This window comes from Pezoporus wallicus, unplaced genomic scaffold (assembly GCF_028554395.1).
Source record: "Pezoporus wallicus isolate ANWC-B61680 ecotype Strahan unplaced genomic scaffold, APGP_CSIRO_Pwel_v1 contig_6783, whole genome shotgun sequence".
In the NCBI taxonomy this organism is placed as follows: domain Eukaryota; kingdom Metazoa; phylum Chordata; class Aves; order Psittaciformes; family Psittacidae; genus Pezoporus; species Pezoporus wallicus.
This window is the reverse complement of record NW_026637555.1, coordinates 890,333-1,007,430: the sequence shown is the minus strand read 5'-3', so window position 1 is coordinate 1,007,430 and position 117,098 is coordinate 890,333. Positions and strand designations below refer to the sequence as shown.

General features: G+C 47.1%; 1 protein-coding gene and 1 long non-coding RNA gene across 4 annotated transcripts; both read left to right on the top strand.

The window, feature by feature from the left end:
• Positions 1 to 48,128: 48,128 nt before the first annotated feature.
• Positions 48,129 to 94,097, top strand: PMEPA1 (prostate transmembrane protein, androgen induced 1). Of its 3 annotated transcripts, none has more exons than XM_057406347.1 (5): positions 48,151 to 48,277; positions 63,901 to 63,939; positions 85,806 to 85,960; positions 92,807 to 92,860; positions 92,968 to 94,097. In XM_057406347.1, exons 1-5 carry the CDS (start codon positions 48,175 to 48,177, stop codon positions 93,511 to 93,513), a joined length of 897 nt encoding a protein of 298 aa, XP_057262330.1. In that variant the 5' UTR covers positions 48,151 to 48,174; the 3' UTR covers positions 93,514 to 94,097. The 3 variants fall into 3 exon arrangements, with proteins under 3 accessions (XP_057262331.1, XP_057262330.1, XP_057262329.1); XM_057406346.1 differs by having other exon boundaries at positions 92,965 to 94,097; XM_057406348.1 differs by lacking the exon at positions 63,901 to 63,939 and having other exon boundaries at positions 48,129 to 48,277; positions 92,965 to 94,097.
• An 8,344-nt stretch (positions 94,098 to 102,441) lies between these two features.
• Positions 102,442 to 110,964, top strand: LOC130597631 (uncharacterized). The gene is made up of 2 exons (XR_008971822.1): positions 102,442 to 102,731; positions 110,691 to 110,964. It is a non-coding gene; the product is annotated as an uncharacterized LOC130597631 (long non-coding RNA).
• The last annotated feature ends 6,134 nt before the right edge of the window (positions 110,965 to 117,098 follow it).

Sequence of the window (117,098 nt, the reverse complement as noted above, 5' to 3'; positions counted from 1 at the left end):
AGGGGTGAGTGCTGCACTGGCTCGTGCTCACCAAGACCTCAGTCTTTGGCCTCTGCTGTCTGCAAAGCTCTTGCTTCTCCTGCAGCAGGAGCTGCCAGGATGATGCAGTTTGTGAGAGGGCTGGGATCTGTTTTGTGAGAGCCAAGTGTTGATCTGAACTGCTGATGCTCAGGATAATTAAACAATAGAAGCAAAATGATTAATAAGGCTCTTTCCTAAGGCGTGGAGAAGGCTGAAGGCCTGGAGAGGAGCCATTGAATTTGACTAAAGAAGCTTAGCAGAATAGGAAGATTTTCAGCAAGTATTGGCTCATTTTTTCCTCAGGCTTTCTAACCCACTGCTCTAACTTACTGGCTTAAGACACTCCTTACACTCACATCACATTTTGCCTTGGGCCATTCTGGTGCTCTTGACAGCTGTCTAGGGCAAAAGGAAATCACCCGACCACAAATGTTTTCTCATAACTTCATAACAAGGGGATCTGAAGAAGTCACAACCTTGGAGGTTCAGACCCTGCTTTAAAAGTGAGATAAAATTAGGACCTGAAAACCCTCTGTGAGTCCAGCTGGGCTGCTGGGTACACAAATTAACAGCAATTAGCAGCAGTTTGAAAGCGGTTACCTGAATTGCTGAAGTCATGGTCAGCCCTTAGAAGCCAAAATCACAGCTACTGGGTGCTACTGTTTTGTACCTTGTTGGCAGTGCAGGTCAGTGGGGAAGCACTGGGATGTCATGGAACCTCTGCGGGGGCTGAGTCCCACGTGCTGCTGGGCGGCAGGGCATGAGGGCAAAGTGGTTTGCCCTCTGGCAGTGCTAGGTGGGCAACACAGTCTCAACATGATGGTTAGTGTTGAAGCTAAAGCTAACCCATGTTCAGAATTGACCTGGCTGCTGAGCATCCCACGGTAGGGAAAAGGGAAAGATGCCTTTGAGGCCACCCTGCCTTTGCAAACTATGCCAGAAGATGCAGAGCCATGGTGTCACACCGTGGAAGCAGGTCTTGCTTGTGCAGGCTGCTTCGTTGTCACCATTGTGCATGTGAGTTGGCCTCAGTGATGGCTGTGAATGTGCCTCCTGCACCTTGAAGTGTGTTTGTGTTAACCCTGCTGGATGCAACTGTTCACGCTAGTGACAGCTACTGTCATGGCACATTTTTGATACCTAGAGGAGATTTAAGTTGCTGAGGGTTTCACCTATATACTGTTGATGTTCAGAGTTTGCAATGCTGTGTGTCTTAACCACGCCAATTAAAGAGTGTCTGAAAGGGAGTGACATTACAGGGACTGGGAACAGATATACGTCCTGACACTGATCATGTGGATGTTACAGTTTAATGATGTTTGACCTGTGCACTGTCGTCTGCTGATGGTCCCTACAGCAGGTGGATCAAGCAATGACTAGAAAATAATAACAAACTGCTGTCTTCCCACCCAGAGGAGCCAGCAGGCAAACTGTGGGAGAGGAAATGCAAATTGATGAGCAGTTGGTGTTCAGGGTCTTTGGTTTTCTCTGAAAATGGGTGCAAGGGAATCTTGGGACTACATTGGGCAGGTTAGGGTCCTTTAAATGCCAAAGGCTTGAGGGATCCATCTGGATCTCACTCGGATGTCCCTGCTGCAGGCAAGGAAGACAATGAGCTGCCTTTTAACTTCTTCATGTTTTATTTAGGCCTCTTTTTCCTTTGAATTTGTTCAGAAAATGTACACTCATTCTCCACACCCCTGTCCCCTGCGCAGAGAGGAGCAATGGGGAGGTTGTTGTGGTTTCAGTGTGACTTTGCCTGTCTGAACTACTAAGAGACGAAGCAACTGGCCTGAGGTCACAAACAATTCACTGAGCTTCCCTGATGATTTTCAATACAACGTGTGCTCCAGCACAAGTGCTCTTTGGGGAGTTCGTATTTCAGTTTTACTGTGGATACCTGTATATGATGACTTTCCCTTTTTTGTACAATGACCAGTGCTCAGCCTGAAAGCCCAGGTTGAAGGTTGACATAGTGTTCCTGGGAATAAATCTGTCTGCAGGTTTGATAATGGCTGAGGATCTGGGCCTTTCCCTCTTCACTATTCCTTCTCCTGAGTCGTGTTGGAAAACCTTGAAGGGATGTCCTTGTAGCTGTGAAATGTACTGCCCTGTTCTGATTTCACCTGCGACTATGGCGTGTGGCTATAAGCTCAGCTGCACACATCCAGACCCCCTTGCTAGCTGTGTGGTCAAACACTTGGGTCCTGTCTGAAGAACAGTTGGAGGTCCACGGCTCCGCTCCATGGTGCATCTGACAAAACTGCAAAGCAGTAGCTACTGGCTATTAAAAAGCATAACTAAAAGTTTAATTACTTCTGAAAATGGCAGTGTCACTGGCTCAACATGCAAATCCCACTGCAAGCCAAGGAAAAAGTGCAGGTTTCCTGGAGGACCCTTGTTGGGTGCATTTATGAGAGTCAGAAGTAGAGGGAGAAGATGGGATCCAGGTAAGGCGGGCAATGTGTGCCCTACCTGTCCCAGTTAGATCACCCTCCCCAGACTGCCTTCCTTCCCTAGCAGTCTGTCTGTCCGTCTGTCTGCCTCCCATTGCAGTACTTATCTGATGGTCGAAGTCACTTACTCTTATTTACATTGCCCACAGGGCATGCTGGATTGGAGCACATTTCCTCTCTTGTTACAGCTGATGAATGCAGCCCTATTAAAATATCATCTCATCCTCACACTAGATTGCAGCCTAAGATAATATGTGTTTTTTTCTATATCATTTATACAAGAAAGATTATGTTAAATGCCAGACCCAGTAAATATTTCAAGATCCACTGCATTGCTGAGAACAGTTTCTCCCCGGGCATATGTTTCAGAGCCAAAGAAAACACTGTAAAAATTTCCTTCCTGTTTAATTTTTTTAAAGGGCATTTTCCCTATATCTCTCACTGAAGTGACAAGTTGTCGTGTTCCATGATCTTATTACAGTTGCAGATGTACCTCAGCAGGGAATCTGCCCCAAGTTTACATCTAAAATCACAAGACCCTGATTCTGATCTTTCTTTTTTATCAGTTTCAATCTTTCTATGGTGTAGGACTTCCAGCTTTACCTCATTGTAATCAAGATCAGAATTGCTCCTAATTATAACACTTAACTCCTGTGTAGTGCTTTACACTTTCCAGACTCTCTATACTCATCAATTAATTAATCCCTGCAGCAGTATTACATTCCCACTGAAGAAAAGTGGGAAACCAAAGCATGAGGGTGAGAAGAACTTGCCAAAGGCAGAGGTGATGGAGCTGGTGCTGACACCATCAGCACAGTCGCATGCGTCCTCCCCTGTCTCGCCCCAGCTGCCTTCTCCTGACTGTACTGTGATAACTCCAAACATCCCCGGGGGGTCCTGGGAAGATCCCACAGTGGGATCTGGATTCCTCTGGATTCTGGGGACTAGGTGGTGGTTTAGAAAAACCAAAAAGCTCTCACCAAGGCCTGCTAGTGAATGTGCATTGCTGGGCTCTTGTTGGGAGGGAGCCAGAGGGATGGCCAGGCACTGAAAATAAAACCTTGAACCACTGAAACTTCCCCTTAGACATACATATATCTCAGGACAAGCACATGTAGCAGTCATATGTCTGAAAATCTTACAGGTCTTTACACCTAATGCAAGCAAAGGTGATGGTCTTTAACCACAGTGGAACCAGGTTTGTTCTGTATTTCAAGTATTTGCTGCATGCTCCGAAGTTCTCACTGTCCTGGGCTGATATTAAACAAGGTTAAGGACAGTGAAGAGCGAAACAGCTTGGGCAGGAAGTGAACAGCCCCAGTTCTAATGCCAGTCTCTTTTGGCAAGTAATTCTCAAGCCCTTACTGGGCAGATTGTCCTTCCTGGTGCGCCTATGCAGGGTAATTTCCTGACACATCTGTGTAACGGTAACTGCTCTGTGCAAGCTGCACCAGGATGAATTGCTGCAGAGCTTCTGGAATAAAAGCTAAGGCTGCACAGAGACATGCTTCCAGAATAAGATAAATTTCATTCCAGAATAATATCCAGGCAGGGTATTTTATTGGTCTATCTGTAGTGGGTTAATTATTCTGGTACAGCTGTTTTGGGAAGGTGTTTCCCTGTAGACAAGCCCATGGAGGATAAAGAAGAAATGTGAGCTTGTGGAGGGATTAGGCAGAAGGGTGGGATGTTTAAAGGTTCAGCTGAGCTTCAAACAGATCAATTGAAACATTTGGAGGTTTCCCCATTGCTTCTTGTGGGGATCAGGTCACTTTTATCAAAGGAAGAATAAAAAGGACTGAGATGTAAATCTTTTTCTTACAAAGTTGGTGAGTTGGAGAGTGAAAAAGAAGTGACATCAAGAGGAAAAGCAGGACTTTAGATTGCGGGATTTTGGAAGGTGTGAGTCATTAGGAAAGAAGGGGGGGAATAATTCTCTCTGGTCGCTATGCAGTAATGCAGAGCAGTTGTTCCAGTGTTTATTTCTCTGTTTTCCAGCACAGAAATTGTTGGCATGCACCATTGTGAGATAGAGATTGTGCAAACTCAAATAGAAAAGCAAATACTCACCAATACAGTAGCAGCTGATGCCAACTCTAACACCTGATGCAAGTATGTTAAACAGATCAGAGAAGGAGGGATCATTAAAGGAAACAAGTATTCTTTTAACTTTTGTTTCCTGAAGGGGTTTTGATTTGTTTGGGGTTTTTTAAGAATAACTGGAACAACTGCACTGGGCTGGAAGTGCACACCAGGTCAGGGCAGAGAGAAGGCTTTGATTTCTGCTTTTGCATTAGAGTCTGAAAACAGAGAAAAAGACTTCATTACGAATAGGAGCAGCAGGAGATGGAATTGTTTATTCTTCTTACAGTGTATTAATAGTTTGGATCAATATTTCATTAATATAATTAATTCTTATATGCTTTTTTACTAAAGAAAAATTGAATATCAAATGCAAGCCAAGCCAGCTGGTGTTTGTGTTCCTCCTGAAGGTCCTCTCTCCTGTGCGTGTGGGTGTTTGTCCCTTTCCCTCATTTTCTTTTCTTTTTAAACCCTGAGGTTGACAAAACTCAGATTATTATCAACTTTTTATTGTTGCCTATGTTAACATCAGCCCTTTTCAAGGAAATGAACTTAAAAAGCAGCCAAGTCTGCTGACATAGTATCGTCTGCTGAAAATGCCTCTGGTCATGGCTGCTTCTCTCAGTTTGGTTACAGGTACGTGAATCATTGCAGCATTTTTCTCTTGCTTTCTCTGACCTTGCTGCTTTGGGGTTTTTTTTTGTGTGTTTTGGGGGTTTTGAGCAGATTCATAGAGCAGAGTCATGAAGGAGATGTTGCAGCAGTCACCTGGGCTGCCAAGTAGCTCTGTGTTGCACACCTTGGACAAAGACCATGGCTGCTCCAGGCCCTGTTAAAAGTTCCTGTTCTGTGATTGCTGTTCCTGCTTGCTTGCGGACTGTGGGAGGCTGAAAGCTCTCCCAGGGTGGAACAACCTCAACATGGGTCTCTGCTATGTAGCTGTTAATGTTTGAGCATCCTGACTTAACAGTGCCAGGGCAAATCCCTGCTCAAGTTATTGTGTCGTCTTCTGTTTATTTCTATGTATGAGGGCACTCTCTGCACAGAGGCAATCTAAACTCACCAGGCTGAGAGATGGTTTGCTGAAGGACCCAGCTGCAGCAGTTCTCTTCCCACCTGAGCTACCGCTCCCTTGTGGCTTGTCTTCCCATGGTTCCCTCTGCTGTGCAGACTCAGGGCTTGTCCTGACCCTGGTTAAGGAGAGAGCTGAGAGCTCTCAGATGCTTCTGGCTTCACCAGCGCAAACACAGGGTACACAGCAAGAGAACATCTGCCTACAGGGCGTACTGTGGACTGGTAACGCTTGAATAATTTCTGCCTGCTCCTCTGGTGCAAAGTGGACAGATCCCAACCCAGCATACAGCAAAGGCAGATGCTGGATTCTCTTCTAGCAGAGTAAGTTACCCTTGAATACAGCTCCTTCCCATCCTGGAGGAAGCCTTTGCTCTGTGGAGGAAGGGCAGCAGCCCAGTACTCAGGCAAACTGTGTGCTATGGAGGATCTCTGTGGAGTAGAGCCCCATGTTTGGAGGCTTTGGACCCAGTGCGATTGTCCCTAGGCATAAGAGGGTCAGGAGGGGAGCTGACATCCAAATGCAGATGTTAATCCCCTGTATAAAGGAAAAACTGGTATTTGGGGAAATTTCTCTCTTGCATATCTAGTCCCAGCCTTGAACTGTCCTTCTCGATCCCACAGAGTTACCCTCTACCCGATTTCTTCTCTCCCAAAGTTTAACTCTTCTAGAAGAGAGGCTCAAACGTGTTTTCTGTTTGTGCATGGTTAGGCTAAGCAGAGCCATTCAGACAGGCTAAGAAAAGCCAGCCAAGCAGGACAGAGAAAAGAAAGCCTTCGTGTGCTTTGTGGATTGCTCTCATGGTTGGTGAAACTGGCAGGACAGGAAAAAAACCCTGTGCTTGTCTGTGTGTATGTGGAAATCTCCGCAGCTCCAGTCTAGACCTTCCCTGCTGTTCAGGGAATGAGGGAGACTGCAGCCGGAGCAGCGAGGCTGGGTGAAATCATAATAGCCCCATTGACATCAGCCTGCACTCGGCGGGTGTGCAGACCCAACACCCTGTCAGGGGAAATGTCTCGCACTCGCGCTGACACTCTGCTGTGACTGCAGGACCCTGGCTAACACCAATTGCACTGCTTTCTTATGCAACAGCCCAAATACCAATCAAAACACTTCCTCTGAGCTTTAAGTAGATCCAGGAGAGCTGCAGATCAGATGTTGTATAAGTAAACAGCACTTCAGTACCCCATTTATACAGAAACGTTTATGAATTATGGTGAGAGTAGCTTTTCCTTCCATAGTGCCATCAATGCTCTCCACTTCTGATGTGAGAAAATCACATACGCTACCCTGGAGACTGAAACACGTCGAGCTTGGCCAAAGATGGTGCATCGAGCCATATGTTGACCCAAATCATCAGGAGATTCTGTGGGTTTCGTGTCCCAGCTTTGTTGCATTCAGGCCCTCCCCTGTGTTTGTCAGGCTTCCAGGGACTGATGTCTGGCATTCCCACCCTGTCTGCCACCCAGTCCCAGTGAGCTTTTTGCTGGAACAGGAGCCTTTGATTTTTTCATTTTGAAATAACTTTGGGGATTGAAATTTCTTTCCTGGGTATTTTTTTTTTTTAAGATTTCAGATGAAAAGAATAAAAAGGCTGCATCTAGAACAAACCCTTTTGTGTTGGAGGCAAATGAAATGTTTCCCTTTTCTCCCTGCCCCCCTTTTCTGTAATTCGTAGTGGTTTAAAACACAAACCGGAGTCAACCAGAAATGACGTTGGAGTGTTAATATCCTCTTTTCCTTCCTTTCATTGGCACTGATACAGTGCACTGCCTGCATCCTGACTTCCCCAGAAGACACTTCCCGGGAGCCTCTTGTTTCCCTTAGAAATCCAGCCCTGGCTCCCCAGGTTGTTCCTGTATGTACCAGATTAATGACATCAACTCCACCAGTCTGTATTTGCGGCTGCAAAAATAGCAAGGTGGTGACTCAAAACGAAAAGTGCCTTCCAAGCGGTTGTGTTGTATTTAGTATATTAACCACCACCCCTCAGAGGAGGCGGATGCATGTGGAGGAGGAAGAGGTTGTTTTGGAGATTTTGTGCAAAACTTCTTTTGACTGACAGCATTCTGTGACAGTTCCCCAAACCTCCTGAATTCACTTCTCTTTTGGCAATTCTCCTCCCCAGCCTGCCGCCTCCCCTCCTCGGGATACTGAGACATTGTACAGAAACAATAAAAGCAGCACCTGGCACCACTCCCCCCCACCATGGCACAGGGACACGGGATGAATGCAGCTCGAGACTCGGTTCTCAGCAGATGGACGTAGCACAGTGATGGCTCCAGGAGCCTTCAGAGTCATTTTGGCCCCGGTGACCAGGATTGGATCATGTGTCCCTGATTTTCTGAGCTGCTGCTGACTTTTAAGACCTGCTGCATGGCTAACTGATGGAAAATAAAACCTTTATAAGCGCTACCGGCAGCAAGGGTGGGTGAGGAGCTTATTATGAAAGCCATATATGGCATTCTGGCCTATGCTACAGCTGCGTATTTCAGTTGTGCTCTGCAGACTTTGCCCCTGCAGACTGATGGAATATGGCTAGATGGAGCATGGATTCACTTTCTAAAGGAAATGAGGATATAAATTCATTTAAGAAATGACATGCCAATTTTTCTTGCTCTGTTTTCCTCTCATAATAAACAGCACAGCTGCCAGGAATTTTTGTGAAAATAACTCTTGTTTCTTCTTTTTTCTTTTCCTTTTTTTTTAATCCTGCTCAAACATTATAAAAGACCCAGAGCCAGATATGTCATAGGTAAGATCTCAGCAGAGGTAAACCTCACTGATCAAATGGAGAGCTGTCCCTGTCCCCACTGGCTGCTGACAATGATAGTGATACAGGCTGCAACGTTACTTCCTCAAAACTTGGAGAAAATATATAACCCATTTACTTAATGGACTGAGCTATAATGTCATCAGTTAAGTGAATCCTGTGAATAAAGAACAAGATGAAGTAATTGCTTCCAAAACATTTCTGGAATGAAGTAAAGCTTCACAGTGACTGGTCTCTTGGGGTCCCATTGATAACCTCTTCTGAGCAAAGTTTGTTCTTTTGTGACACAGAGATCCTTTCCCAGCTGTTATTAAGGACTTAATTCACTAGCCAGGGTTAAAGGGGGCAGGTTGATCTAACCTCACTGTGCTTGGGCTTCGGGATTTTCATCTTGGTTTGGTTTAAAACACAGCAGCTGGAATAAGGGCCCCCTCTAACCACGCTGATTAAAATTGTCACAGAGGCTTAGTGCCAAGTGCCGTTAAGCTTGTAAGGGGGTATAATAAAGTCTTAATGCCTCCAGAATACACTGGCCTAATGATGTGAGCACAACTCCAGAAGTCAAGCCACTTGACATGGGTCCCGTGAGCACTGTGCAGAGCTGGGAGGTCGTTACTAGTGTGTGTACCCCATGCTGGTGGTGCAGGCTGAGATACATGTATCTTTATGAGGCTGGCACTTGTGGCAATGCAGATCAGCACTGGAAGAGCCAGGGACCACCTCCATGGGAACAGTGGCTGTTCCTGCCACTAGGATCCAAGCCTCATGCTCCTGCACGCACACAGGATGCTGCTGGCTTCAGCCTGTGACCCGGAGCTATGCTGTGCACAATGTGCACAGCTTTGAACACCAGTCCCATGCCTCCTGCTCTTCACTTTGCCTCCTTCCCCCTGTGTGGCCAGATTCTGCAGGAGAACAATCTGACCTGTGCAAACCAGCATGTGTGCATGGTGTGTTTTAGCTGTATTTCTGGATGTGCTGAGCACCTGTAGGTCATATGCACAGTGGTTATAAACACAGCCAAGAAATGACACAGAAAGCTGGGGTGTGTGTCCCATCTGAGACAGTTTCAAAACAAGTGAAGAAACTGTACGGGTCTGATGTTGCAATCATCACTCCTTGACTGCTGTGGGACACCAGCAGAAGCAAGGTCTGCAGCGCTTGCAGCTTCTCTTCACTTGGCTTCAGGTTTTTTTCCTGAAGAGGCAAATACACTGGAGAGAAAAGGCTGGTATGGCAAGCCCCAGCCAAGCAGAAAATTAAGGCTTACCTGTCACTGAGTAGCTTGATGATCCACCTGTAGAGACCCTCTCTGTGCTCCAAGATTTCAGGGCTGTTGAGTCCCTGAGATCTAGGTCTAGGTCTTTTTCTGATAGTGAAAAGAAACAACTGTTAGAAGTGATGCTTTTGCAGTGCGCAGGGTAGAAATGCTTCCCTGAATCTTTGCAGCTTTTACTAGGTTGGAAGGGACATCTGGGGGTCATCTAGTCTGGGTCACATAAAATAATCACTTTAGCCCTGTTTTTAGAGGTTTCTGCCTCTGTAGCCACACAAACAGCTAATCTGGCCTTTGGCACAACGAATTAGGCAGAAATTTCCAGCTCCAGAGCAAAAGCAAGACAGAGGCAAGAGGTAGGTCAGCCACGGGCAGGACAGTTCATTGCCTTGTGGCAGATCCATTTGGCAAGGTTCCCACCCCTGATTCCCATCTTCCCTCCTGTCCCTGCTGCCGAAGGTCGTGGGATCCTCGCGGTTGTACAGAGCGCGAAACCAAGTGTTTGTGTGGCTGTGCTCCGGGGGTCAGAATCCTTGGGGAGCAGGGGCAAGAATGGGAATGAGAATTGTTCACCAGCTGTGCTTACAGAGCAAAATTAGCAGCCCTCCCTTGTTCCTAACTCTCCTTCCTTATCCTTTGCACAATGCCCCTATCTGCCCTTCTCATGTGATCTCTGTATTTCCCTCAGCAATTTTATTTGCACAATGTTGGTTTTTTTTTCCCCACATGCTTATTTTTCTGGCTACTTCACGTTGGCTGAAATCTTTAGTTCTTTCCATCTGACTTAGAGGTTTCTGGTCTTGCAATTACTCTGGAAAAAAATGTAAGTTCTTAATTACATGCAACAACTGGAAGGGAAGAGAAAAAGGAAATACACAATCACATTCCTTTTGTTTGACAGAAAGGAGAGCCCTGCGGTAGAAAACACACAAAAATGGGTTTCATCAAGAGATCCGGATTCTCTTCCCATCCCAGTGCCTTGCGTGATTTCCAGCCAGTGCCTCATCTCTCCAAACCCCCTCATCTACCTCCTGCTATTCTGTTTTGCTTTTCTTTCATATTTATTGTGGTAGTGAGCAGTGTAGGGCAGGCACCATCCAACCTACAAAGTGTCTGTGTCAGCTCACAAAGCACTTTTCCCGTGATCCCTTTGCACTCAGTGGGGAAGAGAGACACCTCAGAATGATTCAGATCTTAAGTGGGATAAATCACAGCTCTTAAAAACCCTTTTGCTCTCCATTAGCTGCACTGGGAACCTAAAACTACTATGTTGGTAACCTGGACAAAGAAAAGCTAGCAGGAACCTACGCAGCCTGGAGCATATGCAGTGTTTATCACAAGCAGCTCAGCTGAAAACTTTAACACCTAACTATAGCAAATTATAATGCTAGGAAAAGCTACTTTTCCTGGGTTTCTTTCACACAAAGAATCTCATTGCTGAATATCACTATCAAAGCAGAGCAGAAATTACTTGAGTTCGTTTTTCTTTTTTTTTTTTTGTGTAATAGCAGTGAAGGACTACAGGCAAAATCAAGCACTTGTTCTGGGAATAAATAAAAGAGCAGAGGTCTTTGTTAGAGCCACCCATATGGAAACTCAGAGGAAACTTAAAGCCTGATACTTTGTTTGCAAGGCGAAGAAGAAGAATGAAGATGCAGTGGTTGTGGAGGGGAGTTTGCTCAGTCAGGTTATTCTTTAGTGGAAGCGAATACTGTGATGAGAGTGCCTCATTGTAGCTGACCTAGGTGGAAGAATTACCTTGAAAGGGAAAGAAACTGCATGGTGTTTAACTACCTGGCTTCTGAATGAAAAAAACCCTGTGGGATTAAGATAGATAGCAAAATGTTGAACACCAACAAAAATCTCACTTAAATTAAAAACTGAAACCTCTCAGTAGGCCAAATGGTCTTTTGAAATGTGTTTTATCTGAGAACTGCAATAATAATGGAGCATGGAAGTCAGTAAGAGGTTTCTGAAGGTTCTGAAGGCTCAGATGCAACTGCTGGGTGTGAGGATGGAGGTCTCTTTCAGCTAATCTGGTGAAGTCACCTCTCTTTGTCCATCATTTTCCCTACGTCACTGCTGCCTTCCTCCTTGTGCTATTCCCCTTTATCTTTGCTCCCATTACATTTTTTTTTCCAGTTGGGTTATTTTTGATAGATACACTTTTACGTCAAGAAAAGCACATATTAATGAAGATAATCTGTCATTTGCCACTAGGACTTTGTGTGTTTTGTTTCTCTTCCAACTGTGTGCTGGGATCAGCTTTAGCTTCAGCTCTGGAAGATGGGAGGTTTACCTTTCCTGCTGCCCTGTGCCTGTGCAGCTCCCAGCACCACAGAGCTCTATTCTGCTGCCATAAACCTTATGATGAACCACCATGTGCTGAGCTGTAGGACTCATCAGCCAGGAAGTGGGTGACAGTCCCTACAGTAGCTGTCCCAGCCACTGGTTAGCTAAAATAGCAATAAAATGCTAATAATTAATTTGCTAAAGCCTTTTCTCCTGGACAGATTTCCTCCTCAGGCACCACCATTTGCAGTGGTCCGTTCTTCAAAGGCTGCATGTTTTTCACCCAACAGGGCATTGAATCCACTCCCTAGGATGTGTTAGGTATTTGTGCAAGCCCTGCGTCGAGGTGTTGTTGTTATGGTAACTCTTCTGTATTAATCTTGATTCCGCATATAGTGCAATTATGAATGCTGGTGTTTTAAAATAATCCGAGCTGTCTGCAGCGCAGGGAGCCAGCATTGCTCAGTAAGTCCTGCACATCCACACTGAGGCAGAGCTGCTTTACCATATGTTGTTAAAATAAAAAGTTGATGAGGGAAAATAGCACATCAGAAATATTCCTGTGGAAAATCAATGGAGAAGTCCACATTTCCCTCGAACTTTTCTCCACAGCTAGGAGACACACTCATTTTTTCTTTCCTTTTAAATTAATTCAGCCTTGGTTCTCAGGTAATCACGAGTCCAAATAAGCAAGACTGTGCTGTGCTAACTGAAATGATTATATAAGCTGTGATACTCACACAGAGGTGCTTTAGAAAAGCCCACGTTCACCAGGTCTGTCAAGGTCCAGAAATTGTACATCCGTGCCAGACCTTCCTGAGTTCAGGATATCCTCAGAAAAGCTAGGGGAGGGAGCTGGGAAGTGGAGAGGCACATGGCAAGAGATGGTTTCCCTCTGTGGTTAGTCTCGGGGTCCTTGGGTGAAGAGGCAGAGCCAACCAGAGGCCCAGGACAGGGCAAAACCTGCTGACCTTGACTGCTATGCTTGAAGGGGACAGGGGATGTGCTGCTTGCTTTCTCTAGCAGTAACTGACTCTGCCTCGAGGTATGTGATGGGAAGCTCACCTCAGGAATAGCTCCTTCAAACCTGGCCAGGAAAGTGTTAACCTGTATCTCTGTAGTAGAGGTGGTCCAAGCCAGCATCCTGACCTGCAGAACCCAGTCTGCTCAAGCAGCAAGCAGTTTCTTCAGATCAAAGTCTGAATTTCACAGCTCTGAACTTCCTCTTAGCTTGCAGCCTCCAGCCCAAAGCCTCTTTGTCCTGGCCAGTTGCTCCCTCTGCCACCTTGGCCATACACAGACCCTTCCTGCAAGGTTCTTGCTGATGTTGCTGCAGCAGCCCACAGTGCAAGGACCTTGTCTTACCCCTTCCTTTTCCAGGTTTAATGTGCTTTTCCTTTTTCTGGATGTGAAGCAGCTCAGATCTCAGCGCAATATTAAGGACACACAGCTCAGATCTCAGCACAATATTAAGGACACACAAAACCACTGAGGACCGTGGCTTCAGCATCCACAATTTGCCTCAAGGCTCCAAAACATTTCCTGGACGTTGCCCAGGGGACTATAAATCCACTTCTACCTCTCCAGACTTTGAAGGACAGACGTTTTCTCTTGAAAAGACCTTCTCTGTTTTCATTCCCTTCTTTATCTGGGGCTGACACTTTAACACAGTAGAAGCATCCAGGCACTAAAAACAAAGAGAAGCTCAAGTCCTTGACTTCTGAGACTTGCAGCCTGTGTTTAAGAGGGAAAAAACAATCTAACAAACAGAGAAAGTGCTTTTACAGATTTGTCTCTTTGGCTTTTCTAAAACATGAAATAGGCAGAGCACAGATTAGTGGTTTCTTCCATTTCATGAGATACTAAAAAAAGAGAGAAATATTCACAGAATAAGAAGGAACGAACCAAAGAAACAAAAGATTCAGTGTACAAGGTGTTCCTTCGGTTCCTTGGGAAAATGTGCAGGGAGGCTGGAGATTGTTTGTCTGCATTGCAAATCTTCACATGGAGCTTTCCAAAAACATTTCATTTAACCACATACTTGACCCTCCATGTGGATAATGTGTCTCCAAAATGAAGGGAGGAAAGGAGGAGGCAAGCAAGAAGAAAGGAACCGTCTTTGCTCCTATTATCTTCAAAGCCTGCCACGTTTCTGCAGGGTTTCTAGATAAACTGTGAAGGAGAGCTCTCCCATCCTTCCCCCCGCTCCGTCTGGTGGAGGCTGATTTCACTTTCTAACCATTTGCTGCAGCGTGTTTATCAGGCCTCAGCTGCAAATAAACCAGATTACCCAGCTGGGCTGGCCTCAGCAGAGTATTACCACTTCCAAAGACTGAAATCAAGGCTTTTTGCTTCATGTTAAAGTACTGAATAAAGCAGAAACCAGGAAAAGAGGAGAGCAGTACGATGGCCAGGCATCCAAAGTGCTCTGAGCTGCATGGGATAAGTGGTATCTCTTGCCATGGGAATTTCCCCTTCTTGGGCAACTTTGGGTGGAAATGCCCTGTTTGATTTTGCTGCTAACAAAGCTCCATCCCTGGCGGTGTTCAAAGCGAGGTTGGACAGAGCCTTGGGTGACATGGTCTAGTGTGAAGTGGCCCTGCCCATGGCAGTGGGTTGGAATTGGATGATCTTAAGGTCCTTTCCACCCCAACCTATTCTATGATTCTATGTGACCATGAGCACTGCAAGTAGGAGGATGCAGTCAGCAATTGAGCTTATTTCAGGTTAGTCAGTGGAATCAGAAGTGAGGAAAGCAGTGCCCAGAGAGAGGGGAGCTGCAAGGACATAATTCAGCCCAAAAGCAGTTTGGAAAAGTCTGGAAAGCAGTTTGGGCATTGGTTTGGAAAGGCTGCACTGGTCATCCTAGCAGGCCTTGCCATTCCCTTCCTATATCTGTGAGGGCTTCGCAGTCTCTGTAAGCCACAGCCATTTATTGACTCACTCAGATAAGGACTTGGAGGAGTTTATATTTCAGGCAGCCAGGTTTGAAGCTCTTGGCCCTGGCTTTGAAGAGGAAAATGAAGCTGGTCCTGAACACAGAGGGTGGTACTCACGTGGGTTTTTCTGTCGCCACCATGTGAGACTAGCGCACGCATGCAACAGGCACTGAGCCACAGCCACCAAACACATCCAGACTGCCAGCTGGACTTCAACCAGACATCCAAAGGTGAAATCTTATCTCCATGCCTGAGAGAAAACAGGAGGAGATGCAGATGGTCCCAATAAACCATTGCAGGAAACAAAGTACACTTGATAAGGAGCAAGGGAAAAGGAGGACGAGAATTCCTAATGTCAGTGATTCTGTTAAAGACTTTGACCATGCCTTATGGGAAACTGCAAAGTTAAAATATAAATAAACTGACTTTAAAACCTCAATATTGCAACAGTAGCGGCTGAGTTGAATTTAAATTACCTTCTGTAATTCTTGGAATGTCTAAGGCTCTAAGAAAGTGTGATGTTTTTCTTACCTCTTACATAACTTTTTTTTTGGTCAAATTTCTGAAGCAGTGTATTGATTTTGTTTTGTTAAGGCAGAGATTACCATGCCTGTTATCAGCTGCTTACAAATGAGATTCAAGGGCTGGGCAAATTAGGGATCTAACAGTTCAAAGAGTGGGGATTCTTCTCAATGTCATGTCCAAGAATCCCTTTTCTCAAAAGTCCCTGAGCATTGAAGAAAGAAACGGATGGAAGCATTGTATTAGTGACTGTCATTTTATTTTCTTTATCTGCTGAGCACAGTGCAGAGAGAGAACAATTTCCCAGCTCTAAGTTACTCTAGGTCTTGTCCACAAATAAGATGTAAGTGCTGCAGACAACGTGGTGCATTTGCTCTTTGCATCCTGAAAGACGCATTGGCTTGAGAAAAAGGCACTTGTGTATCTGCTCATAAACAGTGAAAACCAGACAGCCGCACACATCAGATCTAATCTGAAGGTGTAGTTTTGTCTTCGCCATCTGAATAGGAATGAGTATTACATCAGCAGGAGCATAGTCTAATCTCCTCAATGGCTCAGCATTCTGGGACAAATCCTTCCAGAGCTGCAATATTCTGTGTTATTGATTAGAATTAATTTAATATTGGTATGCCTCTACTGAGCACAAGATTATTTTATACCCTGGTGGGATATTTTCCCCCTTCTAAAGTGGTATATGAGACAAATAAATCTATGGGACACTCTTAGACTGACTGCTGATTCATTTCTGATTCATAAAAATAAACAGCAAGACATATGTCTAAGCCAAACAGCATTTACTCTGTGGGAACATGTGAATGTAATAACACTCTTTAACAGGGTTAAACAATATTAGCCCTCTGATTTGTCATTATTAGTGTCACTAATTCTAGTTTCATGAACATCACTGAAATATATGGCACGCAAAAAACAACTACCATAATGTGAGCACATGCATCTGTCTTTCCAGAAGAAAAACAGGCTTGGCAGGGGCTGCAGTTCTGCAAGGATTTGAAACAACAACTTTTTATTCATTAAAATGTGGTTATGGTCTGAAAATGGACTTGGGGGAGAGAAGGAGGGAGGGAAAAAAAGATCTTTTATTACAGACAGCACTTAGCCATTCCAGTTTGTCTTCCATTGGCAATGTGCACTGACAGATACAATGGCTTATTACTGCCCCTATTGAAGCCAATGGAAAAATTCCCTGTTGAATTCAGTGGGAGAAAGACCAGACCCCAAATCTGGACTGCTGTCAACAGTGGGGAGCCAATGTCAGTCTAAACAGAGTGAATTTGGTTTCTTTTCTGCCCTGTGTGTCTTCAGCAAATCACCAGCTAAGTGTTGGATCCCAGCTCTTTATAGCTCTTGAGGAGAGCAGCTGGTCAGGCTTTGCCAAGCTTGTGGAGTTTGAGGCTTTGTGAACCTCGTGAAATATTTACTAGCTGTGCAGAACGTGATTGACTTTTACAAGCTAGTTCTTCTCTGACTGCAGATCGGGGCTTGCCTCTTGGCCAGGACACCGCAGTGTGTCTGGGTGTCCATGTGCCCACGAAGGCAGTGGTCAAAACGTGGCACCTGCACAGGGCTGCGCTTCCCTGAGGCCACAACCTGGAGTGAGTCTCTTCTCCAGCGTGGCCCTGCCTGGCTCTCCCTCCTCTCCTCGCCTGCTGTGCTGGTTGTTTGCGCTGTGCCCACGAGTCTTACTGTGCACAAAGGCTGGCGCAGTGGGGCTTCCCTTCGAGCCGCGAGGGGCTAATACCAATAAATAACAGTACCCCAAGCGGAAGAAACGCCTCCGCTGCAAATGAAGGGCCAAGCTGTCATGAAGCACTGAGCCGGAAACACAGACTGAGCTGTCTTCTGCCCCTGCACGTGCCAAATAGGCCAGTGATAACTTCGTGGGAGCTTGGGGTACGAGGGTACCCTCTGAGACCAGAGTTGGCTCGTAATGGTAACTATATCCCAGTGGTCAGCGTTTCAGAGCAGGGAGCCCCAGCTTTCACCCAACCCTACCAGCAAGAGGACAGGGGCTGCTGAGGGGCCGCGGTGACAATGATGGACACACACACAACTGATGTCACCAGCAGCATCTGGCTGCAGGAGCTGAGCACAAAGCAGTAGGAGACGGGGTCAGAAGAGCGTTTCAAAGGCGTGTGGCCTCTGCTCATTAACCTGTTCTGAAAGCCACCAGTGTAGAGAAGGCACTGCCTTAGTCTGGTCCAGGATTTGCCTAGTTCTACATGTAGTTGAAAAGATGTTTTCCTAATGCCTAACCTCAGTCAGCTTTGCTGTAAGGTGATTTCTTAAGGAACAAGAGCACTTGATCAACAAACCTCTGCATATTGGAAAACTTGTATCTTCCCTCATTCTTTTCTAGACAAAACAAACCCAATTCCTCCATCCTTTCCTTACAAGTCATGTTTTCCAAATCTCTTAGCATTCCTGTTTGCTCTTCGCTGGCCTCTCGCTAACTGACCCATGCGTTTCTCAAATATGACTCCCAAAGCTGGATGTCCAGCTCGTATTTTGCTACTTTGGATATAGGAGGACAATGAGGCAAACAGAATTAGCATGAGATGAGGAGCTGATTTTTAATCCCCTGAGCTGGATAGCACAGCTGCAGGGGCTTAGGAGAAAAAAGAGCTGAAGCGGGAGCTCACTGAACCACTGAACATCAAATTGCATCAATTCCTAGTTATGACCAACTCTTAAATTATGCCAAGTCCTAATTAACCCTGAGGTTATTACTCTGCTCAGATGGATATTCACCTGTACACTCGCCTCCAGTGGGGATTCAGGGACAGCGTGGAAAGTTTGCTTTGCTTCAGCTCAACTCCTGCCAGGCCCTGTGCCTCTCCACAGCATTCCTGCAGTCCCATTCTGAGTAGCTCATCAACAGATACTGCTGTGCTGACTGGGGGAGCAGGGGGAGGACACTGTTGTCATGTCCATGTTCTATCTGTCATCTACTGGTAGCTATTTATACTGCGCTTATCGCTGCAGTGGGGATGAGCATGGGGTAATGGTAACGCATTAGAGAGCCTTTGAAGCAGAGAGCTGAAAAAAGAAAGATACTGTTGGGTTTTTAATGTGCTAGACTGAGCCTGGGAGGGAATAGCTACCTGTCACAGCATGGGGACCGCTCCACAGGCACAGCGTTCCTGCAGCCTTCCAGTGCCTCTCAGAAACCCTGAAAAATCACAGTCTGCATCAGAAACATGCAAATCCCTTCAGGACTGAGCTCCAGGGCTTTAATAACAGCGTGTTTTATTCAGCCTGTTTCTCCTGTGCTGTACGTTGTCCTTTACGTGTTTTGGGGATTTAAAGCCTGGTTTTCATAACAGTGTTTCTTCTGGCATTTCCATCCAAAATTTGTCTTTTCTCCATGCCTCTACATTCCAGAAAAGGTGTGGGTTTGTGCACTGTCCTCCTACGGTTGTGAAATCTCTGAGTGGCCATTAAGATGAAAAGAGTGACAGACAATTAGTTTTATTCTCTGTGGTAACAGTGCTAGTGAAAGGGTGGGAGCTGTATCTGTTTGGGCTGTGTAGCACAGGTAGAGCCAGAGAGCAGGATGTGGCAGCACCTAGATTATTGATTTTGATTTTCTCTTCATTTTGTTTTCCCCCTCAATTTATCTGTAAGGGAGCATCTTTGCCTTTTATTGTTATAAACTCAGCTGTGCAGGAGGTTCAAATGAAACCATTTAATTTTTCAATCCTCCACTTCCATCATGAAAAAACCCTTCCCCAAACACACATTGGAGTACACGTTCAGTGCTACTGGTGATGGGAAATCAAGGGCCATTTTTAAACAGATTCATTTCTCCAGACAGCCCTGCCATTAGCAAATCCAGTTAATAAGACTACAAATTTTAGAGATCATGAAATGCTGCATCTATTCATTCACCTGCAGAATAACTTAACACTGCGTGTCAGCATTTTAAATGGATTGTCTCTAATTAGGCTGCTATAAAACATAAATATAGTGGTCAAAGATAATAAACCCCAAGGAAGTATCTTTGCAGTATGTGTGAGCACAGACAATTATACATAACCATAATAGTCTTCACAGGAGACTCATACAGAAAAAGCGTAACATGTATGTGGGTATATAAATGTATATACACACAAGCATACACGCTCTAGAGAGTAGGTCTATCTGTTGTATTAGTTACATATCATCTCCAGGGAAAATGAAACCTGGGGTTGGGGAAATTTAAAGGAATTATTTTTTAACTGAAGATGATTACTTCTCCATCTGTGATCCCACAAGACACTGGGGTTTCTCTGTCTTCCTCTCTGTTTTCCCTGGAGACTGTGTAGGAAAATGGGCGAAACAGAAATGCAGAGATCTGTGGCTGCTCTGGAGTTGTCCTGCCACAAGAACAGGGCTGCTTGGTCCCTTGGAAAGAGGGTATCGAGTGGTGGGGAGTCCCAGATGACAAGGGTGTCAGATATGGCCAACTGTACAGCCCCACCCGAGCACTCCAGTCTCTTTCCCTCTCCTTCACCACACAGGGATGGAGATGGGGTGCTCCAGGGCTGCAGCAGCTGTACTGGGGCTGTACTGGTTGCTCTGGTATTGCATGGCATCGCCCAGTGCAGGGAGGCTCATAGCCATGCCCACTGGGCAAGTGCACCCAAAGTGCTTAACCTGGCTTCAGCAGGTCTAGTTGCAGCTTACCTACAGTGCTTGAGGCTGTCAGCTGCATGTTTAATGGCACTGCTCTCTGGAAAGATGAAATATATGGTTGGGCAATAAAAGAAAAACTGGAGAGAAAGATTTATAATTTTCCCCTTAAGCCTGTCATTCATGTCGTTAATATAGATGTGATTTAGGAGGGCAACAACTTTCTTCTTTTTTTTCTTCTTTCTTTTTTTGCTAAAAGCTTTATGTATGTACCCACAGTCTGACAACCAAATGGGTCTGCCTTTCTTTTTTCCCCTCCAATATGTGGATTGCTTCTAATTCTGTCAGTCAAATGGAGCAGCAGTTTCGAGAGGGGAGTGATTAAGGCTCCCTCCGAATAAAGGGCTGCACACTGAGTCTCTGCTGTTCATAAGGCTGGAGAGGGAAGAGCAATTCCAGACTCCTGAACAATGGCATTTTTTCAACCATACAAAGCACACCTTAGAAATACTGTACAAACAAAGCTCAAGATCTCCAAGTGCAGTGCTGCTTTTCTGTTTATTGCTTTATTTGCACGCTTCATCGTGTGCTGCAGGACCCCACTCAGCCCAGGCGCTTGCTCAGTGCTTGGCTGCAGACTCACTCAGCAAAGCACTTGGCAATGCCTTGATTTAACTCACTAAAATCAAATTGATTTGAGCTTGTACTTAAAGTAAAGCCTTTCATTATATAATTTGTTAAAGGTCTCAATTAGAACTGAATGCATGGGTTTGGTCATTTGGGGGTGGGGGGGCAAATAATGCAGAGTAGGTGATACTGCAGTGTTTCCCAAAGCCGTGTCCATATACCAAAACATTTGTGTAAGGAAAAGAAAAGTAGTTCAAGAGGTGAAATGTTTTTGAAGATGCTTCTAAGTGAAGCAGCCCCATTTTTTGCAAACCATCATTTTGCAGCTTCTTCCAGCATTATTAAGAGATGTTTAAATGCTTAAAAACCATTTACAATGTATTTATAGTCTAACACTATCTTTTACTTGACTTCAGATATTTTCTCTTTCCTTCTTGACTCTTCAGGTATTTTTGACAAACGTTCATTTTGAGTTCCTCTGAAACGGAAATACTGAGCTCTTTTAGACTAATATTTATCGGCATTTTTTGTTATTGATGTTTACCCCTGACTACCAGACAAGACTGTTTCTTTAGTTAAGCTGTTCCCTTAAAAACCAGTGTAAAAGCACTGGTGGACATAGTGAAGCAGGATCAGTGCCTGTGCATCTCTCCCCTGGGGCTGGCCAGCCCAGATGTGCTTCTTCCCAACCACTGACAAATGTTGGAGGAGCCTGCAGCAGGAGCTGGTGGTGTGCAGTGTGTGAACCCAGAACTGCATCTCGCCCCAAAGCCAGGGACATGCTTCAGTCTTCCTTTCAGGCTGGGAACCCTGCAGCTTCCCAGCTCCACCTCCAGCAAACCTCCTACAGCATTTTCCAAAGAAAAAGGAGAACAGAGCTAGTTCTGGAAGACAAGAAAACAAACAAGAACTAGAGTTGTCTCTATGCATTAGACTTAAAGTGGGAAGATGGGCTGGTTGGTTTTTGTTTGCAATTGAGTTAAAAGATAAGCCCCATCTCCATGTCATCAGAGACATTCAGGGAAACAGGGGCTGGGAATGGGCTTAGGGCAGAGGAGCAGAGGCCTTGGTGGCTTGTTCTGCAGGTGGGAAGCCAAACGTCTGTGACTTACCAGGGAAGTCTGGGAGTCTATTGCAGGGCTGGTAACTGATCCACAGTGCCCCAGATATCAATCCAGCACCACTGTCATAATACTATCTTCTTCATGCAGATAAGGTAAAAAATTTAGATGACTAGAAATTATACTCCTACATACCAAGTGTATCAAATGGATTGTGGAGGTCCCCAGAGACCAAGCATTTATTGAAACGCAAGATATAACTTCCTGATTCCCCACTATATTTTATGGTGTGGCAAATTTACTATGAAGATAATATTCAATGCCCACACTTAACTGAATTTAAATCCAGGAGAACGTATCCAGGTCAGGATTTTTTCTCATCACTTTTAATGGCTGCAAACACTGCACATGTGACTGCAACAGCACATCCACAGTGTTTGCTAAGGTACAATGGAGCGAACGCTTCGGTACTACATGGTAAATGTTTCATGAAAAGAGTATCTAAAACCCTCCGAGACAGTCTGCTCTGCACTCAAATGCAGGACATTATTTCATGATTCCCTGTGATCCCTTTGGCATTGTAATTCTAAACTGCGCAAAGAGAAGTGGATGAAGGCGGATTACAAATTCTAGTCCATAGAAAGAACCTATAATTATTTGTTAAACTGTTGTGTTTAGTCTCCTGTTCTGCTCTTTCTAGACTGGGCTATGCAGTATTTTCCAGTTTGACTCCTGACTGTAGGACTGGTTTAGAAGAACAGTGTGTGCCTCCTCCTATTTTCTCACAGGCCTGCAGATAAGATTTCTCCTTCAGATTCCAGGCAATAGCCTGAGTGTGTCTGCAGGCAGAGGATAACTGTCTGTGGGATACAAGCTCCAGTCCCACGCTGTGCTGGTGGGACACTTTGTGACCTGAGAGTAGACATCATCTCTAGGAGCATTTTACATGTCTCCAGACATCTGGTACCTTTTCCTTTTGCTCTTGTTTTACCTCAGACATGGTAAGATTTGTTTTGCTTCAAGATAGAATTTCACCTAAATTGCAAGAAAGTACCTGCTTCTTTCTCCATCCTTTCCTTCTCTGCTTCACCTGGAGATGTCTGCCTGCCTGTACCTAGATATATATCTGCATCTACCTCTATGTATATTCATTCTTTCTTACCCTCTTCCACTGTGATTTAAAATAGCAACCTTTTGCCAGTCTCTCCATTCCCACCAGAGACAGGTAGGGTTATTTTGGAAGGTGTGAGGGTTGTTTGTTTTAATTTTTCTTGAAGTCACCAAAAATGGTGTTAAATATAATTTTCATGAAATGCTCCAAACCCACTGCATTTGCCTGGGTGTATTGTTTTTCAGGCTCTCTCCCACCTCTAATCAGCTATGATTCGGCACAGTTGGCAGTCTCTGCTCAGTAAGCAGACTGTCTGAATCACAACTCAGCCCTAGAAAGGATGGTCTTTCTAGGTCAGGGCTAAATATACTGAGTATGGGGGTGAGGATGGAAAAGTTCCCATTCCAGCTGCTATCCTGCACTGAGTCTGCGGGGATAAAACTCCCCACCTTGCCAGCACATTGGGAAGCTTCATTCACTGGGATCTGCAAGGGGAAGAGGGAAAGTCCTACAACATTCCTGCCCTGGCAGCAGAGAGGTCCCTTTGGGGATGTGGATTCAGAAATGGTTTAGGCAGCCTCGCCATGGCTGTGAGCTGGATAAAGAAAAGGGGCATCAAAGTAGCCACTGGTCAGTCAGCTCAGCAGAAACCAAGCTCATGTCTAAACTTAACATGGCTCTTTCCTAGGACTCCTAACTGTGGTGGTAAGATCAAGAGGTCTGGGTTCACCTCCTCTCTGTGCCTAGGAGGGAGGGTGCCCTGCAAATGCAGTGGTCTGACAGATGCTGATTGTTCTCCAGTAGCTGCCTGAACTCAGGCAGTGAGGGATAGCTACCAGATCTCTTGATCTTAGTGATACTTCCACGATGGATAGCTAGCAAGGAAAGCAAGCGCAGGCGACCGCGCTGAGATATGGCTGTGCTGTGAAGGGCAGGATAGGAATGGCATTCAGCTGTGTTTGGATCAGGACGTCCCAGCTAGTTCATGAAGCACCAACACTGGCAGTGGAGGGAGAGCCAGGTGCTTTCTTCAGGGCTGGTATTTGCATGATGCCTTTTGAAGCACGTCAGCTATGGAACAAGAGCACTCACCAGATCTCCCTCCAGCCTGGTCCAGCTATTCCTCCAGCCCATGGCTGAGACTTGGCAATCTGGCTGGAAAAATCAGAGCACAAATCCATGTGTTGTTTGAAGTCAGTAATGAAACAAGCTCCCTTTTTTAGGAGTGGGACTACATTTCCATTGGCCCCTTCCTATTAATTCTGTAATCCCATCTTTCATTTTTATATACACATGAGCCGCCTGAAAGAGTTTTCTTTCCTCTTAGAAGATGAAGCTTCAAGATTGTTACAGTTGCTAGAGGCAACTACTCTGCAAAATCTTTTTATAAAATGTATTTATCTGATTAAAAATCTTTTAACAGCACCATGCCTGTAGGATCAAGTGTCTCATTTATACTGCACAGGGCTGGGGCACGTGTTTGCTGCTGCCATAGAACCACAGGTAAACACGGACTGGAGGGGCATGAAATGGCTGCTTCAACTCAGCTAATACTAGTGCACCTTTCCCAATAAAAAAAGTGGGATCTAAGATCACTCTGGTTTATTATTGGAAGAAAAGTAATGGGGAGGGGGGGAGGAGTAAGCTTATAATGGAGTCAATTCAATGTAGTTGGCAACAAGAGTAGAACAGCCTTACATCAGTGACATTTTCCAGTGAAACAAACCTGTTGTACAGAGAACAATTTTTAATTAACTCTGTATCTCATGTGTCGAGGAACGTGAGCAAACTTCTTTATGACTTTACTTTTGGCTGCAAAGTATATCCCAGTTTTTATTCTCCAAGAATAGATTCATGAGGTGAGTGGCAGGGAAGAGAGGGTTTCTAAATATGCATGTGAAATTTGGTACAAAGCAACTTTGCAAGCACTTTATTGATTTTTTTTTTTATCTGCTTCTTTTACATGATGTAGCATGAGATATTAAACATTAAATGGTACTCAAAGAATCTTTAAGAAGACAAGGCTTGGTTGAAGTTAGTATGGAGTTTGGAGAAGCCAAATACTTGATGCTCAGCCTTGCTGACAAAGAGCCCAGGCTTCTCACGATGGTGACCTCTGTGGCCCCATCAGCGTGGAAGCACCACTGACCTGCCTCGGTGTCTCCTGTGGCTCAGGGGAGCAGCCCAGGAGCTGCTGGTGGCCCAGGGTGGACATCGCTGTGCTCTCCTGTCCCTGCTGTGAGGGCAGGGCAGCAGGCAGCCTGTTGCAGAGCCCATTCCTAACTCCCAACAGAACAAAGGGTGAAAAGCGTTTTCTTTCTGGTGGCATTGTCCTGTCTTGTGTGCTTGGATCTTCTCCACTGAGGCAAAAATGATGCCTGGTAAAAGATGTGGACAAGGCTCAGATGGAGGTCCAGAGGAGGTGCCTGTTTTCAGGTATTGGGTTAGTATGAGCGACTTCTCAGGGGTAAAATAAGGAAGAAACTGGAAGTGTCTGTGCCACAGCAAGGTTCTGCTGCGACGCAGGAGCCACAGTGAAGCACAGTGCAAAGTCTGGAGATACTTCTCCAGAAACCAAAGCTACCAAATGACAAAATGAAACGCTTTCTCTGTGCTGCCTTTTGTTGTTTGTTCTGTTGTATCTGTTGCTAAGATAGGGTTTTTAACCTACCTTAGCAAAATAACTTCTGCTCCTAATTAACTTACCCGATCAACACCAGAACCCAGTCATTGCTACCTATTGGCTTGGCTTGTTTGTCTGTATTTCTCCATGTTGCTGAAGATGTGCACAGAGCTTTGCAAGCAAGAACAAGGCAGAAGCTTGTACTAGGTACAGTCTGAACTAGCATGCAGACAAAAAAACAACATAGAGAATGAGTTTAAAAAAGCACATGAGCATCTCTTTGGCTTTGCACATCTTTTGATATTCCAGGAACATTGTTCAAAATGCAGATTGCACTTACGGCCGCAAAAGGAGGTTGATGATTTCCAGTCAAGCTGAGGAAATATGTATTTCATGGGGAGTTGAAAAGGAATTAAAAAGATCTATAAACCAATTGGTTTCACTTACAGTCCTGAGGCTCACCAGAGGAGCTCAGGTATTTGTCTCAGTGGGGCTCCCTGCTTGGCCCCCCACTGCTACTCCCACTAATGTGTAGAGATGAGAGCTGCGTTGCAGACATAGTAATGGCATGTTGAACAGCATAGATCATAGGGGAGCTGAACTTGTATGCTTCAGCACAAATTAGATTGCATTTCAAAAATCGTAATAAGCATAAAGATGGATCCAGGGGAATTGTTACTAACCAAACCAGAATAATAAGCTCATCCAGAATTTACCTAATGGACAAAAGAAGAGATGGTTCTCAAATAATGGGCACATCAAATGAACCAAAGAGCATCTTGGTAAGAAGAAATACGATGCTGTTCTGGGATGCCGGGGCCTGCACTGGGACATGGAGGAACTTTGCAAATTGGAGCTGTGCTGGAGAGAGATGCCGACGAGCGGGTAGCAGCCTCTCTCTTGAATACAAGAGCCAAGGAATTACTTTCTGTATGGATGAATAATTGCTTTTATGAGGCCAAGTCCTTCATTGAAGCTAATGGAAAATTTGTCATTTACTTCAATGGGATCGGCACTAGACCCGTAACAAGAAAATAATAATGGTCTTGTCTGTGATACAAAGCCAAAAAGAAAAAAAAAGAGCCAGCATTCACAGCAGCCAAGAGCCTTCTGCATGGATCTAGGAACACTGTACTGGGTGAATCATTTCTCTGTTAGATGGAGCATTTGTTCAGTTCCTGATTTATCTCCAAGCAAATTTAGACTACTCAAAATCGATTTGCTCGTTATAATTTTTCAATGCCTATGGGCAAACTCTTGGCTTCTGCTGTTCCCTATTGTTATTCCTGCTGAGTGGTTGGTTGCCTGGCTCACGTGGGGCTGCTCTTCCTGCCTGCCTGCGTGGCACAACGTCATAAATAGAGGGCTGGTAAGAATCACAGCTATCACAGTATTCATAGAGGTGTGTTGACGTGGCTCAAAAGTGCTCTGTTACACTGCCTGTTACATGGTTAGCTCCAAAACTCAGAGATACTTCTTTAAAGTCATTTCCAAAGCACCTGGGTGCACGTCAATAGGCGATAAAGAAAAGCAAAGCACATAGGGCAGCAGCTAGGAAGACCTTAAATGGGTTTTCCTGAGAGAGCCATTGAATCAGGGACCTGCAAATCTCCATTAATGAAAATGATTTTGCTGAGACAGGTTTTTCACAATACTTTGACTGGGTCGGTATTTAGGAGTAGGAGACCTAATGAATATTACTGGAATGATCCTGGAGAGCCTCCTGAGTCTTAATGCAATACTGGCCCAGGGTCAGTCTATCTTATGGGCTCTGCTATAGCTCCTCTAGCTGTTTTCTGGGTGACATCCAAGCAGTAGCCTGGAGGGGATTTTACAGGCCTCTGGGATTTTCTGTCAAAGCTGCTGCTTTCCCAGGACCCTGTCCACATTTTATTTGGATATTCCTATTTGGGCTCCCTATTTACAATTTTAATTACATTTGGGTGTTCTGCATCCTGTCCAGCCCAATTTCATGCTTCACTGTGTGCTCTTCAACTCTCAGAATTCATTATTTACGTGGGCACTGAATGATTCTTTAGCCTGTGTCACCTTCAGTTCCTCTGAAATTCTGGGGCTTACAGCCCTGCCTATCCCAGAAGGCCTTTCACAGGAGATGTCCCATTGCAGGAGCAGATCCATTGTTATTAACCAGTGTAAGAAGCTCTGTTCAGGTCTGCAGGAGGAGCCCAGGCTTAGCTTAGCTCTATCATGTACAAGTAAGATGCTGTTTCTAACTCACACAAGTAACATACAGGTTTGTCTTACGTCAGACTAAGCAGCCCATCTGATGCTGGTTTAGCAGTGAGCCATAGTGCCTTTATTAGGATCCTTTGTTCTTCAGTACCTTATACCAAAGACATTTTTGGAAATGCTAAGAATTTGCATGACATTAAAATGCGTGTTCCATTGGGCTTTCCAGTTAATTCTTTCTTTCTCTTTTTTAACAAATAGGGCTCAGTTTTACCATTGTTCCTTTTCTTTTTCTTTTTTTTTTTTTTCTTTTTCTTTTATTTAAGCAAAATTTGCAGCCATTCAGTGCCTCTGTTGAGATTTTTTCTTTCATTACTTTATGGCAGATGAAAGTTAAGAGGTCCAATTACTAACATTTTTATGATAGCACAGAATATTATCAAAGCACTTAAGAGGTTATTAACACCTTTTATGTACCTCATTATTTAAAAGCCTGCCATATTTAATCATTTTAGCACCATTAAATTGGCATTAACAACAACCCTATGACTTACACTCAGAAATGTCACCATTTGACAACACTGATGAAATAAAACATCTCGCAGAAACCTGGAGGTACCAGGTGAGCTATGTGCTTCACAAAAAATGGGCTTTTTTATGGCTTTCAGCCTCAGAGAGCTGCAAGGACTGCCACGGGGGTCCACACCTCACCCTGCAGGCAGTGCCAGCTGCTGGAGAACTGGGAAGGAGCTGGTGCAGTGCACGTGGCAGGAGAGCTGGGTTTGGTATAGGACCATCTGCAGTGGGTGAGGAACACAAGGCATGGCCTGAGATCTCCATGTGCATAGAAGTTAATTCAGTCCTCTCTGGTGTCCGAGCGCAGCTGAAGGTCAGGTCTCGCCTGTGTAGTGTGAGCCCTGGGAACCCTTTTGTCTCCCGACGGGTGCTGTGGCATCTTTGCTGTCTCCCAGTGTCCATGCCAAATCATGGGGTCAGGCTTTGAGGGCCCTTAATTCAGTGACTGTCACACTCCTACCTGTGCCTGGTAAGATAAGAAGGGGATAGTAGAAAAGCCCTTCATTCACTGTCCTTCCAGGTCCCCTTGTTTATAGGAGCTGTGCTACTGCCTCTTGTAAAGCTGTAAAATTATTTCTCCCATGACCCTCCTCTTGGGCCCTTTTCCTTTCTTTTCCCCTCATTCCCTTTGCTGCGGAGGGCTGAGGCTGACATACAATCTGGTGGTTAGCAATTACATACTCAATATCAGCCTCTACCCATTGATTATCAAGGACAAAAACCCAACAGCAGAGTGGCTAAGTGGAACATCAGATTAATCAAGTCAGAAATATTATTCTTACAGCCTTCTGATTATTTCTAACAACCTGCTAAAAGCCAGTGGAACTGGGTGGGTCAGAAAAGCTCTAGAGACATTGGGAGAGTTCCAGCTCCTGCTTTTCAGCTTGCAAACTGGAACTCCAGGAGCAAAATTCAATTCATATGGGACTTTTTCCCCAGAAAAAAAATACGGAATTAATTGTGTTTTCTCTTTAAGGCTTACAAACAAATCCCTTTTCCATAATCACCGTTTTCGTAGATAAGTGTTAGTGATATATTTCAGTATTTTAAATCACATCCTTTCATTTACTCTGGCAACTGCTTAACATCTGAACACAGAAGGGGAAAATCTATTCCATGACTTATCTTCCCAGTCTTTAGTAGTATTCCCTTTCTTTGTGATTGTCTAACAGAAAAGAATAGAAAAGGTCCCACAAGCCTCAAGTTTGGAGCCATAAAAGGCCTCCTGAGTTGTTTTTCAGATGCTGGCACTCAGACAAGTGGCTGTGTCAAAACCCCAGCAGGTCTATGTACAAAACCTATCAGTCCCATCTGCTGGAAGGATGCCACCACCACTATCACTATATTAGTTCAGCCATTTGGGGAGAGTAAATGAGTATTTGTAACTCTGAAGGGTCAGGGCATTCAGCTGTTAATGAGGCTGCCTGTCCACAGCCAAATCCCCCTGTGTACGTGATCTGCAGGCACTTCCCTATTTCCATTGCCCTTGAAGGGATGGATTAATATGTGCAGCCCAGCCACACTTGGGTTTGGTTTGCTGTTTGTATTACATCTATGTCTGCAGTAGTTGAATGCTGGTAGGTCTTCAGGTCTGCTAAACAAATTATAGGAGCCTTTAAACATCATGCGGTGGGCTTTATCCCCCAGAGGCAGCACGCAGCTTGCTCAGGTGTGAGCAGAGGGGAGTGAACAAGGCTCCCTGCCAGTGCCCCTCTCCAGCAGAGCCAACTCCCTCGTTAGCTGGAAAGGCGGGCGTTAATTAGCAGTAGAGCAGGGTTTAACAGCAGTGCCCTGGCCCCCAGCGCACAGCTGGGTCTTGTTTTCTCCTCCAGGTCTACCCCCAGATGCCTCCAATCCCTCTGGATTCCCTGCTCCTCCTTCCCGTGGCTCCCCACCTTTTCTAAGGCTTTTCTTGCTTGTTGTAGCACCTTTTGCTAGAAGACTCCCGATAATCAATGAGCTCAAGCAGGAGCGGGGTGTAAGGTACTTTATTTTTCAAAACAGCTTAAAAGTGAGTGTGTGGGATTTGAGCTCTTCATTGATTTGGCCCTTATAAGAACTGTCCCCTTTGCACAGTCTTGCTGGGCCTCCTGCAGCGCTGGCTTTGCTGTAACCTGCTCTGCTCTGCCATGGTGTTGGAGCAGGATAGGACCTGGGCCACGGGATGCTTTCCTGGGGAGAAGGTGGGCTGTGTCTGATGTCCCCCTGCCCCTCTCTCCAGGCTCGTGGCAGCTGAGGCGGACAGCCAGGACTGCTGCGGGACCAGAGTGGTTATGGGGGTGCGGTGGCTCTAGTGGCAAATTGAGTGAGCACAGTGAGCGACGGCTGGGCACCGAGAGGAGACCAGAGGGGAGGAACTGCTGCATATTTGTATGTATTCCTATAGCATGAGGGGAGAGCAGGGGTGGCCTTGAAGGGAGATCATGAGGGGAAATCAGTTTGCCCTTGGTGACATGATTTAGTGGTGGGCTTGACTGCCCTGGGGTAACAGTTGGACTCGATTATCTTTTCCAACCTAGCTGATTCTATGATTCTGTTTGTAAAATGGCAAAGCCCCGATCCTGTCTGAGTTGTATCAGTTCTATCAATGCAGTTGCAGCAACATGTTACTATTGTATTCAATGCTTTAGAATAGCTCCCATGTGGAGCTATTCTAAATATTCCATGCTCCTATTAAGCTTTCATTGCCTAAAGAAATGTGACTTTTTTTTTTTTACCTTGTGGGCAGACAGGTAATATATGCTAACAATTTTCCTGGAAAATCTGGTGGCGATGAGGCTCGAGCCCTAAAGGCAGTGTTGCAAGGTGAGACCAGCCATGTGCCACTTGGAGCTGTGCAAGTGAAATGGTTATTTCAGGCCCACTATTTCTCCTTACCTGCCAAGTTAACTTAAAAACCTGTCTCAGCACTTGTTCTGCTTGTGCAAACACACCTCACTGGGACATTCAGCCCAGCCTGTGCAGCCAAGCCAGGAGAAGTTCCTAGTTTAGCCTGTCCTTCATCAGTCGAGGGGACCATCTCCTCAGCAAGCAGAGCTCGACAATTTGGCTGTGCTTTGCAGAGTATCAGCCCAGGCTGGTGTAAATCCAGCATCATTTATCATCTGCGTGTATGATGATGAGGTGATACAAATTGGTGGCTTTGGTCCATTACTGTTGGAACCAACTGATCTCTTTATTGGCGACCACAGCAGGAAGTCTTGAAAAGGCTCCTTGTGCCCTGTGGCACCTTTTCCTCCTTGGAGGATGTTGCTGTCCTTGAGCAGGGACTGTGAGCAACCAGCACAGTGACCACTGAGATCTTGCTGCCTCTGCTATCTGGAGCTGTGTCTGCTCTACTACGGCTTGGTGGATGCTCCGAATTACAAGCTGCAAAGCCCAGAAGCTGGCTCCCTGGTGACCTACTGCCCAGGACCTGCAGGCAGCTGATGCAGATCCCACTGCCACTTTCCAGCCTGAGTTGTGTATCTGTTTAGTGGCTGGTTTGCAGCACCAAGGTATTTGCCTTTGTGAGTCATTCTTCTTTTCTGCCCAGATCCCACAGGTTGCTCTGCAGCACTTGTGCAGCTCACCTGGTGCTTGCCACAGGTTTGGCATTTCAAGTTAAAGTTAGCCCTGGCTTTTAAGGTCTATTCCAACCCATTTAACTCCTGAGCTTTTTGTGGAAAACCAAGATGGGAAACTTAAAAGCCTACATCAGCTCCTGTAACTCACAAAGGAAATAGGAAAGCTACAGTAAACTTTGCAGTCAGAAAAGGAAGAGCTGTGCTTTATATAAACCCTCACTTTGTTCAAAGACAGTTTATTATCAAAGGATAATTTTAGGTGACAGTTGATGCTGGGGTATTTTGTGCTGGTTTTTAATTACTACTACTTTTTTGTTATACAGCATGATTCTTGAGCAGAAACTCAAATAAGCAAGACTGGCTCATCATTCCTCTTTAATTCCACATTGTGTCACTTTGGAAGGGAAATGGCTTGGTAAAAGCCAGGGAGTTCAGATATGATGCTGGCAGATCGTTATGAAATATTCACAAGACATTTAGTTTAACTTGGTGCTAATTGAACACTGACAGCACAAGTTACTCCTGCCTGCAGCAACAGTCTATCACGTTTAGGCAAGTGGCATTCCTTCCCCTTTGATGCTCTCCTGGATAGGAGGCTGTAAGGGAGCACAGTCAATAACCAAGAGACACTTGGGTGAGCAGTGTTAAGAGACGGGTCCTGCACTTGTGGTGCAGGGAGGATTCTCTAAAGCTAGTGAGAGTTGATTTGCACAGGGGCTGTGATAAGACCTCAGCTGTCTGTATGAAATTGCTCAGTATTATGTGAGGGCTAAACTGAAATTAATACAGGTCTTTAGTATTTGAAAGAATATCTTCCTCAGTGAAGACACTTGAAAACAAGACTATTTGCAGATGAGCTAATGTTGCTTTTCTGATGCCATGACCCAAAGACTTGCCTTGCCCTGATACAAGAGGGTTTCCATGGCAGTTATAGCTGTACTGGTGTAACAGGGTGTTTTAATATGGAGACATGGTCTTATTTACTTCTTTCATTTTTATTTCTCTAGCTCAACATACTGTTTACTGATATTTGCAAGTTTGTTGCTTAGTTGCAAGTTCAGCTTCCCCATGGACATTTAATAACAGGAGTTTTCAGACTATTTTAATTGTCTCTTATTCCAGAGCCAAGCAGAATTTAAAACAGTATTTAATGCCATCATTTCAGTCATCAGACTTGATGCATGGCCTAAATAGCTTGGATCAAAACTCAGTACCCAGCTTTGTCTGAAACCCTCTGCCCATCTGTGGATTCAGTCATCTGCCTTGGGTGCCTCAGTTTCCCAGCTATGGAGATAGGCCAAGTTGTTAATCAAGGACACTTCTCATCTTCCCATTTTGAGGAGTTTGCTCCAAGTTTCTCCTGTGCAGTTAGCACAGGGGGTGCACAGTGGGAGTGTGCAGGATCAGCTGCCTCCGCATGGGCCTTGCCTCCCTCTTTGCACTGCAGCCCATGCCAGCCACTTCATCACTCTCAGTGTAGCTGAAGGACTGAGTGACTTCCACTTGTAGCAACACGTGAGAAAAGTGACCCATAACATTTTTAATCCCCTGGTGGAAATGTCCCCCTGCCCAGTTCACCGGTCCCGGGGACTTAAACAGAAGATAGTCCCATAGGAAAAGGTGTAAATGAAACTGTGACTGAAAGTTGCGGTGACAGTGACTTAGATTACAGGAGTTCACCTAGCAAATGGCATGGTGCCTCTGAGCTCTGACATAACTGCTTGCTGGCTGTAGGAGGGCAGACAGTAGTGCAACCACCATGACTAACCAAAGTAGTAGTAGTACAACTAGCAGTAACCACCTCAGAGTTCCAGCAGCTCAAAGGAGTGAAGACCTATTGTTCAGTGCCTGTACAGGTGCAGGGCAAATGGGCATCCCCTTTCCCTGTAGTCCTCACAAGGAAGCCACAGATGTGTGTGAAGAGCCAAGGAAGATGAGTTAAAATGTGAGTAATATTGCACAGGCAGTAATCACAGCACACGCTGCTGCTGAGGCTTTGTTTTTTCTTTTTATACAGAAAGCATTGGAAAAAGGGAGAGCTAACAAAGGATTTAAAGGAGTTAGCTGTGACTTCTTTGCGGCTTGGGGTAGGGTGGAGGGTGAAAAACGGCTTCTGAGCTGGGCAGATTGGAAGCAGTAGCTGATGACTTGGAGTGATTCCCATTTCAGTTACCTCCGGTACCAGTCCTGGGGGACTTCAGGATCAGCCCAGAGGAGCTTGTCTGAGGTGTGGGGGACACCCAACTGGGGTTGCAGGGATGGGTGATCAGGTACATATAAGCAAGAGAGAAAAAGATCTTTCCAGTAGCAAGAGGTCTTTTCAGCCCACACAGTATCTGTATATAAGTTCATAGCTGAGCTGAAAACCACAGAAACAGCTTTTCTGCCCTAGAGTTTTATGTGAGCTGGCTAATGGCTCTAGATAGCAGTCTGCTATAAAAACACACTTTGCTTTCAAGACGGACATGGTCTTAAACATATTTGCAAAAGCCAAGGATGCAATACTGGACTAAAAGAGCTCCCAGACTTCCTCTGTGACACCACCTCCTACCTTGGGCTGCTGAGTATCGCTCTCCCAGTAGTACCTGGAGTCCTTGGGAGGGCTGAATAACCTTACAGCCCCCCTATGTCTGTATAAAACATTCTTACTAGAAGAAGCATAGGGAGAGATGTGAAATGTCCCATCCTCTACAGAGTCCCCATCCAACTGGCTTCCATAAGCATCACTCTTCAGGAGGGGAAAATAAATGAGGTTTTCAAAACTGTTTTACTTGATTCATTTCATTCTGGGCTAGGGCAAGGCAAATAAGACAGTGGGAGGACGTCACTGATAAATATTTTTTGTGTTTTTTTAATTCTCTGAAGCAGAGAATAGCCGAAGATACACAACAGCAAGTTACTGCATATTTTAAACCCTTGTAGCTAAACATTCCCTTCTGGGGCGGTGCCAGGTATCTCGCAGTGCCAGTGAAAATGGGATACAGATGTTCACTTGTTTGGATGGAGACACGGCAATAATTCATGCCTGCTACAAATGATAGGATGCCTCACGCTTACAAAAGAATATCCCGATCTTTTTCTCGTAATAAGAAAATATCTTCTCTGTACCTGTATTAAGGAAATTGAGGCCTGTAAAAAACCTGTGGGTTTTCAGTTTCCAGAATGTAACCTCATTGTAGCGATGCAGCCTGTGCTGGTAAAAGTGCTACTACCATGGGTGTCATCACTCAGGGGAGTGAGTCCAGGTCTGGGACAGGTATGTGGAGTGTTAAATACCTGCTGCTAATTGAGCATGAATAGAGGACCTCAGCCTGCAGAGCAGTGGAGCTCTGGCATGTTGTGCTGGGCTTTTTTACAACTTTAGTTTTGAATACTTGCTTACTTTTGTAATTTACATCTGAGTTTGAACTTGCCTGTGGTGAAACCACAGTCCATAGTAACAGTGTTCAGGCATGTGACCTGTCAGTTTTAATGGATGGAAATGGGAGCTGCATACCCCAAAAATACACAGGGATGGGATAGGGAGAAGAAAGAGCTGAGCCCATCATGCTGCAACACAACAGCAGGGCTGACGCTCACCTCCTGCTCTCTCATGTGTAGCAGATAACTGCAAAGCTGGCATCTGCCAGAAGAATTTGTTAGCATACCTGAATACTTGCACCGCTGGTTTCCTGCTGGTGTGCTCCTGCCAGGAGAGGTACAAACAGGTTCACACCTGCTGTATAGCTCCAGGTTGAAGGAGTGCATGTGCAGATTAGGCAGGCAGGGATTGCACTCTTCAAATTAGACTCCACTTCTTGCAACAGGAGCTCTCTGCTTTCCCTGCTGGTCGGTTTTTCACTTTCTTCTTGCAATGCCCAAATTAAAATGAGGATATTTTTAAATTTATTTTTTTTTTAATAATCTTAGTTCTGTTTCCTGCTGAGGCTGTAACTGGATCCAAACCTGCGCTTCTGGGAATCCAGCACCAACGCTGTGTGAAGGTGTTAAAGGGGTGCACAGGTTTTTCCTCTCACTCCCCCGAATTTTACTTTCTCAGTAATTTTTCTGAAGTGGCTTTGGGCTCGACACACCTGGCACAGTTTGGGGTGGAATGACTTATTCTGCGGGTTTATTTGGGAGGAGTTTCACCATTCACTTACCTTTCTCAAAATGTAGGTTTGACTTTTAGCTGAAGAATCTCATTTTGAAACAACCCCCCTGGAAAATCTCTTGATTCAGTAGCACTGAAACGCAGGGCTTTATTTCCCTAATTTTTTTTTTTCAACTGTTTTTCTTGGCTTAAAACACTCACCAGATTTTTTTTTTCCAATTTAACGAAAAGTTTTGGCATTCTGAAATGGCATCTTTTGCAGGACTCCTGTTAACTGATTGTTTTCCCCCATTACTGTTTACTACACTGAGTTTTTCACATCAGTGCAGACCACGGACAACCCTAGCTAGCCCTGTACATTAGGGTAGTGATTTTTCAGGCCTCACCAATATGCAGACCATTCAAAATTTTCCAGGGGAAATGTGGATCCCTGAATAGCACACTTCTGGCTGCTAACAGCCAAATAACCTTTTCTCATATCTCTGTGGACTGCTTGAAGTCCCCAGGCCCCCAGAAGTTCACAGCGCACAGCTAAAACCTGCTTCAGGTTCACTCCCACTTGCTCACATAATGTAGCAGTTCAGCAAATACACGCTGCCCCACTGGTATCTCTTCAGTGGAGCTAGTCTCAGCCAGAAATAAAGGCAAGGTCTATTTTTTTCTTCTGTAAGTATGTTCAAAACATGAATTTCCATGAGTTTCCAACATAAGACCTATATCTGCATGGTAAGTAGAGTCACTTTCACTTGCAAATGAGGTTGGATCTGCTAAAAAATCTGCTAATTTGCAATAAAAATAGCATCCATCTTTGCTCTGCAAATATAGCCTCTTTGAAAACTGTCCCATTTTCAGAGCTGTAGCAGCTTGTAGGATGGAGAAAGGGGAAGGAGGAAATACCTTGCATTTGAAGTCACTTTGTATTTCTCCAGGACTATTTCACACACCTTTAGTCATTATGTTGCTTTTTGTGTTGTCATGATAATTTTCACAGCACCAGACTGATCTCAACAGTGTGACTGCACTGCAGAAGCAAGGGAAGCTGGATTGATTGGGAGGGAGAAGGATTTGTTCAGACATAAATATCTCCTGCCATATTGAGGGGAGTTTGGAAAAAAAAAAAAAAAAAAGAAAATGGCCAGCCAAGAAATTGCTTTTTGTAGGAACGTTCTGTTTCCCTGTTTCTCTCCTTTCCCTTTTTTAGTGTGTGCTTCAGTGGGAGAGACCAAGAACAAGGGGAAACCAAGTGGCTATTTAATGAGCCTCAGATGCTGAATGCAGCTGCTCTTTCAGGTGGGTGAAACTGCAAGGAACAGAAGACAGGGAAGGTGAACATGTGTGCAGAAGATGGTATTAAATAAGGAGGTCTGGTCATGTAAGGTCTTGTTGGGGAAACTGCTGACTTTCTTGCAGGTTAAAGGCTTGAAGGAATTGCAGAGTCAGGCTCCAGGAAAATGAAGGCATACACCAAAAAACCAGCACCTCAGCACACCAACAGGCAAAAATACCAGGTGCAGGGAGGAAAGCCAGTGCAATGCCTTCTGCCCCAATCTTCCTGAACCCAGTGAAGGATGCAGACATTGCATAGAGAAAGAAGAGCAGATATTGTCGTACCTGTAGAGCAACACCTACCTGGCCATTACTTTTATCGCCATGCATTGGGTTGCTATCTGCATGTCTCTAGGGTTCCAGACTTTCAGAAACCTCCCATAAGGGCAGGGCGAGATGGATTTCTTGCTATGTGGTTTTCCATCTCACCTCTTGGTGGTGTTTCCTATGAGAAAGTCTGGAAATGTGTGGCATCAATCTAGGATTTCAGAGTTGTGTAGAAAGTGTCAGTAGTATCTTCTAAGGTTACACTTGTAGGACTGAGACCTTCCCTGTTCTAGTACTCACATCTGCCTAGCTTGGCAATGTTGCTTTTGACCTACTGGGGCCACTGTGTGGTGGCTGGAAATATTCCTTGTGCTCCCATGCCTTTTCCTTTAAGGGAGGAACCGAGAGATGCCTCAGCTTTGGAGCCGATATTTGAGTCTTGGTGCTCGTCACTCCTTGAGTATTTTGGGGTAGAGCTTGTGGACTAGTGTAAAAAGATCAATCCACCTGTAATAGGTATGAGGAAAAGTCCAGGTATCTGATCAGAGGTCTTGCCAATAAGGATGGGATGTGTTGTAGCCTTGTGAATGCCTTGTTCCTCACACTTCTCCTGCACTAAGGCCAGCTGTGATGGGTCAAATTGTGCTTTACACAGCATCTGAGCCCTGCACTGAGGTTCACGTTTGGCATGTCCAAGTTTTTGACACCAAAAGCCTTGGGTGGAAACTTGCTTATGTCTGGATAGTTTGCAAGCAGGCAAAACTCTTAAAAGAAGAGCAGCTAATTGCATATTCATAATGGCACATACAGTACTTGAGAGAAGCCCTTAATTTCTGCTCTGGTGGATCTGGAAACTCACCTCTGGCCATGCCCAGCAACACCTATCCCCAGTCTCTGAAGAGTATGGATCAAGAGGAGCTTTTTGGCCCTTTTCCTCTGAGAAAAAACCACCAATTTCTTCCATTTGAGCACATTATTAATTTTTTTAACAAAAGAGCATGATACGGTTCTATGCACCAGTTGGAAGCAACGTGATTTGTGTCATGAATACTAATATGCGTTTGACAGTATCCTATAAATTCAACACGTTTTGAAGAGCGTTAACAAGAGTTGTAGGAACCATACTTAAATTCTTCCCCTACTTCTTTTCAATTAAAAGAAAGGGAAGCTTCTGAGAGTCTGTATTTGTATCCAAAACAAATATGGCTTGGGTCACGGCAAGACTTCTGCACGCCGTGCTAGACCTGGGTCTACAGCACATTCATTGCTTTTCGTCTCCATGACTCACCCTAAAGCTATAGGAAACAAAAGCTGAAGCTATGTAGATGTGATTTCTAGTTCATTTGCTGTTCATTAGAAAGATTTTCTCTCTCTCATTTGCAGCACCCCTGCTGCTGCGTGTTCATTAGGAGAATGGAATGTATTCCAAATATTTCCTAGCTCTGGCAGGGCAGATGGTGGAAAGTAATTTTCCAAACTCTTCTAGAAAAGGGGGGAAAACACACACCCAAATAACCCCAAGTCACCCCCTGCACACCAGAAGAATTTGGCATTTCTGAGTGCAGACGTGCCGTACACTTTCTGTCTCTCTGGTTGTACAGTGCCGTGTGTCGGAGTGGTGGGAAGTGTGTATGAATGGGAATGTATCACATTACATGTGGGATGTTAGCAAGGCTGGGATTTTTTTTCACAGGAAACTGCATTTGCAAAGAGCACACAACAACATGCAGTACCCTAAAAGATGTGTGTGAAGGAGTGAGCAAGATTCATTTCCTTAAATCTTCTGGGCAACCCAATGCCTAAGGGAATTCCAGGGAGGGAGGACAGAGCCTGGGCCATACTCCAGCTTCTCTGTTCAGCCCCATGCAGAGGCACGAGGCAAACTGGAAGCTCCTGAGACACACCATCCCCATCCCCTGCCCTTCACCAGCGTGGGCAGAAGGATGTGCAAGTGCTCACAACTGTGGAGGAAGCAGCTCTGGCTGCGTTTCCCTTCTGCTCCCTGCGGAGTTGGGGGAGCACACAAGCCAAGGCCAGATTTAGCTCTTGGATCCACATGAAACATCTCTCTGCCGACTGCTCCCTTCCTTCGTGCTTAGCCTCTTGTCACGGGAGTGGAAGTCGTACACACACACAAGGGGAACAGAAAAGCCAAGTCAATATGCAGCAGGCAGAGCTGGGAACACAATGTGGGCAAAACAAAGAGCGGGGCTGTATTTACTGCCTTCTGGGTGGCATTCACTTCTTGTGCTTGGAGCTGGTTTCCTCTTTTCATGAGCCTCTTGACCTGCAGATCCCTCTCCTCAGCAGACAGACCCCCAAAGCCCCGCGGCTGGATCCTTAGGCCTCTTGAGATCAAACCAGCAAAACACTTTTAACACAGAGCTTGAGCTGTGTTTGCAGCGAGGCTTTAAGCTCCTTGGTGCTGACACCCGGGGTTCCTATTTGTTCTCCAGCTCCTGAGGACAGCAGCGGTGCTAAGTCAATACAAACAAACCACGAGAGGCTTGAGGCAGCATGGCAGAGTACCGCAGCCCTGGGACTGGGCCATGCTCTGGCCCATGCAAGGTGCCTCCAGCTCTGATCTGGGCTGTCAGCTCAGACCAGCACCCCCAACCTGGCAGAACAAGGAACTTCCTCAGAAGGGCATCAGTTGCCCCTCCTGTGCCACTGAGACACCCAGCTTTGGAGCGAGGCACTTTGACAGCTCCTGTAAAACCCCATCATGTTTTCAAATCCAAAGTGCTGGATATTCAAGCCCCCTCTTTCTCCAGGCACTCTCGCGCTGCAGAGTGTGTGGGTGCAGGTGGAGCTGTCGGGGCCTCTCACTTGATTCATTTCATAGAATCACAGGATTATTTAGGTTGGAAAAGACCTTTCAGATCATCAGATATTAACCCAGTATTGCCAACTTTATCACTAAACCATGTCCCCAGGTGCCACATCTACACATCTGAAATGCCTTCAGGGATGGGGACTCCACCACCTCCCTGGGCAGCCTGTTCCAGTGGTTGACAATCCTTTCAGGGAGGAATGTTTTCCTAATATCCAATCTAAACCTCCCCTGGTGCCACTTGAGGCAGTTCCCTCTCATCCTATTGCTTGTTACTTGGGAGAAGAGACAAACCCCCGCCTCGCTCCATCCTCCTGTCAGGCAGTTGTAGGGAGCGATAAGGTCCTCCCGACCCTTCTCTTCTCCAGACTAAACCCCGCCAGGTCCCTCAGCCCTTCCCCATCACACTTGTGCTCCAGGCCCTGCATCAGCTCCATTGCCCTTCTCTGGCCCCGCTCCAGCTCTTCAATGTCTCTCTTGTAGTGAGGGGCCCAGAACTGAACACAGGATTTGAGGTGCTGCTTCACCAGTGCCCAGTACAAGGGGACAATCACTGCCCTGGCTCTGCTGCCACACTATTTCTGATACAGGTCAGATGCTCGTGGCCTTTTTGGCTACCTGATCACACTGCTGGACATGTTCAGCGGCCATCAATCATCACCCCCCGGTCCCTTTCTGCTGAGCACCTTTCCAGGCACTCCTCTCTCAGCCTGTAGTGTTGTGTGGGATTGTTGTGACCCAGCATAGCTGGGCCTTTGGGTGCAGATGTATGAAGTGGTTCATAAGCAGAGCACTGAGCAGGGCAGCAGACACCTCTGAGCCCATATTCAGCTTTCAGGCAGCTCTATCCTGTGGCATCCGACCTTCCTGTAAGCTTAGGCAAGTGTATCCAGCAATGTGGTGTGCATTGTGTGACGGCTTTGCAGAAATAGGGCTGTGAAACGGATGCTCCGCAGCCGCCGTGACCTTAAAACCTATTGCTGGGTCATCCAGCAGAGAATCAGAATTCCTTCCCAACAGCTGAGTGTGGGTGCCCTTCAGGAACTGCTTTTCCGCTTTGGCTAGCCAGAGCTCCTGCCTGCCAGGACCGTCTCACCGCACTGTCAGCTGAGATTCAGGAATGTGTCTAAGCTACACCTAATACCTCAACCTGCATTTTTCACAGCCTGACACAGTTTTAAACTCCTCTCCATCAGCTATGGCCAGCAGCCTTCAGAGATGAGCAGTGGTTTTAATTGATTCACCAAGACTCCTGCTAATTTGTTTTTTGCTCAATTGTTGCAATATATTTCATTCCAAACAATTACGCTCTGGAGTCAAGCTTCCTTCAGGTAATTTACAGCATAGCCTACGTATGTGTAAAAAAATTTATCGTGATCGTGGTTTTAATTAAAATGCATACGATAATACCAAAAGGAGAGAGGGGGAGGAAGGGAGGGAACCCAGATTAAGTTTTTAATTGTTTTAATAGTGAGATTTGTTTCCGTGAGAACAGGGCATATTGGTTTCCTTGGAAACATTGGCGATGTATTAGCTGTATAAAGTCTAGCATAAAAGATTTGGGAAAGTGAAGCCTTTAGGTTTTAACTGATATTATAACTCTTTTCATTTGGAAAATCAGATTCACATGTGGCCCCTAGAGTCCCCAGAAGGTGTCTTTTTTTGTGGTTTTCTCTTAAGCCTTAGAATTAATGATTTCACAGATAATCAGAATCATTAGAAACCTAAAATTGCAGTAACAACAACAAAAAAGCCTTCAACAATTCAATATCCCTGATTCATACGATTTAATTAGATGTGCCCATAAGTTCTCTTTTTGCCAAGCAGTACCAGGCTCAGGCAAGACTCTACATGGTTTGAGAAAGAAGTACAAAACTTTGGCGTTTAAACATTCCAATAAAAGTAGAGATTATTGGTGATGGAGCAGTAGGAGATGTTTTATGTACATCCCACGTTATTTTATTGTATGCGCCACCACTACCTGGATGTACAATACATAATGCACTCCAGGCAGGTTCAAGTTCAGGGTATTGCTGTAGCTGCTGCTCACTGTCTGGCCTCGCACAAAGTCTCTGCTGCCTCTGTTTTTCCTGGCATCGGTCTTAGGAAAGAGAGAAACCCCCGAGAGCATCATCCCGAGCCAGCACGTCAGGTTTGGAGCTCCAACACCCCACGGCACCACAGGAGGTCAAATGTACATTTTAGGGTTGTTCTCACCCGAAGTTAAAACACACTCTTGTCATTCTCTTTGAAAATCAGGCTCTCAAATTATCAATTTTGTCTCTTTTGTGTTCGAAAAGCCTCGTGAGGGAGGATTCAGCTCTCTGCAGTCAAGTGGGATTGAAACAACCAATTTTAATATCTGTGATTCACCTTTCTAAGCCCAAACTGTGATGATATAGTGCATCTGGGGATCAAATAATGCAAACACTCTCTTTCAAACAAAAGGAGGGGGGGAAAAAAGACTGCAGATAAAGTACCAGATGTAGGATTTTGGACTATCACAGAAAAGAATGGATGGCTTGGTTTTAGCGTGTAAGACTAATCACTCAGTTGAAATCATTTCAGCAGCTGAGTAAATAGACTCACGGAAAGGCATTTATGGGATCATTTGTGTTCCAGGATCCTCCCTCTCTCCTAGTCCTCCTGTTTGTTTGTTTTTCTGTCTCTTTGGTGTTGAAGCTTCCCCGTTAACAGGTTTATTAGGTAGTGATGACGATGTCAAATGCGCAGCTAGGCAATGCACATCGCCCCGCGGCTGCACCGCGGCTGTAGGGCCGAGCAAATGGAGTGCAAGTTCAACAGCTCGTCCATGAACAATGGGCCTCTCTGCAGCACGGGCCTGTTCAGCTGCGTGCTTGGCTCGCTGCCACCCAGAGCCATGGCCACTCGAGCCCGAGCTCAGCTCCACCACGCACGTCTTGTCACCTTTCCCTTCTGCTCCGGTGTGATTCCCACCAGCAGCACCCCGCCTGCCGCCTGCACGTCTCCCAGCGCATCCCGGGTGACTTCCTGAGCGTTGTTTCCCAAAGTGGCACCTGGGGGGGGGGGCATAAAATAACGGGAGCCCAACGGGAAGTACAGTTCAGGGCACGGCTGGGGCAGCGGAACCCTGCAGGCCGCGCCGCTGCTGTACGTGCACAGAACGGGCTCGGGCAGCCGCCCCTCCACAGGCAGCGCGTACCCGAGCACTGGCTCTTTAAGGCGGCGGCGATTTCCTACCAGTGCCTTCAATAAAATGTAAAGGTAGGGTGGAGGCTTTCCAGTGACATCAGCTGGAGTTGTATCAGGCCCCAGATGAGACAGAATGGGTTGGAATAACATTCTGGTGGCTTCAGTAAAAATTTTCATTACAAACAAATACTCGTTGACATTTTAGTCCTCCTGGTTGGGAGCAAAACTTCCTAAATGGGATCCAACCCAGCGCTGTGCAGAGCTGGGAAACAAGCATTTGGGAAGAGGCAGCTGTAAACTGTCTGAGTTGGTGACAGCAGCTCCTGCCCCAGGGTCATCATCCTGCATTGCCTGATGCCACAGAGGGAAGGAAGGGGAGAAGAGGGCAAGTGAGTGGGTTCCCAGAGAGGGGTGAGGATTTTGGAGCAGTATTGTTCGAGGTCGGTTATTGACACTTTGCAAATGGGTTGAAGTCTCAGAAGGAGAACGCTTCTGCTGTTCGAAACAAGGATGAGGGCTCGTCTAATGAAGACTTAATTCGCAGCATGTGAATTTTTGTACACTTCAGATCATACCTGAGATGTAGCTGTACTGACTTTCAAAAGCAAACAAGCCCTTAGCTAAAACTGGCGAGCACCTGTGTCCCTGCCCAGTATTGTTCTCCTGTCACAGCAGAGGTCCTGTTCTAGTTGTTGAAGAGAATACTTGAGTTTCTGGTACTGAACAGTTAAAAAAAATAAATTAAGAGGTTAGTCACCGAAAGTGGAAACCATGTCTGGAATTGTTAGAAATAAGGCTTGCTTGAAAATAAATATAGAATTATTCACCATGGTAACTATTGCCCTATTGCGTTAGTGCATATTGATTTAACATTAATCCAAAGACTAATGCTGTGAAGTATTTGGTCTCTTTAATGGACAACTGTTTAGTTAACAAAGCTTTAGGGAGTTGTGGGGTTTTTTGCTTTGTTTTTCCTTAGATCACCTCACCCACTTTAAGAAGAACATGATTTGACTCTAAGGTTACATATTTCTCACATGGATCTCTCTTTCCAATAACATTTTAGGAATTTACCCTTAGTGCTGCACTGTAATGATTATGCGGCGTTGCTCCCATCTTTAACTAATGCTGAAGTGTTGCAGTGAGGAATAAAGGGACAGATTTAAATGTGACCGCACAGGCAAACGCCTGACTTCTGGTCCGGCAATGAATGAGATTACACTGTTGTCCAAAGCTAGCCCCAGCAGACTGATGTGTCTGCCCCAGGACCTCAGATACCATTGAAGCTCCCGTGTGTCCCTTTCCATGGCTGAAGAGCCCAGTGAGCAGCTCAGCTCACCCTGAAATTCCCACAAAAGTGGGAAGCGAAGGGAGATCTTGCAGTGCCAGCCTCATCCTGGAGCCGTCAGAGGTGTCTCTAGGGAGAACACAAAAAGAAACTGAAGAAAGCTTATCAGTGACAGAATACAGAGGCCAAAATCAACAAAAGTGTATTCCAGGAGAGCAGCACTTGCTCTGACAAACAGCAGTGGGCTGGAGGATGGATAGCGTTATTACAAAGTACGGGGCGAAGCATTTAAATTAGCTGATGTACTTTTAATTTTTACAAGCCCATCTGGGATGACTTGAATTATTTGTTCTTAAATCATGGTGGAAAAATGCTGATTGTTCTTAAAGCCACATTCAGTCGTTCAGATGAAGTTGGGATGGTGGTAAACAGTGCATTTTTTAACCAGCATTGACTTGCAAACAGTTATTTTCTCTGTATTTTTCAAGAAGGTTAGGAAGACGTGTGAACTTGCAGCAGCCTGCATCTGAAACTGGAACCTTGATCCACCAGAGCTCTGCAAACTTGTAAAAACACCCCCTGGAACAAGGCAGCTGATTCACGGGGTGTGGGCAGGCGCCTTTCCCCCTGCAGAGCTGGCTCTTCCACCTCTCATCCAAGCCCGGGCACCAGGTCTTCCTGCCTGCACTGCCTCGGACACTGGTGTTGGTTTGGATCTTGTGAGATGCCTCCACCAAGGCTCCTCTGCCACAGCACCCATCCCCAGCACATCCTGCCTGCAAACAGGCCTCCGGCTGTGCCCTTCCATGTGCCACCCTGTCTCCCATTCCCTGGGCCCATAGGTAATGCTGTGCTGGGTTGTGAAAGGCAAAGCTGTGCTTGAAAAGCAGAGAACGCAAAGGAGGACTCTGTAACCCACCAGGCAAGGATCTGACCTGCCACAGGAGAACAGTCTATTTCTTAAAGCTACATTTGCTTCCTTAAGACCATTTAAGGATGTGTCTGGGTCTTAAAATACAATAATTCTGAATCAAACACAAACTATGGCCATGTCTACACAGCCAATGATCTGGGAGAGCTGGTGCTGGCAGGCTGCTGCTGGCTGGTATCTCACACAACATAAGAAGCGTGTAGTGTTCACCTTGACTTAATTTATGGTGGTGCTACGTATTTTAAGTGTGAAGGACTGTTAGTTGCAAGCTGGTGGGCTCAACTTAGTTTACAGCCACGTTTTATGGCCCGTCTAGTAAGGTCCATTGGGAAAGGGTCTCTAATATCCAGCTGCCGAGTGTTTTAAAAAGGAAAAGATGTATTTCCAGCTAAATAATAATAGAAGTGGGTTGATCAGTAAAGCTGTCTTACCTTCAGAGTTTTGACCACGTGTGCCTTGCTTTAAGCATTTTTAGAAATTTCCCTGGCATGAAAGAAATGGAGACTCCAGGACCTGAAGGAATTTAGCCAAAAGGCAGGTAAGAATTCTCCCTCCTGCATTACTGATGAGGAAACTGAAGCTGGGAACAAAATACAGAAATAGAATTGGAAATGCTTTATTCCCAGTTGTAGCATAGATTTGGGGATGTAATTGTCCCTCTCTGCTAGGCCTGCATTGAGCCCCATGCTGCTGCCTTGCGTTGGGGAACAGCACTCGTATGGTTGTTCGCGTCTGCTCCGCATGGGAAAGCACAAACTCCTCGCAGCTCGTTTCTATTCGAGCCACAAGATCCCCTTCCGTGTTTCCTTTGGATTAGTAATTGTTGGGAGTTACCATCTGTCGAGTGGCAAAGAGTAAAAGATTAAACAACCTGGCAATTCCTTGTTCCTTCTCTTCAGGCGTTTTCACAGGACTGGATGAAGCACAGGCATGTATTTAGCATTAGTTTGTAAGCAGTCACGTAGGAATGAATTCCATTTTTTGGGGGGGGGGGGGGGGGAATAAAGGTTAAACTGTACTGGTGAGCAGCACCATGCCTGACCTGACTCTGGACACCATCTGCTCTGTACAATCTCTGTGTAGCTCTGTAGTGGGGCTGGGAGCCTGTCCCTTCCTTATTGCATCCCTTGGGAGAATGGGCCCCGCAAGGGCCTCTCCAGGTATTATGAGAAAATGCACTTTCTTACAGAATACCTGAAGCCGCCTTGATCTCCAGTAACAGCATTCTCGGAGTATTATAGCAGCTACTTTGCACCACTGTAGTTGAGCTTGTTTCAGCATTTTCACCTAAACCTCTTTCACAGCTTTATTTCCCAGAAATAAATGACAATCTGTCTTGGTTAAGACTCTGCACACCGAGCCCTCAGGAAAAGGTGATGGTTTTAACTTTTACCTATCCAAAAAGTGAATCGGGTCCCTCCATTTTGAAGTGTGAAACAAAAACGGGAGTTCCTGCCTGAAGAGTTTGGTAGAAGGAAGTGAGCGTTGTCGTTTCCACACAGGAGCTAACGGCAGAATTTACACCAAGTTCAGATGCTTACAGGTGCCCCCCCCCCCATTTCTTTTCCTGCCTCTCCCATTTTCTCTTGGAAATGCTGCATGCGGGAGCCGTCTGCGCAAGCCGAGCCCAGGGCTCCGCGCCTCCCGCTCTCGCGTGCGCGCCGTGGGGCCGAGCCTGCCCCGCGGGTGGATGTCCCGCAGCCCGGGTGCTTCTGGGACTCGGCTGCGAACTCCCCGCCCGGCCCCAGCGCCGCGGGGAGCTGACGGTGAGGGCGAGAAGCGAAACCGGCACCCACGGGCGGGCGGGAGCGAGCCCCGGACCCCACGGACGCCGCGGGTCCCTCCGCAGGCTGCCCCTCGGCAGCGCGGGGCCGCGCGCGGCAGCCCGGGGCGCGCTCCCGCCGAGGCCCCCCCCCCGGCGGCGGCGGCGGCGCGGGGGAAAGGGCAGTCCCCGTCTGGCGCTGACGTCACAGAGCCCGCCCGCGGCTGGCGGCGGCGCGCGGCCGCGTCCCCGTGGCCGTGAATGAGCGCGGGGGGCGGGAGCGGAGCGGGAGCGGGCGGGCAGCGCTCCCACCGCGTCCCAGCGCGCCGCGGCCACAAAACTGCGGGGCTGCCGCGCACCGGGCCCAGCGCAGCCGCTCCCCGCGATCGAGGGGGCGCGGAGCAGCCGCCTCCTAGCCCTGTCGAGCCGAGCCGCGCAGAGCCGAGCCCGGCCGCACACAGCCGCTGCGGGGGGCGCTGCTCGCTCCGCGCCGCGCCGGGTTTTTCATTTCCAATTTTTGATCGCAGCTGCATTTCCCTCCCCCCGCCCCCCCCGCGCCGAGGAGGAGCCCCGGCTTTATGTGGCGCTGCCCGGGGAGCGCTCGGCGGCCGCCAAGTTCTTTGTGTCGCCGTCGCCGTCTTTTTTTTTTTGTCTTTATTTTTTTTTTTTTTTTAATTTTAAATGTACAACTTCATGGGGCTGAACAGCACGGCCGTAGCTATTCAGCCCAATGTGTCCTGCACATGCAACTGCAAAAGGTCTTTGTTCCAGAGCATGGAGATCAGTAAGTACTTGTCCTGCTGCGGCTGCCGCGGGGCCGGCCCCGGTTTCCCCCGGGTGCGAGGGGGGGTGCGGTGCGGGTGCGGGTGGGGAAGTTTCCGCGGGGGCTTCCAGCGCTGCGCTTCCGCGGAGTGATTGTTAATATACACCCCACTCCCTCCCCCCAGTGCTCTCATCTGTTGCGGCGTGCGCGGTGCGGGTGTGACACGGCGCGGGTGAGCGCTGACACGGGGGCCGAGCTGGCGGGGCAGCTCCCGGCTCTTCCCCATCTCCCGCACCTCGCGCGTTGCCCCTCGCCGCAGCCCCGCGATGCTCCGACCGGTGCTTCCGCCTGTCTGCCGGGCAACGGGGGTGCCGCTGACCGGCCCCGAGCCTGCACCGGGGGTCCTCGCCAGCCCCGGGTGTTCATCGCCTTCCTCTGGTTACGGGGGGAGCGCTGCGGTCCGGACACCCGAGTGGGGCTTACTTATATTTGGGAACCTGCTCCCCCGCCTCCAGCCCCTGGGGCTTTTTGTTACGAGGGGCTATTTGCAGGTTTTATTAGTGTTTTGAACCCTCGCAGAGTGGCGGTGAGGACAGTGCCTGACCTAAATACCCACTACTTTTCTGTTTGCTCTTTCCCCCTTGGAGATGGAGCGCACGGAGGTGAGAGAGAAAGAACATTATTGCTGAGGAAGGAGAAGTGAGTTGGTTTCTCTGGCAATTTAATACAGACGGTATTTTCTGTGAAGGGAAGGGTTTTGAGGCATCCCAGGCTGGGCGGGTTGTCAGAGTTGTGCCCGCTTAACACCTTGTTCTGTGTTGTGAAATCTAAATCCGACACAGACTAATGCAAAATGGCCCAAAATGAAAACTTGGGAAAGAGTCTTGGTTTTGCATATATTCCTGGCACTGCGATGGGGCAGGCTCATGCTCGGTGCATGCAGGGGAAAGTCAGCTGAGCTCTGCCTGTATCTTCTAGCACAGGGTTTGCCCTGTTACCTCCAGCGGGGCTGCAGAGCAGTATTTTAGAGCCAGCATCTGTCCCTTGGTATTCTGGGTGGCTTTTGTCCAGTGTCATCTGCCTTCACCTTCTCCGGTTTCATCGTTGTTTAATTCAGGTGTCTGAGTCCTGGAGAAGGTCTGTAGGCATTTGTATGCTGGGTACTAAAATGTGTTCCTTCTGAATTTTAGCATAAACCATACCCTTTGTACTGTATGCACATTTAATCTTGATTTAATCTCATTCGTGTTCAGACAAAACTAAGCTGGATTTGCCTGATTTTATTAACACTACGGGTACTGAATAGACCATAATTCTTCCCTGACTTTAACAGGCCGGGCTAGATGTGCATACCAATAGCAGTGTATAAATAATGAAGATACAGTTCTTTTTTGTGTCAGCCAGTTGGTGAACATAAACTGTGTCCCACAGAATTGCAAGGATGAGAGACTTTACTTTGTGTCAGATCAAGGCTCGTGGTTATGATAGAAGTTGTGAATTAAAATATGTAATGTCTTTTGAAGAAAAGGCTTCTCTTCCAGCCTAACTCTTGGCATGGGGCTGTATTGAAACAACTCTGGCTTTGCAATTCCATTCCTTGGCTTTTTAGAAATAGCGTATTTTACTTTTTTTTTCCCATTTTTTTCAGCATGTGCAAGGCTTGGGAGGGGGCAGGTGCCCATTATGGATGTGGGGTGAGAGGCTGGGGACAGTGGAGTGTATGCTGGAGGACACCTTGCCTGGATTTGATGTGTGTCGCAGGAGCCTGATGCCGTGCGGCTCCCGAGATCCTTCCCGTACCCATGCCCGGTATCAGCCACTCAGCTCTGGGATCCTGGCACTCGGGCACCGAGTTCCGATCAGCTCCCGGGAGCCTTGGATTGAGCTCCCTTAATGCTGCCACCCTTACCTCATTTTCGGGTAGGTTTCTGTATCGCCAGTGTTCTTTATTTATTTCCTGCCGATGGCGGGCAGCATTAGCTCACCTCTGTGCTACAGGAGGGCTTTGGTTGCACTGCAGAGGCTGTTACCTGATCGCTCCCTCCACCTGGGATCAGTGGAGAGGACAGGGTTGAGCCTTCCTAAGATAAATTCATTGTATAGTTTTCCCCCACCTCCAATCACTTGATTTTATTTCTCTTTCTAATACGACTTTGAGCAGCTACCACCAGATGCTATTTAATTTTCTAGCCAAAAGTTGCCACACAGGAGTGCTTCAGGAAGGTGGCATAACTGCAAACTCTTTTAATTTACCTCTCTAATTAGGTTAACTGTACAACTGATCCCCAAAAACATTTCTTTGCAGGCTTTATTCCATCTGGCAGGCTGCGGCGCTGCGGTGGAGGAAGCAGCTGGGTTCTGTGTGTGGCGCTCCCAGATTAGGATTAGAAAAGGGCTTTTTGGGGGGCGGGGAGCAGAGTCTCGCCCGCTGGGGCTGTAGTGCCAATACGCCAGGCAGCCTTAAGCAGCCAGACGTCTGTGCCCGTGGTCTCTAATCGCTTCGGCTGGGTGAGAGAGGTCAGGGGTGATTGTCGTGGCGGAAGAGCCTGTAAATAACTAATTATTTGGCACAGGGAACGTGCTGCCTTCCCGCCGGCTTCCCCGCTCACTCCTCCAGGGCAGCTCAGCTCCAATGCTGTGGCCCTGCAGGGACTTACCCTGGAGGATGAGGGGATGCTGCCTCCACGGGCACCCGAGCATACGTGTAAAAGGATGACTTGAGGCGCAGGGCATGAGGGCAGGTGGAGGCTTTGCTCGTGCAGTGCCATTCGGGAGGTCAAGGTGTGTTGTTGATCTTCCCAGGAGATGAAGCTGTTCCCCTCACCTTCCCAGGGTCAGAGCAGTGTGCCCGAGAGAGCTGGTTTGTGTTCAAGCGAGGACTTCCAGGTTTTCACATTCTTTGGTTTAATAACAAACCAAAGGCAGATGGCTCAGCTAGGGATCGCGTCTCCTTTCCACTTCAGACTGCTTTTCTGGCAAATAGGTTTCTTTCCTGGTGCTGTGTCAATGGCAATTCCGGCTTCTTCCAGGGCATAGTGGAAAATAGCCATGTACTTCTTTCTTGCCCCCAAGTTTTCCTTCAGGAGGGAGGGACAGGAGAGCTGCTACTAGTATTTCAGCAAGCCAGAGAGCGTTTGCACAGAGTGTGCTCAGCTTGTGGCATCTCAGTTTGACTCCAGCCAACCCGGTCTGTTCCCTGTGTCTGGCTCTGGCCGTGTGTCTATCTGTGGCAAACGCTGCTTTTTGCCGAGATCAGCATCCCCAGGTACAATACAGGAGGAGTGGAGCAGGATGGCTTTTGCTTATGGTGGCCTGGGAACTGCCTGTAGTGCCCTTGGCCATGCCCAGGGACCCTGGCAGTCTGCGGCCCCAGCACTGCAGGTCCCACCTTTCGTACCCAGGGCAGGAGGGAAAGTCCTAATTCCCTGCGCCTGGAGAGCACAGGGGTCTCAAAATTACAGTTAATTTTGTGCCCCCAGGCAGTGATTCTAATCTTAGTGTTTTATAATTGGTGTTGAATGGGAGAGTGAAAATACACAGGGGAGGAAATGGGGGGAAAATAGTCAAAACTTTGATTTTTCTCCTCTGGGTGAACACCTGGGTTGTGTGGTGCTGCAGAGCAGGGCCAGCACACACAGCATCAGAGGTGATCCTGTGTAATCAGAGGTAATCGTATATAATGCAAACTGGAGACAAGATGTGGGTAATTCTTCCTTTTCAGTCAGTATCAGGGTATATTCTGAGGAGGATGCTTGATACCAAGCCCTGATGAAAGCATCCTCTACCCCTCGAATAAGCCTTTGGCTTGCCTTGGTTTTATTTAGTAGTATGTTTTCAGATCTTGGTTGTGAGAGGAGCGGCACTGAAGGGTGTGGGGGAAACAGCAACCATATTCTGTTCCTTAAAACCAGGAATTCCCAAGGTAAGGTCTGGGATCAGCTCTAAATTTTCAGGGTATTTAATTAGCTAAACTACCACTGCTTCCTTTGCAGATGAAGAGTGCCTACAAATGTTTGTTCTAATTCAGTTTTGCTGTTTCTCACCAAATGCACTAATATTTTTAGATTTCCCAGGCTGAGAGTTGGTGGCATGATAAATCCAGTTTTAGAAAGAATTTGTAAACCTGAATTATAAATGGATAGACGTGAGGAGACCTTTCCAAGGGAAGTACCAAAATATATGGTGTCGCTAATAGACAGTAATTACCATCCAGCTTCTTTCCTGAATAACTCACTGTACAGTCATGTCTGTTGGTCTTGTTTCAGGTAATAGCAACCGTCAGAATTTGGTAACCCTAATTAGCTAAAAAAGGTCATTTATTTGCAGTGGTGGTTCGTGTAAAAACTGACTGCCAGTTTGCTCCTTGGAAGGAGATCTGGCATGCGGTTTGTCTTATCAGATCCCTCCAGTTCTCTGATGCACAGTGCATCTGTTGGTGGTGTGTTCCATCAAAGTAATAAAGCCTGGCTGGAAGGCTGGTGAGGAGAGAGGTACAAGGGCCACTTTGCTGCAATTAGGTGGAAACTTCGTTCACACCATGAGCGCACTCCCAGACGTCCATAAAGCAAAGGAATCGTTAGTGTTGACAGGGATGTTTTATGCGGTGTTTTCTGTCTGTGGGGCTAAATTGCTGGGTGATTATTTTACAGTTGCTTTGGCTGGTAGAAGGTAGGTCACTTGGGCAGATCCCCTTTGAGGAGATCCCATGAGGAGACATCAGGAACCTGCTCTGGCTGTGGGCAGCGCAGCCAAGTCTGGTCCTGGAGAGGAACCATTTCAGCACAAGGCTCCCGTCCGTGCGAGCAGGATATGACCCATCATCTCTGTCTGTCAGAGCTGGTTATGTGGCTGCTGCATTGCTGCTTCCTTGCTGCACTAAACGTAGTAGTGGTGTTGAGGCTCCTTGAGGAGTGCGGGGTGTAGTAGAGCCGTGTCACAGCAATACTGGTGTTTAGCTGGACTGGCTACCTGAGCTGTGAGGACTTATGATTGCAGGGTGAGACTGTACACGTACACACCTCAGAGCTGACAAGTTTTCAGTGCTTGAAAAGGTGCCGGGGTACTGTTGGTGTGTGTACACAGGCATAAACACATTTGTGAAGGTGAATTGGTTTTGTAATACAGGAAAGTGGTTGAGAACGAACTGGTTAATGAAGTAGTTGGTAACCAGAGAAAGGAGCTGGGGGTTCAGGTTTTTGTTTGCTTTTTTTTGTAAAAGCAGATAAATTTCAGCTGTAGGAGTTTATCATCCAAATCAGAGGATTTGGGGAGCTGTTGAGAGTAAAGAGAGCTTTGATGATTTGGCAAGGAATACAGCTTCTAAGGCAGCACTTTGATCTGCATTTTAAATGCTTCTTTGTAATGACAGTTTCACAATTTCTTTTCTCATTTTAAGTCAGTTTTGCAGAGGTATGTTTTGAGAGAAAATAGTAACAGCACACATTATTCTTGTTGGCTTCGGAGCCAGCTAGAACTTGTAGTTCATCCCAGATCTTTTGGCTACTATGGTAAATTTATGATTACACCAAAAAGGAAATTAGCAGAGATGTTAAGTATTATCAAAGCTTTGCAAATCTTTTGAAATAGCTCCAGTGTGAAACCTAAACTTGCATTAGCATTTTTGCTGCGGTTATGTCGTACAGTATTCAAGCATCCACCTAATATTTCAGGTTCCTGATGTAGCTTGCTTTTTTTTCCCTTCTGAAGGACGTTGCTGTTTAGCACGTGCGCCCTTTTAGTCTTGCGTTGCACCTGAAGACTTTGATTCTAGTGACTCAAGCTTTTTAAAGACAACCCGGTGCTGCTGTAGTGGTGCTATCGGGAACCTTTTTGTTCTCCTTCTATCTACAGCACATCCTCAGATAAACTCTTCATTGGAGGAAGAAGGTTGTTGTCACCTACGTACTACGTATTCTTATACAAGAGAGCTTGTTGCATTAATTTATGTAGTATGGGTAGAGTGGGAGCGAGGGTAGGAATTGGGAATGTTTATTAAGGTTTTCATTTAGATCTTGCAGAGCATCTTCCCTTCTTGTAGCCGTTTGGGGTGGGGTTTATACCTCTCTTGGGAAGTCGGCAGCCTTAAGGGTGAGGACAGATAAGCAAGTTTTCCCAAATTGATTTAGAGCTGTGTGGTAGCTCCTCTGGTGCTGTTTCTGGCCTCTCCTGAGCTGTGACTCGAGGCTGTACCAGGCCGGCAGTTCTCTGCTTGTGGATCAAATTCAGGTGGCTTGTAAAAGAGAGCACACTTTGCATTTGCAAGCTAAGTCAGCCCATGAAGTTGGGTCTTCAGTTACATGTAAATGGCAGTAAGGCCTTAGACAAAAAGCATTGTCTATACTTTTACATCCTTTTCCAAACTGTCAGTACTTTGTTCAGTTGCACGTTCCCCTTGTTATTCTGCATATCTCTCTGGTACAGGATGTGGATTGGGAGCATGTGGTGCTGCGTGGTCCTGAAATGTGTAAATTAAGCCGTCATGCTCAGAGATGCTGCAGCCAGTGCACTGATGCATGTTGCAGGCTCAGGTTGGCATCAAGTCCACCATCGCCTCCAGATTTTTTTTAACAATACAGTGACACTGCGTACAGCAACTATCCCCTTTTTCTCCAAGTAGTCTCACTGATACAAGCCCAGTCTTACGCTCTGATCTAGAAGAGGGTGTGTTTTCCTGTGTGTGGTGTATGCTGGCATTGTCACAGGCTGTGACATTACATAAAGATACCTTACACATCTTTTGAAAGTCGTCTCACAAGTTGTCAGTGTTGGTGGAGGTCCACAGTGCTTTCCAGTGGTTCACATGTAAGTGTTTAGTGTAATCAGTCTTGCACATATCTTTAATAAAATGCCTCGGACTGGCTGATTTTTCACTACCAGTATACATTCTAAAACGTGCATTTAGAAAGGCAAGTGCTTTCGCTCATGGCAGTTCTCTGGTCATTCACGAGACCCTGCTCGTGCCCGTGGTGCTGAGGAATCGTGCCTGTGGTGCTTTGCTGGCGTGAGGCTTCTACGCTTCAGCATGTGCAGCAGGATTTCCCACATCTGCAAACTTGGCCCAAGCAACCCAGCAGAGCAGAATTTAGCCTTGGAGAATGAAAGCTGATTAACCCCCAGGCTTGGAGCATACCAAGAATGAAGATGTACTTGCACACAAATCAATACTACTTTTCAAGAATACATGCAGGACGTGGTTTGGGGATTTTTTTTCCCCATCTCTTCATTCTGTCCAATATGTTAAGTAGCTGGTTTGTTACTCTAACCCCCTACAAATGATTGTCAGTAATAATTCTGTAAAACTATGAATCAACTCTGCATGACTTTGTGCAAATAGACTGAGTAATTTCTTTGTTCTTTTCTTCTTACTTTGTAATTGGAGTCTGTAAAAGCCCAAAGGTTTGGTCTTGTGGAAAGCATGATTCATTTATTGGTGTCTGTGCCGACTAGTTATCTTTCAGTAATTCCAGAGTGCTGCTACAAGCCAAGAGTGATTCATACATGGCTAAGTGCACAAACAAATGGGGTCATGGCCATCTGCAGTAACTTTTCTAATCTATTTATGGTATCGGAGAAAGAAGTGGGTGTATTAAGGATGATGGAATAGGTGTCAATTACATTAGTGAATATAACCGGTTAAGTAACGCTAACCATTACTCAAAGCCACATCTGCTCATTGCTGGAGATCACAACAGTAAGTCCTATTTAAATGTTAACATAGGTCTGATAGGAGGGATGGACTGAGTGTCTAGCTTGTCTCCTAAGGAGCTCACCATCCTAAGTGCTGTGGTAGTCTCTTTTACCTTGACATATTAGTAGTAGACATTAATGTAACAACTTGAGTAGTTGTAGTAGCAAAGTTGGCTCTTTGCTGTTGCAGATTTCAGTCATTATATGCTTTATGTGCAGAATTTGGGCTAATAATGAATTAACTTATTGTCTGTGGTCAGCGACAGGGCTTCTCTTTTGCACACCAGGCAGAATGGTTGTGCACCATCTTAGCAGAGACAGTGGTGGTCAGGTGAATAAGTTTTCCTTCCAGATGCCTCTTCAATGCTTTAAAATCTTAACAGGAAGACAAGCTGCATCTCTACGAGGTAGCCTGCCTCTACTTCTGTCCCATTTCACTGATGTGAGAATTAACTTTCCCCTTTGTAACTCTGATAACAGACCAGCCCTGGCTGCAGCCACGTGGGGATTGCTGTGTTCAGTCTGCTCCCACCGTGCTCAGGAGTGGAGGAGCTGGGTGCCAGGGCTGGCACTTGGGTTGGGCGTTTGGATGGAGTTAGAGACTAGTGATAGAAAATACTGAGGGCAAGAAGCACTCCTGTGGTGTATGGATGAGGGCAGCTGGCAGGCTCGCTGCAGAGCCCTTCCTGCCAGTGCCTGCCTGCTCCTCAGTCCTGTGCGTGGCTGCTGGTTTTGCACCTGAAACACGTGTATCCAACAGCATCTTGTGCTGGCAGAGCATGTGGTGGTCTCACAGCGCTTTACAAACATCCCACATCCACAGAATGGATGAGCATCACTCCAGAGGAGAGCTGGAGGCACAGGTGGACCAATGCCATGAGGTTTGGAAGCTGCTGTGGCTCCATTTGCTGAGCCCTGGGAGATCTGTGTGGTCACTGCTCGGCTGTGTTTGATTTCAGAGGACTTGACTGGAGCACAGAGCTCATGGACTCACATTTCTGTAAATTGAATTTAAGCTTCGATGTTCGCCAAAGCTATGGGACAATTTGGCAATGTTGCTGTTGTCCTTTTACTGATGTTTTGAACACAGTGGCCATTTCTGCTGCACCCTCACTGCACGTGCTCTTACGGAAGGAGACGGGGCCCTGGCTGACGCACCGAGTATGCTGCGGAGGGGGAAGTGACCCAGACTTTTGCCCAAAGGACTAATGAGCCTTTCCTGATGTCTGAGCAGCTTTCGTCTTCTGCCCTTGCTTTATTTAAGTCAACAGATTGTGTAAGCCACATGCTAGATTTACCTGCAGGGCAAGTGGGGATGGAAGCAGTGCCATTTGGATGGGTTCCCAAAAGACATCTAACCACTCAGCGTTAAGACTAACATTTCCAAGCCTGAGTCCTTACAACAGTCCTCCGGATTCTGCTCACCACCTCCTCCATCCATGTGCTGAGAACGAGTCTTGGGGAAGCTGCGTACTGTGGGTTAGGCTCTGTGCTGAGCGAGCTTGGAAATCCTCCCCTTTAGTGGTTTCTGTTTAATATTGTCATTAATATTGTTATCAAAATGCCCCCCAAAGTGAAGCTGTGCCCTGAGGCTCCCTTACCCTCCCGTTTCCCGCAGTGCTGAGGGCACTGGCTGGCTGTTAGAGCACAGGGATGAAACCCACAGCTCAGCAGCATCAGTGACCCAGCGTTGAGCTTGTTTTTGGTGCCGCTTCAGACTTGAAACCAGGCTGGATTTCCTTGTGCTCTTCACAAGTATCAGTGCAATGAGACTCGGTTCCTTAAGAGCAGGAGAGTTTTCCCTGTGCTGGCCTGGCTGCAAGGGCTTGGCTCCGTTAAGGCGGATGTCTCTGCTGCTTTCCTGGAGCGCAGGTCCTGCTCCTTCCGTGTTTGTTTTCATTCTTTCCACCATTATTCCATCTTACCAAGGGTGGACTCTTCACTTCAGTAACTCAGAACAGCATATATAGGTTAGGCTAATCACTTAGCTTTGAAAGTTCCTTGGCCTCCTAGGTGCTGCTTTTAGGACATGTAAGGAACAACATGATTTATGGACACTTGCTTCACACAATTCTGAGTAAAATTACCTTAAATTGTAATAATTTCCCATATAATAAAATGGAATCTCAGTCATATTATTGCAGTCGGACTCTGCTTGAATTGAAAGATGCATTTTTGAGTTCAGCGTCTCCCCCTCCAGCGTGCACAGACACACACACGAGGTCTGGAACACTTAATGATGCTGATCCACCAGTGTGTAATGAAAGGAATGTTTTGTGTTTCCCTAGCGTGGCTTACCTGTAGCAGTGTATACAAATTGCACCTTTTCCAACTTTTGCTGTCAATGCAGGGTCTGTCTTGTCAACTGATGTGCCAGAGATGGGTTTAAGAGCAAGGAGAGGGCGCATAGGTCTCGGATGGAGTCCTGCATGCTCTGAGCAAGGCACAGAGCAAACTACAAGGTTACAGACATTTTCTGGCTTGCTGAGAGCTTTTAATCCTCATAATTCTCATAGGTTTTCTTGATAAATACTTCTCAACATCTGCTGACTTGCCATCCAGGCCTAAATTGTAAGGAACAATAAATAAAATAGACAGCCTCAATTGAATAGATATACTGGGCGCTTTTTATTAGTGCAGCTTTATTTTTAAATAAAGGAAGTAAAAAGATGACTGTGTTTATTGAATTTAAGTTCAGAAAGCATCGTTGGAATCTGACAGCAGCCTGGCTGAGTGGGCTCAGTTCAGCTCGCTTGGTTCTGCAGCTAGGAAGGATCTGTGCAGCCTGCAGAGCGCTGCCTGGTCTCGAGTGAGTTAACAGCCACGTGCAGATGTTCAGGAATCTCTCTTCTGACTTGACCGTGGGGTTTTGCTGCTCTTCAGACCACAAGTGCACTCCAGTCGCAGCAGGTTCATGGGTTTGGAGATGCTTTTCATCCTCTCCTGTTCTTTTGCCTCGGGAAGGGATCACGCTGTATCTTGTAGCCATGTGTCTTCCTTGGTTACGCTTCTAGAGATTTGCAGACCCACATTAAGCATCTATTAAATTAAGCAAAATGGCCTTTAGAAAGCTGCATTTCAAGTGGAAGAAATGCTTTATGTAACTTAGGGGTATGTGAGGGGACTTAAATACAAGCTTAAATTGGCTGTTACGAAAATAGGTATAATTGGTTTTTTGCACAGTGATTTTACGGCTTATGAGTTTAATGTCCTGATGAAATCCTGCATCCAGTCCTCACACAGCCAAGGGGAGATGGGGGTTGAGGAGCCTGAGTAATGGGACTGGTTTTAGGAACAGCCTTGCCCTCATTTGCAAAATGGGACATACCTGTCATTTGCTGAGACTCTGCTTGGTTGGAAAGGCATCTGGAGCAGTGGTTTCCTCTCATGTGTGTTTGCCCTTCGGTGTCCCCCTGCAGCACTCCACTGCCCAGTATCAGGGCTGGGCAGGGGAAGGGGCACCTCTTGCTGTGGTTGTAACTACCTGAAGGTGAAAAACGCAGGACGCTTGCAGCTGTGTCCTCCTCACTGTGCGTGTGCCAAGAGCTCTGCAGCTTGGTTTTCCAGCCTGATCAATGCAGTTACTTTAAGTCTTCGGGTAATTTAGTAGCTGGAGGCACGTCTGTGGGCTTGGCTGAGAGTGACTGCTTTGCTTCCTGCATCGGGGATGGCTGGGGAGGGTTTTCCTCTGAGCTTGGGCTTCCCCGGTTGCTTCTGGGGCCAGGAGATGCTGTGGGGCTGTCACAAGCCGTTCTGGGCTCAGGAGCCTGAGGTAGTGGAGGATATCACATTTTGACCTTGCATCCTCATATTAATTCAAATAGTCTTTCCTGTTTCTATATTTAAAGCCATGCTGTTATTCTGTCTGGCGAGACAGAGCGTCAGCTCTCTTGGGTAAAGACTGACCCATCCTCTTCTGGAAAGCTGGTCACCAAGGAGCATATCTCCATAGAAAACAAGGCTTCCCCAAATCCTACTGTTGTCAGGAATTGGAAGAATATTTTAGTTCCTGTCTCTTCAGCCAGTTAAGACTTAAGGCTGGTTTCCTTTCTAGCTCACTAAAGGTCTTGCAAGGATGAAAAGAACTGTTGCTTTCCTAAGAGTGTCTTAGCCAACACATGGGAGGAAAGCCTGGCACTGTGAGACAGGGCGGAAAACACTGAGAGAGATTTGCTGCCTCTTTGAAACTATCCCTTTTTAATGGTCCAAACAGTGTTTTAGAGAAAATCTCTGCTCTTCTCTGTCTTCTTCCAGCATCATAATTGTACATAATCACATTTCTTTCTCAGAAAGAATAAGGCGTGATTTATTTATTTATTTTTTTGCGAAAGGGGGAAGGGATAAATTCCAGATGTTGCTGGGATACACTTTTTGCCTCTGTTTAATGTTCAGTGGCTCTCAGTAAACAGGCTATGAGAGGTGGGGCTGATGGTTTTTATTCCAGGACGAATCATCTACAATAAATCCCATCTGCTGACAGGGGACCATATCTTGGGTGTGACTTGGTGCAGTTAGGAGCTGATCCTGGCTTTCTTGCCTTGCCGAGAGGCAGCGAAGGCTGAGGTTGGCCCAAGTCCTCCTTTGGGGTTTTTACTCTTGTCCTTCATGGTATTCACCCTCTTCTCCCCACCTTGCTGCTGAGCTCTGGCTCTGTGAGTGAGGAATGGGGGGGGGGGGGGGGTCTGATCCCCTGCCTTGTGTGGACCCTGGCATGGGAATGAGCACCTCTGCTTTGAACTGACTGGCTGCTGCTTGGGAGGGCAGCCCTGGTCAGGCGAGGGCTGCTGTGTCCTGTGTGCTGTCCACATGGGATGCCCAGTTTAGCAGGAGCCTTCAGGCCATGCTGCCATCAAGCCGAGTTTGCTGGGGCTGGGGCTACAGCCCAGCAAAGAGCATCCGTGTGCCCTGCACCACAGCATGAGGCTGGATGCAGGAGCTGGGCTCTGGGCACGGGCAGACCTCTTCCCTCCTCCCACAGTGAATACTTCTCACTGCATGTGATGCTTTTACCTGCTTTTGGAACCTGCTTGCAGACAAAACCAAAAATAATGTCCCAGCATGCGTTGCATTTGGGCGTCGTGGAGCAACCGCAGTGGCTCCATTCCCTGTTTTGTGTTTTCACCTGTTCAGACCGAGTCCATCTTTGTTTTGTTGGCAGCCTATTTGGTTGCACAAACAGTGTAAGACAAAACCACCAGCAGGTGTTGGTCCAGCCAGTGTAATTACTGGTTCCTTGCTGCTGCTGCTGGTAGGCACACAGCATGAGCCACCCTTCACATGGAGCCGTCTGGCAGGACTGTGGCTGCAGAAGGGCTCCGGGCACTGATCCGCAGGGAATGCAGTCTGACTGTTCAGCCTCTCCTGTATCCCCTTCCCTGCTGCTGACTGCATAAAAGAAAAGTTACGCATGTATGGAGGAAGGGATGAGAGGTGAGGGTGGCTCTGGTTGAGTTTAAAGTGATGACTATAAGTGCAAATCTGCATTTGCATTTTAAAAGTTGGCAAAATGGCTGAACCAGAAGGCCAAATGTGAGCATGGGAGAGCAGGGCGAGCTCAGAGGGTGGTGAGAAGCTGCATCCTCAAATCCTGCGTGACATAGGAGGGTTCAGGCTCGCTTCTCCTACACATCCCTGTCATGGCCAAAACACGTTGGGAGCAGGCAACAGCCCTGGTGTGTGCACAGGGGGTCAAGGCACCCTGGCATTGCCGGAGCAGGGAGAGGGGCAGAGCTGCTGCTGGCTGCACCTTTGGGAATTTACCCTGAGGACAGCAGATCCTGATCCAGGCACGGAGCCTGTTCTCAGCCTCCAGCCTTCCCATGGAAACACACACGTTTGGGCATCCCATCCCTTCTTGGCCATCACTTTTTCTGGGCCTCTGCGTACCCTTGGCTGCCCACCCCATTTAGCGTTGAACCTGTTTTTTGCCTCCACTTATCCATAGAGTTCTGCCCCTGTTTGGCCTTCGGACCCTTTTTGGCCTCCATTATTTTTGCCCTCTACTTTTCTACTGACCCTCCACACACTTTCAGTCTAGACTTTTTCTCACCCTCCTTTGGCCTCCTGCCCCTTTTTGGCCTCCACTTTTTCCCAGCCTCTGACTTACTTTTGGCCTTGCTCTGCCTTTTCAGCCCCTATCTTTTCCCAGGCTCCACTTTTCCCCGCCTCTGTTTTTGCTTTGGCCTCCCATCCGTTTTTGGCCTCTACTACCTTTGTGGCCTCTGCTTTTTTTCTCAGCCTCTAATTTACTTCAGCCTCCCGCCCCTCTTTGGTTTCCCATTCCTTTTGGCCTCGACTTATTTTCAGCCTCTACTTTACCTTTGGCTTCCTGAACCTTTTGAGCCTCCTGCTTCTTTTTGGCCTCCACTTTTTCTCAGTGTCTGCTTTTCCCTTTTGTCCTCCTACCCCTTTTTTGTGCTGGTTTTGTTCCATCTCTTCGAGCTCTGTGCATTAAAGTGAGGAAGGAGGAGGAGGAGGTCACACCTTGTTTCCACGTGTTGCTGTCTGGCTTGGCTGAGTTCCTTTGTTTCCTATCCCAGCAGGAGCAGTGCGGGTGCCCCTTCCAGCGGGGCAGTGATTACCCGTGTCGGAGGCTCTCTGCTCCCCGTGCGCGCTGCTCCTGTGGCTCTTAGTCTCTTCATCTTTACCAGGGTGAAGAAGCTGCTTATTTCCATCCTCCCGGGTGCATGGAAAGCCCCTTTTTAAAGCTGTGTTTGGGAAGGATGCTGTGTTAATACAAGCCCTTGACCCTCCCAGCTTGCTCTCCTGCACTCGTACCGCAGCGGTCATGGTGCGAGCGGAGGCAGGAGCAGCGTGAGGTATGTGAGGACCCACGGCGCAGCAGCCTTGGTGTGTCTGGCGGCTGGACCCTCCCTTGCTCTCGGGTTAGAGGCCACTTTTGTAGGCCAGTAGGGCTCCTTTGGCATCAGACTGTGGCAGGCAGTAATTAGCAGCGATTAACCATTATCAGTGGCAGTTCTTAAGGGCTTCATAAAAAGGCCCCGTACGCAGGTTTGGTCTGGGGACTGCAGAGCAGCTCCTCAGGTGCTGGGGTTGTGCTGGTGGGGCTGGGGGGAGGTCCATATCCCATCAGGTTTGCAGATATTGATGCACTGCTCACTTCCAGGCCAAATAGGTTGTCTTTTATGCCAAACTTTGTGTTCCTAACTTGAAAATACATCTGCTGGGCATTGTATCTGGGGGGTTGTGCAGTAATTTGCTGTCGGTCTTCATCTTTAGCACCCCTCTGTGTCTGCAGGCAGCGCATGACAATTAGACCTTAGGCAGAAGCTCTTCCCTGTGAGGGTGCTGAGGCGCTGGCACAGGGTGCCCAGAGAAGCTGTGGCTGCCCCATCCCTGGCAGTGTTCAAGGCCAGGTTGGACACAGGGGCTTGGAGCAACCTGCTCTAGTGGAAGGGGTCCCTGCCCGTGGCAGGGGTTGGAACTGGATGAGCTTAAGGTCCCTTCCAACCCACACCATTCCATGAATTAGCCAACTGGTGCCTTGGTGTGCACGCTGCTGCCTGAGGCCATGGATTGGTGGGGTGGTGCTGTTGGACATGGTGGGAAGGTCTCTGGGGTGGGCTGAGCGATCCCAAAACCTTTACAAACCTTTGTAAGGCTCTGGCATATCATCAGGTGAGCTGGCTGCAAGCGGTGCTGGGGAAGCCTGTGCAGTGGCATGGCTGGAGAGGAGCAGGACCTGGTGCTGCGACTTCTGGTGTGGGAAAAGCATGTGGGGTCATTACCGGGAGTGGTGGCACCCGCTTGTAGTGCTGTGGTACTCCTGGCTACCACGGAGGTGGTAGGCTCGGGTGCAGATGCCAACCATGGTTGGCTGTGGGGGAGCTCTTCCAGAATGAGTCCCCAGGAGGGGAGCTGGGGTTTGTGTTGCAGCCGGTCGGAGGGGGCTCCCATCACTGACAGATGCTTTCTGTTTTTCTTTCAAATGTCTCCAGGCACTGAATGTTTAGGTCGCACCTTTCCAGGTAAACTGGGTAAGTGAAGTATTTCAAGAGTTGCCAAGATCTAATTATGAAGGCTGATTGCATGATTGCAGCTGCTGTACTATAAACACCCTGGTTACTCGCTTGACAAAACAGGTGGTACATTGCCTTGCCCTGAGAGCAGCAGGTACCTGCTGTTGGGGTGCAGAGGGGGATGCAGCGGTGTCTTCAAGGCTGAATGCACAAGCTTGCTGTTTGTCTATCAATAGCTGCCTGCACTTTGGTAATCCTGGATGTGATTATTTTATTTCTCCTGTTAAATGCAGAAGCATCTTCAAAAGCTGAATGAATGTCTTTTTAAGCACGAGTAATGAGGAGCATTACATTGAAGGAAGAAACTTTCACTGTGTTTCGTGAAAGTAATTTGACAACCTCAATCTGTTTAAGTCATGGCATGTTGGACTTCAGTTGAGTGTGGCAGGAGCTGCCCGTGCTCAGGACAGACAAAACCAGATGCTGGGAGCCCTGTTGAACCAGGCTGCTGGATCTGAGCTGAACCTTTTGCAAAAGAGCCTTTGCTGGTTTAAAAAGACATCATTGAAATCATTTATGGGTCTGTCTCTCAGTTTAGAATTGAGTTTCTGAGAGTACCTCAAAAGTAAAGTGTCTTTGCTCAGATGTGGTGTTCGAAGCCTGCTGGGGAAGAACTGATTAAGCAAACTGTTAACAAGTAGATTTTAATAAATGGCTAATCAATTGTTATAGAGCCTGCAAAGTCAATAGAACTTACGACCTTGGCTTATTATCACGCTCAGATCTTTAACGTGCTTATAATACAAATCATTCATTAGGCTTTTATCAAGCATTATTCTTAAAAGTCATGATCTAAAATATGACAAAAAGATTGTTGTTTCAGCTTGCTTGATTTCAAGCCTGATGGCACAATTTGGTTGCACAGCAAAATAGTCCTTGCTTACACAAAAAAGCCATAAGACACCACTGGGTCCCACCAGCGGTGTTATCATGGTGCAGACATCAGGCAGGGGAACAGCAAGAGCCTGAGGCTGGGAGCAGCTGGTGCATGGAGGGCAGACACAGCCCCAGTGCTGGGACACTCGCACCAGCCCATAGGGGAGCTGTCCTGCAGCAGTCCGTGCTTTGTTTATATTTATTTTATATTAATGCCTTGAAGGGCAGATCTCAGCAGATAAACGGGGTGGGTGGAGGGAGCCTGTGTCGCGCTGTGCTCAGCAGCATAGCTCGGGGTGTTTTCAATCTCGCAAAAGGTGTTTGCTGTTGCTTGACTGTTGTAAAACTTGCACCCGTTTTCTTGTCCTGTGATTGAGGAAAGCGTGTGAGCAGGGAGCTGTTCTACCTGTGCTGCTCTTCCTGCTTTCCCTGGTCTTCCCTGTCCCATTTTGTGGGGATGTTTGTGCCTCGGGGAGGGAGGCTAAGATGCGAGTGAGAACATGCAGTTTTCTTAGAATATAAATAACAGAAAATTAAATGCATTTTGTTGCTGTAGAGTTGTTCCCTGTAGTTTCCAGTTGCTTGCTCCTTTGACACACTCTTGTATTCTTTGGGGGTTTTTAATCTTACTAAATGGATGCTATTTGGAGTATGGTGTCCGACACTTCAGTGATCTTGCTGCTAGTGTGGTTGCGGGCCAAGCACAGAGCTGTGTTTGCAGACATCAGTTCATGCCCAGAAAGTCTCCCCAGGCTTCTGAAAGCCACAGTCTGCCAGGCATGGCTGCCTCTGCTGCATGGATTTTTGCCTTGCCTTTGTTGTCTGGGTCCTTGTCTGCAGCTACAGCCCGGGCCAGTAGTGCCAGACATCTCCACCTCCTCCTGGAGCACCCTGGTGCTGTCTGTGGAGCTGGGACCCTCTGGGAGAGATGCCCAGCCCCGTGCTTCCTGGGCTAAGACCCTGCACATGGAGGGTCAAAACACAAACCCTGAGCAGGGAGCACCACCTGAGACTGACTCAAGGGAGGTTTAACTTTCATTTGGTTTCTTTTTTCCTGGGTTTTTAAACTGCTCCGTCATCTTACAGTAAGATGATGGATGTCATCATCTCACGGATGTCTCTGGTGTGGATGCCAGGCTGGAATTTCTATAAATGACTTGTGGAACCCTGTCACCTGCTGAAAGGGACCCAGTTTCTGAGCCACAGCCAGAGCTGGGTCATGGGCAGGCTCTGCCGTCCTCCCCTTGGGAGCAAAAAGGGTGCTGCAATTCCTGCTGGGTGTTGGGGTTGGCTCTTCTGCTTCTCACAGAGGCTGGCTGGGAATGTGTACAGAGGGTGAAGAGGAGATACCTACACCAAGGAGCCACTCATCTGATTCGGGAGGAGATGCAGCCCTTGAGCCCTTTAAAATCAAAGGGCAGGGTGGAGAGTTTGCACAGAACAAAATTCATGAGGGAAAATACGTAACTAAATGGAAACGCATGGTCTGCTGATTTCTGCGAGGTCTGAGTGAATTCTGTCCAAGTGGACGCACAGACTCCCCTGTTTCCCAGCAGCTGGGTCACGCTCTGCATTCACTGCACTGCTCCCCTGCGAAAACGCCCCTATGCATCGTTCTTCATTTTATTGTTGTGGGTTTGGGAATTTTGTTATATTAGTCTAAATGGGTTTGTTTCCATAGCTGCATAGCGCTGCTGAAATCCCCGTGTAGGATCTCGCAGTCTCCCTGTGCATGCGTACCAAAAATAACCCACACGCGGCTGTCAGAAGATGAGCTGCTGCCATGGCAGGGGCCGAGCTGCAAGCAGGTTTGGGCAGGACCTCCTTGAGGCTGCAGTTGTGTGGCATCTCACCCCAATGCATCCTGCTGCAGCTCCCTGCTCTGCAGGCAGCAGTGGTGCCTGGGTGGCCCCAGGGACCTGCGGAAGGAGCTGATGCAGAAGGAGTGATGTTTTGGAAGTAGAATAGGAAGTGGTAGGGATGGAGGGAGAACTCCCTGTCCCTCACCTTTTTGTCAGGTAGAAAGGTAAGGATGTGGTAGGGCATGTTGGTGAAGGATGTGCATCAGGTGGCTACCAGGTGCTCTCTTGCTCTGAATTCAGTGTATTCACCAGCAGGTGTTAGTATTCCACTTTTCATCAGAAGGGAGTGGGCTTTTCATGGCTTTATAAACTATCTCGGCTCCTGGGCCTGGTTTTGCTTGGCTTCAGGCTGTAACTCCAAGGGTCCAGCCTGGGGTGACAGGATGGAGGGTCTCCTGCAGATGTTTGAGGTGGCTGGTGGTTGCACCCAGGGTTGCAGGTCCTATGTGGGAATGGTGCTCCTGAGCCAGCAAGTGCTGCTGATGCCTAGGGTGGTATCACACTGGTGTCACCATCTCTACACATGTGGGTCCCTCTGGCTTTGCTGTATAGCTGGGTTTGGAGCACATCTTCTGGCAGAAAACCTGGTTTCAAAGAAGTCATTATCTTTCCTTTGGGAAGAGTGAAACTGAAGACTTGTGTTTTGCCAAGACTGGTGTGAAGGTTGGCACACTCCAGTGTGGGGCCAGCCGGGTGCTCTGCTGGGAGCACTTGGGGCAGGTGCTGCTGCTGCTGCTGCCCGCAGCGGTGTGGCCAGGCCATGGCTAAGGGCATGGCTGGGGCGTGGGAGCACCGCAGGGAAAACCTTGTTATGGGAAAACCAGAGGGTGCAGGAGGGCGGCTGGCTGGGAGCACTTCCCTCGCAGCTCTGCCAGGGGTGTCCTCAAACCCCTGGCTGCTGCTTTCTCTTAATGCATCTTTTGAAGTACCGGGTAATAGGGTTTTCTTTCTGGCAGGGATGAACGAGGGCTTTTAATAGGTGTTTTGTTTTCTCTGTGCAATTCCCTGGCAGTAACCTGCCATTAGCTCTAGCATTTATTTAAGGTATTTGTATTTTTATATGTGGGGACCTACAACACTGAGAAGCTGGAGCAGGGGGGGCTTGTCCGGGGTCACACAAAAAATACGTGGTAGAGCCAGGTTTCAGCTTCAGCTTTTCTGAATGTTGGGTTGGTCTCCAGGCTTGGCAAAGAGGGAGCATCTTGGCTTGTCCCCTTTTAACTGGGACGGGCAGGGAAAGCAGAAAATAAAGGCTCTGTGGAGGGAAGTGTATTTTTTTTGCTCTGTCCTGCTGGTGACCCATACGGAGCTGGAATTGCAGGACGGTTGCATTTGGGAGGGTGGTACGTGTAAAATACATGGAGGCAAAGGGAAACCCAGGCTGAGAGCTGCTGCAAACCCTGTGCTGATGGGGCAGGGTGTGCTGCTCATGGCCTCCCTCCCTCAATACGCTGGAGGGTTTCGGGGCTATGGCTGCAGCTGGGGTTTGCAGCGCTGCTCCCGTCCCGCAGTGCCTGTGTGCCGGCCTTGTCTGAGGCAGCCCCTGTGCGCCGGCAGCACAATGCCCGCCTTCATTCCCCGTCAGACTGGAGGTCTAGACGCTCTCCCTGCCTTTTGTTATCAGGGTCACAGGTTAGGGAGCATTCCCAGCTCCTGTTCCTCGCCGGTCAGGAATCCTTCCCAGAGCTGGGCGCTCCACTCGGGACCGCGGCAGGGACCCCTCTGGAGGGAGTCGCTTCACTACACGCTTGGATTTAAAATGACTGTGGCAGCTCCCAAAAGGAAATGTGCTTTTGAAATGCAGTCGGGATCACCCCCACTCCAGCTCTTGCAGGCACAGATGCTCAGCTGACACCAGCTAAATAGAAACCTTTTAGCCCTTGCCAGTAAGTCTAGAGCAAACTGCCAAAAAGCATCAAGGACCAAGGTACAAAACGGAGTCAGGCCTGAGCAAAGTACTTAGAAATGAAGGATGGAACCGATGTGCTCTGTCTCTTGGTTTTAGCACATGAGATGTTTCAGTTTCAGGGAGTTGTTAAATACAGTGGTGGAATTTTTAAGGTTTTCAGCAGATACAAAGCAAATAAGTCCCCTAGCAACAAAGGAGAGGTTTTTTTCCCTTAATGCAGACTTTTTTTTGACATGAAGCATTTGTGAAATTTCCTCCCACCCCTTTAAATCAAAGACGACTTTTTCTGAAGGAGACATTTTTAATGGCTTTTAAACATATTCAGAGATGGGACTTGAGCCCTCGATGTGCATCTGCTTGTTCTGCAGCCCACCCTCCCTGGCTGAGTGCTCCTCAGCTTCAGCCCTCTCCTGCCCTGGAGGTGCATTTGGGCTGCAGCCCCTTACATGAGGATGATAAGGGGGAGCAAATACAGATAAATAAGTTGGTAGCAAGTTTCTTGCATGGTTTCTTAATTCCTGGTTGGGTTTTTTTATTTCCTGGCAAGAAGACGTAAAAAAAAATTGGCAGGTTCATGCCTTTTATGATTGAATTAAAATCTATTAAATACCAGTGAGCCAAAACCTGAAATCGCTATTAGGCAGTGCTCTTGAAGTGAAATGCTTCTGGATCTGGCTCACTTCTGCATTTTCTGTGTATGTGCATGTGTATTATGTGTGAAGAATGAGTGTATGAAGCTCAAATAGAGGTTTTAAATAGAAATAACACTGGCAGCTCTTTCTCTGTGAGTCCAAGGCTATTATGTGTCCGGCTCTTGCCAACATGAATTGCAGAGGAAGTTCATATAAACTCCATGGCTGATTTGGCAGCTGCACAGCCGTGGCAGGCTCGAAGCAGGATGCTGTTGAGCAGAAGTGATGACATTTTCCTGTGCCTGGTGACTTACATCTTTGCAGAGGGTGAGAGGCACTGAGGAGCCTGTTTCCCACCCCGGTGCTGGTGTGGGAGTGGGCACAAGCTGTTGGGTGGTGGTTGCATTGCCTCCTGGCCCACTGTGGTTTGGTGCTTCCACATCTCACCAAGGGCTTGTGGTTTTGAGTTGCTGAAAGCTGTGACACCGGAAGCATTCAGGGTGACCGCAGTGTTCATTTGGGACCTTGTTTTATCCTTATGGAAAACCCACCAACTTATAGTCAAGGCTTAAGCTTCCCTGTAGCTTTAATGGTGGTCTTGGATGCTTCACTCCTGGGGAGAGAACGTCACTGACTCGCACTGCCTGGGGAGCACAGGGGGGACCTGGGTCCTGGTGGGTTGGGTGGTGTCAGCCCCCTCCAGCGCCACGTCTGCAGCCCCTGGAGGCAAGCTGTGTGTTGTGTCCCTGTGGAAATCCTGCATGGGGAGCAGAGCGTACCTGTGCGCACTGTGGCAGCGGGAATGATTTGGGGTTAATTCCTCTGTGAACCCGCAGTGCACCCAATGATGCTGCTTGTATGGGGCGTGGAGGGAAATAATGCTAAATTAAACCCTCCATAAAAGCATCCAGCCCCATTCTTTACTGCTCGTTTCAGTAATTTCTTCCAGATAACCTACACATCTGTGTCAGTGCAATTAAAGCAGAAATTCTGTCTAATGAACAGTTGTAGCCCTTGGGCTATTGCGGAATGAACAGTGGAGTTGGAAGCACTCTTACTAAAATAATAATTAAGAAAGCAAGGGTGGGGAGACAGAGGGAGGTGCAAATGAGGTGCTGGTGGGATGCTATAGGGTGAGGAGCGTAGGGGGACTGCAGGGAGCCTGCTTTTGAACTTCTTGTGACACCCCATCAGCATCTGTGGGGTGCAGTTTGCACACCCCGGTTCCCCTCCCTTGCCTTGGGCATCTGTTTGTGCTATGTCACAACTAAACAGTCTTTTAAAGCCAGTCTTGCCCTTCTAACAGGGTGGCTGCAGAAGTGCTGGGCACTTGCTCCATCATGGGCAGCGTTAGCTGTCCTGGAAAGCCAGATCAGCTATTTTGCGTGGTTTTGCGTTTTTTTTTTTTGGGGGGGGGGGGGAGATTTTTGGCTCTCCAACAGCTGATAAATCTCAGGAAAGGAGGAAAATGTTTCTTGTGTTAGACACGATTATTTCTGGGTTTGCTTTTCCCAGAAAACTGTCTTTTCTCAGTAAAAAGCCATGCGGTTTCTTACAGCCACGGAGGTTATCTTCACTTCCCTGTCGGTGACTGACCAGGCTGAGCTGTGTCAGTAAAGGAGGCTAGGCAGTTTCTCTCATGTGAGGTGGTTTCTTCTTTTGCTTTCGAGTAAATAAATGAATAAATGAATGCAGTCCATTCCGATGTTAACCCTTGGAGTTACAGTGGTGGCTCTCGGCAAGTCATCGTTTTATATCAATAAATCAATTAATACTTGGAGCTGGCTTTTTCGAACTTAACGTCTTTAGAAATGCGCGTGCTGCAGAAAGGCAGTGACATCTCCAATTAGCTTAAAAAAAACCCAGATGCCAAACAAGTCCCACTGGAATGATACGTTGGAGTTATTCAGTGGGATTTATATCTATGAGCTGTGGGGGTTTTGTGGTTTTTTCCCCTGAAATGGTTGTGAACCAGAGTGATTACTTATCATTTTCATTTTAACTCCATCTGACAAATCGTTTTAGATGGAGAAAGCAATACTGCATCTTTAAATGGCCACTCTGTCAGCGCATCTTGCAGGGCTTTAAATGCCCTTTGTTATCGCAGTCTAGACAGGACGCAGGCGGAATATTTGATATGTTATAAGGCAAAGATGTGACAAGGTTGAATTAATTTACTGGCTTATTTAAAACTGAATTTCAAAACATTCTTACTTACAAACTTGTCTTTCTGTGCTGTTCCCCCCCCCCCCCCAAGTTAGTACAGTATGTTTCAACTGTTTAGACTGGGAGAGGAGACATTAGCTTACTGCAGCCTGCAGTACTTTAATTGCCCTTTTTATGACTGTCTAGACATCATGCAGATGCATGTTTGTGGTGAGAAGACATTTCCCCCTCTGGTTATACGATAGTCTGAAACCTTTACATTGCCTATCTCCTTACCCCGTCTGTTTTGGAATGTGCTTTACTCCATCCATCTCTGAAAATCACTTTTTCCCTGTTTTATTTTTTTGAAGGACACTTCAGTCCCCATTTTCCTGTTCTTTTCCACATGCTTATTTGCAAGTGTTAATGCTTTCTGGGGGAATAAAGGTATGTGGAGCAAATGGCTCTTGGAGCCTCCCGGCAGGTCATGCTGCTGAAGCCGTAACTGAGGGATGGCTTTGTGCACTGTCGTTTCTGTGTGATGCCCCACATGTACCTGCAAGTATAGTGATACATATGCATGGCTGTGTTTGTTTGGGTTCCCCTTGCCATAAGAGCACAGCCTTGCAGGCCAGGTTTAAGAATGAAAATATCAGCAAGGTTTGAATGGGTTCAGAGTTTTAGTTATGCAAATAGGATGCATTAATTAACCCCGTTGCTATAGCTACTGCTTTATTGTTAAATGCAGTGAAAAGGGGACAGGCTGTGTCCGTGGATAATCCTCCCCTCTGTGCTTTTTCCCCCTTCCCTGTCCTCCCCAAATCACCCTTCATCCTGGTGTGAGGGCAGCTGCTGCTGTGCTCCGGAGCCGGGGTGCCCGCCCGCTGCCCAGCATCCTCCTCCCCATGGCCTGGAAAGCTGGGATAGGAATCACCTCTGCCACAGGGATGGATCTGGGGGGATCCTCACGCCGTAGCCTCTTCCTTCCAACCACCCCCTAAAACCTGTTGTCGGGGCTGACCTTGTGGGTCGGCTCACCACCACTGCCCTGTGTTATCAATCTGCTGTCTGGGGGCTGCATGGGGACGGGACGGGTGCCTGGGAACAATGGGGCAGGAGGGGACGCAGATGTGCCAGGGAATGGGGATTGGGGTGGGGAGGCTGTGCTCATCCTGCTGTGGCCAAGAGATGGGAGAACTGGGAACCCAGCCTCATTCTCTGCTCCAGAAACCGTCTCTGCTGAGCAAACGCTGCTGGGTTTTGCTTTGAGAACAGCTTCTCTTTTTTGTGTCTGCTTGAAAACTCGCAAGTGCAAAGCCCTACAACAGAGCTGAGGCTTTGCAGCGTATCTGCTGTAGGAGTTAAAGCCTTTCCCAGGCTGCTGCTACAGCTGAGGTAGAGGTAAATTTATTACCTTTTATTTTGTGAGACTTGGGGTATTTTTACTCCTCACCCGCATTCTCTCTGGGGTGTGTATATACACAGATTTAAAACCATTTGTCAATTCTCCGTGTTGAGACTGTGCATATGCATTTGCTCTCATCTGGTGGTGTTCAGACCAGTTCAAGAGCTGAACTTGAATAGTGCAGTGACCAGACACAGTGTGCATGCCTGGGCATTTGCATGCATTTTGCATATATTTTTTTCTGCAGTGCATAATTGTAACTTAAAGTTGTCCCAGGCAGTAACTTACCTTGTGAAAGGTCACTCCTTTTGTCAGCAGAAGCTGCAAAGTGATAGGGATGATAACAGTGCTTAAAGAGGCAGAGGAGGGCGAGCCCTGGACAGGGCTGAGGAAATCCGGTCGCAGTCGCAGCCCCGTTGTGACCTGTGTGGCCTTGGCCAACTTGCTCAATGTGTGTTTCGACACCCGTCTGTGAGCTGTGTGTTGGGGCAGCCCTGGTGGCACTGCTGTCCGGGGACACGTGTCCTGGGGAGCCCAGGGCAGCTGCAGCACCGTGGCCTCAGGATGGGGTCCCCAGCACCGCTCCCAAATGCCGATGGGCTCCTCGGGGCTGTGCTGGCTTCATAAATGAGGTGGTGTGGGGGGGGCTAATGCACATTCACACAGGAGGTGCAGAGGTCCCCCAGCCACAGCTGGGGGTGTTTCTTGTGGTGTTTCATGGCTTCTCTGTGCCTCTGCCACATCCCCGAGCTGATGCTGGGTGTGAGTCGATGGGTGCCATGCCTGTGGCAGGGAGACACAGGCATTGCTGCTTGTCTGTGTCCCTCTCAGGGTGCCCCTGCTTGAGCGTGGGTCCCACAGGACTTGCCAGGCACTGGGCTAGGGTTGGGTGCTGGTGCTGGGGCACCTGAGCCGCAGCTGGCTATGGCGGGGTTGTGGCTGATTGTGTTGGGAATCAGCCAATGAATGGTTTTCCCAGGAATTAGTGGAAATGGAAACTAGAGGGCAGCCAAGGTGGAGGGAAGTGGGAAGGAAGACCCAGTAAAACCTGTTATATACAGTGTTAAATGTGGAGAGGCTGTAGTCCATGCTGATGGTGGATGCTCCCTCCTGCCATCACTCCTGGCTGTTTCGTGATGGGATGTCACACACTGAGCAGGGAAGGCTGTGCTGTCTCCTCGCTTTGCAGGCAAGGAGAATGCTTTGCTGCTACTTTCCTTTCTGTGCAGTGCACTGGATCCTTGTGACCTGCAGAATTCAAGTTGCGTTGTTTTGATGGGCCTGGTGACTAAGGAAGCACATACTCGGTGGTGTATGGGTCGCAGCAGGAGGAGGGAGCAAGCTGTGGCATTGCCAGCAGCAGTCGGTGCTGTACACCGGGTGTTGCAGTGCCGGTGGCTGTGCCTGACCGCAAAGCTGCGGGTGCCCCGCTGGTGCGAGGCAGCTGTGTGGCAGTGGGAGACAGGGCTCACATGAAGTTGGAATCAGAAACCCAGTCCCTGTAATCGCTGTTGGCTTTCTGGAGAGGTGGCAAAGCCCTCCCTGGATGGAGCACTTGCTCTCCTTGGAGCGTCCGCGACTGGCAATTTGTCTGTCGAAACAGATGTGGGCAGCGACAAACATCTATTTCTATAACTAGAAACAAATTTGGTAATTGCCTCTTTCAACAGGACTTGCTCAAGCAGGAAATGAAATTCCTAAATGGCAGTTAGCAGAAGTATTTATAGCTAAGTTCATAAATGAGATGTGCTTTCCTTTGTCATGAGTTTCTGCTGGGTGGAAGGAAAAAAACCTCTACAGTAGCAAGCCACATATTGATTAGGAGTGTTTCCAGGGTATACGAAAATGCTTATTTATTAATGTGTTTATTTTTGCTAGCTGTAGAAATACCCCTGAAAACAAAACCCCTTTGGCCTTTCAGGGTCAGCTGGCAGGGGTTGATCCGGATATTGTGTGCTCTGTTTTTTCACTCGGGTTTTTGGTAGGATTTTTTTCAGACTCATGCTATTTTGAGTTGCAGATGGTGAACTCTTGTTCCATGTCCCTCTCTTGATGCTCGTGTTCAAGGTGGTGGGTGATGTGCTGCCCTCACCCTTGCCTCAGACATTGCCTAGGCCTGGTGCCATATCATGGAGAGCAGGAGATGCTCGGTTTCTTAGTTTGGTGGGAGCCATGAGCCTTTGTCAACATTTTCTAGTGAGCAAGCAAATTGACTTGTCTTTCAAGCGCAAAATCAAAATCACTTTATTCTTTTAGTGCAGTTTAGCTGTCCTTAGCCTTGAGATTTTGTATAGAAAATACATTCTCTTAAAATCCTGGAGAAGGGGAGGGTTAGCGAAACAGCACAGAAAGGGAGAAAAGGGGTTGGTGTATGTAGGGTTTTAGAAAGTCTGAATGTTTTCATTGCCCTGAGGGAGCTGGTTAATATGAAATGGGTCCGTTTCCTTTAAAACAAACAGAAAAAGGGGTGGGGGTGCAGGATGAGGCCATCATTTGCCAGTGACTCAGAGGATGTGGTGCTTGATTACCCAGGGTGACAAATGAAGAAGGCGCACTATATTCAATGCAGTTATGGCCCAGGGACTGATGCTGTGAACATGACTCCGTGGGGCTCCATCACCCGTCTTCCGTGATGCTTCTCAGAATGGCTCCTTTTCTGAGTCCCACTTGCTCTCTGCTCTCCTGCCCCCTTCTCAGCCAGCCATCACTAGCTCGCAGTTATTTCTGCTTGCTGCATCAGAACTGGCCATGCTGAATCTGGACATTCAGTTTAGCTGTACTATGATGCATGAAGCAGGACCAAATCCAGTGGGCTCTTCCCAGCTGTCCTGCCTGTTGTCACAGGCCTTGTCCTGCTCTCTTTGATGCTTCAGCGTTGCTGTGGTAGCTCCAGCTTCAGGGTACTGCTGATTAGTGCCAGCCATGGCTATATTAAGATCATATTCTGTATCTATCTCCAGTACTTCCCATGCTGCCTTGTAAACAAATACAATTGCTGACAATCTGATGGGCCCTTTATATGTGGTTTTATGGAGGTATTATTTAGAAGGTAAATGTAGCAGATGCTAATACACAAATATTGCAGTAATGGCTTTGCCTGGTCTGATTGTTTCTAAGATGGCCTAACAGACAAGCGGCACAGGGTGAGTAATCTGCCATCTGAAGTTCTTTGTTCTTTCATCTCTTCTTCCCTGTCCACGGCCTCTGAGAGGGAGAACACTGGTCTCTTTAATGAGTGGAGCTCAGTATCTGGTGGATGAAATGGCCTCTGGGAGGCAGGAGCACTGTTCAGTGCTGCACCCTCTCTGGCAGCCTTTGGGTTCCAGCTGTTGCCTGGAGCTGTTTTGGTTCTTGCTTAAATGAGAACAGTTCAAATGTAATGTTTAGCATAGCGGGCATGTCCCTTTTGCAAGCAGGGCTGTGAAGGATGAGCCACGGCAGAGCTGCTTGCACCAGGCTGTGTTGCTGCTGTGCCTGGGTATTTTCCTCCATGCTGTATGAACGGGAAGGGTGAGGGGCTGTGGTCAGACATGGTCCCAGCACTGAGCCCCCTGCCTCTCCAGTGGGATGCTGCAGAATCCAAGCCCCAACAGCTGCTCGCTGAGGAGTTGTGAGTTTATTCCCGACTAAAATCCTAGCTTGGAACAGTGGCTGGATTCAAATGGCTCTTCTCAAATTCACATTCTTTAGCCTTGAGTAGAAAAAATGAGGTCCACTCTTTGGCTACATTGCTTAACCCACATCCTTTTACTTACGCTTTGATGAGCATCTGGCTTATGACCACACTTTGCTGGACTTGAGTCTGTTGAGTTTAACCCTCGTGTGCTTCCAGGGAGCCACATGCTGTGCCAAAGCGTGCCCAAATTTTGCTGTAACATCTGTCCCTGATCTCCAAAAGTGTGCTTGTAGCAGGCAGGCAAAAATGCAAGCTCTTGGGGTGGGCAAGGCTCCAAAATGAGCATGAGGACAAGGTAGACCACAGGCCAGCCCTGGGGGCCCTTCTTTGGTCCAGGTTTGCTGCAGACCACTTCAGTAATGTCAGCTCTGGTCTTCTGGTTCTCTGCTTCCAAAAGGTGGCATGTTGGTTTTTATAAGGCAAGGCAGTCCAGGGTGTCCTCAGCTTTCACTTTCCAAAAGTGATCAGGACTTGGTTTGTGCCCTCACTATTGGGGCATGCAAGGTAGTAGTAGGCTCTCAGCTGTTCGCGGCAAGGACTGTCCTTGTGTGTCTTCTTGTTCTCAACAGTGCCTCTAGGCACTGCTGAAGCTCTGATGCTCTGAAATGTCAGCAGAGACCAAGGAGGGGCTGTCAAGTAGCTGACAGAATGGATAAGAGTGTCCATCCTCCTCTGCAGCCTGTTGGTGCCAAAGCCCCTGCCCTTGCTGATGCCTTCAGCTGGAGATATGGGTGCTGAGAAAGTCAGACCCATCACTTCTAGTTTAGGGCAGTGTCTCTGCCTACCCATTGGCAGTAAGTTTCGTGCGAAGATGGCAGCCCAGGTTGGAGAAAATGCTGGGTCATATCCTTTTTCTTTCTGTCAAAGGCCCTGGTGGGGAAGCAGGCAGGGATGTCTGGACCAGCAGCTGAGAAAGATGCTTGCTGCAGGATGCTGATGAAGCAGCCCAGGTTTTGGCTGCTGACAGACATTTACTGATGCTGGGAAAGGGGAACCTTGATCTGCCTGTATTCCAAGATTCATTTTTCATTTGCTTCCATTTCTTCCCACCGCCTTCCTGATTACTCTTGAATAGCCTCATCTGCACATGCTCACTCAGAAAGTACCTGTACCCTTATTTATGTCTTTTACATGGGTCTTTTTATGTAACTACAGTGCTGCCATCAAGGGCGACAAGGAACCTGTTCAAACAGAAGATGCCCAAGGGTGGGGATGGATGAAAAGATGAGAAAATTGGGAGGAGAAGGAGCTGCAGTCAGGGCTGTGCACATCTTTGCTGTGCCTTGCTCTGAGTCACGCAGCCGGGGCAGCTCTGTGGATATCAGAGGTGTTAATGGAAAATCAGGGATGAAAGTGCTTGCTGCAGATTGTGAACACTCTTCATTAATACATCCGGTTAATTTTGCCATGTGTGGAAAGACTCTGTGTGTGTGTGTGTGTGTGTTTGTGTCTATATGCATGGAGACCTTCCTTCCTGGAGGGTTGGAGGGGAGGTGTTGCATGGAGGACAGAGCACTGCAGTCAGTTGAATTTACCCTAAATCCCCAAGGATTATGGAAGAAGCCGGGGCATGCGGTGTGACATTACAGTGCCACCATATTTAGCTGACCGTAGGCAGCAATTCATGTATGGATTTCATAAGCTTCAGGACCTGACGTGGCCCAACCGTCTCCAGTCCTGGGGGCCGTGCTGGAGGCGCTGCTGCGGGACGGTCCCCACCGAGGTGCCCCACTCCACGTCACTGCAGGCTCCCAAACGGAATCTGTTGAATCAGAGCGGTGCTGAGTCACCCGCGTGGACCAGGCACCATAAATAACCGTGGGTGCTCCATGAAGCAGCTGTGCACCACGAGAAACAGAAAGTGCTGCTTCATGGTTGGAGCAAGGGCTCTGGGGGCACAAAGCAAGATGGTATTCTTAGCTCTGCTTTTCCTAAGCATCACCTAGCTCTTTGCATGGTGCTGACAGGTATCCTGCTGCCACCCTACAGGAGGCATGTGTTCTTCCAAGGGCTGATTGCTGGCAGAGGGCTCAGGTGCCCTGTGCTGTGGGTTCCCTGTTCATGCCAATTGATTTGTGCCCAGTGGTTGCATCCTGTTGTTGGTGAGCTCTTTGGCTCCATCTCTCTACCAATGGCTGTGCTCCTCCTGCAGTCCCAGGACAGACCTGGTTCCTTGGTGTGGCTGAATCTCGTTCTTGGGCTGAGTGACCCAGGGAAAGACTTTGTCCCTCATCAGTGGATGGGCTGGGAGCCTGTGCTCACCACTTGGCAACTGATGTAGGTGCACAGGGTCAGAGTGAGCACTCCTCCACCTTGCCATGGTGCATCTCCTGTGCCAAGCTTTGCTTCAGCTGCTTGTCCTCTTTGGCTTCCCAGGGACCCAAATTATACCATTCCTTACCACCAACCGCCTATATCTGTGCACTGATTTCATCCATAGGCTATGGCTCTGCTGCCTGAGTGGAAGGGAGGCTGTGCTGTGCCCACTGCTGTGGGAAAAGCCTGGCTCTAAAACACTGCCTGGGTGAGGGCAGGCCCTGCTGGGGTGGTCAGGAGGCTGCAGGGGCAGGGTAGGGCCAGGGAGCTCAAGCTGCCTGCCATTAGAATTCATCCTTAGCCTGTGTCTTTTGGAGGCTAGACATGCTGCCAGGTTTGTGCAAGACCTCATTGCATCCATCTGTACTTCAGCTGGAAATTTAAAAATGTCCTAGTTTGTTTCTGGCTGTTTTATTGAGCTGGTTTTATTTTAGTGTTTATTATACTGTTTTATTTATCCCTCCTGTTCAGCAGCAGGAGGGATCTCTGTACAAAACTGTCCCATTCTGCCTTGGTATGGAAGTTGAAGTGTGTTGAAGAAAGCAAAGACCAGAGGTGAAGGCACAGTACGTGGCAGGGTTCCTGGCTCTTGCTTTAGGCACTTACGGGATGTTTCTCTAGGAACATAAGTGATAGTTAATTAGAAATAGTCCCTATGTACAGTGGCAAATGGCCAGTCTGGAAATTTCCATACAGCTGTGTTGCAGGGCAGTGTCCCAGTGCAGACAACGACTCTGTTATCGTGGATTGCAGGCATTTGTGAAGGGTCTTCAACCAGCTGGTCCTTGAGCTGCAGTGGGCTAAAACCCAGGGTTGGGTCAGACTTGCTGCCTGTCAAGGAGCCTGTGAGGCAGTGGTGGCCCAGCTGTGATCCAGGGGAGATACTGTCTGAATGTTCTGAAATAGCAAATCCTGCGTTGCTCTCAGCCCCTTTTTAGTCTCCCTGACTCTTACTTCCTTCTGGATTTTTCTGTTACTCAAATTCACATCAGTTTCTAGATTAGGGGAAACCGCTGGACTTAAGCGTTCATTTTAAACCCGTGTTTTTGCCTTTTCTGTGATCTGTGCTATTGCAGATGCTGGGGCAGTGTTGGAAGTTTCTCCATAGCGACGGTGCTGTGCCCAACACTCCCAAAGTGCGATGGAGGCTTTGCCTGCCTCTCCTCTGTCAGGCATGTGGAGCAACCTCAAAACAGTTTTGGATGTATTTCCCAAAGAACACTGATAAGATGAGTGACAATGGGCCTGTGATGCTGAGGGACTGTCATGGGAACTTCCAGAAGCTGAGGTGCATTATCCTATCAGTCCTGGGTAAAAATTAACCAAGAGCTCATTAACTCTGAACAGCGAGGCTTGCTCAGGAGGTGCCCGATCCTGCCTGGCACGGAGCAGGGTGTTGGTGCCTCACACGAGGCTGATGTCCACCAAAAGATGAAGTCAGCAGCAGGAGGGCTTTGCCAAACCCTTGAAAGCATGTTTGTGAGAGCTTGTGATCGGACTCGGTGCTTGAACTGTCCCAGCAGTGTTTCAGGTTGGAACAAAGGGGGTTTTAGTGATAAAAATAGTCAGAGGAAGTGAAAGTCACCATAGGAGAAGTGAACTGTTTTGTGAGGGATTCTCTGCTTCCTTTAATTTGCTTCAGCAAAACAGACTTGGGATTTAGCACCCTGTACCACAGCACTGATGGCGACTGGCTTATTCTTTTAAACTTTTCTTCTTAGGAATTGTGACTAGTGCAGCTACATTTAAGCTTAGCCGTTACCTCCTGAGTAATTTCACTTCTTATCATCCCTTCTCATGTGATACACAATCCCAATACATATAGAAAATGTAACCGAAGCTTACAGATAACTGTTTTGACCTGCAGATGTGCATATACCCAGCTGAAAGCAGAGGTCATCTTGGCTGAGACCCTGTCTGAAAGCTGTTCTGTCCACTTGCAAATGATGGCTGGAGGACTCGTAATTGTGGCAAAATGCAGGTGTAGTTTCTTCTTCCCCGCTCCTCTTTATGGTTGCTAGAGCTTTGGAGCATTTGTCTTCAGCAGTGATACTCTATGTGGAAGGAAGAGCATTAACAAAGTTTATAGTAAGTGTTTTATGAACTGTAGTGCGGCTGTAAAAGTAAGGAAAAGCATTTAAAGTGTATCACAGCCTTACATCCCCTGAGGCTGTTGTGAACTGTGCGTGCATGCAGAGGCTCGGTGCTCCCCATGTCACCATTGACTCAAATAGCTCTCCTTCCTTGCAAAAATACTGATGAATTTTAAACCTGTGCATGCCAAGTACTTTGTTCATTGCTGCTTGAGGAAGCTCTGAGATGCAGCTGATTCTGCTGAGCGCTGAGCGTGGTCTTTGGTGGGAGGTGTGGGGCCAAGTACCTTGGCAGCCGTGCCAGTGAAGTGCCTCCACATCGGCATCCGTTGCCACTTCCATAGATTTCAGGCACTTGAGAGCCTTATCTTGGTGGCCAGACAGCAGCCCAGTGTGGGCAGCAAGGGTATGTGCTGCCTTCCTCTGAAACGCTGGAGAGCGGCCACAGGCTGCACACTGCGGAGCCCGCAGGCTTTGGGCAGCAGCGGAGTCTCCTATCACTCATCAATGTAACGCTATAATCCACTGCGAAACCCTTATTCAAGGCCATGTGTGGTTTAAAGTGGCAAGCGAGCGATGAACTTGAAGGATGGGATGTGACAAGTGATTTTACTCGATCACGAATATCTAGTTTCAGGATTGTGAGAATCTGGGGGGAAAAATGCTTAGTTGCAGAACAGTCGCACGCGTGCTGACCGCCTGCCAGGGCTGCAGCGTCTAGACAGAGAATACAGAGAAGCAGGTTGTGTCACTTCAATGTGATGTCTGAACCTGTTAGTTTGAAACATATTTTGGAATAAAAATTATGCAGAATTAAATTAGTGTGACCTTACTTTGCATTTGGAGGCTGAATATGCCCATCTTGTAAAGCCTCGTGCATTTATAACACTTCCCTTGGGGAAAATTACAGAGAGGAATGGAATGAGGTCTCTTCTAATTGAAAAGTGACAATGATTAGGAAGCCAAATACAAAATGTGTTGAGTACTTTTTGTCTTGTTTTGTTGTGTGTGTGTTTTTAAGAATACCAGTAGAATTATAAATTATGTGCTCTGCAGTTTGGCTTGGTTTTCATTCCCCCAGAGGCTTTTTATTAGCATAGCAGCTGAATTGCACTTGTATAATAATGTATTAACTCCAAGTTTGGGGTTTTAATGATGTTTCTTCATTAGTTTGACTGGGCTGATTGGCTAAAATCTCACCAAGTGTATCCAGCTTTCTAGTGTGTTGGGTTTTCCCCCCTCCTTCTGCAAATGAAGCCCGTAAAGACAAGTTAAAACAGAGGGAGAGTTGGCAGAAACTTTGGTGCCTCAAGTGGGTATGAGTCTTGAAACTTGAAAAGCACAAATTGAGTGTGTGGGACTTGTTTGGTTTGACTTTTATTTTTTTCAAAGGCCAGATTGGGCAACATGGGCATTCATGGGATTAAAGCTCATCTCGCCATACCTGATGTTTGCTCCGTGGCACTGTGAGGCTGTGCTGCTCCTCACAGGCTAGGCTTGGGTAGAGTGAAGCTCAGTGCAGTGCTTCACTCTTCCCTGAGCTCCTGTGGGTGCAGGGAGCAGCTTCCTCGTGGGTTTGGCCTCCCTGTGTACATGAAGCATTGGGAAGAAATCCTAATTTTCTCTCCAAAGGAGACATGGGTGCAGATGCATTTCTTGCAGATGCAGATACAGAAACATTTGAGCCCTCGTCTGTGTTGCAGGACGAGGGTAGATGTGCTCTGCTGCAGTGCCTGAGTTCTTTGCTTCCTTGTGCTAGTGATGGAGAAGGGAGAAGAGCATGGCCATTGGCATGAAAAGCACAAAGTCCAAGCAGGGGGAGCTGATCAGGTTTTATCATTCTAACATGTTTCACCAAACCCATTTACAGAACATTAATTTGCAGCTTCATTGTTCTCATTCCTCCCACAAAGCAGGATATTAAAATCGCTGTGCTGTTGTTAACACCACTGTGATTGCTGTAACGTTAGACTGGATTCCCCATTGAAATAACCAAATGTAGAGTTTGAAGAGCAAGGCCAAACACTGCACCTCCTGGCCGTGCCGTGTGGCTCCTGGGGCAGTCCAGCCCACCCAGATGATTAGCTCCAAGGAGAACATGGGAGAGAAACATGGGGCAGGAGGAGTGTCGCTGATGGAAATCAGTATCCCCTTTGTTCTGGTTGTGCCTTGCTGTTGGCAACTCTTTGTAATACTCCAATTACAGGAATCCCAGAGCCAGAACAAACAACGTTTGGAGCTGGATGGGGATGGTTGAGATGCTGCTGTGCTGTCCCAGATCCTGATGGAATTCCCACCCTTTATTCTGCTTCGGGCTCTGCTTGTTACATGGCTGTATGTGTGTGAAGGAAGCTTGGCTTAGGTTGTTTGTAAATGACATGTCTTGTGTGTGTTCCTTCCTAGGAAGGAATTAGGGCAGCGCTAATGATGGCCAAACTTCACCTGTGTCACCAAAGTACTGTGACCAGTATAGCAAGGTTTGGTTCATTTAAGGGACTTTTCGTCCTAGGAAAGGAACTTTCCCTTGTAACTGCTTTGGTCTTGTTTTTCTTCAGAAATATAACCTCTTTTACCAGAAAAGGAAGTTTTCCATCACTGGCCCCATTTATGTATTTTTTCTCTTGTGTTTTCTTACTGTGGCCAAAGCACATGCTGCATTTTGAGGCTGAATTGACTCATCTTCCTAAAAACATTGCTTGGTGTTTGTTTTCTTCTTTTCAGTAATGAAAAAGGGTGCAGCAGCACCAGGGCATGCCTTCGGGCTGTATGGGGACATGCTCTTACATGGGGGGTGCCATGGGAAGAGGCAACTTGCTTTTTGTTTTTAATGGTTTTGCGTCAGCCTCTTCTCCCAACGCTTTGACTTCTGGTGTCTTTGTGCGTCCGGTTAATCTCACTGGAACCTCCTGTTCCAGCCCATTCCTCCAGCCCAGGGCCACCCATGGCTGTTCTCAGGTCCCATCACTCATCATTCCCATAGGTGATCTGTGCTGCTGCTTTGGGGCTGGATCATGAATTGTCGGGAATGTGCTTTTTACCAGGCTCTTCCCCTCATAATGGCATTCAGGCACCTCACTGGGGTTGCTGTGAAAGACCCAGAGCTTCTCTTTAAGAAGATGCCTTTAACTAAAAGTCATTTTTAAGGCCAAACTCCTTTGCAGTGTTTGGCTTTTAATCCCTCTCTTCCCACCCCATGTACAATCTTCTGGTGTAGAGGCAGCTGCTTTTTAAGGGTGCCATAAGTGTATGGGCTCCAAGTCACTCATACATCTAATTTCAAGTGACAGATAAAGCTCCTGCTTTCAAGGCATAATTCTGCTTTTTGAAGGTGGTGGGCAGAGCTGGTTAAGCATTTTGGGCAGAAATAGCGCTGTTTAGCAGAATGAGCTCCAAGGTAACTGGCAGCACTCACCACCTGGACTGTTTTCTTGACATTTATTTGCTTTTACTGGCACTTAAATGCCACCTGCCAGGAGAAAACTTTCCATAAAAAAAGGTAAAATTCAATTTGCCTGACTCAGCAGAAGCCACTCCGGCTGGTGTGAGTGGTGTGATGCTGCCCTTGGAAGGCATGGTGGCTCTTCTTGTGTATCTACAGATACATATTATACGTGTGTGTGTCTGTATATAATATACAGAATGGCAGTGTCTGTGATAGCTCAGGGCACAGCTTTCTAAAACTGGATTTTATAGCTGTCCCTGCTGAGAAGCAAACAAAGTGTAAATCCTCAGAACCATTGAATTTTGCTGGTCTGGCCCCTCCTTTACGGTGAGCACTGGAGCTGCTGCTGCCCTGTTCTGTTCACAGGGGAGCCCTGGGTGCTGCTGGCACAAGGGGTCATATGGGGAGCAACCGAGCAGTTTGGACCCAGTGGCTGCTCTATGGGTGCCTGATCCATGACCCCAGTGCTACATTTGCCTCCTGTACTCAGTTTTCCTGAGCCTGAGAGGTGAGGAATTAACTTCCTCAGGAAATTTTAGGAGCGGCTTCTTACTGCCTGCTGCCATGCGTCTCTGGAGTTGACCGGATAGCCCGTTGTTTGCTTGTTCGTGTTTGTTTGGAGGATGTTTCTCCAGCCTTCCTTTATGCCCGTTCAAGCCACTCAAGCTGCTGCTGTCAGCTGGCCGAACCCTGAGCCAAGGGATGCTTGGAGCTGCGGGATGTGGCCCCTGTGGGCAGCCGCATCGCGCCCATCTGGTGTCTCACCAAGAAGGAGGAGGGCTCCCTGCCTGTGCCCTATGGTGGAGGGGCCAGCATTGGGAAAAGGGGGTCTGCCTGTTATGCTGTGCCTCTGGCACCCCACACCACTGTCTGACCCCTGTGACAAAGGGAACATGTGCCTGATGCAAGGGTATGCCCAAGGGGGACTTCTTCTCCAGGGAGAACTGGACTGGAGTGGTGGTGATGGGAAGGGAATTTCAGAAATTTAGCTTGCATTTAGCTAAAGTGTTCTGTTAGGATGGTTTATTTATAATTAACAAATAAATAAATAATTATAATAGTTAATATTATAATTATGCTGGTTCTTGGCTCCATGGCCCCAGGCAAGGCACACTCAGTACTGAGATGCTGCTGGTTTTGCACTGGTGGAGGAGGTATCCAGCACACTGCAGCTGGGGGGGTCTTTGGGAAGTCCTGTCTGCATTGTAGCTTGAAATGCTCTGCTTTGCAGATTGTTTTTAAAGATCCCTCCCAGAGACTCTTCTGTGGCACTAAATATGTGAATTCATGAGCTTCATTAAACAAGTAGCTGGGCTCAAAGCATGCAGAGCCCAGTTGGGCATGTGTGAGAGCTTTATGGGGGAAGGATGCAGCGGTGTCACTGGAGTCTCATCCACATTAGCAGTTTTTGTGCTCAATTACATGCTGCTTTTTCTGGTGCCTTAAGGTCTGTCTGTCTCTCTTGCAGCGGAGTTGGAGTTTGTACAGATAATCATAATCGTGGTGGTGATGATGGTGATGGTGGTGGTGATCACGTGTCTGCTGAACCACTACAAACTCTCTGCGCGATCCTTCATCAGCCGGCACAGCCAGGGGAGGCGGAGGGACGAGAACCTCTCTTCAGTAAGTCATGCCCTGGTCTTCCAACCCACTTCATCCTGCGCTGGTTGTCAAATGATGTGACACTGGGGACGCGTTAGAGCCAAAGGCATTCATATGGGTCCTGTTTGCCCATGTGCCACTTGGCACTGCATGAAGAGGCACTGTCCAGGTTGGATCTTGGCATCATCTTCTGTCTCTGTTATTGGGGGGAAGCTGTTATGGGTGCCTCTGGCTCTGTATGTTGTAATACATGGACAGCTGTAGCCTTTGCCCTCAACTTTGCAATTCAGACTTTACATCAGTGAAGTAATGGTAGGAGACTATTCTTGATGTTGGTTTTTCAGGAACAAGACACAAGTTGCCCTCAGCTGTTCGGGGTGCATTGACTTTAACAGCCCCAAACTATCAAGTCCATTGGCAGCTCCAGTTGCAGTGTCTCAGATTATTATATAAGTACTTATTGCCTGCCTTGAAGAGAATAGGAAATCCTGAAAGACTTTCTTCAGTTTTCACCAGTGGTGCTGGTGGTGCAGGGGTCAGAAAACACTTGTCAGCCAGCCAGGCATCTTTCCAAAGGGATGCTCGAGAGATTCCCTGTGTAACCCAGGCTCTGCGCTTCATAAAAGCCTGAGGAGAAACGTGTTAATTGTATCTCTGACAGTGACTCGAGGGGGAGCCTCTCCAGCCTCGAAGCAGATGTTGGTTTTCGTAGTTTCCTCAAATGCAGGAGCTCAGAGAGACTTATAAGAACCCAAAGAGAAAAACCATCCCCTTTCCTTGGAGGCTGAGCATGCACCATTCACTGCTGTCTCTGTCTTCAGCACAGGGATGTCATGTACTGGTGCTATTTTATTTTTCTTAGTATTCACCCTGAAGGATCTTTAAGCTCCTTAAACTACAGGGCTTCCTCAAGGTCACTGCTTTGTGCCCTCCCTGCTGCAGGTTTCCAGGGCAGGCTGAACACACTAGTGCTGCCTTGTGGTGGTCTGTGTGGGGCCTTGTATTGAATCCGTGCTTGCTGCTGGTAAAAGATCTAATACTGGGATTGCTTTCTTTTTTCTTCTGTTTCCGTCTATTTTTTTCCTTTCTATTTTTTGAGAAAGAGAGCAGGCGCACAAGACAGCTGTCTAACATCTTCTATTTCATAAGTCTTCAGTACAGTGCTGTTGAATGCTGTCCAGTCAGCAGATGTCCAGGGCATAGCCTGTCCCTCCGCTCCATAGCTGCTCTTTGTTGCATGAAGATGAAGGTCCCTTAGACACTCAGTACTGAAGTGAGGAGGGCGGCCCTTGGGAAGGAGAGCTGTGCAAACCCCAGGCTCAACTAAACCACTTGAGTGCTGTGGGCTGTGGAGCGTGTCTCCAGAGGGCATGGCAGTGAGCTCAGCTTATGGACCTGTGTCAGTGCTGTGCAACAAGATCAAAGTGCTGAGGGTGTGTGATCCCACGTTACACCAGTCAGTGGTGACTGCTCAAGCACCTGCCTGCTTTGGGGATCAGAGCTAAACTTCCCTGCACATATCCCGGCTCCTTACGGAGTTACAGAAATCCTATGTCTCTTGTCACCATTCCGTGTACCCGCTTCCAACAGCAGCAGAACGTGAGCATCCGAGCATGTGAATTATTAAAGATAGCAGAAAGGTGGTTTTCCCATTTTCATTTTTTTTACTGGTTTTTCATGTCCAGAATGATTCCTGGTTTACTTGAGCAATACCAAAATGTTTAATTTTACATTTTTCTAAGAAAATCTCAGATCAGGCATGTTTTTATTTTAAAATACTAATCTCCATTTCTGAAAGCGGCCTGACTTTCTCTCTCTTTTAAAAGAGGAAAGAAGGCTGACATGGAGTAAATCACTTGGCGATTGAACGGAAATTTAGGTTGAATCAAAAATTATTGACTATTTAAATATTTATTGGCTTTTTTTGCCTTTTCTCTTTTCAAACTTCACCAGGCCAGAATTTCCAGCCAGTTTTTGGCCCAGTCCCCACACCAGACCAGCTCTGTCATTATTCAGCCTTCAGACACATCAGTGATGAAATCACTTTTCAGCAAAGGTTTACCTGTGTGCCTCTGTTAAACCTCCCTGAGGATGCAGGCACTTCAAAACCATTCTCAGAGCTACAGGGAGAAAAAGCTGATGTATCAGGGGTTTTGTTGGGTGTGTTTTGGGGGCTTTTTCCCCTCTTTGTAATTCTTCCCTTTCTCCCTGCCCTGCCTCTCTGTCTGTACTGTGCTGTGAGTGCGTGGTTCTGTGTTGATGGAGTGGCAGCCATGCTTCCCTGTGGCCCGAGCTCCTGACAGGACAGAGAAGCCCCTCATGCACTAAGTGGGAAGCTCATTACAGTGGGATCAATTGTAATAAAGATCATAGAATCGTAGGACAGTTAGGGATGGAAAGGACCTTAAGGTCATCCAGTTCCAACCCCCTGCCATGGGCAGGGTTGCCTCACACTAGACCATGTTGCCCAAGGCTCTCTCCAACCCAGCCTTGAACACTGCCAGGGATGGAGCATTTACCAGTTCTCTGGGCAGCCTGTTCCAGTGCCTCACCACCCTCACAGGGAAGAACTTCTTCCTTATGTCTAACCTGAATTTCCCCTGTTTTAAGTTTAAACCCATTCACCCCTTCTCCTATCACTACAGCTGTTAAAGGGAGCTCCTGTTGAATATCAGCACAGCATGTCTTTCCAGTAGAAAACAGCTCCGGTTTGAATGAGTGCTGAAGGTTGGCAGGCAGAGGCTATGCTGAACTGGAGACTGGTTTATGTTATCCATTAAACTTGTGTTGACCTGCTGTTGGGCTTTCCAGATCCCAAACTTCATTTTGCTGTCGTGACTGCAGATGGACACCGGAGCTGTATGCGTGCTTTTCATCTTTTGAAATATTAAAGTAGTTCATCCCATGGTTGGGATGCTGCTAGGTCTGCCAGGGTTGTCCTTTCTTGTTGTAGCTCAAAAATTACCACCAAAGGAGAAACTGATTTCCCTAAGGGCTTTTTTAAATGCAGTTCTTGGTAGCAAGGAATTCTTATATTATGTCATGTATTTCTCCATCCCCATTCTTGCTATACTTAAACTCTGTGTCATTATAACAAGTACCTTCATTTTTCCAGAACTAAAATTACTTTAGAAATGCTACTAAAACTTACACAGTAAGAAAGGTTCCTGCACCTTTGGAGCAGTGATATCCCAGTCCCCCAAGAAAAAGGGGTTCAAATGCCATTTCAAAGCATACCTTTGTCCCCTAAAATGGAAAATACAGGTCCTCCTGCAGGCTCAGAGACTTAATCTGCACCATGCAGCTTTACAGAGAAAATTCTCTGACACCGCTAAAACAAGCAGCTCTATAAAAGTCAAGGATTGATCTCTAAAAAGAAATTAAAAAGTAATTTTAGGTTCTGCAGTGAGTCCTGGAATACTTACGGAGGCTTTTACAGCCGTATTGCTCATCAGACAGCAGGATCTCAGCTTTCATTTCAGAAAGCCATAGCTTTCTAGCCTCAGCCATTGTTGAGATGAATTCAAGTCCTAAACATTCTGAAATGGAGAAGTGAGTGAGGAGAGCCCCGAAGATGGGGATTTACAGCAGCAATGCCCCCTCATGGGTCAGCGCAGTGTTGGGTGGCTTGCTGTGGCTGTGTAGCCATCCCATGGCCAAAGCATGAAGGCTAGAAGTGTGTGTGTTTCCTGTCTCTGAGGCTTTGCCCTCTTCTTGCTACTGATTTTCAGCAGTTTTATTCCCACTGCTGGGTTTTTAGGAGAGATGAGGCTCCATGGGCTTCCTGGTGGTGTGTGAGGCACAGGGTCGGTGTCGGTGAACGTGCTTGTGATTGGTCAGCCATGGGCACAGAAGTGTGTCCAGGTCAAAGCCCTGGAGTCCTGACAGAAGTGGTTAATCACAGCTGAGAGATCCAGCTCCTACAAAAGGTCTTCTGTCTGCTCCTTGTGCCCCTGCGGATCCCATGGTGTTTCTTCTCGTTTGCTATTCTTGCATCGCATGTTGCCAGGAGCATCACTCCTGGACCTCATCTGTACAAACAGAGGAGTTAATGTGAGAGCCAGGGCTTTTCTTCTGAACGCCCGGGTGGGATATTGAGTGCAGGCTTTGGGTGAGTGATACTTAGGGCTCATGAGTGGTTTGGGTGGAGCAACTCACATAAGGGTGCGTACATGGTCTCCTCATCGCCTGCCGCAGCAGGAAGCCCCAGCTGAGCGCAGTGATGCTCCGCACGCCGGGATGCTCCGGGATGCAGCCACCCTCGTAGGAGCTGGCTGACATCACTCCCAGGAAAGGGGGAAGCAGATGGGATATTGCCATGGCACTGCCCACTGCCAAGTTAAATATAAAACATCTAGCAGAAGGCAGCGGGGTACTCACTGCTCAGGAAGTCTGCCATGGGGGCATGGCAAAGTAAACACAATATTCAAAGTGCTTCCCACTCCTGCCTCCTGCTTTGGCATCCTTCAGGATGAAGTGAAGGGCTGGCAGTGCATGTGGCAGCACTGGAAACCCTCCCCTTACCCTTTGGTCTCAGCACCCTGGCTGAGTGGGGGGTTAAAGGCATAGATTTGGTCTGTGGCAGATGCAGTTCGTCTTGGTTCTTTTGGCTGCTGGGGGAATTTGACTGTAGACTGTCCCTGCAGGCAAGAAATATATGTAAAATGGACCAGACTAAACAGTTGATGCCTTTGTAAACAGTTGCATATTGAAGGCTTAAGGTCTGTATAAAATGTGGTGCTGCATTGTTCAGGAAGGGCTGTGTGGCTCGCAGCTCAATGAGCGTGTTCATTAGCCAGGATGGATTAGCAGGGGAGGGTGCTGGTATTGCAGCACTTAAACTCTGCTCCAGAGAGATGCTTCCTGAAGAACACCTAGAAATTGGAAGAATCTGGGCCATCTCATTTGCATATAAATCACTGTTTTCCTTGCACTGGCAACAGGACCGCTTTGAGGTTTATGTGCAGAACTGAGCTTCAGAAATGGGAATCTGGTAGGATTCTCTCCGTATTTGATACCGTGTGCGATACCACAAGAGAAAATACATTCCAAACTTGGGGAAAATAAGAAAAAAGCAGGGGGTGGGATATTATGACGAGTGGCTTCTCTGGAGATCTTAACACAGTGTTGGTGCTGTGTTTTGGGCAGTTGGATGGGTGTTGTGGATGCCCAGGTGAGGAGGCTCCTGCTGCAGGGCTTGAGGCTGGCTCTGCCTGCAGGGGCATCCCTGCTCTGTCTGCTCTCTGGGGTGCTGCTGTGGTGAGTGGAGATGCTGCTCAGCTGCTTGCTGGGATAGCTGCAGAAGTGTGCAGCGGTGTTTTTCCCTTGTGTACTGCAGCCTGCTATGAGGCCAGATGTGCCTTGCAGCTGGGCAAGGTCCAGGGAGCATCAGACAGCAAAATCCCTTCTGATTTTATCAGTGAAGGTGTTCATGGTGCTGCAGAACCACTGCAGCTTTTTACAGGCTTCCAGCAGGGCTTCAGGCTACCTGGACCACCACCATAGCCATTAGAGAACTATGTGGTTTTATAGCAGGAAAGCTTGTGGTCTGCTCATCTGGGGAGCCCTCCTGGGGCTGGGCCCAAGAATGGCTTTTGGATGGGACAGATTAAAGGGAAAAAGTGGGGGAAAACCACCCTTGGCAGTTTTTTCCCACTGGTGTAAGCACTTCTGCTTGTGCCTGACTTGCTGGTGCCAGAACTAGAGATTCACCTGCAAGGAACTGAAAAGTGCCATCTATTCCAGGTTATAATTATGAGCCTTCTGGCCTTTTTTCCCCCAGCCCTGCCTGCCGGAGGGATGTTGCTATGTGTGAATATTAGCAATATTTAAATACTTCAGTGCTCACGGCAAAAGTGTCCCGGGTGAGCTGTGCACGCGCAGAGCATCACCAGCAAATGGGAAGAACATTTGTTTGTTTGTTTGTTTGATCATGAATTGTAAGCTAATCTCATGGTTTGGGGGAAATTGGCTTGTGGCTTTATCATGCCTGGGGTTGTTGGCACCTGGGTTGGGATCGCAGGATCAGGGTGATGCTTGCAGTGTAGGAAGCCTCTAGATCGCAGTTCCTCATGCTGTTTAAGCCAAGGACCACTTATTTTTTGGGGAAGAACACTCTAGAACCACCCTGTTGCTACAGATTGCTTTTCATTAGTAGGTTTTTTTTCTAGCCAAATCAAAATTAGGCTTAACATTTGGTTATTCACTTACTATCTTTATTTTCCCATTATTTATTTGATTGTGTGCATCATAATGTGGTTATGTGGGTGTGAGGTGGGTTTGGGGGTTGATTTTTAGGGGGTTTTGTTGTGTTTTGTTTTTTGTTGGTGTTTTATTGGGTTATTTTATATGTATAAATAATAATATATATATATAATCTTGTCATTATTTCATGGAGCATTTTGTGATGTCTTGTGAATCACCCACAGCTCATGGATCACAAATTGGCATGTTGGAACCAGGGAGGGAAACATGTTGGGTGGGTGTGGGTGAGAGGGGGGAAGTCTGCAAATGGGAGAGTTGTTTGCTGGTGTCGTCTCATCATTCATTCTGCGAGTGATCTATTACATGTAAATGGAGGTGAAAATGGAGGGAAATATTAGTCAAAGTGTTGTTTTCAGTGGTAATAGACCCATATGATACCCAGCATATATGATAATAGCTTATACCCCCACCAGGGGTAGTTTCCTGCTTAGAAAAGGGTGCATGCCATGTGTCACTGCAGCAGGGGTAGGGATGTGCTGATGGCAGCAGCAGCATCTTACCTGGGCTCTGGTGCAGGATGAAACCTGGCATGAGAGCTGCTTGCAGGAGCTTAACCACTGCTGGCAGTCAGACTCACTCTGCACTTTCTTCTTTCCAATGCAGGAGGGAAGCCTATGGCCTTCAGAAAGCACCGTGTCAGGGAATGGAATAACAGAGGTGAGGGCAATGTGATTGCGGGTGCTGCTGCCTCTCCTGTTGTCCCAGGCTGCAGTGTCTCACACTTCTCTCACCCTCTTTCTCTCTCTTTTTCTCCCTTTCAGCAGCAAATCTACACCCCGAGACCCAGCGACCGCCTGGCAGTGCCATCCTTCCTGCAGAGGGACCGCTTTAACAGATTCCAGCCAACCTACCCCTACATGCAGCACGAGATCGACCTGCCTCCCACCATCTCGCTGTCGGACGGCGAAGAGCCCCCCCCGTACCAGGGACCCTGCACGCTGCAGCTGCGGGACCCCGAGCAGCAAATGGAGCTCAACAGAGAGTCGGTCCGGGCACCCCCCAACAGAACCATCTTTGACAGTGACTTGATAGATAACTCCGTGTACGGGGGGCCGTGCCCCCCCAGCAGTAACTCTGGCATCAGCGCGACCTGCTATGGGAGCAATGGTAGGATGGAGGGACCGCCGCCGACGTACAGCGAGGTGATAGGGCACTACCCAGGGTCAACGTTTTACCAGCACCAGCAGAACAGCAACGGGATGCCTTCCATCTTGGAGGGCAGCAGACTCCATCATTCACAACTCAATGGCCTTGAGAGCACAACTGCGTGGAACAAAGAGAAAGAGAAACAAAAAGGGCACCCCTTTTAAAAAAAATAAAGGAAAAAGGAGAAAAAAAAAAAGAAAAAAGGCAAGAAAGTAAATGAAAACACTCTGCACTTCTCATAGAAAAAGGAGAGAGAGAGAGTTGAGGAAGATGAGCAAAGAAAAAAGCCCTTCCCCATCTCTCCATGTATAAATATTTACTTGTTATGTCTGGTCTGAATGCACAAGCCTCCCAAGCTTGCAAAAACATTTCTTTATTGAGCTGTGTCTAGACCTTTAAAAAGGAAAAAAAAAATCAACTGTAGTCCTTTTTTTTTTCTAGTTGAGCTGTGTGTGAATGCTTTTTATTTTGATTATTTCACTTATCTTTAAAGACAAAATATTTGCACAAAAAAACCATTTTGTTTAAAGATCTGCAATATAAATATATAAATATATATTAAAAAGAAGAGAAAGTGTATGTGTACGGAGCAGGAGTATTTTTGTATTAGAAGAGGCCTATTCAAAAAAAGAAAAACAAAAAAAAAAGATGTTTTCTGAACTAGAAGAAAATGGCAATTTTTTGAGTGCCAACTCAAAAAGCGTGTATTACATTGTAAAAAAACAAAAAAACACAAAAAAAATCAAAAGCAGGGGTTTAGAGTTATTTATATAAATGTTGAAATTTTGCACTATTTTTTAATATAAATATGTCAGTGCTTGTGTTGGTCAAAGCCTCTATCATGTCTACCATGAACCTGTTAAGGGATCTGTGGAAGTGAAGAACAAAGTAGCTGGAAGGGGGTGGAGAGGCGCTGAAGTGGAGCTGCCAGCCCCGAGCGGAGCGGTGAGCGAGACTGCATCTTATGCAAATCCCTAATTTCCAGAGTCCCTGCGCGTGGCCGCACGGCTTTACACATTCCCTACAAAGCAAGAGGAGTTGGTGTGTGTCTGTATGTCATCCCGTAGGATTATTGGAGTGGAAAGGTAAAAGCAAACCTCCCTGCTTCTGAGAGTCGGTAACGGCTGGAGCAGCAGAAATTACTTGATTTTTATTTTCATTTTTTATTTGGACAACCTCTGGGGGATGAGAATAAACTTCTGTGTCTGAAGGATCAAAGTGGTTCTCGGTTTATTTCTTTCAATGTCCAACTGAAGGGCCCAATTCAGAGCTTAAAGCGGTGATGAGGGAAGTTACTGTGAGTAAATGGTAACGTGCTCACTGGCTGCCTTTCAGCTGGGCTTTAAATGACATTAACAGTCCGAGCTGAGAAGCGTGGTGGTGGTGAAAGTCATCTTCATTTTGTATTAACTTCCCAAGCTTCTATTTGGGATAAACAGGCTCAGCCGTGTCAGCTGTTTTTTACTGTATTATCCTAGCTAAAAGGGTGTCAGATACAGTAGATGGAAATGAATCTGCTCCTGTGATGTAGTAATTAAAGGCTGAAGAAATACGCTAATGCTTTAGAAGCAAAACCCCCTTTACCTCTTCTGAAGATGTCCTCACCCACAGCAGCATGGTCCCGCTGCCCTCCCGCCCGCCGGGTGTTGAGCGTCTTTAGTTTACCTTGGTTCCAGAAGCATTTTGTCACTATGCTATTGTTTACATGTGTATATTGCGCAGGTGTCTGGTAGGTGTTTGACCCTCGTGGTGAATCTGTATGTGATGGAGCGAGCGCGTGAGAAACCTGAGAGCAGAGAGAGAAAGCAAAAGGGAATAAACCGTGGTCCCGGTCCCGTCCCGCCGGCCGGGAGAGCATCTCCCTGAGCGTGAGGAGGGATGGGTCAGGAACCACAGAGAGTGAAGCTTTTACAAGGGGGTGTGCTTACATTTTCTGCAGGATGCTATCTAGTAGAGTGACATAAATGAAAGATATAAAGGCAATAACTATTGTTTTTAAGCAACTTTTCTATTACTTGAAGAAAAAGAAAAAAAAAAAGAACCATGCAAAAGGTTTTGAAGTTCTGACCATTTGAACAATATTTATATATATTTTAAAGAAGATGATAAATAGCTGAACTTGAAGTTTGATCCTTATTTTTTGCCTTTTTTGTTGAATTTTTGCCTAGAACTAGTCCTGTACCTTCTCGATATTTCAGACTGCTTTTCCACAGCTCTTGAAATCTTCACAGCTTTACAGTCCTGTAACCTAAATTCTGATGACCTAAAACAAAAAGCCGCAAAAAAAAGCAAGTCCAGCAAAGGAATAAATCTAGTTTGTCATGAAAGGTACAAACCTGATGAATTCATAGGAGTTTTTAAATTGTATCTTTCCTTTATGTAACATGTCTATTTAGTGCCTTATTAAAGAAACAGTGACCCTCCCTTTTTAAGAGAGGGGGAAACAAAATCATCGTTAGCATCACAAGTAACCAGCGTCTGGTCTCTTGCTCCTTTGGACCTCGCATTTGGTTTTCCAGGCCCTCCTTTCCCAGCAGTGCTGCCTGCTCCCTGGAGCAGCTCCATGGGCCTGGCCCCGTGGGCTGCTGCCGCTGCTCTTCTCCAGCTGTTTGTAAGGGAACTTGAACACATTTATGCACATTATCCTACCCGGGGAGGTAGGAAATCTGTGGTGGATATTGTAAATGAGATACCAACCAAAAGAGAAACAGAAATATAATATCTACTGCCCTCTTGAGCCAAAATGCGTGAATAGTGTTGTTGGGGTTGCTTTCATTTTAGGGGGGAGGGAGGGGATGTGGGTCTGTGATCTGAATTAGTTTGTTTGCTACAAAAAAATGGTTACCTCAGCAGGTTTTGGGTGGAATATGCATCACACGTTTAGAAGTGAGCAGTGAATGAGGAGGTGTTGTGGGGACCGGAGGTTGTTAAGTAACGGGATTGTCTTGTCGGGTGGTGTCACTTGGCCACCAAACCCCGCAGAGAGGTCAGGGAGGTGGGTAGGGTTTGGAGAGGCATGGAAGGGTAGCAGAAGAGGGTCTAAAAATGCAGTGCAATTAAACCCAGCTCTTGTGCTTTGGAGTCCTCAAAATTTCAACCAATTCTCTTTTTTTTTTTTCCCTTTTTATCTCTTCCCTGTGTGATCTTTTCTTTTCTCAAGCATCAGCCCAAGCATCTGCAGTTGAGTGATCAGTTTGTTGAGTTTCTGGGTCCAGTTTCAGTTACCTCTTTCTCTACTTTGAGGAATTTAATGAGTGTGAAAAGGGGCAGCTCATCAGCACCAAATTGCTATTGCAGGCGCTGCCTTTCAGTCCATGCCATGCACAAACAAAACCCAAGCTGCCAGTCCAGGTTCCTGGGGAGCGGTGGGGTGCAAGCCTGGTGGGGGGAGCCCTGGGGCCCAGGCAGTGGGTGGCACTCGAGTCCACCTCAGTGGAGCCTTTTGTCTTTGTTCTGTCCATCCCTCTGCTTTGCAGTCCCAAGAACTGTGTATTTCAAGTGCAGATACCAGATCTGGGGTAACTCCAAGTTCTGAATGGGTGCTTAAAAATAATGGTCTGTTCTTTTTTATTATTGTTGTTGTTATTGTTGTTGTTATTATTATTACTATTTAATATTACTTTTTGCCTCGGGGTCCATTTTTCCCCAATTCCCACATCCCGTATTGCCACCAAGGCAGAGAATTTGCTTTGCACACCCTTGCTAACGTCTCTACTCATTTCCTTCTGGCCTTCATGCAGCTCAGGAGGAAACTGTAGTACAAGCTGGGCTGCAGTCCTGCTCCGTAGGAGTTTCTAGCATCTTGCAGCTGCCAGCAGAGAGATTCAGGCCCCTCAAGAATGATTTATTTTTAAACAAATATAGAAGAAACAAGGCATTGCTGATGCTTAGCAACCTCTTGTCCTAGCCTGCCTTTTTGCTTGAAGTTTTAAGTCACGTTAGCTTTAAAAGGGGTTGTTAATCTCACAGAGTTTCTTAGCTTACAGTACGGCAAACAGCATCCTCAAAGTGCCCCCAAATCTTTATGGCTTTGTCGATCAGGATGGTGAGGAAGGATGGGTTTCATTTGGGGCTGACACTGGTACAACTTGTGTTCCCTTCACAACCCTTGATTTCACCAGTTTGAAAATTCAGCTTTACTAATCTAGTGCATTGTTTCCATGAAGTGTTACGAAATTCATTCTGTCTTAAGCGGGGGTATAAGGAAATTCAGTTGCGATCTGGAGACTCACCCTTTTGTATGTGTATTGAACTCCGAATTGCACTAACTGCTATCTTACAAAATAAAGAAACGAAAGCCCAACATACTTTACTAAGGATCGGGAACAGACTGAACCCAGATGTGTAGCATTAACAGTGCTAGGTGAGAGCAGAATGAATTTGTGATGTCTCTGTGTCGCTCAGAGATTTTCTATGTACCACACAAAGCTACAAACACAAGTTTTCCAGAAACTGCGCTTCAGATTTTTGCTGTACTATAGAAGCTCATGAAGGACAACAGTAAAGTCCTAATTTGCCTGCCTTATAGACACATTTCATTGTATTAATATTTTCTTAAACTTCCAGTTGCATTGCGTTGGCTTTGGAGTTTGTTATAGGCAGTCCTGTATCCTGAGTTCTGTTCAAGTTTAAACTTATGTAAACTATTGACAGCACATGCAATGCAGTACTTATCTATATTTTGCTGGTTTAGTATGAATATGTACTCTGATGCCAATTTACAAAAACCTGTTGTAAGCGCTTATTGTGTAACAGTAACCGATAGTGGCAATTATATGTCATTCTAAAAGCTGCAATACTTATACAATAAATTTTACAATACTTTGGAAAATTTGCCTTCACCTTTTGCTTTGTTACCCAAAACTCAGAGTTTGCCAACACAATGTAATTTCAAACGCTTTTCCTGTTTTCAAATATTGGAAAATGAATATTCTCAGTTCTTTCTATCTGTGTGATTTCTTGCCCCCTTCCTTGTTAAGGAGCCTTCTGAATAACAGGCCAACCTCTGTATTGCCACAATGCGTGTTTTCCCGTGAAGCTGTAGCTGGTTCCCGGTGTATTTGCATGCTCGGTCCTTGTGTGCGTGTACAATTCTGTTTTCTTTTGAGTAGATCAGGTGTCACAGCTTTAATCCCAGAAGCATTCCTGGTTTGCACCAATATGTCCAACACTTGCGATCCTGCCTTTCAGCCAAGAACATCACTGATGGTCAGAAGGTCTTAACTTGAATAACCGTCAATCAACAAGAACTGCGTAGATTGACTCAAATCCTAAGCACAGATAATTTGTGTGAGTTTTTCCTTTCTGAGACTGTGGTCAAGTTGCAGTGATCACATTAAAATGATTGAAAACTTAACTGTTTGCAGGGGGTTTTCTTTTTTGTGTTTCTGAAGGATGTCCTATAGATTTACCCAGCTCTTGGCTTCCCTCTTGGGGCTAAGGAGTGTTTAGTGATTCATCCCTAGGCTTTACCTGAAGGCTGTCGGCTCTGCCTAAGCCCTCAGTCTCCCCAGCTCTTCTCTCTGCCTGATTGGAAGCCTCTGTTGAAGTCTTGGCCCCTGGCTGTTACAAGCAGTCCCTCCAGCTGATTTGGATGGGCAAGTGGTGGACACTTGGCTTTTACATGGGGGAGCTGTGAGCACAAGTAGCTCCTGTGGACTTCAGTGGGAAGACTGAATGCTCTGCCGGGCTGGTTACTTGCCAGACAGCCCTGAGCTGATGGCCAGTTGGCAAAATATCACTAGTAATGACTGAAAGCAGCTTAGGTGCAGCACAGGAAGGAGGACCCCAAATCCCACGTGCCAGCTCTGATCCTGGAGCTGTGCCACTTGCCTCCCGTTTTGCTGGTGTCCTCTGTGTATGGCTTAGGGGGATACAGTATTGAAAAGCAGTTGTGTTGGGTTAGAGCACTACAGTTTTTCCCCAAGGGGAGCATTGCTGCATGGCCCATAGGTAAGGCTCTCCTGGCTTCAGGGAACACTCACCAGCAACTGACCACAGGCTCTGATGAGCCAGATACCCAACCAAGTCCAGTTCGGAGCCTTTCTACCTTTAGACCCAAATGACTCAACATATCCCGGTATCAGCAGCTGGAATGTAGCTGGGGTTGTCTGCCAGGGGACTGTCCCCGCCTGCTCTCAGGGCCATGGTGAGTGGTGGGGCTTCAGGCCTGGTGCCATCCTCATGCCCCAAGAGAGCCAGAGGTTCCCAAAGAGCTGAGGAACCACTCAGAGGAAGAGTGTGTTGCTGGGCAGGCTTGGTTCATGAGCAGCACTACGGGTACATTGCTCTCATTGCCATCTTAGAGCAGAGGACACTGGCCCCAGCTGGTTGGGCTCATAGGTGAATCGGTGAGTGATGATTTGGAGGTGCAAGTGGACTTCTCGAGGCATCACGGAGCATTTGAGGTGATGTATTGAAGGTACCAGCGGTGTGCTATATGCAGTACTGCTCTATGCTGCCAGCACTTGGTGCCTTCCAGTCCATTTACAAACCACGAGCCATTGGCCAGGGGCCTGTTTTTCCTCTAAATCATGTTGTAAATGAGCAGAACCTGCTTACTCCGTTTCAGCGACTGACCAGCTTTCATATGAGTGTTTGGGGCAAGAATGATGCTCTGTCCCAAAGCTGGGCTCTTCAGGGACAGTACCCTAGCAGCCCAGGCAGACTTGAGAGGAGGCTGGTGGCAGTTCCCAGGGGGGCTGTGCAATGGGGTAGCATTTAGGAAGCAAAATCTGCCTTTTAGCCTAAGGGCATGGACCAAAACAGGCAATGGTCCATTGCATGTGTTCAAACAGGTAATGAAGACGTGACCTTTGTCTTCACTGCAATCCTCACTGGCCCTGCTCCTGCCCCAGCTGCCATGCATGTGCAACCATGGTCGGGATTAACCCACGAATGGTGGGAGCTCTGCAGGACTGACATGGCTTACGGAAACTGAGGCCCCCATCCTGAAAAGACACAGATGTCTCATTTTATGCACTGTGAATAGCAGATAATTCAAACAGCTTACTCAGTGTGTAACACTGCACACGGGAGTCCTGTGGCATCAGGGCCAGCAGGAAGAACCAGGGTGAAAACCCACAGCGGGGATGATTTGATTTGCTTTGACTGAAGAATGTGACACCACAGGCTGCGAGGGGCAGCATGGCCGGAGGGGGGACAAGGGGCTCAATGACTTTGGTGTGATGGTGATGGCCCCAGCACTGTCTTGAGCAGCTCCAAACACACTTTCCCATCCCATGTCGCAAAGCAACACCAAAATGCCACATTTCTGAGAGGGGGCAATGCCCCTGCCCCAACCTCAGGATCACAAGTATCCAAATGGGAAACATCCACCTTGGTGAGGTGGGGGAAAGGACAGGGTTTGGTTTGAATCACTGCTTGGAAATGACATTTCTCACTTTCAGATTCGCAGCTGAAACCAACAATCTTCCCACAGAAAAAAAAAAAAAAGAGAATTCAGCTGAAACCACATTTTCCAAAGGGGAATTTTTTTAAATGAAGAAAAAATTCCCAAACCCCAACCCAGCCAAGTTCAACTAGCGCAGTGCGTGGGAATGGGCAGAGAAATGTTGTTACTAAGCTACCTTTCCGCGGCTAATGAGGTGAGCTGGGGACACTGCGGCACGCCTGGCTGGCAAAAGAGTATTTTTAAACCTTTTTTTTCTCCTTTGCAACTCAGTTGAAGAAACAATTTTGTGACTTTTGGAAACCACAAGGGGTGAAGCCTTTGATTTTAAACAGATTTCTGTGCTGCAGATTGAATGGGACTTGAGAAATCAGACTCAGCTTTCCCCTGAGCTCCCAGCATCAGAACCCTTTCTGCAGCGCTCCTGGCCCTCCCTGCCTGCACAACCTGGAAGGTGCAAATTCCAGCTTCAAGGCATCTGAACTTCACAGTAGCTCTCTCCCCCCCCCCCCCCCCCCATTTTTGCCTCCATATTTTACCTGCTTGTCCCAACCCCAACTCTTCCCCTCTGTCTGCCGGCAGCTCCTCTCTGGCAGTACCCAAGTACCCACCTCAGGAGCTGTGCTAGCTAACCTGCTCCTCTCCCTAGCTGGTAACTCAGTTCTCACGTGTCCACTCATGCCATGTCGATGCGTTCAATCCACTTTGTGCCTGGAGGGCACGAGGCAAACACCCCCAGGGCTTGCTCAGCTCCAGGCCTGGTGCTCAGGGATGGTGCCCTCCCAGTAAAGGCAGAGGAGATGGCTTGGGGTGCTCTGAGATAGGGAAGGTGTGAACCTGGAGTCAGCCTCTTGCTTTTTAACCTGCTTTCTCTCAGGTTTTTGCCTCCAAGCTGCTGGTCCCAAATCTCCTGCGCAGGCTGAGACCTGCCCCACTGTCAGGAGACGGGAAGCACCGACCAGGGACAGACTCCCCCAAGTAGGGTAGCTGGAAACATGAATTCCCCCTCATGGTGGGTGTTGCAGTGATGGGTTACACTGAGAAAGCAACCTGCTCTCACAGGAGTCCTTGCTGTTGACTATCCTGACTGTAATGGGAATTTACTCCAAGCACTTGCTGCTGTTAAAGACTCTAGAAATTCCCACTGCTTTGGCATCAAACAAGACCTTGTAACAGTGTTAGCAGCAAAAGCAGAACACTGGCCAGGAGAAGAGGACATAATCCCTGCCTTATGCTCCTGGACATGATCAGCCTGGAAAAGCACGGCTCAAGGTTCGTTTAATTTAAGGTCTGGTGGGATCAAAGCTGCTTCCCCCTCCCTCTTTGCCCTTCTCAAGAGCCCTGCAGACAGCTCAACCCCTCCTTTGAGCCCGGTGCAGGGAGACCCGTGGATTTTCCTTGGTGAGTAGGCAGGGTGCTTTGACCCAGGTGGGCACAATCCTGCCTTGGCCCAGGAGGCAGATTTAAGCAGCTCCAGGGAAGCTGTGGGGTTTTTCTGCTCCTGTGCTGAGTAGGAGCTGGAGGATGTTTTGAAGAGTGTGTTTCAAGCCACCCTTTGCAGCTGTGTGAGGTGGGGCTGGGCTGTGGTGCGGGGATGCCCCGGGTTTCTGGAGCTGTTGGGGTGATGTGAAGGAAGAAGCAGCCACTTCAGAGCTTGTTCTTTGTGAAGGGAGATTGAGATTCAAGGCATTTTTTAGGCTACCCAGAGCTGGGCTCCGGGGTGTCCTGGAGCCGCGTTCTGCAGGAGCTGTAGGTGTGCTTTGCTGTCCTCTGTGGCTGGAAGTGCATCCATCACTGCAGCTCTGGGGCTTCCTCCCTGGCTGCCTTCCCTCCAGGAGAACATGAGCTGCTGCTCCCATGCAAGCAGGGCTTGCTGCCTGCTGGAGAGCATCCCTGCCTGCTGGGGGTGTCATTGGCTGTGCTGCTCCCCAGCTTCCTCCCTGGCTCTGCATATGGAGAACCTGTTGTCAGGTAAGATTAAAAGGTTCATAAACTGAATTGAAAGCTCTGGACTAGGCAGAGGAAAGGTGACATAAACTGCTCTATGCAGTGTGCTTGGAGTGGGATTTGCAATGCAGCAATGTGGGAGAGTGCTGACTGCTGGTCTGGATTCATTCATTAGTTGTCAGCTCCTGGTGGGTACTTGTTCCTCCCCCTCATGCAGTCCTGACTCTCAGTTCAAATGCACACAGTTGCCTTGAGATTGATTATTAGCAGCAGCAGTAAATCACAATCACAGCAGCCAGGGGTGAGTTTTGGATGCCAGTCAAATTGCAGCTCCTCAGAGTATTTATCCCTTGTGACGGCAGGGAACCTGCACACTGAACAATTAGAGCAGGGTGGCTCTGTGAAGTTGCATTTGATTAAGAGAGTAACTCTGGATGTACAAAGCTATTGCTTTGGGGCTGATGTGCATGGCTAATAAGCAGCCTGCTTTGTAAGGAAGAGACTGGAGACTTAAGTATAAGGCACCTTCACCACATTGCTCACCTAGCAGCATACTGCACAAGGCATGTGGCATTGCACCAAGCTCCTACCTTCTCTTATCTGCTGGGGCTTTGCTATTGTCAAGGCAGAAATGGAGAGAAAAAGGTGGCTTTTGCTATATTGGAAGCTTGGCATTCATGTCATATCTAGTTTCCCAATACCAAAGAAGCTATGAGGCTACTTTAAAAGACCTTTAAGATAGATATTGTGCAGTGTTCAAGGCCAGGGCCTTGGATGACATGGCCTCATGTGAGATGTCCATGCCCATGGCAGGGGATTGGAACTGGATGAACTTAATGACCTTTCCAATCCAAACCATTCTGTGATTCTACGATGTACCTGGCCCAGGGAGGTGAATGGCTCTGCTGTCCTGGGGACCGCAGCCGTGGCCATAGCTCCTTTGCTGATACTGTAGTGTCCAGTTAACATTGTCAGTACCAAGGGCTACCTTTTTGCAAGAGGTGTTTACAGTGTTTTAGTACTTGGGCCCGTTAAGATGAATGAGAGTTAGGCATCCAAAACATGTAAGGGAGCGTTAAAACAGCATGCATTCATACAGTCGTGTAAAGCCAATCCCTTGGGGGTGCTTGGTGGTGTTTTGAGGAGAGTCTGAGTAGCCCTGGAGTAGTCAGCATTGCTGATGTGAGTGCAAGGAGGGACCTGGGTTGGATTTTAACTCAAGGTGAGCGCACACCAATGTCTTTCTCAGGGAAGATTATGCGCTATAAGCACACGTTCACTCCAGACAATTTATTAATGTACTTGTGTGTCACTGCACACAGATGGGTTTTTTCCTTTAATCCCAAACCAAGGCTCTGCAAGGTTCAGATGAGCATAATCAGGTTAAAAAGCAAATGATGCACAACCCTGGTGGGCCCCAATGCTTTCTTATTCTCAGCTCTAGTCTTCTACAAGAGCTGCTGTTCTGTAAAGCCGCTCTCTTGATTTCCTGTTCTGAGGAGGAAAGCTTGAGGGTCCCCAAGAGCCTGGCTCCCTGCTCCCAGGGCAGCCCTCCCATGGGAACGGAGGGGCTGGGGCTAAATATGAACTGGGGAGGTAAAAAGGGGAAGTGGGGAGGAGGAGTAAGAGGATCTGTTTGTTTTCCTTCTGATCTCTGAGCCCTGTTATGTTTTACTGCTTTGCAAACGGGAGGTCTGGAAAGCTTCCTTTCCTCCTGCTCCAGTGCAAGGTCAGCTGGGTGCGTAATTCCTGCACTTGAAGGAAAAAATACTGAATATGACCAGATTTACGGTAATGCCAGAAGAGTGGCATGAAACTGGAACTCTATTTACCCTCTCCAGGCCAGATTTTACTGTAAATGCCTAAATAATCTACTTATATAAGCGATTCCTGCAAACTTGCACAGTGCCCGGATGCACTTGCACCTTGCTGCTGAGAACTGAGATCTGATGAGTAACCTGTGGCAGAAGAGCAACTTTACTGCAGAAAACCCCTACACAAGGTGACGCAGGTATGTGCTTTTCATGCAACACATCTCGAGGAAGGTGAGGCACCTCCAGAACACTTGCTCTTTACGTGTGTGTAAGCATGTGGTTGCTGTTCTCTATAGCTTGGCGATGCTTCAAAGGAAACTCTTCCGTTTTGGGGTGTGTGGTGTTTGAGTAGCTGTGTTGGAGAACAAAGGGACAGTTTCAAGGAATATAATTGAGACTTCTTGCTGTGTAGAGAAGCACAGGACGAAGCACGGCTTTAAGGAAGTAGGCTAACTTTAAACAGATTATTCAAGTTTACTCAGTTCTTCAAGTTCGTCAGAAGATGCCCAACTTCTTGCTGAGGTTTCAGCCCTGAATCGAGGTCTTCTCAGGATGAGTCATAAGCAAATGCAAAGAGCTGTGAGTAATAGCTGCAAGCAAATGTGAGTTTGGAAATGGGCTTTGCCTTTTCTTTTAAAGTTTTGGTTTATGGGAAAAGGCATCGGTTTCATTTTCCTGCTCTGGCTTTCAGTACCACACGTGGGTGAAAGGGCAGCCGTGAGTCGCTGCTTCTGCGTGTGCTGCCTGTGTGTGTGGGTTTCTGACACCCTCAGGAGACTATGCCCATTGCTCACTTTTTGTCTCGGTTTTCAGCTTCTGGACCGATTTTAGGACTTGGGCAAACAACACCAATCTAATCCAGCATAGGGATGTGTTGCTCTTAAATTCTCCGTTATCAGTCTTATGCAGAAAAAAACCCCAAGCCCTCAGGGACTGCATCCTGTTGTCCTCCATCCCCATGTGCCACCTGTGTGTGCTGTCTTCCTCTCTGCCTCTGGGTTCCTGTTAACCCAGGACTTCTTCATGGCTTGAGAAACGAAGTTCAGCTTCAGGAATAGCCCAGTCCCCTGGTCCTGTCCTTCAAATCATCTCAATGTCCTCACAGCAAACTGATGGGTGGCACTTCCCAGCACTGTGACCCCTGATCTGCCTGTCCTGGAGACTGGTTTCCTCTCCAGAGCTGGCTGAGATACACGGTGGCAGTGCAGGACTTGAGTGGAATCAAAGCTGCATTTTAATTGTAAACATTTGTCCAGAAATTAATGTTTCTGAACTAATGTTTCTCTCCAACCAATGTGTTCAGAAACAAATGACTCTCGCTAATTGATTTTCCCCATATAATGGGGGATGTGTCCCTGCCCATGGCAGGGGGGTGGAACTAGATGATCTTAAGGTCCTTTCCAACCCTTACTATTCTATGATTCTATGTACATGGAGAAAATCAACCCTGTGTAATTGAAAAGGCCCTTCTTTCAGTAGGTACCTGCATAACTGCTCAGCGGCTGCGTGTGCTTGTCCTCTGGCAGTTAGCACCTGCCTGTCCAGAGGGGGTTAATTCTTGGTAATTTTTGTTTCCTGAGCTGGATTAAGTGTTAAAAATCACCATAAACAGGCTTCCAAGTCTACTGAGTTTGCTTATAGCCCCAGGTAAGTGTACCCGGAGGAGGAATGTTACTGATGGCTTCCTCCCTTGGTTGGAACGGTGTATTTAATGTCCTCACACCTCTGAGATCAGCAATTCCACCATTTGTCCCAATATGTAGAACAGTTCTGAGCAGCGTGGAAGGGCCTTTTGGCAGCTGACTGATGGCTCTTCCACAGTGAAAGTGCTTTGCTCCAAAGCCCTCATCTCTGCTATGCCAAACCAATGGCCTCAAAACCCCAGAAACTGAGTAGAGACCTGATCGTCTGAGTGGGAGCAGAGTATAAAAATAAGTGTAAAATAAGTTGTAAAACTGAAAAGCTGTGATTCATTGCTTCTCGTATAAGGCAGGTGAGATCTTGCCCTGGTGCAAACCAGCTCCCAAAGGTGACAACAGATTTCAGTTGCCTTAGGAGGGTAAAAGCAAGTCCTGCATGTCACTGGTGCATAGATCAGTGCGTAAAAGGAGACCTGCAGGGTCAGTGTCCCACTCATCTCTCACCTCCCTTTGCTGTTTTGGGTGCCTTAGCCCAGCAGTGCATGGAGCTCTCCTGCCAGCAGAGAGGGGGTTCCTCCGGGAAGTGTAGGAAATGGTCAAAATGCAATGGCTGTGTTTCATTTGGCAGCCTATGGGTGCTGAGGGGAAGTCAGGAAAGCCCAGCAGGGGAGGGAGCTGAATCAAAAGGAGCAAATGGGCTTTGAACATCTGCCAGCAAGAGAGGGAGCTAAGCGAATGGCTTGGCCTTTCCAAAGGGGCTTGTGGCAAAAGAGGCCCTATCAGAAGGGCATGTGAGCAGTGCAATTCGGAATGCAGGGTTTGCATGGGGTGAAGTCAGCTGTTCACATGAGCTGGTCTTAACACCTCATGTGATGGAAAAGGTTAAAATGTGTTTGGGGCTTTTTGTGAAAGGTGCTGTGAAACCCAGGAATTAAGAGCTTGCTGACAGCACAGTGACATGGGATGGAGCATTGGATGACACAGTTATATTTACTGGCTGCTTGAGGGTCAGATTCTACCCATATGAGATTTGTAAGTGGCCACAAGATCACTGCTCTCAGCTTGCACCAGGAGTGGCTACACAAATGTAGGGTTTGGCACCTTTGAAAGGTGGGGATTACTTGGAGCAACTTCCCAGCCATTTATTCATCACTGGAGTCTGAACCTTGGAAATCCTGAAATCCAGGAGCATGGAGGAAAGAGAGACCACAGCCTGGGGCATCTCAGGGTGAGCGTCCCAGCTACCTGGTGGTCACAAGCAGGGAGAGCTCACAAGCTGGGCTGCACATTGTCCTGACAGCTGCTCAGTATCCCAGTCTACACATGGAATAGACATACCTATTGCCAGTGTATGGCAATGGCTCACTGTGTCCTTGATGGTACTAGTCACCTTTGCTTCCTACAACCTTCTCACTGCACACCTTCAGTAGCAGCCCATGATGGATCCCAGCAGTTATTTAGCATTTTACAGCAGTTTCCTTGTGTTGCTTTGACATCTTTTACTATCAGCCTGAACAGGCAAAAGTAATCAAGGTTTGTTCAAAAGTAATTCTGCATGATGGCTTCTCTTGAGGAGCAGATAATCTGTTTTTATTTATTTATTTGTTAATAAAACTGCATAACAAAGGATTTAATCATTCCAGTGATACTGAATGTAATGTACTTGCCATAATTAATGCCACTACTAATGGCTGATTGGAATTTTTTCCTTAATTGTATCATTAAGATACATTTCATGCATTAATTTTTTTTTGTAAAATGACAGCTAAGCTCTCCTGCCTCACATCTCCCACTTCCTGATTCTATTACTTCACATGGGAGGCCTTTCACAGCTTTTCCTTTCCAGGGGAAATTGAGTGGGTTTTGGTTAGGTATGCCAATACATTCCAGGTTAGCAAAGCTTTTCTGTGCTCTTTGTCGATGTTAGTGGTGAACAGATGCACTGAACTTTCCCCTTCTTGCTGGCCTGGAGTTCATGCAAAATAGAGGTGCGGGAAGTGTCAAGACAGGCCTGGGAGGGAGGAACAAGAAGATTAAAAACCAATCTGCAGGTGTTATTGCATGCCCTGCTGCACGACTGGGAGGTTAAGGTTGGGTAAACCTTGCCATGTCTGGCCCAAAGACAGGACTCCTGGGATCAGGGACTCCAGACTCAGAGGGGGTGATGTGTTGATCCAAGGATTCAGCGGCAAAAGCTCCTAGATGTTGATCACATAAACTCCAGCTGCTGGAGAAGAGTTGGAAGCTCCCAGCAGGTCCATGCCCTGCTACAGGGAACAGACAGAGCTCAGCTGTGAGAAACAGGATAGCACCTTCTGTGTGTCTCAGGGCTTCCCTCCTGGACGTGTGCAAGGTTTCCTGCTTGCTCTTTGAAATTAAGTCAGCTTGTGTTTGCAAGGCTACAGCCAATCACCCACAGCAAGCCCAGCCTTCTGGCAAGGCATCTAGGAGGTGTATGAATCAGTGTGGTCCATTGTGGTCCAAAATAGGACCTAGAGCCCTTGGCAATGGTGATGTGTGTGGATTTGTTTTGGATGAGTAAATACAGTTTTCACTGGATGAGAATTTGTAGTTATGTTTGTAATTCCCAGCTGCTCAGAGGGATGGGAGTGGTGTGGACTCTGGTTTGTGCCTTTTCTGACTGCAACTCCCTCCCAAATCTGGATTCATTGTTACATGACTACACAAAGGCAAAATTCAGAGGAGGGTGCTTAGGAAAAAGGGGAATCTCTGGCTGGAATAATGACTACAGAAAACATTGTTAAGATGCCTTGAGGGGCAGATAGTTTTTGCTTGTCTTTAGCATCACCGCTGGATTTTGAACTGAGAACAGTCAAAACTGCCTCAAAGCCAACCAGATTGCTACTGCTGTTTGCCTTGCAAAGCCAGAAGCCCAGTGTTGTACATGCTAACTAATGAAAAGCAGGTAATGCAAGTGGATTTGTGCAGCCAACAGAGTGGGAACTTCCATGCCAGGCTATACACAGCAACTAGCAAATACTTTGAAAACCTTTCAAGATGTTACTGCAACATTGACCGTGGGAAGCATTTGGGAGCAGGCTTTTGTTCTCAGTACTATAACCATGCTGCTGACTCAACGAGTCCTTGACCTCAATTAGTTGCATTTGTCATTTGGAGTCCAGTGGGGATGAAGTCAATTGCCTCTCTCTTTCTCTTCTTTTTTTCCCATCCTTTCTTGCTCGATGTATGACAGAGCTGAAACTTGGCTAAGGCATAAATTCCATCCAGCACTTGACAGGTTTTGCCCTAACTGTGTCCCGGGGGATCCACAGAAGAAGCAGAGGAACCCTTTGGACTCTGTAAAGCTACTGCCAACAGAGGGGAGTCCTACATTAGAAATGTCCTGCTAGATAGGCTGCACATCTGCTTTGCTACTGACCTGCTAAAAGCCCTGAGCAAGAAACTTCATGGTTTCTTCTTATATGGTCTCTTCTTTTGAAAGTGATGGAAGACATTCACTTACAACATCCTAGTCACATGAAGCTCATTAGGGATAGCTTGCTTACCATCTATAACAGGTGTTGTCAACCCTGAATGGTTTCAAGCCACTGGAAAACTAGTACACCATGACCTGCTGGAACAGGGTCTATGTTGTACTGTCAAGCTCTGGAAGTCAATAACCTTCATGTTGTCTCACAGGTAAAATAACTGCCAGGGTTTGTACATCAAAACAGAGGGCTTTAGGGGCTGCTTGTTGGAAATACAATGCAGAAGGATGTCAATTCTCATGTTACACAAACTGCAGAGGCAGAGTTTTGACTTCTGATCAAACACAAAGCAGTCAGGTATTGTTCTGAGATGTATTTTTTTGTTACACTGGGTGTTGGGTAACACTTCAAAGAACTTTACCCTTTTGGTTATTGATACTTTCAATTAGCCAGCAAAAAGTTCTCTTTGGGTTAGAGACCACTGACTACTCTTCAATTTTCTGATGCTTTTTTTTGAGTTACTGATGTTAATGGTTATTGCTGGTTTTATCTTTAACCTTTGTGGTCAGGAGTGGGGATGCTGGCTCTGAGCTGCCTGTGCTGTGACAGTGAAGACGGCAGTGGATAAAAGGAGTTGGAAAACCCACTGAGCTCCTCCTCCTTGCAGCCCTTTGTAAAACTGGGCTAAGTCTGAGACAATGCATTTTTGGCTCTATATAGGAATGAGACATCATGAAAAAACAGATTTATGCCAGAAAAACAGGATACAAAATGAAATAGAACTTGCTTCTGCCATCAGAAAAGTTGCACTTGGTTTCAGCTCCTTCCTACATTGGGCAAATGGCAGTCTGAGACATTACAGAAACATTAGATACCAGAAAGAGCTAAATAAGAGGTGTGAGGAGCACTGATTTCCACTGTATAAAGTAGTGCGATACCACTCACATCTTTCTCCTAGCAAGCTGAATTTCCAGTTCAATTTTGCTCATAGACGGTGTCAAGAGAGCTTTGTCAAATGCTTTTCCCCCAAGTCCCTTCTTGCTGTCATTGTTAGTAACAAATTTTTGTGTTTTATTTCAGGATTTTCAACAAATTTTGGAACCAAACTGAGCACCATTAATTGTTGTTCTCTGCATAAACCAACAACATAATTTATCAATGTGGCAACAACAGTAATGTTTGTATTTCCCAGTTTTGAAATACTTGGATTGGAAATGACAACATTAAAATTGAAAATAATGGTAATTATCTCTCTGCAAACGTGTTTTGTTGCTACAGTCGATATCATCTTTGAAACCAGCCATGAACAGAAGTCACCATAAGCAACAATAAACTAAAAATTCATTTTCCTAGAGATTGTTGCACTGCATCTGTTGTGTGGGAAATAACTCTGATTTTTGTGGTTTTGTTTGGAATTTAAGAATGGTTTGTGGATGGGAAATTTCAAACCAATACCATCAGGAAAAATCAACTGCTTCTATTTAGCTAAATCTGAAATGTTATATGATAATATGAGTGGTTGTTTTTAATGCAGTGTGTATGTATATATATGTATGTGCACCTTGAGATCAATATTAATGTGGAAACAAGACACTTTCGGTACCAAAATGAGAAGGAAACATCAACATAATTCTTCACACTTTCCTACTGGAAAATGCCAAATGTTGTATGTTGTCAAACTGTGGGCAACATAAAATTGGGTATGATTGAGTTGAGCACTGCCTGAGCCCAAGGGAGCCATGTTTCCTCCCAGAACCAGGACCCCCAGCACCACTCTCACTGCCAGGGTGCTCAAGGACCATGTCAAGGGGCTTGGTGTCTCCTGCCTGGCCCCTGCAAATCTTGGTTGGTTCATCCACAGCGGGTTTAAGCTTCAATTACTGAATTGCATTTGTAGTTCCTCCCTGGAAAACAATGTACCATTGCAGGGCAGGGAAAGGATGTTTTAGGCTGTATTTTGTACCTATTCCTCCCTTCTGGGGAGCAGTCATTGAGCAGTAGCTCTCCAGCATCAGCAGTGGAGGCAAGAATCAAACGAGTGCTGTGGGCACTCCTGCTTTGGGGCAAGAGGAGGCAGGAGCTTTGAAGGTGAGGTGACACCCCACAGCTGGACTCAGGGAGTGACACCAGGTGTTAGATGGGGGCCAGCACCAGCTCCTGCAGGCATTTAACACCTCCTTGGATCCTTATTTCACTTTAATTTATTGAAATGATTCCCTTATGAACTAGTTCCTGATGTCCTTATTAACCAAGGATTAATTAATTATTAATTAAGCAGCCCAGGCTACTTATTAATTCAACTTGTTAATTAAGTATAGGGTGCTAATGAGGCAGCTTGTAAATGGAGTTGTCGGGGAGGTGAGGATGGGGAGGAGGATCTCTGCCTGGTTCTTGTTGCAGAGCCAGGAATGGGGCTCCTCATATGGCCATTGGTCATGGGAGTTTCCTGAGCTGGGTCATGTAGTCACAGCTTGGGAGAAGCTTTATTCCTGTTGACAACCCAAAAGTAATCTGTCAAGAAGAGATTCCAGGACTTGCAGGCCAATATTTCAGTGCTTCACACAGGACTAAGCTGCATAAGCACTGGGACAGGACCAGTGTGACCACGGGATGGAGGTAAGGAGAATGACTTGGAGGTGTGGGAGATAATGGGCACTGGTGGCTTCCTGCTTTTGTTAGCCTTAAAGAGATTCAGATGGGAATTATGCTCCTGGAAATGACTTTCAATCAGGATGAGAAAGATGTGCAACTTATGGACAATAAATAGAGTAAGAGACAAATAGGAGTCCTCTGTTTTGCTGGAGCTTTTGCAGTGAGCAAGAGGCATATATCTCTTTGTGGTAAATTAAAGCTACCTGTGATGCTTCCCAGCTCTGCTCCGTCTTCTGTCTGCAGGATCAGGTCAGGATCCGTTAGAGGATGGAGCTGCTAAGCCGTGCTCCTTTGTCTCCATGGAGCTGCGAGGACAAGTCCCTTCAGTGTTAAAGCTTTGTGAGATCACCCCATGCAAGCATCTGACTGCATATTAGCATCAGGTAATCAGGACTGACGTGGTAATTTCAGATGCCTTCTCTGAAAAGCTTGCTGATGGGCAGTTTCTTGTTGCCAGCAAGGCTTGAACGTCATTGGTTTGTTCCACTGCTAATGCCATTCCCCAGGCGAGCTGAAAATAAAACCATTTCTAATCACTTCTCAAAGTTTCTGAAAAGAGCTGGGGGAGGGAGAGAGCTAATGAGGAAAACAGCTTTGGAAACAGAAGAACATTCCCTGAAGTCAACAGCCTAAAAAAACTTGGGTTTGAATATTCATTTCTACTGAGATTTTCTATCGCTATAATTAATTTGTCACAAATGCACTGACAAAGCATTTCTGGTGGAGTGATGAAGGCTAAAGGCAGAGGTTTACTTAGTGTCTTTTGAAGAAAAATAACTAGCTATCAAATAACTTTAAACCCTTAAAGCTTTACTGGCCTGATCCTGCTTTCATTAAAGAATGCTGCTTGGCTTTGAAGACAGCTAGAGCTATTGAAAAATGGTTATATGGATTTATTTTTGGTTAATTCAGTCCCCTTCTGGTGTATTGGTATATTATCCACAGACACTTTGACAGGCACAGGATTTATTTTTCTCTTAATAGAGAGGGAAAAGAAAAAACCCTTTAAAGCACCCACAGAGCTGTTCAGGGCTCAGTTCTGCTGATTTTTCCCCTTTCTTTCTTCAGTAACATCAGGGTCCTTGGGATGCTTACGTGAAGTAAAAGATGTCTGACAGCAGCCAAATAGCAAATCGATGGCAAATGTCTCAAATGACTGACATGTAAAGACATCTGCCTCGTTAGATCAGCTCACTGCTCTCTGCTGGGCAGGTTTGCACCACCAGTGATGGTCAGGTTGGGGAATTAAAGGAGGAAATCTTCAAGACTTTGTCTTTCTGCCTCCCAAGTAATTGCTGCATGAGTCATGGGCAGGACATCCTTTGCAGGACCCAGCAACTGACTCAAATCAGAGGGAATATTTTTTTGATGGGATAAGTATCAGACCTGATTCTGTAACCATTACTCACCCCTAGTAGCATTAGTTCAATAAGTCTATTCATGTAAGTAAGCCTTCACTGATGTGAGTAATGGTGGCAGATCCTGGCCCTGAGTTAGTACATGAAACCATCTCAAGCTCAGGAGAAAGCGTCATGACTCAGATCTAGCTTTAAAAAGAGAAGTTTTAAATCCCAAGTTATGATGTGCCATTTGGCTCTTGCTGGAGTTGGTCTAAAAAGGCTGTGCTGAATAATAAAAAAGATCAAGCTTTTGATGTTAAGTTGCATGTTCAAGCATAAACTCCAGCCTTGGTGATGAAGCTTAGCCTGGCTTATTTCACCCAGGCAAAGACACTAAGCAAGACCCTTGCACCAGTTCTCACTTTAGAGGAAATGTCTGTGTACTAAAAAGAGAAAAAAAAGCTTTGACAGATAAGTAATTAGGAAACATCTGGCCAAACCGAAGGCAACTGAAGTGATTCCAATCCAAGGTGGTTCAGTGAAAGCTTTTCATCTCGGCTCCAACAGAAACAGCAAACTTAGCACTTAAAAAACCCCTCCAGCTTTCTGATGAAGTGTTAAAAAGTCAGAGAGTGAAAAGTGCACATACATCCACCCAGCACGAGAGGCTGCGTGGAGGAGGAGAGAAAATACAGAGCTGTGCATACACAGAGGTGTGTGCCAAGGGCCCAGAGGCAGGGCCAGTGTTTCGACACTGTCACGGTGGGTTTGATCTGACTCCCAGCAGCCACATGGCTCTAAGGCTGACATGTTACTGCAGAGCTGATCACTGCATGGTGCTGTGGCTGTTTTGCGAGCCCCTGGTACCCGCTTCCAGCAGCGCCTCCTGCACCGGCTGCTCCGTGGGCCCCCACCTATGGGCACCGTAGGCAGCGTGTGGGCTGGGAGGTTGTTCCAGTCCTGACAGCCCTTGTCTCATTCCTCTCTTTTGAAAGCTTCATCGCAGCTGTGCACAGAGTAATGGAATATCCTTACTGGGGATTTTGAGTGAGTGATGCTCCTTTCAGTAGGTTCTGTTTCACTTGGCATGGGGTTTTGAAGATCTTTCCTCACGCTAGGGAACGCTGGTGGTTTGGAGGCTCCATTAAAAGTAATACTGGAATTGTGTGGATGTTTCCTTCAGCTAATTGCATTGGAAGGATTTGATGTGCTCAAGAGGTGATGTTTTCTCATGATGTTCTGGCTGTCGCAGTGCCTGCTAGAAATGGTCCTTCAGAATCCTGTGAATTTCAAGCAAGTTTCACTTTGAGTTTTGGGGCAAAGTTTTAGACATCTTTTTTCTTCAAACTCTCAAGTTTACTCAGGTCCAACCTCTCCAGCCTCTATGGCTCTTCTTTCACAGCATTCACACATGGTACCTCAGCACTGGCGGACAGGACAGCCACCCCTGTGCCTTGCAGGAACTTGGAATTGGAGCCTGGTCTTGGTGGGGGTTGTTGCTTTTTTAAACTGCCCATTTTCATATTTTTAACACACCAGACTAAAAATCCCAGAGCAAATCTCCTTGCATCTCAATGCTCAGCATCCAGCTGCAGGCTTAAGCTCTGCCAAGCAGGGCAGGAGGAGCTGCAGAGACCTGGAGAAGGAATGGGAGCAGGCGAACCATATATTCCCTTCCATCCCTGCACAGATGAGGAGGAGGGGGAAGGAGAGGATCCGTGTTCTCCTTTTTTTTTTAACAGCAGCCATTTTAAGCTGCTTCTTGCACAGCTGGAAATCATTGCGATAGCATCAGCTGTCAAGGAGAGTTATGAGATTTGGCAAGATCCAGAGGGAAAGAGGTAGCAGCTAAACCATTTGTGAATAGTAAGTGCTTCAAAGACATAGCGAGGGGCTCTGGCTCACCGGTGGGTGCCAGCATGGGTCCTAGAGCAGGATGGCGCAGGACCAAGCACTGACCCCACAACAGCACTTGGCAAGGCACAAGGCTCTGTGAGGGTGAAGGGCACCTGCAGGTCTTGAATTGCTCCTGCAGTTTGTTGCCCCACCAGTGTGTCCCCAGGCACAGACAGCTGGAATACCTTACAACTGGGATGGGTTTATTATTGAGTAAGGAAATATGTGCTCTATAAGCCCACTGCCAAAAAACCACCGTAAAGTAAGAACAGGAAGCACACAATATATTCCTTTCCAGATTAATTGCTATTATTTTGATTAAAACACATCATCATATAAATATTTGATTAAGAATGTGATTAAATCTTTCTTGCTCATGAACTGTGACAACTTTCACGTCTAACCTTTTATAGCTTGGCACCACATCATTATTTTGCTCATTAGCTACATTTAATAATTCGATCTCATAATATGCTTTGCCATTTGGAACCTGCCTTTGTGTGCCAAGTTCAGATCAATGCTGTTAGTTATTTGTGCCACTGCAGATAATTAAACAAAAATTAAAAGCAATTTAACCTTGCAGTCTGGCTTCGGGCAGATGAGTGTTTGAGAAAGGGAGCGGGTCACAGAGCACAAGTCAATGAGGGCTCTGCTGCTGCTGGCCATTGGTGCAAAGCTCTCCAGCAGTGGTGTGGGAAAGTGGAGGTGTCTCCTGGGGGGGACAGGGAGTCTCCAGTAATTCCAAGTCCATTTCCACCATGTAAATCACAAACAGAGCTGGCAAACTTGCTCTGGCTTCTCACAAATGACATGATGGGGTATAATGGTGAGCAGTTGGGGTTGTGGCGCACAGGGAGAAGCAGAGCAGCTTCAACTGAAGGTGCCAAGGGCTCACCTCCGAGGGGAGCTATCTTCTGCTGCCCTGGGACACATCTGCCCGGGGAAAAGGGTGTTGCCTTCTTGCTCTGGCCCTTTCTGCTGGCTCCAGGCTGTTAGGGTGCACTGTGGGCTCGTCCTGTCCCTCAGCAGGATCAGGCCCCCGTGGGCTGTCTAGAGGCAGAAGGATGCCTCTGTCTCTCCCAGCTCACTCCAAACAGCCAGAGCCCACTTTCCTAATTTAAACCACACACAAAAGCTTGCCTTACATGGTCATGGATGCTATTTTTAGGTTTGCCAATTAATCCAGCCTCGTTTGAGCTGGATTACAAATCACATACCCCTTAATTATAGGTGTATAAACTCCAGACTGGCAGCTGTTTTGACATTCTCAGCTGGGAAATTTGCCCTAAACAGCCACCCCCCTCCCCGAGCTGCGGCAGGATTGCGGCTCGGGGTGCCTGCCTCCGTGCCCATCTGCTGCGATGGCACCGCGCCTGCTCCCGGCGCGCTTGGATGCCTGCCCTGGGACACAGGTGCCAGGCACCATCGAGCCGCCATGGGCAGCCTCCTTCTTTCTCCCTTTTTTTCCCCCTTTTATCACCCTTTCCCCCCCTTTTTTTCCCCTTTTCCCTGCAGGAAATTCTCCTCTGTGTCCCCCAGGCCTTTCCTTTCCACTGAAGGCATCTGCTAGGAGCAGGAAGGGGCCTGTGCTGATGCTTCT

What these genes read in the sequence shown, in the direction of transcription:
- PMEPA1 (XM_057406346.1), top strand. Translation starts at nt 48,175, where the DNA reads ATGTACAACTTCATGGGGCTGAACAGCACGGCCGTAGCTATTCAGCCC. An exon ending in CACCTTTCCAGGTAAACTGG is followed by an intron (nt 63,940 to 85,805) that starts GTAAGTGAAGTA and finishes TCTCTCTTGCAG; the next exon opens with CGGAGTTGGAGTTTGTACAG. An exon ending in CAGGGAATGGAATAACAGAG is followed by an intron (nt 92,861 to 92,964) that starts GTGAGGGCAATG and finishes TCTCCCTTTCAG; the next exon opens with CAGCAAATCTACACCCCGAG.